General features: G+C 39.6%; 7 protein-coding genes and 1 long non-coding RNA gene across 13 annotated transcripts in view; 5 read left to right on the top strand and 3 right to left on the bottom strand.

Annotated features, from left to right (window-relative positions):
• Nucleotides 1–923: 923 nt before the first annotated feature.
• On the top strand, nt 924–3,408 carry nop10 (NOP10 ribonucleoprotein homolog (yeast)). The gene is made up of 2 exons (XM_038302125.1): nt 924–1,142; nt 3,112–3,408. The coding sequence occupies exons 1-2, from the start codon at nt 1,089–1,091 to the stop codon at nt 3,250–3,252; spliced, it is 195 nt and encodes a 64-aa protein (XP_038158053.1). The 5' UTR covers nt 924–1,088; the 3' UTR covers nt 3,253–3,408.
• Nucleotides 3,409–5,342: 1,934 nt separating this feature from the next.
• Nucleotides 5,343–47,693, top strand: LOC119794503 (solute carrier family 12 member 6-like). 2 transcript variants are annotated; one of them, XM_038302113.1, is made up of 28 exons: nt 5,343–5,500; nt 9,734–10,382; nt 16,805–16,899; nt 18,019–18,147; nt 21,176–21,322; nt 21,409–21,463; nt 26,811–26,941; nt 29,359–29,585; nt 31,393–31,517; nt 31,595–31,780; nt 33,580–33,744; nt 34,061–34,159; nt 34,687–34,744; nt 34,862–35,036; nt 36,475–36,593; nt 36,670–36,768; nt 36,846–36,965; nt 37,097–37,201; nt 37,287–37,455; nt 38,838–39,033; nt 39,125–39,294; nt 39,371–39,502; nt 39,843–39,950; nt 44,215–44,238; nt 44,604–44,678; nt 44,830–45,056; nt 45,139–45,272; nt 47,103–47,693. In XM_038302113.1, exons 2-28 carry the CDS (start codon nt 10,157–10,159, stop codon nt 47,192–47,194), a joined length of 3,588 nt encoding a protein of 1,195 aa, XP_038158041.1. In that variant the 5' UTR covers nt 5,343–5,500; nt 9,734–10,156; the 3' UTR covers nt 47,195–47,693. The 2 variants fall into 2 exon arrangements, with proteins under 2 accessions (XP_038158041.1, XP_038158039.1); XM_038302111.1 differs by lacking the exons at nt 44,215–44,238; nt 44,604–44,678.
• A 1,250-nt stretch (nt 47,694–48,943) lies between these two features.
• On the top strand, nt 48,944–68,021 carry tox4b (TOX high mobility group box family member 4 b). 2 transcript variants are annotated; one of them, XM_038302117.1, is made up of 9 exons: nt 48,944–49,085; nt 57,030–57,098; nt 59,607–59,894; nt 59,971–60,231; nt 60,325–60,645; nt 60,726–60,806; nt 60,877–61,518; nt 61,599–61,753; nt 67,146–68,021. In XM_038302117.1, the coding sequence occupies exons 1-9, from the start codon at nt 49,077–49,079 to the stop codon at nt 67,201–67,203; spliced, it is 1,884 nt and encodes a 627-aa protein (XP_038158045.1). In that variant the 5' UTR covers nt 48,944–49,076; the 3' UTR covers nt 67,204–68,021. The 2 variants fall into 2 exon arrangements, with proteins under 2 accessions (XP_038158045.1, XP_038158044.1); XM_038302116.1 differs by lacking the exon at nt 48,944–49,085 and adding an exon at nt 54,519–55,123.
• A 1,370-nt stretch (nt 68,022–69,391) lies between these two features.
• Nucleotides 69,392–87,806, top strand: supt16h (SPT16 homolog, facilitates chromatin remodeling subunit). Of its 2 annotated transcripts, XM_038302109.1 has the most exons (25): nt 69,392–69,719; nt 70,800–70,892; nt 71,143–71,313; nt 71,498–71,650; nt 71,728–71,874; nt 74,053–74,204; nt 74,470–74,642; nt 74,752–74,842; nt 74,925–74,998; nt 75,069–75,178; nt 80,626–80,691; nt 80,794–80,892; nt 80,985–80,996; nt 81,233–81,348; nt 81,536–81,689; nt 81,773–81,900; nt 81,989–82,251; nt 82,328–82,446; nt 83,332–83,570; nt 83,646–83,721; nt 83,806–83,975; nt 84,050–84,179; nt 84,273–84,399; nt 84,482–84,556; nt 87,036–87,806. In XM_038302109.1, exons 1-25 carry the CDS (start codon nt 69,654–69,656, stop codon nt 87,131–87,133), a joined length of 3,102 nt encoding a protein of 1,033 aa, XP_038158037.1. In that variant the 5' UTR covers nt 69,392–69,653; the 3' UTR covers nt 87,134–87,806. The 2 variants fall into 2 exon arrangements, with proteins under 2 accessions (XP_038158037.1, XP_038158038.1); XM_038302110.1 differs by lacking the exon at nt 80,985–80,996 and having other exon boundaries at nt 69,393–69,719.
• Nucleotides 87,807–99,816: 12,010 nt separating this feature from the next.
• LOC119794517 (histone H2B-like) lies at nt 99,817–100,480 on the bottom strand. The gene has a single exon (XM_038302134.1). The coding sequence runs from the start codon at nt 100,386–100,388 to the stop codon at nt 100,014–100,016; it is 375 nt and encodes a 124-aa protein (XP_038158062.1). The 5' UTR covers nt 100,389–100,480; the 3' UTR covers nt 99,817–100,013.
• Nucleotides 100,481–101,260: 780 nt separating this feature from the next.
• On the bottom strand, nt 101,261–101,790 carry LOC119794516 (histone H2A-like). The gene has a single exon (XM_038302133.1). The coding sequence runs from the start codon at nt 101,756–101,758 to the stop codon at nt 101,372–101,374; it is 387 nt and encodes a 128-aa protein (XP_038158061.1). The 5' UTR covers nt 101,759–101,790; the 3' UTR covers nt 101,261–101,371.
• A 5,521-nt stretch (nt 101,791–107,311) lies between these two features.
• On the bottom strand, nt 107,312–118,162 carry LOC119794508 (zinc finger protein 32-like). Of its 3 annotated transcripts, none has more exons than XM_038302123.1 (4): nt 117,915–118,162; nt 116,308–116,436; nt 115,942–115,943; nt 107,312–108,830 (listed from the first exon to the last, which is right to left on the bottom strand). In XM_038302123.1, the coding sequence occupies exons 2-4, from the start codon at nt 116,365–116,367 to the stop codon at nt 107,609–107,611; spliced, it is 1,284 nt and encodes a 427-aa protein (XP_038158051.1). In that variant the 5' UTR covers nt 116,368–116,436; nt 117,915–118,162; the 3' UTR covers nt 107,312–107,608. The 3 variants fall into 3 exon arrangements, with proteins under 3 accessions (XP_038158051.1, XP_038158052.1, XP_038158050.1); XM_038302124.1 differs by lacking the exon at nt 115,942–115,943 and adding an exon at nt 115,105–115,177 and having other exon boundaries at nt 107,312–108,841; nt 117,915–118,160; XM_038302122.1 differs by lacking the exon at nt 115,942–115,943 and having other exon boundaries at nt 107,312–108,841; nt 117,915–118,161.
• A 3,051-nt stretch (nt 118,163–121,213) lies between these two features.
• The window catches only part of LOC119794496, a 3,333-nt gene continuing 2,650 nt past the window's right edge, over nt 121,214–121,896 (top strand). The window contains exon 1 of the long non-coding RNA XR_005282225.1: nt 121,214–121,300. This is a non-coding gene — a long non-coding RNA (uncharacterized LOC119794496). The remainder of the gene's footprint in view (nt 121,301–121,896) is intronic.

The raw sequence follows: 121,896 nt of genomic DNA, 5'->3' as shown, positions 1-121,896 counted from the left end.
CAGCAACTGAATAGAAATTCAAACTAACTTTGTTTCTAAGCATCATACAATATTACAGCTTCCTCTGTGTTGTAGGAGTTGTCCTCTTATCTGACAACATACACCGACATTTAAGAGAAGAAAACAAAATAGGCAACAGCTTTCACCCATGGCACCCATGCACATATAAAAAAGTATTCAGACCCAGATATAAATGTCGTGTTACAAGCATGTTCTGTATTTTTAGAAGGTGTTGGCAGAAGGAAACCTTTACAACAATTATTAACTGACTTTTAAACACAGTACTTAAAGCTTTCTTCCAAACACAAACAAAATATGGGGTTTCTCCTCAAATGAATATTCTTTGTTTAAATGATTTCATACTTCCAGTAAAATCCTCCATTCCTTACAGAGAAATACTATGTGTTTCTTAAAACTTGTACATAGACAGCTAAGCAGATATTGTAAACCATTTTTGATTAATCTGTTTCCGCTGGCTTACCTTTTGCGCTTGGGAATAAAACCTCTTTAGACGACTCTGGATTCAACACTGTACTCCTTGGTCCTGCAGTCAAAGTCAAAAGTAAACAATTTTAGTTTGTTTTGACTCTTAGACTTTAAGCATTCCATCAACAGCTTCTCTAAAATTCAAGCTGAAAAACATTTTTTTGTATTTATTTTTTTTTAATAATTATTACTACCCCCCCCCTCCCTTTTCATTTTATTCCATTTCCATTACATTGTTGTTTATTTTCATGACTGCTGTATTTGATTATAAAATTTTAAGTTATTTTACGGAAAATATATTTTTCTAAAAATAGTATTGTTATAAATCACTCTATGAAAAAGAATAGTAAAGTATCTTGAAGCACGTTTAAGTTAGATCATTTGAAATTGAAGATTTGAACATTTTACTGCTGTACACCATTTCCCAGGATGCTTTTCGGCCAACCCGGAAATCCGCCCTCTCACGCAGGTCTGAAGACGCACGTGCGATTCAGAACTAAAAGAAGCGATTTTACTGAAAGAAATTGGATTTTTCATACATTTAAAGTCTACTCGGCTTTATTTGAAGCAACAAAGCCTAAAAAAAACAAACGCTCGTCAAAATGTTTCTGCAATATTATGAAAATGAGAACGGAGACAGAGTCTACACTCTGAAGGTAAGCCTAGCTTCGTGTTTACAGGCTAACTCATTAGCATTTTGCTCTGGTTCACTACTTATTCCGCTTTAAACTCTTAGGTGATACATTTCAAGGCACGTAAAAGGAATTTATTTGAATAATATTATTGAAACAACAACAGAGCTGGAGATGCGAGGTGATATCGTGGATCAGACATGCAGCTCGCTTATCTTATTGTTAATTTGTTGTTTTTGTCTTTACTTTTATACTCTTTGCTTTGTACGAAAACTAGTCCAGATAAAAATCCGAACCAGGATTTGTTGTCGTGCATTTCTTTTTTGTTTTCTTTTGTTTACTATTATAGGTGTTTATATCATTTTATTGGAGGTTTGCATTAAAAGATCAACTATAAGTAAGATAAAAATGTAAAAGTCTTGACAACATTTAAGCATCAATAAATACATCGTTTTATAATTTAATTACATATTAGATTATATGATTTCTGATATTTCAGTTTAAACCACAGTCCACGAATACAGCTTTTCTTACTGACTGGATTTTTGTAGTTTTATGTGCGTTTATTTTTTTTTTTTTAAGCAAATATATTAAAAATGTTGGAATTAGTTTTATAAGCGTCGTATAATACTCCTCATAACTCTGTATAATATTATTAAAATACCATTTCAACAGAAAACTAAATGTATTGTGATAAAAGTTTCCGCCATGTTGTTCTGCCCTCCATGCAACAGATGAATAGTTAAAATGCAACAGATGCATCTATTAAAAGCAGCCCAAACTATTTCCCATTGCATTCAGTCTGGGCTTTGACTAGGCCATTCTCAAAACTCATATCTTCTTTGATCTAATTTTTTTCTCCAGCTCTTTTTTCCCCCAGTAGTGAGGATTGTTGCAGCTTTTATCAGTTATTGTAGTCCTGAAAATCATTCTGTGGTATAATGCTGTTTTACCACCTTTCCTACCTATCAATACTTATGGTATCGATGCATCGATCAAAACAGCCGGTGATCCGAAGCATCCACAAGAGAATCGATTCAGGTGTTTTTTTTTTCTCCCTCCAGTCTTTTTTTATCCATTTGCTCCTGGACGTAATTCTTACTCCTGCCCTGTGGTGGAGCTAAACTTATTTTGCCCTCCTACCTCGCTTCCTTTAGCCACCGCCCTCTTTCTGCTTGCACACACACTCACGTAAACAATGAGGCATTATTATTTTTTATTGAACGAGGTTTTCATAGGCATAGGTGGGGTACAACTTTGCTACTTCTGTTATTTGCTGTTGTTTCTTAAATAAAATGCATAATGATATTACAGCTTTCATTGATTTATTTAAAATTTGAATCACTGTGTAGCCTGTAAGGTAAAGAAAATTAACAAATTCATCGAATTGAATCGTATCGTGGTGTATTCTCAAGTATCAAAAATAATCGAACAGTTGGGTCAGGAAATTGATACTGAATCGAATCGCCATGATGGGTGTGATTTACCCTCCTAGTTGTTACGCATGAAAAGCTTAGAGTTTAAATTCATATCATTTTGCATTGCTCTCATTTATGGCAAACATGTTCCTTTATGCTTCTCCCAGATTCTGGTTTGCACATGCAATAGTTGCCATGGCAACAGATTGTCCAGCCTTGCTCTCTGTTGTTCTATCATGTTAACTCCATATACACTGGGTTCTTACAAGAGATGGAAAACTTCAAAAAGCATTGACAAATATTTTCATTTACATTTATTGACAAATAATTTCGTGACAAAGAAAAATAACTTGACAATTGATCAAAGACTCCTGATCCCTTTGAGTTAACTCTTAAGTAAACTAATTAAAGTTTTAGTATCTGTGTCTTGAGTCATACTTAGGCTAAGTTTAATATTTGGATTTTTAACAAATTAATTTGTTTTCAAGGTCTTAAACATTGCTTCCTTAATTATGTTTTTTCACAGACATCCTTTAATGTCCCGTTTGTTTTTTTCTCTCATCTTCCACCAACAGAAGGTGACACCCGATGGGCAGCCCACCAGCTCGGCCCACCCGGCTCGCTTCTCTCCCGACGACAAGTTCTCCCGGCACCGCGTGCAGCTGAAGAAACGTTTTGGCATCCTGCTCACGCAGCAGCCACGGCCCGTCCTGTGAAGGAGCCTCTACAGAGGATTAGATGATGGATCTGAGAGGAAAACAACAGAAAGACTGTCTGAGATGGATCAGCTGTAACATGGATTGTTGGAATGGAATGTTTTGCTTTTACGTATAATTATGTTTGTTTATGTTTTGAATAAAATGTGCAAATTATTTCCTCTTGGTTGTCTTTGTGTTTGATGCCCCAACTAGAGATGGAAGATTTCATTATTCTGCTGAATCATACATTTAACAATGAAATGTTAGTACCTCAAAAATGGAAGATTTCTCTTTTCAGAAATAAAATACACTCCAGATATAACTATTTTATAGTAACTGAGAAAATCTGAGTTTCCTATTCAGCTGTCATTGATTAGCCTTAATCATATTTAGTCTAACTTTTTTTTTTTGAGCAACAGACTAAAATAAATCCAACTAAAAATCAGAACAGTTTATTAAAATTTGCCAGTAGTTGTGTATTTATCTCCAGGAATATAAAGATAGCCTCTCACCATTCGAAAAAATATCTTTTAATGAAGATATTTTGGGGCTTTACATGTCAAAGAGTACTTTTTTTTGTTTTATTCCATTTAAATTTTTAACTGAAAGATGCTGTGAACAATGCTGCCATTCAGTTTCTGCAATCTCAAGTTTACAAAGAATTTTTTTTAAGCTGAGGAGTATAAAACCAAATGCTGCCTCACCTTTACGTGGTTCAAGATTCCCCATATAACTATTCTTCAGCCTAGTACTGAGATTGATGATTAGCAGAATTATAAAATTCTCTGAAAAACTGAACCAATGCAGAGTGATCCAAAGAACTGGTTCTGGTATGATCCATCTTGCTTGTGCTGGTAAAAGTCTGGCAGCTAGTAGAATTTTATTATTTGAAAAAAATGGAAATTGAATAATGATGTCAAAATTAGACTAAGACTCAACTTTGTTTATCCTTCGGGGAAATTCCAAAGTTCCAGTAGCTTATATAGAGGACAAATAGTTAAAGTAAGATGCCATTAAAAATACAACAGACAATACAAAGAGTGTACGGTATATAGTATTGAAAATTAGTGATGTCCTGGATTCTTTAGATATACAAATATCTGAACAGCAAAGACCTAAGGGAAGACTACACACTAGTTTACTTAGGCTATTGCACTTCCATTGCAGAGATATACTGACTTTATAAAATATGTAAAAATTACTTAATATTTACAAATTAATGGATGACTGGAAGAAAGAGTGATTTATGGTATTTCATTACTGTTAATTGGTCTTGCAGTCATTTGTTAGACGGTCAATGGGTCCAGAGTTCACGTTTTAAAAGTCACCTTTTCATTATTAAAATGTTAAAAGCATAGCAATAGTGTTGGTAATAAATCTCTCTGAATGTACAGGAGTAAATTAAATATTTTTATATGGAAAACGGATTTTATTTAAAGCGGTCTAACAAACTTTAGAGGATTAGGGCCACTGAAGAAATAAAGTTAACTGATTTTTCAATTTTAGTTCAGTATAATATGAGAAAAATGTAAGAATTCTGACTTCAATCTCAGAATTCTGACTTTTTTCCCTCAGAATTCTGACTTCAATCTCAGAATTCTGACTTTTTTTTCTCAGAATTTTGACGTTAATCTCAAATTTCTCACTTTTATCTAAGAATTCTGACTTTAATCTCAGAATTCTCACTTTTTTTTTCAGAATTATGACTTTTTTCTTAGAATTCTGCAATAGCTTGGTGCTAACATGTGTCTTAGCTGTCAGAATTCTAAGAAAAAAGTCTGAATTCTAAGAAAAAAATGTCTAAATTCTGAGATTGAAGTCAGAATTCTTAGATAAAAGTTAGAATTCTAAGAAAAGTCATATTCTGAGAAAAAAGTCAAAATTCTGAGATTAAAGTCAGAATTCTAAGAAAAAAGTCTGAATTATGTGGAAAAAAGTCAGAATTCTGAGATTAAAGTCAAAATTATGACTTTTTTCCCCATATTAAAGTGAAATTATATGTATAAAAGGCACTATGGCACAAAAACAAACTGGTAGAATCTAAATGACTGCATTACCCATACTTCTTTGCGGTGGGGTCTTAACGACGCATGCGCAAGGTAGATGGAACGACGGCAAGGAAGTTGGGACCTAGGTGCCGCAGTCGCGTGCTGTTTTTTTTTTTGGTGGGTCGTTAGGAATAAATGTGCGGAGAAACCCCTGGCAGAGGTGCTGCTTACGGATAAAGATGGAAACGGTCACGTCTTGTAATGGAAACCAGAGGCGGGTATGTGTTCACAGTGGCGGGGGCAAACGGGGACTAATTTGAGCGGGGAAATTGTCGCTGCTGGAGAGCTATGAGGAGGTCCGGAGAGTTGACAGGTTGTCTGCGGCGGGGCTATGCTAGTCTCACCGACTGAACCCTCCAGCCGTTACCGCTACTACCCTCAGCCGAAACACCTGCTTATTGAAGTAATGAAACAAAACTTCATGATAAAATACATTTACAGGGCGACTCTGCTTGAAATTAAAAGCGTTACTCTATAATTAATTAAATTGTTTTAGGGATTTTTTGTGTGTGTCGGCTTTATTGCGGTAAAACTCGCCGCTCAAATCACCGCTTCTCCTGTGGAGCTGATGTGACCGCAGATATCCAGTCCGGATCCGCTGCTTATGGCTGCTTTATAACCGGTTCTGCTGAAAGGAGACCGGTTCAAGCCAGAATTATTATAGCTAGCTTAATTGGCTTAGAATGGGAGATGTGTGGCGCGAGCATCACCATAGGAACCAATTTAACAGCATGGATCTATATATACCTATATATTTGTTAGTTTTAGGAGGTTTAGTGTATTATACCTGCACCTGCGTTGCTTAATATAGACCCAATCGACATTACCGTAATAAGCCTAACAACTGGAGGACACGTGAAATGCACAATTTGGCTGAAATGCAGAGTTAAAGGGAATCTGTCCGGATTCAGGTGCTTTTTCACGGTTTTCTGCATCAGAGGCCTAAAGGGATTTGACAGCCAGCTGGGGAACAATACAGCACCCATTTATTAGAAGTCTTGACAGTTTGACTGCAGCACAGATAGGGCCTAAAGAAGCACACCTACTAGTGCAGGAAAAGTGGTTTTTATGTATGAAAATGTGGTATTAATGATAGGTTAAAAAACGAGAACAAAATGTCTTGAATCATCCTGCTCAGCTGTCAGTACAGATTAGACCTCAGTCTTCTTGTTGTTGGGAGGCTTTGGTTCAGGAGGAAGTGTAGTCAGTCAGAAATGAGGGAGCTGATGGTTTATTGTCCTCCACCCTCCCAGCTCTGTACTAGGTAGGAAGGGCAGTCTGAAAGCCACATTCATCCTGATGTTTCACCCCTTAGAGATTAGTGGTGAAGTTCTAATCTGTCGATTTGTGATAAAATCCACTGTAAATCCATTATAACGTAATAATTATAATCCTTCTTTAGAAATTAGCAGGCCTCTTTCTCTACAGAAACAAGATCCTTACTTTAAATTAGAAAATTTCCAAAAATGCTCATAAAAAAAGAAAGAAATGGAGTACTTTTGTTTAGCCTTCCCAGTGTTTTCTACTAGTAGCTTTAGGTTCACACCATTCCCAAGCCTGAAGACCATCCCTAAGGCGTGGATAAATTGACGTGTCTCTACCCAGGATAAGTGGGCAATAAAATAAGCAAACTTCTAAAGTATGAAAAGCCAAACCGAGCAGCAGTTATTAAAACCCAGCTCTCTGTTACAGCAGTTTGAATCAGGCCTCCATAGCAGAATGACCGTTAGATGGACCAGCAGATTTTTGGTCGATATCAGCCTGTTTTTGTTCTTGTGTCGGTTGATACGTGCACAAGTTCGCAGAATCATTAGTGCAGAGACCTGCAACCGTTAAAATCCAAAGAGCATTTTGCCCCAAATCCTGCATAATCAAAGTAATTTAGAGCCATAAATGTTGCATGATTAATGATACTGCCACCTGTGGCCAAAACACGGAACTGCAGCCCTCTCTGCTCATGTTCGTTCTTATTGTTTTTTTGTTTTTGTTTTCACCTTACATGGAGTTGTTAGTAGTTTTTGAGTTGGGCTTGATGTCAGTCACTTCTGAATGTCCAGATAACCCATACTGAATATGCATGTCACTACCCGATCCATACAGGTAGCTCATTGCGCATGTGCAGCCAGATATACATCCGGGTCGCCCTCGATTTTACTTAAAATAGACCTAAATTAAGTTTTTCCCTCCTTTAAAAATAGTAAGCACACTAAACTATAATGTTTTAAATGTTAATAATGTATTTCCTGTGATAATAAATGCAAAACAAAATAACAAAATATATATTCTATCTTATTTTGTTATTTTGTTTTGTTTTTTGTCTGCACCAACAACACCAAGTCAAATTCCTTGTAAGTGCAAAAAACCTACTTGGCAATAAATTTGATTCTGATTCTGATTAAAATCCTTTCTTTTTTATCACCCAATTTCTACCACAAATGGAATCCTATGCTACTTCTGGGAGCTAATTTTTTAGGCATTGGTTTTAAACATACATCTAGTCTTTTAAAGCTTTATTTTTTCATTTCTTATTAAACCTATGGTACATTGTGTTTACCAGGTCGGACCCATTGACCATGGATGCGCTTGATGTCACATCCACCAAACAGCGCAGGAACTTCTGACCCGAAGTAAATTCAGGAAAACCGGCTTAGAAGATGCAACAGTGCTGAACCACTGAGGTGTCAGACAGCTCATCAGACGATGATTTAGTCAGAAATGGTCTAATAGAAAGGATATTTTAAAGATATTTTTTTGTAAAAATGTACCTAATGTCTCTTTTTATCAGAACACAACTTATTATTTTTGTTGAATATCTGCGGTAGCAAAAACTGTTGCCTTTTCAAACCAACAGATTATATGTATTTTTAGGTTTTAATACAAAGATAAACATAAAATGTCTCAGAAAATTTTGTGTGGATTTTCTTCAATATGATGTTAATTGATGTGTAAAAAAATTAAGCAGCAAAAAATATAAATCTAAATAATTCATTTTTTTTTCTTAAAATAGGTGAAATTGTTCTTGATTTGAAGCAAAAATACTTATTCCATTGGCAAATCATCGTATTTACCTATTCAAAATAAGGATAAATTAAGTTAATTCAAGAACTTTTTACTTAATTCTACGTCATTTTTGCAGTGTAGGCTACTGATAAATATATATGCTGTTGTTCTGGAAGTTTAATTTCCTTCTGTTGTGAAAATTAATTTCTAATCCACTAAAGCTTCTAAGACTTGTATTTGTTTTTAAACTGTGTTCAAAACCATTAGTTGGCTTAATGATCATTTTTAGCCAGTATTAAGAGCCATATTAGAGGGTCAGAGAGCCACAGGTTGCAGACCTCTGCTTTAAGGTCAGGTGAAGAGCATGAACAGACGCTCCCTCTATTTTCCATCCTTTGTTAATGTTGTTTAAACTGACATTTGTCTGATATTTGTTGTCAATGTGTCATTTAAAAAAAAAATGTAAATATAGAAGAGAGAAATCCACATGTCTAGCTTGTTAAGTCTGTTTTTATTTTATGTAAAGCTCCTATAGGAGAAAGGCAGCAATCACTAAATCATGGGACTCTATTTACATTTGATCCCCTTTTTTCTGTTTTTTATTTATTTATTTATTTTTTAGCTCAAACTCATCCAGAAATGAACCCAACCTCTCTGACTCTCAAATCTACCTTTGTTTACCCTGGTGAGGTGATTTTTCTGCCTGAACGTCTTGTCCTCCACACCCTTCCTTCTTTAAGAGTTGAAGGACCTGGAAACGTTGTTTTTCTTCAATAGAAAACCTGCCTTGCCTCTGGATGCAGAGTGAAAGCTGGCGCTCTCCAGTACAACCGGTTAGAACCGCTCTCCTTTTAATTATTAAATTATCATCCAAGTCTAAAGAAAGAGAGACGGGAGACAGAAAAACAAACACCTCAGCTGTGTGCTCTGCTCTGTTTAGCTCTTCCTCCTGGGTTCTCATGTACATTAATACATGGCTTTGCCCCCGTGGGACATCAGGGACATCGGTGCGACTCATTCTGGAGGTTTCTTTCTACCTCAGTCACTGGATGTGGTCAGAGGATGATCCCCTCTATTAGAAGCCATCCACCAGACGCTGTGGTTTAGTTTTTATTGGCTGGAGGTTGTTGTTGGTGTTTTATCACATGGGATGGCATGTGCACGTACCGTGAGCAATAAATGTGACATTTCTCCAGTTCTGCTGGAAGCTGCTGGTTATGGTTAAACAGAGGAGTTATTGTTGAAATCTTATAAAAAAAACACATGACAGAGCTTGCTGGTCATGATAGAATTAGAGAAACGGGTGAATGCAGTTAGCTGGAGAGCTCTTCAGCTGCTCATTTTTCACATATAGTGAAAATAACACTCTTTTTTTTTTCTTCTTCTCTCTGTTTTCTCTCCTTTTCCCTACATCCCTCATGTTCTATCCCTTTGATTAAAATATCTTAAAGGTGTTTTAATGGGGCGTGGTTGATGCGGGACAACTTTGTTTACATCATTGGCAGGCAAACATCCCAGCAACTCTTCAGCAATACCTCCTACAGACGTCCTCATGTTGTCATTAAAAGATTAGACCAGCATCTCTCTGGAAACTATCCCATTTTGACCAGATTTAGGGTCTAATTTGGTGCAGAGGAAGGAGAAACTTTAAAAAAAAAAAGAAACCAAACTAAAAACAAGCAGTTTGCCTCGATGGAGTATTTAGTTACCAAAGGGAGAAACCATAGAGGTAGCTGTTACCTCTGCATCAGCTGGGAGATAGCCTAGCTGAGGCCAGCACAGTGCTGCCCCTTCCCTCTCCCTGCATCCTGCATCCACCCTCCCTCCCTCCTTTTCCTCCTTTCTCTCACACAAACCTCTGTAAGCTAGCCGCCATGTCGTCGGTCCGCTTCACGGTGACGCCCACCAAGGCCGAGGACCTCCCCGGGCTGTCCGACACGTCACCCGACATCAGCTCGCGCCCGTCTGCCCACGTCCGATTCGGCTCCAGGGAGAGCATCAATCGGAGTGACGCGGTGAGCGAGGCGTCGGCAGGAGTGAACACCACTGTGTCAGGAGCGGGAGGGAACGACACGCCGGATCAGTGCAGCGTGGACCAAGGTGAGACGCACCCGACGCCTCAGAGGCATCATCTCTGATGTTTGGTTTTTAGAACACGCTGGTTTGATTTAAGACTTTTATATGAGTTAGAAGCTCTGCTTTAAGGAAAGACTTGATAAGGAGACCTGGAGGCTTGTTGGTAGTTTATAACAACTTTAAATCATCTCTAAATCAAAACTCACCCATGATCCTTATTTTTTTAATGCTGTTGTCTAATTATATCACCTTTTAGCATCAGGGGAAACACCTGACAGTAAGTTGGTGCTCTCTGCAGCAGTGATGAGCTGATCCTTCTCTACTGATGTTTTCCCCTGAAATCTGCTTGAAAACTTTTTACACAGCTTTTTATCTTATAACCTAAAATATCAGAGTTTTTTCTGTATTATTAGACCAACAAAAGTATTTAATTACTCTAAATGGGAAGGTAAATGTTGCTGGTTTTCTTTACAAATAACAAATCTTAAATGTGTGGAGGGCATTTGTACTTAACCAAGGCTTGATTACTTTAGTAGTAACTTAATTTAGTAGTTAATCTAAAACAGAATATCTTTTATTAAATTAACATTCCTATCATTCACATTTTAAATGAATTTCCTCAGGTAAAAACAAGTAAAAAAATATACAATATACATACATATACATGTAAATATATATAGAAAATGAAGATTTTTTTAATCTCAAATGGAAATTGTTTGTATTTTTTGTTAAAGTGTGTCTTAATTGTTGCTGTAATAGGTGATTTTTCAGCCAGTCTGTTAACTATTTTAACAGATACTATTACCAAATTAGTTAACAATTATTTTAATAATCAAATGATTCTATTAATCCTTTCAGCCTATTACAGCTCAGTTGCCTGCCTTTAATGTAATCCATTTTTTTTATATGATTTCATCAAATTAAACCCAACTCTTCTGTGAATGTGTAACATTTTAAAACCAATATTGATACCCAAGAAAATATCTGATACTAAAAGCATAAAAGTTGACCTGTTTTAATCTTAACATGTAAAATGTTTCCTAAACAGAATCTAAGCTGCTGGCTAAATCACATTTTTAAAAAGCAAACAATATAATTGACGGCACGCAACAAGACAGACAAGTCAAGGAGGAAGTGGAGAAGAAGTTGGGCTGAAAAAATGATAAAATTCAGGCTTTCATTATGACAAAGGGCTGTCCCTGCAGCAGGACCGGAGAGCTGCTGGTTACAATAGATTATAGATTAGAGCACGAGTTCACCTTAAAGCTGAAAAACCAACCCTAAATATGCAACTAGAACTGCAACCAGGTAGTTTTAGATCATAACCTTTGGCCTAGTCAAAGTACAGAGCAATATCCAATTCAGACTGGAAAAGAAAACCTAAAATAGCTTTCTGCAGCTGCTGTCATTATTTTTAGATGGAGAATTTAAAGTCGTTGGGAAATCACATTTAAATGTCAAATCATTCTGGCTTAAACATGTATATCAATGTACTCTTTATCAGACTATATTGTCCCAAAACTTGGAAAATTTTTGTTTAAAAAAATTATAATCATAAAATCTGTGTTTTTTTCCCCATTATCTTATGCAGGCCAGTACGGAGCCCCTCTGATGACATGGTCAAAAAAAAATTTTAATTGTGGCCACGAAGTAGTATTTCGTGCGCACGTTATTCTTATTGCGTAGCCACGAAATACTACTTCATGGCCACAATTAAAAATTTTTTTGACCATGTCATCAGAGGGGCTCCGTAGGCCAGTTAGTTATACATCAGCCTGTACAACTAAATTCAGCCAATCATACATTAACAGACATCTGTCAATCATATTTTTTTGGTCATAGCATCTTGATTCATATGTTGCTTCATGGAGGCTTCAGCTTTAGTCTGTAAAATGCTAAACTAAATTTAATGCAAACTGACTGCATTAAAAGAGCGTTTTACATGCTTAAAGCTGTAAGGAAATCATGTTTAAATGTCAAATCATTCTGGCTTAAACATGTATATAAATATACGCTCTATTTTATTTATTTTTTGTTATCTTATGCAGGCCAGTTAGTTATACGTCAGCTTGTGCACCTGTATCAACGGTCATCTGTCAATCACATTTTTTTGGTCATAGCTAATATACGCAACGGTTGAAATAGGAATAATTTCCTTTCCCATTGAGTTCCGTCCCAGTGTTCACAGGGATGGACGTCTGTGTCTTCAGCAGGCGTAGAGCTAACAGAACTGGCAGTGTTGTAAGGCAAGGGCTCAAACATGTACCCCTTCTACACCAAACCAAGCTTCTGCCGCCCTGGCGTCCTCTTCCACTACATCTTCGTCCCCACTTTCCTCCTCTTAATAAAAAATGTATGATGGAGGAGACTCATCCACGACCTCCGACACAAAACTCTCCTCCTCTTGCATGTTTCCTCTGTCCATAGCGTTCCTTCACAGCGTCGTTTCTAAGTCACCAATTTAGTGCTACTTGGTCCCAATGGAATTTCCCATTGGGAATCTGCTTCCGACAAACCAATCAAACTTGCTTGATAACCTTCCGCTACAACAATCCCGCCCCCTTGATAAACAACCAATCACATTCACTGTATTAACTCGTATAAAGTCGGCCGTCACTCGGGAGAATTTGGAAATGCAACGGATGAAACACTCAACGCTATTTCTGACATTTTAATTAACTTCCTGGATGAGAAGCAAAACATCTTCAAACTTGAAACAAATTCCACTGGATTGTTTTTTAACTTTTTTGGAATGACTATGGCCTGAATGACTGAGAATCTTCACCAGCAGATTAAAACAATGAGGCCTGATGGTTGCACTGCATTTAATTCATTTGGACCAGAGAAAACAATGCCTAGCACCAGTTCATCCCTTAATATAAGTATTTTATTATCTGAAACTGTTATGATCTGGAGCTTAACATCCCAACAGAGTATTAATATCTGCAGTTGGAAGGTGATTAATGTGGAAAAGTCTATGGGGGTGGGATTACTAGTGCTACACGGTGTAGGTTTTATTTTCACATGTGCTCAAATATTAGTAATTTTCCTGCATGGGTTTAAGTGAAATGTTGCTTTTAGACAGAACCTGTTCTTCTTCTTCACTCAGCAGCATTAGCAGCTGTTTAGCTTCGTGTTTTCACCAGGAAAGCTTTAAGTATTGATGCTGTGGCTCTGCTGGCTTTAGTAGGGTAGCTATTTTTCACAGATCCAGCAGAGCTGCTTGTTTCATGAAGCTGTGGAGAAACTCTTTTTCCTCCTTGCTAATTTGAGTCAACAGTTGGCAAGCTGAGGACAAAACGCTGCTATTTTAAAAGCAAAAAGGAATAGCCACGCTGGTTCACTGGCTCAGGAGGATGTTACCGTATTAGCACACTCATCCAGTTAAGCATATACGCTGTTAGGGGGATGCCCTGCGCCGTTTAATAAGCTTCCATAAATAGACAACGAGACGGTTAATCTGACTCGGGGCTCCTTCTCTACAGCCCGTTCATGTTTCTATCTCTTTTATCAAACATAAAAATGCTGACAAAGCAATGCAGCTGAGTCAGAGTTTTTACAGAAGACGTCACGGTGGACGGTTCAGCCGTTATTTCCTCCATGATTCATTTTGTTTGACAGCATCTCTGTTAGCCACTGATGCTGACATGTGTTTAGAGACGACTACGTCTGGTTTAAGATGAATGCTGCTTCAATGGATGCTGATGAATAAACCACCCCTGCATGTTAAGGTGCTCCCCTCTGTTTGGGAGCTCTGACAGAGATGAACAGCTGGGTCGCCTCTACGTTTCAGACACTTCAGCAGCTGTGGCTCTGCAAGGGAAACGGGTTTACCTTTTATTAATAGACAAATGCTTTATTTTTTAGACTTTCTGGTCTACAGTTTCAAAGTGTGCACTGGTAGTATCTCTGGAAGAGCGTGGCTAAAACTGATTTGACTTCAGGGTCTTGCGTTTGACAAAGTCAGCAAATAAAACGCAGAGAAAAAATGTGCAGCAGTTATAACAATGTTCGTCTTACTTTGTGGAATTTTCCCAGTTTCCATGTGTGAGCACTTTATGTCAAACGAAACTCCCTTTTTTTTTGGGAACTTCTCTTTTCAGATCCTTCAACTTGTCTTTGTTTTTATGGTGACGTCACCCCCCCAAGGAATTACAATATATGATTTTTTAAAAACAATTTATTTGAATAATACAGCTGCAAATAAGTATTTCAACATTGGAGTAAATCAATATTATAATTTGGTAAAGTAGCCTTTGTTTGCAATTAAAGAGGTCAAATGATTCCTGTAGTTTATTCCACCAGGTTTGCACACACTGCAGGTACAGTCCACTCCCTTTCATCTGGCATCAGCTCCCTGTCTTCCCTCCTATTAGCAATGAATCAGTTAAATCTTGATTATTAAAGTAACTGTCAATTGCTTTAGTTACTTGTCATCGAATTACAGATTCTATAAATTGACCGTTACTGGATTTTAACCTAAATTGTACAATATCTTTTAAAATTTTTCATTTAAGATGAAAAACCTTCTTAGGTTGGAACTATGCTCCTTAATAAATGTAGGTTTAGCTTCACCTCTTTTAAATGTAATGAAAATCTCCTATAAAGTACTTTTTGCTGTCTGATTCTTAATTAGAAAATGTTTTCAATTTTGCAAAATAATAATGTCCTGAATCCCTACCTTCAATAAAAATGTTTTAATATTAAGGTTCTGAAAGATAAATCATTATAATTTGGTCAAAGTTTTTGAAAATTGATCTTTGCGTTTGAAACAGAAACCTTACTTTTGTAAGAAGAAATCTGCCGCCATGATACATCATTAGACTACATCTAATTTCTCTCTTTTTTTTTTTTTTTTTTTTTTTTGCAGATGCAGCAAAAAATGCTTTTGCTGCTTTTAGCTGCAGGAAGTCCTGCTCCCTCTAAACTCAGTGAACCCTGCTGTTTTCTGGCTTCACAGTAGCAGCTACTGCTGGTGGCTAAATATCCGCCCTTGTTCAATGTTCAGCTTTAGGATTACTCCATCAGTTTTTCAAATGAAACTAAAGTGATTAACTGATTATTAGGAATTATTTTCAATTAATAAACTAGGGTTTATAGACCCTTAGACATGCCATTTGCTGAAGAAGAAAAAAACAAAACAAAGGAGCAGTAGCAGCTAAAGCTGTATTCCCTCCAGAACTCAATTTAGTTGCATAAGTTCAGCTTCATTTTGTCCAAATTCTATAAAAACAAACAAAAATCTCTCCTATTAATTACCTTTGCTTTACGATTATAAGAAAATAAAACAGTTTTATCGACTAGCACAATAATGGTTACGATTGGTCCTCAAAACCAGTATGGTGAGAAGGGGACCTTTAGCAGGCGTGATCTCTAGCAGTTTAATTAATGAGTCAATAGATTGATAGGCTTATTGATGACTAAATAAGATTAAAGCCAAAATAAGGATCACTTATTTACTTTATTGTTTTAAGAAAAAAACAAAAACAAAAATATATCTTATTACAAAGGTGATCCATGCCATTAAAAGGGCTTGAAAAAGCAAAAAAGATGAAATAGGGGCCAGAAACAAAAAATGTTTTTAAATTATTGAGAAGCTCATTGACTGTTTATGAGCAAATCTCAAGTTGAGCATCAGAGTCTGGAAACTTGAAAGGATTCAGAGGTTCAGGGTGTTTTCTCTCAGACATTCCCTCTCTCCTACCCAGAAACAGATACAGGTTATGTCTTTGAAATTGTTTACCTGGCCTCTAGCAATGAGGCAAAGGTTGGATGCAGCAGACTGGGAGTCAAACTAACCTCCTTAGTTGGATTTTTTGCCTCAATAGTTTCTCTACTATTGATGTGCAAAGTTGTTTAGATGTTAGATGTAGCAGACAGACTGTCTTTATGAGTCTTCTAGAGATATTTCAGCTCTAACCGGCTTTCTCCAGTTCCCCTTGGTGGTTTTAATGGGACTACAGCAGGAAAGGTGCAGCCGTTCTGTGAGCCTCACTAAAGCCTGAGAGCTACAGACATGTCTGAGAATCTGGGCTGTCCTGTTCAGCAGGTTCACCTACCAACACACTCCAGCAGTGTATCTGCTTGTTTTTTCTCTCTCTGTCTTGCAGTGAGATGTCACACCCTGATTGTTCTTGTTTTTCACCAAACGCTGCAGCGTTATTGTTGTATTTTAAAGAAAAGCATTCGTCAAAATGTCCTTCCTACCGCATTTCCTCTCATTAATGTGACCCAAGGCGACTGCTGGCGTTAGCATGAGGGAACGCAGACAGGGAAGTGATGCTGCTGAGTCAAGTGCTGCTGTTGGAGCTGGAAGTGTCTCGGTGACGGGGGAAGCCTGAATTAGAACGACAGCAATGATGATGATGATGATGAAGTGTACTTCTTTGGGTCATATTAAAGTTCCAGTACTGTCTGTGTCCTTATCTCTCTGTTCTGTTGCTCAGGTGATGGGAATTCAAAAAACTCCAGTGTTTACATCAACAACAGCCATGGGATGGACGATGACGACTTCTACGACAGGAACTTGGCCTTATTTGAGGTTCGAAAGCAACCAGTTGCTCCATCTGAAATGTATTTAGCGTTTTAAATGTTTTTGTGTCATGGCAGCGGTTGCCGATGGTAACAAGAATAGAAATTGTGGCCGTTTCTCAATTCACAAGAACGCGAGTATGGACTAATGTCCCCGCCAAGTATGTTCTTGAGAAGAACACAGGAAAGTGTGGACTCTGGGAGAACGGAAGCTCGCAGCATAAATATGGGTCAACCGGAACAGAAGCGTACTCTTGACATCACCACATGCTCAGCTCTTCTGGAGCTGCATTTCACCTCCTGTTATTAATAGTCTCTAGATAATAAAAAATTCTGACTTTTTTCATTTAGTGAGGAACTAATTAACACAGTCAGATATCGCCATGACTTAAAATTGCCATCAGAGCCAGCGGTCCTTTTAAACGCGGCTATGCCGAGAGAGGGCTGCTGCAGACGGGCTGCGGTTAGCCTTAGCTGTCGTTAGCCTCGGAGCTCCGCTCTCAACTTCGGATTTAATTTTTTAAATGACGCATTAAATAGGTAGATGGGACATAGAGTGATGCTTAAAGGTATAATATTCTCGCCTCAAATGATCTTAAAACATACTTTTATTGAACAACAGCATCAGAAAAGAAGAACTTTTAACTCAATAATTGGAAGCTGCTGCTGCTTGCCGCAGTGCATGCTGGGACAGCTGTCAATCTCAAGAACAGACTCTGATGCATGAAAGCTCTGATGCATGCTGGGTAAACAGGGAGGGGCGAGAACAACATCCGGGGACTTTGTCTGCTCTCTGCCTTCTTGTTCTTGTGAATTTGAACAGTACTAGGGCTGAGGCTGAGGACGCTTCACGAGTACGTCAGGAAGCACAAGTACACATATTGAGAAACGGCCGCTGTTTTGTTTACAAAACCTCAGCTGAAAGCTGCTGTGTTTTAGCTTATATATAGATCAGTTTTTTCTCCTGTTTTCCTCCTGCTGATTCTTTATAACTTGCTTTTTCTCAGCTCCTGCTCTTTTCTTTTCAGTCGCCTGTTTTTATCTTGCAATCCTCTCTTTGTTATCCTCTCAGTGCTGTCATCTCCCTCTTCTCACGCTGTTACATCTCCCTTTGCTTGATAACCAACAGGAAGAGATGGACACTCGACCCAAGGTGTCTTCTCTCCTCAACCGCCTGGCCAACTACACCAACCTGACGCAGGGGGCGAAGGAGCACGAGGAGGCCGAGAGCATCAGCGAGAAGAAGAAACCCAGCAAGGTGCTAAACTCTTCCTTTATTACACATCCTTTTTAAATGTAACTGAGTTTACTATGTTATTAAAAAAAACAAAAGAATTGAGAATAAGATCTCAAGATGAAACACTAAGGTTTCAAATGTACATATAGTGTGAAACAATCCTCCTGGTGATGATCTATTTTAAAAGGAGCTCATTGTCCATTCCTGTCTGCATGGGTCACTGAGTTTTGTCTAGACGAATCATATCAGCAACTCAAAGTGCATCAAGATGTGAACTCAGAGTGCACGGCGGTTTCTGACGATACGCCACATGCAGCAGAGATAAGACAATCTGTTTTGGCCATTTGTAGGATTTCCAGCTCAGATTGAAGCCTGGCTGGCACTATTTACCACCAGACAGCGGGGGGGGTTAACCAAAGCATCTTTATCTTCCCTTCTGGTTTTTGTCCTGTTTTCAGTACAAGCATCACCAGACGTCTGCTGTATTAACAGATTAGGTTGTATCTGGAGCAAATTAAAACTGAATAAAAAGCTTAAGCTGTTCGTTTTATAAGTGAAAAATACATGATTTGATGTTTAACACTAGCATACGATAATAAATCTGCTTTAATTTAGAGGATTTTAGCTTTTAAAGCCATACTGCGGACTTTGTGACCTAAAGAGTTGATGCATTTGAGTTATTTTAAATGATTCCTTAGGCCAATAGTCAACAATTGACACTATCAATGCACCCCTCTTAAAGTACAGACTGTGTGAGTTGGGAGAAGACGCACCGTCGTTGGCCAGGTCATGTGACCTGGAAGGAGATGTGTCTTTATTGCCGCAGGCTCTTATATAGTCGTGGAGCTAAGGCTTTTGCTCTACTATTTTTCTGCCTGCTCTACTACTGGTCATGGCTGAGGCAAGGAAAATCTTTAAACCTTCTGATGAGGCTTAAAAGAGGTAACATGAAAGGGATCGCGAGCAAGGGAACAACAAGAGTCGGTCATGGAAAGGAGTTTGTTTGTTGACGAAGGCTGTTTGAAGAAGACGGATGTAACACAGATTCTTTTTTTTCTCAACTTTATTATTAGACTGGTAACACTTTGCTCCTACTGTACACTCATATAGCTTTATTATTATTTTTGATGTTAAGTAGAAGCAAAATAGGGGAAGAGAAAGCTAGAAGGCTACAAACAACGGCTAACTGAGATGTCCCGTCCGACCCAGTGGCTCTTCAGTGGAGCTCCGCCGCTGGTCCTCTGCGTCACGTGGCGAGGTCCAGCCTGCCACGGCGTTGCTTTCCAGAGAGCAGCAGCGTTTCTCATGCCCTCTGAGATCAACCTAGACGCCTAGTGCTATCCCCAAATAAAAGACACAGGAACTAGACGGCTATCTGTTTGTTGACCTTTGTGACAGTGCTGCGGCGGTAGTGACTATTAGGGGAGCTAGACGTGAAAGTTACAGGTCTAGTGCCCCTAGTGGCCAAAAGTTACACAGTGTGCCTTTGAAAGCCTTTTTAAATCCCCTTTTAAATCATGACGAAAGCTATAGTGGAGATGTTGTTTTTCTGGGTGGATCATCAAAATAAGTGGTCCTCCTAATTGTCAATCATCGTGGTGATATGTTTACGTAAGGCCGTCCTATGTACTCGTCCACATTTTCATTTACCTGCAGGAAATGGCTGCTTGCTGAGAATTACCTCCCTTCTTGAAATATGAACAAAAAGGAAACTTTTAAACATATTCTTAATGTTTTCATATTTCTTACGCATGAGTCCCCTTAAGTTTAGAGTTTTGGTGGACAGATGAATTCGAACGAACATGACTTTACTTGTATGGAGACACATTTTAGCCGATGTGATAAAGTCAGTGTCCGATGAATATATTCTCTGCTCAGTGGATGGCATTTCCCACTTTTGCTATCAGCACCATTCTATAAATAATCCAGACAATTAAAAGAAAATCCTAAAACAATATCTAAAATAAAAGGATGTCTGTAGCTGCTTTTTAAAGATTAGACTTAGGAGAACAATGGCTCTTTATTTTTATTTCTGAACCCTATTAGTGGATTTTAGCTTAAACGTCTGAAAGGCTCAGACTTTGATATGTGACTTTAACAACCAAGTCATTTACTGTAAGATGGAGCTGGAGGTTGCAGGGCCCTGTAAAGTCAAAGTCCAGATTTCTGAATGAAATCAAAGCTACAAAGACATTAAAACTGAATAAAGGCAGGTTTGGACCAGCTTACAGTGGATCAGCTGTTTTTAATATTACATATAAAACAATGTCTTACAAAAATCTAGACAAGAGCAAATAAAATCCTGAATAACCATCTAAAGTTTCTGTTTTGACACTGATTGTTTTGGTTAGTCTATTTATTTCAACCCAGATGATATAGACAGTTTCACTAAATTGTGTTAGTGAGATTAAAGAGACACTGATTGGCACCAATGTTTCTAAAAGTTGGTTTTATAACCAAAAGTAAGTGCAAACGTGCAGCAAACAATGAAACAAGCTGCAAAAACATGTGTGATGTTATTATAAAAAATAAATACAACAGAAACATCCTGCTAACAAAAAAATGTTGAAGAAATTTGAATAAAAAAAATCCTGCTACCACAAACAAAATGTTGAAAGAACAGGAAGGAAAATTATTTATATAGTGAAAACGGCAGCAAACTCGCTCCACAAAACGGAACTTCTTTAGGCCACCAGAGGGAGTTGAACGAGGAACTAAACATAGCGGACCTGAGCCTCCAGGAAGTCGAGCTGTGATTCAGGATTATAATATGGGGAATATATTAAGGGGGAGTGTTTGCCTGGTGGTTAGAGCAGTGCGCTTGTGCTCTGAGAAGGTTACAAGTACCCTGTTTGATCCCCACAGCCTGAGCAAGACCCTTTACCCCACACTGCTCCCCGGGCATCGCACAATAGCAGCCTAATGCTCCCCAGGGGAATGAGTTCAAAAATGAGTTCATAAAAAAAGATATATATATATATATATGTCAAGAAATCTAAAAGAAACATCAGTCGTTCCTGCTGTCAAACAATCTTTGTTTCTGTTCCAGTCACCACAGATGGGGACGTTCATGGGCGTTTACCTGCCTTGCCTTCAAAACATCTTCGGAGTTATCCTGTTCCTGAGGCTGACATGGGTGGTGGGGACGGCTGGCGTGCTGCAGGCACTCGGCATCGTCTTCATATGCTGCTGCTGTGTAAGCGTCAGCATGCATCCACAAACACTCGGAGTATTAAAACCTTCTGTGATAACACTGTATGTGGGGTTGTTTCTGCTTTCCAGACGCTGCTGACTGCAATATCAATGAGCGCCATCGCCACTAATGGAGTTGTGCCAGGTATGTCTTTACCATCAGATCCTCTTTTCTCACCACACACATCAGGGTGATCTCTGTGGATGCAGATCCTTCCATTTTTTTTTATGTCTGATCTTAACGTTTAAGCAATGCTGATAAAGTTCCTCTTTTGTTCTGTGTGCCACCCTGTTCGACCCTCCCTCTCTCATATTTATCTTCCACTGACCTTATTTTTCACCTAAGTGTGTGTAGATTGTATCTAACCCATTTAATGCAATGTGAGCATAACGGGATGTCCATGTTTGTAGGAAAAATGAAACTAAATCAGGTGTAGCATAGAAAACATGTCTTTGTTTCTAACAGCTTCTTCCATCCAGTGTCAGATGGTGTTCAGCGACGTTTCAATCTGGTTTATTCTGGGTGATAGAGAGGAGGAGAAAGGTGTTTGGCTTCTCAAATGCTGCCTGGCTCTAACAATCCTGCAGACAGTCTCTGAAGGGGTTTGAAGGCTTGTTTTATTTAGACTGTGGCATTTCTATCACCACCCCCCTCCCAGATCCGTTCTTTAAGGTTTTCAATTGATTTCTCTGCACAAACGGATAAATATAATCCCGGTAACTCGACAGGTGCAGGATTACTTTCACTGCTTTATTTATACAACACAGAATTCATCACTAAAAGACACCATATTATCTCGATAATACTCAAACTTTGTCTCATATATTAATCCAGATTTATACATTAAATGTTGGCAGAGAGTTCAGCATATATTTAGCTTATTTTATTGGATAGAATCATCTCAGAACTGATTTCTTAGGTTTTACTCCTCATCCTGACCTGTTTCCCTACATCCACTAGTTTTTTTTTCCCTTTTAAAGCAGACATTAAAACTCTCCCACTCTGGTTAGACAGGTTTACTAATTTGTCAAAAAATAACCCAGTCTCCTTTGATATCTGTTAGATTCTCATGCTAAAGAATTTATTTATTTTAAATCAGAAGAGTAGCTGTTAAACATACTGCCCCCGAAAAAAACATTATGGTTATAACATCTCCATTAAAATAAATCTACTTGTTGAGAAAATCTGAATCAGAACACTGTTGCTTGTTATTTTAATGAATACAACAACATTTGTTCTCGAAAAATCCACCCAAGAAGGACAATAGAGCAACATGTACGTGGGACAGACGCCTGGTTTTATTTTACTTTTAATAAACTATGCTAACACAATACCTTGTGTCGCAAACAGCTAAGCTAGTCTGTCTTATAAACCAGCTGATGTGCATCAGCAGACGGGGAGTGGCTGTCAGTCCTTTTATCACGCAGCCGGGGGAATGTCTATCTTCCATTCATAGGACTCCAGGAATGATGACAGAAAACCTCATCAGCTACTGGCCATGCAGATTTCCCTGCTAGCTACTGTCAGCTGTTTCTTCTAACCCTCAAAACTTTTATTCCAGCCTGTTTTACTAGAATACGTCTCAAGATGAATCCCTATCTATTGTTTTGGTTCCCAGGAGCTTTTGTTTAGGCTGGTTTTCTAGGGTTTGTTGCTGGGGAAGCAGTTACCACTCCTTCTCTGACTTGTTATGTAAACACAGCTAACAAATATATCCTCCTACACAGCCAGTTAAGCAAGGTAAAGGAAAACATTTTCCCATAGTCTGGGAATAAAGAGTTGCTAAATACATTTATGGTATTTAGCAAGCCGGTTCAATGTTCCAGATTCCTGTAATAAAGCAGGTTTTAATTTGTTGAGCTTCATTAGAGAAGTTTGTGGAAACCAGGAATTTGTCATTGGTGACATATAATCATAATAAGATATTTTAAATGTGTAAAAAAAAAATACTGATAATATTTTTGTAGATACAACAGGAACTGTGCCGTGGGCTGTTTTTTCTTTTTTTTTATCAGCACCATGTAGGTCTGAATTAAAGGTAAAAGTCTTAATGGTCTGTGATTTGTTAGGTATGCAGAAAAGTTAGCTACCCTTTTCCCGACCTTAGACCCGCACAAGTCCTAGATAGAGGGAAGTTCACCCTGATAATCATCTTTCCAAATCTAACATGGGTGGTAATTTAGACCCACCTGATTGTGGGGATGAGCCAAACCTCTCAGAGATGGGTAAACATTGGACAGTCTGAATAAAACTAAAGAATTACTAAAAGCTCTTATGGAAGGTTGTCCTTCTTGAGTTGAACTTCTGGTTCTTCTGAATATTGTCCATGTGTGGGGAACATCCCATGTCCTGAGATAGTGCTGGTCCTAGAAACAGGAAGTGATCCACCACCGTTGAGGATGATGAGAGAAGGAACTTTCTGTCTATGTAGTCCCATCTTTGGATCATACCAGCAATAATTGTGTTTGTGTCGTTTACAAACTTTAAGAGTTTAACAGATGGGTCTGCTGATGTGCAGCCATTGTGTTGACAGAAATAAGAGGAGTGGGGGCCATTCCAAAATACTGCTGTGTCTTTATATGAGGAGCTGTTTTTTTTAGCTTCTCTTAGGTCATTTAATATATGGCCTGTTTATTTAGGGTCTCATCCCTGATGTAAACCAATTTCTTGATTGGATGTAGCTTCCTTGGATCAGAACAATGATTTTTGTTCGCAGTATATGCAGAAAGTCTTTTAATAGGTCATTCAGATCTGTGGAGGAAGTTGCATACACGCTCTAAATTTTGCTGTCAAAGCAGGCTTGTAACATTTAGTGTGAGTTCTTCCTTTGCTTCCTGATGGTCTGAACAACGAGCCTAGAAGTTTTTTATGTTCTATAGAAAATCCAAACCTTTGTAACTGTGGATCAGCGTGTTTTAATCTGTAGTGGAGCACCTAATATGCTGAGGTTTACAAGTTGGGTAGAGAGGAGGACTATGCTTTTAAAATCCCAACAAACAATGATGAGAGATGCAGAGGCTTTTGGTGGAATCTAAACAGCATTCAGAACAACAAAGGAGAACTCTGTCTGCAAATAAAACGTTTTATGATTTCTTAAGATTGAAACTTTGACATCACCACACCAGCACAAGAGCAAATCAAGATGGTAAAATGATGCAGTCAGGGGGGTGTTCACTGAACCAGGTTTCGGGGAAATGGACATTAGCTGGTCTGGAGAGTTTCTAGAGATGAGAAGCAGCTGTTTCACCAGTTTGTTAACCATAATCAGACATTAGCCAGCTTCATTGATGGCAAAGGTGTGTGTGGAGTCCTCGCTGATGAAGCTTCACCTTCACATCTCTGTGCTGCTGAATTCTGTTCAGTGCAGCTGTACCGCCAGCCAAGATCTTTGAGATCTGGAAAGAAAAAAGGCCTAAAATGCACTGGCTTATTTCTTAGCTATTCTTTTTTTTGTGAAAGTAAACAGTTAATAGTTGCAGAGAAATTAGCAAACACATCAATTAGAATTGACCAAAGATTCAGTAAAGGTGTTGGTGTTAACTCACTATGTGTAACAAAGATGAACGCATCCTCTGCCTCTGTGTTTACAATTTGTAGGAAGAAACAGTAACGGTTGTTTTCCTGTCAACAACTGATAGCATATCAATTGTATGACGTGTAGCTTAAGTTCTGCCAACCTTCTTTTTCTCCCTCTGTGCTAATTTCAGCATCCTAGTCCACCCACACTGGGTAGAAGTTGTCTACAGTCTGGCAATTCCTCCAGGCTTATTTAGCTCCAGTTGAGCCAAACAACATGTGCCTTCAATTTATTTAGTATGTTTATCAGTGTGGTGACACCTGGTATCATGTGAAGAGGAATCTATGTCAGTTTTTTTTTTTACCTTCTGTCAACTCAACGAGTTGTTAGTGCTTCTGTGCGACTATATGGCTGTAAAGAAAAGCTGCAGGACAAATTAATGTTCTCAGATACTCTTCTTTATTGAAGAGGAATGAGAACTTCTAATTATGAAAGATTTGACAGACGCCTGAAGCCCGTCCCACACAGTGAGCTCAACCTAGTGGTTTTACTCCCAGCCTATCCAGTTAAACTTATCCACAATAATTTCAATCAGGATCAGCGTTACCTCAAACCTGGTTATCAGATCACTAACTCAATCCAGCTCTGACTGATCATGAATCTGTGAACGCGCACGTATAAAGGGGCGGGTTCATGCTAGTAGACCAATCACTATCATGAGCTACAAAGGCAGAACGCTGTGTTTCCCCTATGAGGAAGAACACTCACCTTACAGATGCACGAAGAGGAAAAAACAGTCTTAATGAAAAATCTAACATAGTGGTGTCATGTTGAGCAAATTACACTTCAGTGTCATTTAACACGTCCTGCATCTCAGCCTGTACTGCATATTCATCACTAGGGGTGGGTAAAAAAATCGATTTAATCGATTCCTTTACATTTTTGCAAAATCGATGTCTAGGTAATGAGATCGATTCATTTTATAGTGACCCGTGTGACGTTCACATTCAAATAAGCAGGAAAGATGCACTTAAGATGACTTCAAGCCAGACAGCTTCAAATATACCCAATAGGTTGACTGAAGACATTAACAAATGGGGGCTGATCAGAAAACACCCTGTAGTTGTTACAGACAACGCTGCAAATATTGTTTGTGCAGTGAAGATAATGCAGCTCAAGAATGTCTGTTGTGTTGAATCTGCTTGCTTGAGTGAGGCAAAAGTTTGCACTTTTGAGACACAGTTTTGTTCACATCTCATATTTAAACTGTCTGCTTTACAAGTTTGCACTTTGTGTTTAATGTGACAGGAAAAAACTAATTACATGAGTATTTTGAAAGACAGTTGAACCACTTCCATTATTGTAAAAACAGATTGAATCGAAATTAATCAATTTAGAATTGTATGAATCAAAATCGAATGGAATTAGGACTTTGGCGAAAATCCCCAGCCCTAATCATCACATGCCTCTCTGGAGTAAAGAGACCTTGGGAGCGGATTAAAAATAAAAAACAAAAACATAATTTTCTCTCAGTTGAACTTTTTAATTTAGTGACGAATGGGCTACAATAAAGCTTGAAGCTGATGCTACGATTGCATCATATTAATATAAGAGCTGATCAGTCTGAGTGAAATCAGCCTAATATTTAATTATAATGTATCTGAACTGAACTTCTTCTTAGTCCAAATGTTAAATGAGACAAAAACGTCTGACTTCATTTGCATATACTGAGTTTTTCCTGATAATGTGACCTGTCTGCTAACTCCATTCAGCTCTGTTTAAACCATCTGTAAGCATAGAGAGAATTAACTCATCAGCTGTCCTCTTCTCTCTCCTTTCACCCTCCCCAACTCTCCATTCCTTTTCTCTCCACCATTCCTCTGACTCCTCTCGTCTTTCTTCTCTTCTTACTTCCTGGTTTTCTCCCATCATCCCCCCCCCCCCCCCCCGCTGTACCCCCTCCCTTCCATCCAGCTGGAGGTTCCTACTTCATGATCAGCCGCTCTCTGGGTCCAGAGTTCGGTGGAGCCGTGGGGATCTGTTTTTACCTGGGCACCACCTTCGCTGGAGCCATGTACATCCTGGGAGCCATCGAGATCTTCTTGGTAGGACTCGGCTTCAGTCATTACCTCCCCTAAAGCGGTTATGTTTGTAGTGGAGTTTGTGTTTTTCTGTTTGTCTGTGTACAGGATAACTTGAAAAGTTATGATTAGATTTTAATGAAATGTCAAAGATGCACCTCAGTTCAAGAAACAATCCATTATATGTTGATAATGATCCAGATCATATGTGAGTTTTAGCTGTAGGTATAAATCTCATATGGGGCAAAATGTGCTGCTTGGTGGAGGTCTGTGCGCTCAGAAACAGGCGTAACTTTCTGAAGGACTGGTGTGGACAGTCTCCACCAGGGATGGGACGATTTATGAAAACCGTCAGAATCGTTCGGTTCGACTATCTCGGTTCGGTTCGCGTGTGTTTCGTTCAGTTCATGCGCTGCTCCTTTTTCTCATAGTGGAAGCGATTACACTCCAGAGCAGAAGGTGGCGGTACTGCGACCAAAGCCAACCGCCAGTAGTAAACAAGAAGAAGAAGAAGCGAAGCAGCTTAGCCGGGTGTAGCAGGGAAAAAAATCAGTTGTTGTGGAGAATTGTGTGGGTATGGCGAGTGGGAAAGAACTGGAGTTGGAAGACGCGCCAGCAGCACTTTATAGGTCTGCTGTATGGGAGCGCTTTGCATTTAGAGTGACCTACGATGATGGCGGAAAGAAAGTTGTGGATAAAAGTGCAACAGTGTGCAAGCATTGTGCAACACGTTTTGTTTGTTAACAGCAACATGTCATGCTAACCACGAAATCCCTCATACTCCGTCAGTAACCCCCGCTGCGCTACAGACCGGCTGCTCAAAGCAAAGCCTACAGCCCCCACTGTGGCTTCGTCTGCTCCCCTCTGAGTTCCTTGGAGATGGTAGAGAGCATGTAACCTGACAACAGCCAGATGCATGTGGTGGAGCGAGACATGCATCTGGCTGTTGTCAGGTTAGAGAGCATGCGCCAGATGATTAAATTCAAAGCAGCAAAACATACGGAAATGATCCAGGGTTTCCGCGGATCATTAAAAATAATTACAATCCATTATTTTTGGGGGGATTTTTTTCATTAATTTCATAATTTGTTATGGAATTTCGGTGTAACAATCAACATGTATCGAATCGAACCGAAAACCGTGACCAGAAACCGTGAATCGAACCGAACCGTGGATTTTGTGAATCGTTCCACCCCTAGTCTCCACCAATTATTTCCACTTTTTTTCCCCCTTTCCGCTCATTTGCTTTGGCCAAAGGTAACAGAGGTTGGGTGCAGCTATCTGTGTTCAGAGCATTTTGAGTCAGTTTTTTTCCCTCTCTCCCGCTGCTCCCGTTTCCCACCTTTCGGTGTTATATCATCAGATCTGTCGCTTTGAGGCATCTGATTTGCGGTCGCCTTTCACTGCATACAAAGTAGCTACGTGGTTGGAGGAGAGACACACAGCAGCACTCAGTGAATATTAACCAGCAGCTACTTCGATGTTTAAGTAAAAGTTAAGAGATTGGTTGGTTAAAAAAATTTGAGATCTGAAAAATCTTTTTCCTAGACATACGGAGCTTTTTCAGCTAAAATGGCAACAGATTGTAAATTTATACAGTGATATATTGATATAATGCAAGAAGCTTGAGAAAACCTAGTTTGTTCTTCTTTACTAGTTAAAAAAAATCTTGGCTTCTCAGAGGACCATGACTCCCAGTTACTGGTTAAAATGAACATGTTTTCTTATTATATCAGACTGCAGAGCTTCTACATATCTTGAAATTTAGTTTCTGGCATTGTTATATATATATGTATGTATATATGTAAAGAGGTTCATAAATATTTTTAAACGGAGCATCGAGAGAAGTAGGGAGAATTGCAGATATAAAGGTGAAACATTGCAATAAAATAGATCTCCAGGTTTACCAGAAAGTTTACAAGAAAAAAATATGCTATGCTATATTTAAAATGAAGCATATGCATATTTTACTGGATGGATGGAATTGAAATTGTAAATTGTAGGGGTGTATGATTTATCGATTTTTGGCATCAGAATCGGCTGTTATTCATTTTTTATTTTTTTTTATTTGGGCCCCCCGTATGTAAATGCACTAAAAGGCATCTGTCTTACATTGTTAAATATAAATATCCGCTTATTATGGTTGTCTTGTGTTCTCAACAATAGGAAGGCATTCAGTAAATATGTGTTTGAGCTCGTTTTTGGAAAATACAAAAACCCGATGAAAGCGTTCAGATTGATTAACTGTAGGTCCATCAGCCCCCACCCTTAGAGTGTTGCCTCCAACTTTCATCACAAAGTTACACTCTTGCTATCAGAGTGCTTTTCTAGTGTTTAAATGTAATAAACACACATCAAGCATCTAAAGTAATTGATAATAACCTAAAATAAAAGTGTTTATATTTCCTCTCCTCAACGCTTTCTTCTCCTTTGTTCCTCAGATGTACATTGTACCTCAGGCTGCAATCTTTAAAGGCGAGGGAGCGGCCATGTTGAACAACATGCGGGTCTACGGCAGCATCTGTCTCCTCCTGATGTCCCTGCTGGTCTTTGTGGGTGTAAAGTACGTCAACAAGCTGGCCTCCATCTTCCTGGCCTGTGTCATCGTCTCCATTGTTTCCATCTACGTAGGGGCGTTGGTCTCCGCCTTCAGTAAACCTAGTTTTCCGTAAGTACCTCCTAGAAATACTCCCTTTTAACCTTTTTCTATGTTTTGTCACATTGCAGCAGTATGTTTATATGTAGGCCTCTTTTATCTGATAACCAAAAATAAAAGTGATAAAATCCAGTGTAAGCAACCAGCGGCACTTTAACGGAAAATGGGATCCACCTGTGTTATTTCATCATCCGTTCTTAAGTATTTAATTTGATTTTGATGTCTTAAACATCATCCCAACATGGGATCGTAACAAATCCGCCAAAACGTCGACCTGATGTAAAGGTTGACGAGAAGTGGGAGGAATATGATTCGTTTCAAAACCAATTACGATGAAATATATTAGGATGAAAGTGTTCTTTAGACAGAAACTTATTTGTATGGAGATTTAGACAAATAATCAACTTGCCAACAATTGTTAATTATTGGTTTATTTGATTAAAATTGTTTCCTTGTGATTAATTGATAACATCGGTTTAAAAGCAATGTATCATAGTGTTGTAGTGTTGCTGCTGTCCATTAGAGGCACCACTGCTCATTTTTAAGCAGAGGAGCCACACTAGAACAGAAACATGCATTGATCCAGAGTCGAGGGTTGGTTATACTCCAGTAGCAATGTGTCGCAGATATTTTCGAATTATGCAATTAACTCTTAAGCTGTCACTTAATGGCGCTTATTTAACCGTGCTGCATAGTTCTCTGCTGAGCTTGATTGGTGAGGATGTGATGATGGAGAAGTGTCGGGCTTTACTCTGAACGTCTCTTACATGACTGAAAACGAGATGCTGGCAACGAGCACTGTGCGCTTCTGGGAGTTAATGCGGTTCATGGGGTCAAATATGTGGTTAGAATTGTGCAATAAGTGTACATGTGTGCTTTATACTCATATAAGCTGTGCTTCAGTCAACTTTTTTCACTTAGAGGGTGGAACCAGTCTGAGAAAGTAAACTGCCTGTGATTGGCTGCTTTTCAGGCAACCCTGCCTCTTAAGAAAGCACAGAATTCTGACTTTATAGCAAAGTCATAATATTCGTCTGAGAGCAACCAGAGTCTGCCTCAGCACTTAGCACTCTGTTACAGTCAAACCAGAGCTATACCAGCTCCCATAGCATGTCAGAGTGACATACCCTGCCTGGTAATGATGTGTTACATCTCTATAGAAAACAAAACTATATGATATATTAAAACTAGAAGCACTTAGATAGTTAGAATTTTTTTTTTATTCAGACAGTATTTAATACAAATGAAACAATATTATGATCTTAATTTTTTTTCTTGAATCAGCATATTATAAAAAGAATATTTAGCTCTTCATGTTTTAGAAATATCCTCTTGATACAAGTCAAAGCTGCTGCTCAATTAATTGTTACACCTATAAAGATATAAAGGTGAACCTGAAAGACAGACCATGGCGAAGATTAACCAGAAAGGCAACATAAAATCCCAGGGCATCACTGGAGGAGCTGCAGTGCATCAGGCATGGCGGTGGCTGCATCATGCCGTGGAAAGAGTCTTTCTTCCACTGAGAGAAGGGAGCTGGTTTGACTCAGTGTGAATGAGCTCAGACTGGTAATCAGTCAGTCAGTCCTTAAAAACATCCAGCTGTATTCAAGACTTTAAACGGGCTCAATATATACAGGCCACACCTTTCAGATTCACAGATAATCCCTATGAGATTCAGTTAAATTGGGAGTTGCAGTGTAATAAAATCTGGAAATACTTTAACAAAGTACTGTATATTTTTTATAATCATGACGTACTCACTTGTGTGTTCCTCTCTCTTATTTATTTCTGGGTGCTTTTTTTTTTTCTTCAACAGAGTCTGCATGCTGGGGAACAGAACAATCAACAGCCACTTTATTAATGACGGCGAGTGCGGGAAAATAAATGTGGAGATAAAATACACAACGGAGAGCTATGACAGTAACTTCACGGTTCTCTACGGTGGGTGGATGCCTCTGCTCTTTGGCCAGTCGTTTTCATTGTCAGTTCGTGCTAATATGTTTGAACCCTGCCGCTAGAAAACAGCACAGCTGGACCCACCGTCGTTTCCACCGTCGCTTCTATTGTGGAGGAAAAGACCACGGATCTTTGGAGGGCATTCTGCCATAGCCCAGAGCTCAACACGACTTGTGACGAATATTTCAGCTCCAATAACTTCTCTGAGATTGATGGCATCCCTGGACTGGCAAGTGGCATCATTTCAGGTAGCGTCAGCAACCAGTTCATTAATACTCCTGCTTATGTTTCCATTTCACGGTAATGAGGCACAATCAATAATGTAGGGGGAATGTTTTCTTTTTCTGTTAGCATTGCTTTAATATCTAAAATCTATTATTTTATTTGTTAAATATAGAAATAAAGTCAATTTTGTTTTATTTTTACCTATAAAATCAGGGTTCACCACTGTGCTGCAAACAAGGCAAACTGTGGTCTGCAGGATTCACCTCTGTCTCAAAGCTGCTTCATAAAACATGGATCTAATGTTGCCTAATATGTTTGATATAATACTTAGTGCAGATTAAGTGAAAAAGTTAGTAAGTTCACTTGAAGGAAAAAAAAAAGCTGATTTAAACAGTTAAAAATAAGATAGAAAAAGTTAATAAGCTAAGTTAAAAAGTAAGTATCAGCATTAATGTTCTGAGGGTTAAAGGGATAGTTCGGTATTTTTGACATGAATCTGTATGGCATGCCGATCACAAGCGGCATGCAATCACACTGACTTACCCCTGGCAGCGTCCTGTGAGCAGAGTTATCGTCCAGTTTTGGTCAAGCCGAAAGTAGTCCTGCAGGTTTTTAGGAACAGCGAAATAAAACGTTTCTCTTCCCAAAACATTATGTGTCCAAAAGAGTGATATTTTCGCATCCCAAAAACATTGTAGTTGAAAAAGTCACACGTCGTTATCAATTGGTCCTATTTTCTCTCTGTTCGTATCAGTGCGCGCCGTCATTCAGACAGCGAGCCCAACAACAGCCATGTCTCCTTCCGCGGCGGAGGGAGACATGGCTGTTGGAAAGCATGAAGGGACTTTGAGAAAGTTGTAAGCAGCTATTTTCTATTTCCACCTGTAGTGTCGCAGTTTGTGCTGAACACGCCCCCCCCCCTGGAGCCGAACAGAAAGGGGAGAAAAGCTGCAGATGCCTCAACCTGCAGCTCATCTGTGCAAAATAACAAGGATAAATCAACCTTTATGCTGTAACAGAAACATTTGTTTCTTTCTTTCAGTGTATTTTTCATTAAATTCATGCTTTCTAGAAGCACTCTAAATATTTTTTTTCCATATTAAGGCAAGTTACTTTTTTATATTTACATTCACCTTAAATGTATAGAGGAAGAGTTTCGCAAAGTTTTGAAAAGACCCGCCCTCTCTCTGTCCTCGTGCACGCTCTGTTTAAAAGTTGCTGTTTCCATCGCTCATACAGGTTTACTTTCCAAAAGAAGATTTGCAACTTTTACACTATGTCAGACTTGCCACTGGTAGTAAATATAATCATAATAATAATAATAGAACTTTATTAATCTCACAGTGGAGAAATTTAGCACTGCATTTAACGCAACCCCTTGGGGAGCAAAGTAAAAATGGGGACGAGCACTTATGACGTCCTTACGTAAACATATCACCAGAATGGTTGACAGTTAGGAGGACCACTTCTTTAGATGGTCCACCTGGAAAAGAACATCCTCCACTATAGCTTTAAAGTTTTTCTCCATGAAAATGCTTTAAAGCTATAGTGGAGGATAAATTAAAAACATCTGCGACAAGCTCACTGCGACACACTGCTGCGGGAGTATAACCAGCCCTTAACTATGAGCTTCTTGCTACTGCACTTGATAAAGTCTCTCTCTGTCCAGACAGTTGGTTTAGACGGACAGCTGTGTCTTGGTGGGTTTTTATGTGCTTTGCTCTGTCACACAGAGTCCCGATAAAATACACCAACTAGTGTTTGCAGCCATTAAACTGTAGTTCTCCCAACAAACCTCCCAGTATGCTTCTCCTCCTGACAGAGAACCTGTGGAGCTCCTACCTCAGCAAGGGAGAGGTGGTGGAGAAAAGCTCGCTCAGCTCGTCCCATGCTGCTCCCCCCCCTGCAGCGTCTCATCCCTACGTGTTCGCAGACATCACCACCTCCTTCACCCTCCTGGTGGGGATCTTCTTCCCCTCAGTCACAGGTACGTTTCAGTGGCTTTATTCTAAAGATGTTTAGGATGGATTCTGTAAAATCAAATACATTTTCCATAGTTTTGCTAGTAGATTTTTTAAAACATGAAACTATCCTTTTTTTTTTTTAAACTTAAGTTACATCAATTACTAACGTCCTCAATCTTAATACCAGACAGGTACATGAACTGCATCTGTTAGGCTTTGCAGTACTGATCTTTATTACTTCCTGATTAGATGGTATATGTCTTTGAATCTTCACACTGTAAATAAAAACAATGAGAAAAGATGATTTTTGTTTTGTTCCTGTTTTCTAATCTTCCTCAGGAATCATGGCCGGCTCAAATCGTTCAGGGGATTTAAAAGACGCTCAGCGCTCCATCCCCATCGGAACCATCCTGGCTATCCTAACAACTTCCCTCGTCTGTATCCTTCATCTTTAAAAACATCAGCTTCTGCTTTACATGTAATTAAGATATGCTGAACAAAAATCTAATATTAGCGTTAGCTTATTTATGCAAGTCCTCTGGTTAAGAGCTATGGAGGACCAAGAGATTCCCCGAAATACTGTATGAAAACACACCTTTAAAATGTAATATTTGAATCATACAATTGGAAATCCGTTGTTTTCTCATTTAACATTTTACATATAACTATTAAAGAGGGATTATACATTTTTTAATCTATTATCAAATACTGCAATTAATTCCTTTCATTTTTAAATTCTTTCTGCATATTTAGAGATTGGGCGATATATCAAATATACTCTATGTATCTTGAGTTTTCCCACACACAATAGTTAAAATGACTATGCACTGCAACACTAACCTTAGATGTAGCAGCTCCCTCATTGGTTCCCCCGCCACACTTTGTTCACTAAATCACCCATATCTGACTTTTGGGATTGATGCTTTAAAGCTGGAAGGTTGTTTTCCTGAGTCCAGCTCTTGCAGACCTGAGCAGCGTGGTGTTGTTCGGAGCCTGCATCGAGGGGGTCGTCCTCAGAGACAAGTCAGTCTTTCTCTACCCATTCCTTTGATTTGTTTTGTCAAGATAAAAAAAAAAAGAAAACTACTTCTTCTGTGATTTTAGAAACTCAGACAAATTAAAGCTTTCTCACCTTTCCAGGTTTGGCGATTCGGTTAAAGGTAATCTGGTGGTGGGCACCCTGGCGTGGCCGTCTCCTTGGGTCATTGTGATTGGTTCTTTCTTCTCAACGTGCGGCGCCGGTCTGCAGTCACTAACTGGCGCCCCCCGACTGCTGCAGGCCATCGCAAAGGACAACATCATCCCATTCCTACGGGTAGGAGCTGCAGATTTACTGCTTTATTTCAGACTCCACTATAAGATTAATTTTTAGTCTTTGATGTGAAGCTTTCTAAACATACATGAAGAGTTTTCTATTAATATTAGCTCCAGTTTACTGAGCTTCCATATCAGTTTGGTGTATTTGTCTAATATTCATGGCAGGATTTACTCTAACCTGATAAAGTTTATGAACTCTTTATTTATTGTCTGCCTCCCAGATAAAGACTCAGAGAGCTGAAAGACTTCATGAGTAGCTTACAGAAGAAAAATAAAAAATATATGCTAAATTTAATGAATATAACTTTAGTAAATCTCTGCTGTTAAGATCTTTATCATTGTCTCAGATCTGATTATTGTTTCTTGTTTATTTAGATGATTCTTTCCTCTGATTTTTAACCTGATTTCTAGCATCTCACGCTGACATGCAGCCAGTGTTTTTACACTAACCTGATATCTGACTTAGCTCTCTGAACCTACGTGCTGTTCTGCACATTAAGTGCATTTAAAGCCCTTTTTCTGCTCATCATGTGTCCCTAAAAAACAGTAACATGTGATAATCATGTTGTTTAAACAAGTCAGCTGATCGTATCGGTTCGTTCTCATTTCAATGTTTAACAAATGTAACACCAAAATATAAGCATCATTATAGGGCGCTCAGCGAAATACTTTGGTAATCCTAATTTCAAGCCAATATTGGAATTGGAATCCAGGACAAGACCTTATTACCTTTATAACATTCAGAAAGTATAACAAATATTTTGATGGCAAAAATGAAAGTTAATGTAATAACAAGAAATGCCAACTTGACCGAATATTTTAAGAAAAATAACAAAGGTGCTTCTATAAGAAATTCTTAGAGGCAATAATGCTGATACTTGCACTTACATTTTTTAGTTTATAGACCTAAAAATAATTGTTAGCTATGCTTATTAACATTTTAACTTTTTCTTGACTTGTTAACTTATTTTTCACCTTCATTTCCAGTAGGTTAAATTATCATTCAAAGGTTCATCTAATTTGTCAAATGCCAAAATAAGATGTACAGCCATGACGCAGTATCTTTGCTGAATGGTTGGATATAGATCTTGCGCTTCTAGACCTCCATTTGTAAGGGGTATGCATGGGATCAAAACGGTAACTTGTCCTATAAAGGGTTAACGGATCATTGTGGAATCAAAGGGGATGAAAACATGAACAACCAAAAATCTTGGCAGTGGTTCCATATTTAAGCAGCATTAGGTAGAGATCTGCTGGTTTCTCCTTGATATGTGAACAGACTAGAGAAAAGAGACACTCCATTTCTCTTTCCAGCCCCGTCTACCTCCTCCTGTTCACATTTGATCTGTAATCAATCTGGATTAGAAGTGGTTCTTATCGTGAACCTGCTTATTTAGCCGTTCTGTTTTGGTCTGAAATCTTGTGCCGTTCTCCAGGTGTTTGGACATGGGAAAGCTAACGGGGAACCCACCTGGGCTCTGCTGTTAACAGCGCTGATAGCTGAACTGGGGATTCTCATCGCCTCCCTGGACCTGGTCGCCCCTATCCTCACCATGTGAGCCCCGCCCACCCGGCTGCTGCAGCTCGCTCCAGCTCCTCAGAGCTCGCTTCTGACGCTTTGCTCCTTTCAGGTTCTTCCTGATGTGTTACCTGTTTGTGAACCTGGCCTGCGCGCTGCAGACGCTGCTGCGGACGCCCAACTGGAGGCCGCGCTTCTCCTACTACCACTGGTAGCGACAGACACACACACACAGTTACACACATGGGGGCGTATCCCACGGTAACGCTGTGCGCCACATCCATCCAGGTCCTTATCTTTTCTGGGGATGACCATCTGCCTCGCACTCATGTTCATATCTTCATGGTACTACGCAATCATCGCCATGGTGATCGCCACCATGATCTACAAATACATTGAATATCACGGGTATGTTGCCATGGTGATATATTTGCTCCATGCATTTCTCCTTGTACAGTATGGTTAGGATTCCTTTAAGTCCAGTTTCTTTTTTTTTTTTAGATTTGAAACAATTATTTTTTCACGTTTGTGTTTTTCAGAGCAGAGAAGGAGTGGGGGGATGGTATCCGTGGTTTGTCACTCAGCGCTGCTCGCTACGCCCTCCTGAGGCTGGAGGAAGGACCTCCGCACACCAAGAACTGGAGGTGAGAGCGCTGCGAGGGTGACGCAGCTAACAGCCTTGCTTCCTGCCTTCTATGCATCAGCTGTTACCTTCCCTCCCCCATTCAGGCCCCAGCTGTTGGTGTTGCTAAAGCTGGATGAAGACGCCCACGTCAAGTCTCCACGCCTGCTGACGTTCGCCAGCCAGCTAAAGGCGGGGAAGGGTCTGACCATCGTAGGAACCGTCGTCCCGGGGAACTTCCTGCAGACGTACGGAGAGGCTCTGGCTGCCGAACAGGTCAGCTTGTGTCAACATGTCAGCCAGAATGAACGGAGTCTGAACACACTGAAAGTCAAACTGAGTCTAGATGAAGTGTTTATTCCTCTTTGAACTGTTTACGTTGAAGAGCGGCCATTTTAACCTGATAGACTCGGGGTCTGCAGCCAATGGCCCCGGAGCCGCAGGTGGCTCTTTAACACTTTGGCTTAAAATGATGAAGATCCAGATTTTTGAACAACAGATAAACTAACAAATACATGTTTTAGGGTTTTCTCCTCTATTTGCATTGAATTTCCAAGAAAATATTTTTTTTTTTTTTTTTTTTTTTTTTTTTTTTTTTGTATATTTTTTTTTTTTTAAGTGGGGAAAAATGTTGGGGTTTTTAAAATATGATTTAGTTAAATATAAACTATATTCTTTTCTTTTCTTTTTCTAACAATCACGTGATGTTTGCAGGTTTAATTTAGTTTTATCAGCTGAGTGGCAATCGATCATTGTTTTCTTCAATTCACAAAATCAATTGACTAATTATGATAAAAAAACATATTTTTTAAGGGGATAATCTTGTTTTTAAACAAAAGAAAATGTATTTATCTACTTTTTCAACCTTTTTCCTTCATTTTAAAACCTTAAAGTTGAACTGGGACGATGGTTGTTTAAAAACAAAAAATGTCAGACGGTGGATATTTATTAAATAGATGTTATCTCTTTCTTTTCGTAAAAAAGATTTTTAACTCCGAACGAGTTTTATTGACCAGACTGAAGTAGAAAAATTGCTCTTTGGATTGTTAAGGTTACTGCTGTGATCGACTAGAACAAAGCAGCACCAAGTGCTTTGTTTATCAAACCAAGTAAATGACAACCTATCAGCTGTTTCTTCTTTGTGAAAGCTCAGTCAGAGCAGACAGGGAGCATCTCTGATCATCAGTTTTCGGTTTATTTATAATGAGACATTGGAAATAAATGTACTTGATCATGTAAATATTCCAGCTTTAGCCACAAGGTGCTAATTTTCATCTGTCGTCCTGTTGGGAAAAATCACATGAACACACATGCATTAAAATCTAACATTTGTCAAAGTTAGTTGATATTTAAAATGATGAAGAAAATCACATCCATAATAAACAGTTTAAAAACTGAATTCAGACGTCTGTTAGTAAATAATGTTCATTTACATCATAACTGAGTTTGGATTTCCATTTAAATTCGGGTCTGGACTCTGAATGGCCTTCAGGATTTAATCCCAGCCTCTCAAATGTTGCTCTGGCTGCATGTTTAGAGTCATCGTCCTGCTAGAAAGTCAAACAGATCGGCTGTATTTAACTGCTTGAAGGAGACTTTTGTATCTTTCTGTGTTTGGAAAGAATCAAACATGCTGTTTTTTTCTTCCCCTCCATCAGACTTTGAAGCATCTCATGGACAAAGAACGAGTGAAGGGCTTCGTTCAGTGCATAGTGGCTCAGAAGCCGCGTGAGGGAATCAGCCACATGATCCAGTCCAGCGGACTGGGAGGAATGAAACCCAACACTGTGGTGATGGGCTGGCCTCATGCCTGGAGGCAGAGTGAGGACCCGCAGTCCTGGAAGACCTTCATCAGTGAGTCACAGAGGATCAAAACACAAAGTTTCTCTCCTTCCACCTCCTCCCTCTGTCAGGTTAACGGATCGCCCTCCTCTCTTCCCTGCAGACACGGTCCGGGTAACCACTGCGGCCCACCTGGCCTTACTGGTGCCCAAAAACATCTCTCTGTTCCCCAGCAACAACGAGCCTTCGACGGAAGGCTACATCGACGTGTGGTGGATCGTCCACGACGGCGGGATGCTGATGCTGCTGCCGTTTCTCCTTCGGCAGCACAAGGTGGGAAAACCGGATCGGTTTCATTCGCATCCGTTTCTGCCAACATGTCCTCTGAAGGTAACGTCTCTCCTCTCAGGTTTGGCGTAAATGCAGGATGCGGATCTTTACGGTGGCTCAGATGGAGGATAACTCCATCCAGATGAAGAAGGATCTAGCGACGTTCCTCTATCACCTGCGCATTGAAGCTGAGGTGGAGGTAGTGGAGATGGTATGAACACACAGAGGTCCCACTTTTCTTTCCTTTGCTTCTTCTGAGCTGTAGATGGAATCCGCTGATTTCTTAAAACCAGAGCAACGCCTGCAACCAAACATTTCTTTCTACTGAGTCATTACTTCCTAAAATAAAAGCTGGAATCTTATGAAATGTCACGTACAGCGCTAACAACAGCCAATATGCAGAAAGGCGTTTAAAAAACCCAGAATCCACTAATCCAGCTCAGTTTGTAGCAGCTGAACCTTTTATCTACCTGTAGTCGCCTGATATGTCGATGACGTGTTAATTTATGTAATAGATGTGTAATAATCCCTGTATCCTTTCCTCTCTGCAGCATAACAGCGACATCAGTGCCTACACATACGAGAGGACGCTGATGATGGAGCAGAGGTCTCAGATGCTCAGACAAATGCGGCTCTCTAAATCAGATCGGGAAAAAGAGGTAAACATGGGAAAACGCTGCTTTTATGGTTAAATATGTTTATTTTGATGAAGGAGGCACTTATGTTTTTGTTTTCTACATCTTTGAGAGCTTTGATGAATGGAAAGTACTAAATCAAAAACAAGAAAGCTTCAGGTCTTCGCTAATTTATTCTCATCCCATAGACGATTTATACGCTTTCCCAAATGGTATAAAACATAACTCTAATTGTGTATTTATGAATTAAAGTTTAATTAGTACACTGTGTCATTTTGGCCACTAGGGGCTGAACAACTTCCCTCTGTTTCTTAGAATCAGATATCAGACACTTTGGATCAGCAGATTAAGGGAACTTTTTCCTCCAGATTAAATCTCAAACTATTTCTAAGCAGGGAAGAGTCATATCTTTCAATTTTAGTTAGCTCTGATGTTTAAGGAGGAGCGCACACGCTCTGGGTCACATTCAGTGATGTTTTAACATGACCCTCTATAGTTTGATTGGGGAGCTTTTGAGAATGGCAGCCTGCACTGAGCATCAATACATGAAGTTCTGGATAAATACCTAAAAAAAAATAATCAAATATATCTGAAATTATGCTAATACTTGAATCAAAAGTTAAGCATTGTTGCTTACAAGTCCTCCTGTGTATAATTTAACAGCATTTTAAACACAGAAGATGAAGGTCAAACTCGTCAAAGTCAGTTTGTTTCTTCTAGTTTAGCTTGATTGTATTTTAGGAGAGAATGGAAACAAAATCTGATTTTATTTTATTTTCAATTGTAAAGTCTGTTAAACTACGTATCATTAGAACTCAGTTTTTAGGATAAAACAACCAGTTTTATTAAGACACAGTGAATTAATGTTATGTTCATGCAGAAACTAACAGCCCGGCTCTGCATTCCAACAATATATTCGTCCAGCAGGGGGAGCTCTAATTTTCAGTTTACATAGTCTGCCTGAGAAGCTGAAACTAAGAAAGTGGTGAGCATCTGAGAATTGCAGAAAATAAAAAAGAAAGTCAGAATTTTTGAAATATTATTATTGCTACATTTAGCAGTTTTGCAGTAACATGTTTTGTTTCCTTTTATAAACTTGCACAGTAGAAATAAAGTATTTGTACACTCCTCAAAAAAAGGAACACATATCAAACCAACACTGATTGACAATCAGTCTCATTTGCTGTTGTGCAAATTGAATAGAAAACAGGAGGAAATTATTTGCAATTAACAAGACATACTGTATAAAGGAGTGATTCTGCAGGAGGGGACCAAACACCAATTCTCAGTACCGTATTTTCACAACCATAAGGCGCACCGTACTAAAAGGCGCAGTCTCAGTTATGTGTGCCATTTCTGTATTTAACACACACATAAGGCGCACCGGACTATAGGGCGCGTTTTTTATATACAGGTACATATCCTCTACTACCTTTAAATACCTCTACTGTGTATTTAAAAATACAGCGGGCCCAAAACTGAGTATGACTGTGCTTTATTCATGTATTTATTACAAAGTATTAATCAAACCTGGGAGCTGGCCGTGAGACAGACACATCGCAGATGACAGGGCGCTTTGGTCACTCCTAAATTAACTTAAAATCCTGAAACCTGACGACGGAATATGTTCGCTTTTATTGCCGGTATCCTGGTGCCTGCAGTTTAAATTATTTAGATGAAAAACACCTGCCAGCCACCGCGGTGAACCCGGAGGCTACCCAGCCCAGAGGCTGCTGTTGAAGGGATTTCTGCTGTCGGTGCACCGCTGGTATGTGGGGGTCTGAGCGCCTCTGACAGAAATAGATAATCTGGATGAACTGACTGCAATTATTAAGTTTTCAGGTGGTCTTTCTCACTTAAAAACATATTAAAACTACTTTATTCCCCCTGATCACAGCAAATATAGCTGCAAGATTTAGATTATTTAGATGAAAAACACCTGCCAGCCACCGCGGTGAAGAGGAGGAGACGCGCCCAGAGGCTGCTGTTTAATTAAGTTTTCAGGTAGAAAAATAGAGCGGGAGCAAAACTGAGTATGTTTGTGCTTTATTCAAGTATTTATTACAAAGTATTAATCAAACCCATCAAAGTCATCATCCTCTGTTTCTGAATTAAACAGCTGCGCTAAATCAGACATGCCAATTTCCCCTTCTTCGCTGTCAGTCACTTTCCGTGCAGCGCGGCTCCTCAGAAATAATGCCGGCTTTTGCAAAAGCTTGTACAACAGAGCCAGCAGACACGTTAGTTCAAGCATCAACAATCCATCCGCAAACGGTGGCGTAACTTGCCCGGCGCTGCCTTCCACTTATCGTGATACTGTGGTCTCTGTCGGTCATCCATCGCTCCCACGCCGCTCGCAGCCTTACTTTGAACGGCCGGTTCACACCGATGTCGAGCGGTTGAAGTTCCTTTGTCAGACCCCCGGGATAACGGCGAGCACAGCGTTTATTTTTTTTCACCATGTTTTTCACATCAGCTGTGAGATGGGCACGCATGGAGTCACATATTAAAAGCGATGGTGATGCGTGGAAAAAACCACCTGGTCTCCTCACATACACCTTCCTCAGCCACGCTTTCATCATCTCCTCATCCATCCAGCCCTTTCATTTGCCCTAATATCATCTGTCATCAGAGCGATGTGTCGTCTCACAGCCAGCTCCCAGATCAGCTTCTCTGATTGGTTGATGCAGCGCTTCCAGCAGCAAAACTTAAATTTTTCCATCTCGAGCAGCAGCAGCGCGTTGGTGGCGCGCTCCCGACGCGCTGCGCCTGCTGCTCAAAACGCGCTGCGGGACCTTTTGCTGCGTCTATACGCTCGTCAACCATTGACTTTGCATGTAAACTCGCTGCTTCTGCTGCACCTGCTGCGTCCGGTTCACAGCGAGCACAGCATTAATTTGTTTCACCATGTTTTTCACATCAGCTGTGAGATGGGCACGCATGGAGTCAGATTAACAGCGATGGTGATGAGTGGAAAAAACCCACCTGGTCTCCTTACATTCACCTCCCTCAGCCACTCTTTCATCATCTCCTCAATGAGGTGGTCTCAAAAGTCGCAGTTGCAACACACATAGGGCGCACCGCACCAAAGGGCGCACCGCACATTTTGAGGGGGAAAAAAGACGTTTATGTGCGCCTTATAGTCGTGAAAATACAGTACTTGCTTTCTGGATGATGTTTTAATTATTTTTGACTGTTGGTGGTGCTTTTACACTTATGGTAGCATGAGACTGACTCTAGTACCCACACAAGGGGCTCAGGTAGCGCAGCTCATCCAGAATGGGACATCGATGCAAGCTGTTGCAAGAAGCTTTGCTTCGTCTAACAGCGTAGTGTTTAGAGGCTGGAGGCGCTACCAGTAAACAGGCCAGTATACCAGAAGATGTGGAGGAGGCTGGAGGAAGGTTACAACCCAGCAGCGGGACCGCTACCTCTGCTTTTGTCCAAGGAGGAACAGGAGGAGCACTGCCAGAGTGCATGTATGTGAAAACAATGTTACCAACTCCATGAGGATGGTATGAGGGCCACAGACGTCCACAGATGAGAGTTTGGCTCACAGCCCAACACGGTGCAGGATGGGCAGATTTGGCAGTGGCCTCCTGTGTTCTTCACAGATGAAAGCAGGTACACTCTGAGCACATGTGACAGACATGACAGTCTGGAGACACATCCGAGAGTGATCTGCTGCCTGCAACATCATTTAGCATGACCAGTTAGGCGGTGGGTTAGCAATGATGTGGGATGGCATTTCTTTGCCATTTCTTTCTATGTGCTCGCCAGAAGTAGCATGGCTGCCATTAGGTATCGAGATGAGATCCTCAGACCCCTTGTGAGACCATATGCTGTTTTCATTGGTCCTGGATTCCTCCTAATACAGGGCAATGCTAGAACTCATGTGGCTGGAGTGTGTGAGCAGTTCCTGCAAGACCTGAATCCAATAAAGCTCATCTGGGACATCATATCTTGATACATCCAGCAACATCAAGTTGCACCACAGTATTCAATGAGAAAAATTAATTTATTCAGATCTAGGATGTATTATTTGACTGTTCCATTATACATTTTTTTTAGTAGTTTATAATATCAGTATTTTGTCCCCCTGTGAAGCCAGTATGGATGTCCAATTTGATTTAAATAGGAATGTTCCAACCTGGATTTTTCTTTTTTTTTCTGTATGGGTTCTACATAATATTAGCTCTTTTATGGAGGCAAAAGAAGGAGGAAATAAAAGGTTAAAGGATCAAAACTTGACTGTCATGTCCTCTCTTCTTTCCTCTGTTTTGCTCAGAGGGTTCGCTGGAGTTTTGACGATGTAAGTTTACTTTGTGTCTCCATTTGCTCTGGAAAAGAGGAGGCTGTGTGAAGTTAGATGTAAGTGAAGATCTCTGAACTTCTGAGAGGGCAGACATTTTTAACGTGAAACGCATCTTTCTTCTTTTAATTACATTGATTTCAACAAACTGCAGGTTTATAGAGATTTGAATAGAAATGGTTTAATTGTTTAAAGTGATTTTCCTACAGATCTGTCCGTCTGTAGATTCTCTCTTCTGCTCCTCCCGCTGAAGTTCAGACATCTCGTGTGTTTAGGAAGCCCAGCTCTCTTGTAGCGCTCCCGGTAGAGTAGCGGCAGACTGTGATTGGTTTTTAGCCTGTTAGGTGACCTTGTGTTGTCTCTAGGTGTATCTCTCACCCAGGTTCAGGAGTACTGACGTCCGCTCGTCAAACCCCATCAAAGAGGACAGAGACAGACAGGTACAAAGAGGCTGTGAGAGAAACAGAGAATAGCAGTCAGGAGTTAATGGTAGAGCAGAGCAGGAAGACATGAGCTTGAAAAAAGGAACCGGATCAGGTTAGAATCGCTTTCTTGGGCTGGATCCATGTTGGTTTCCGTGTGTGAACCCAGGCCCAGTTGGTGAAGGACCGTAACTCAATGCTGCGTCTGACGAGCATCGGGTCGGACGACGATGACGACACCGACGGCGGAGAGAGGGACCGACCGGTGAGCAGCAGCACAGAGCACCATCGGCGCGTTCAGATGACGTGGACCAAGGAGAAGACGGCCCAGTACAGAGCGACCCACTCTGGCTGCTCCACGCCTGAAGGGTTCAGGGACATGCTGAGCATCAGGCCGTGAGCACGGATAACGCCGCCACCTCTCTGATCGCATCAGCTGCCTAAGCTGGTGGCTAACTGCGTTTCTCTCTGCTTTCAGGGACCACTCCAACGTCAGGAGGATGCACACCGCCGTCAAACTCAACGAGGTCATCGTGAATAAATCCCACGATGCCCGGCTTGTTCTGCTCAACATGCCAGGACCCCCGAAGAACCCTGAAGGAGACGAGAACTGTATCCTTTCTGCTGAAGGGGCGTTTAGATGCTCAGAAAAACATTCCCAGCTAAAATGTTGGCACCCCAGAACAACATCTGCTCTGAGCAACGTACCCTGCAGCTAACTGCAGTAGGGTTAGGCATCATTTGAATTTTAACGATACTGGTTCAGTTTCCTCATTTCGATGCCGGTTCCTATCGATTCCCAATCTTTTAAGAAGATACAATCATAAAAGTTTACCTGTTATAATTAACTGGCTAACTGATTTCTGTCTGGATCAGATAGCCTTATCTTCTAAATTAAATTTAATTCCTTTAAGATCCAACTTTGTGTGAACGTTAATAGAAATCTTCAACCAGTGCATAAATATCAAACCCATGAACTGTAATATAATCTTAGTAAAGTAATTCCTACAGAGTTGCATCTCATGTTAAAAGCATCACAGCAGGAAAGCATCCTGACAGTTTATGTCCTCAGTGTCATTTAATGCACCTCAGCTCCATTCAACCAGATGTTAAAGTAGAGATGTTGTACTTTTGAGAAACAGTGCGATTGTGTACTTGGATTTTCAGTTAATGGGTTTTATCATAAGAAACAGATTCCAAATGAACTAAAATGAACAATCAATTAACCTGGGCTTAAAATAATTATTAAAGTCTGGCAGATCTCGCGATAAAGTTCTTTTCGTTCTGTCCAGAAGCCATAGGAAACAAGGCAGGTATCTGTCAGGATGTAAACTACGAGGAAGGAATAATCAAAAAAGGCTCTGCTCTCCCTCTAGAAGCTTTGCTAATTTAGAGGAGGAATACATTCTCCCAGGGTACCTACCTTAGCACAACACCGGTGCGGCAGGTCAAAGATGAGTGACTCCGGCTGTTAACATCATCACCAGTGTTGCATGAAACCATTGGTTAGTTATTTTTTTTAACTTGAGGCGCTCTTTCAATGTTGAACCACAAACAGACTGTTTCAGACTCAATGCTGTGGATTCTTCTTCGCTGTTTCGCTATTTCTGAAAGAACACTAGGAATCCAAAACACAAAGAAATTCAAACGATTCCATTTGAACCAATTCCGATAGGAAATCAATTCTTGGTGCCCAGTCCTAAGCATGAGTCCAAAAAAAGGGCTTTTTTAATTTGGTCTCTTTTTTTTTATTTTTTAATTCAGAGTAACAAATACCTTTCCAGAGACTGGTTGATGCACAATTTCTTTTTTCTTTTTTTTAGGATTTCTGGGGGTCATTAAAAATCATTAAAAGTCATTAAATTATTATTATTTTTTAAACTAAGGCATTAATTGGTATTAAAATTCATTAAATGTGATTACCCTGGCATTTAAATTGCTTTATTAAAAAAAAACGATTATAAAACAATTTCTTCAGATATTTCGTTTTAAACAAAATTCCTTTTTGTATGCACTTGTGTATACAAAATGGCAAAATAAAAATTGTCTAAGTCTAAGATATATTATATCGAATTATGTTTGCGCGGAATTGCATTTAGTTGTTCGTAAAGCCGTACGTTCAGAAAAAAATGCTAGAGGCTGAGAAAAAGCGAGAGATTTGGAAAATGCAAATTTCAACAAAAGTGGAGATGGCTGCAGCCTGCCGACGGTAAAGAGGACTAAAAGGCATTAAAAGAGCATTAAATTAGAGTTACTCATTCCTGTATAAACCCTGTTTTTAGATCTACTTAATTTAATTTTACTGTTTTGTGTTCGACTAGCAGGTAAACTCCTAATAAAAACCATATAAGTTGAAACATTTGGGGTGTGAATACTTTAGCCGGCCATTTTGCTTTGTTTCTCTGGTCCAAGCTGTGAGATGTTCATTAACTCCTGACCCAGACATGGAGTTCTTGGAGGTTCTGACTGAAGGACTGGAGCGAGTCCTGCTGGTCAGAGGTGGCGGAAGTGAGGTCATCACCATCTACTCTTGATTGGTCAGACAACTTGGATGACGCTGCTCGACAGGCAGCCAATCGGGGAGAAGTGAGCGGGAGGGGAATGGCTCGGTCTGTGGGGGGGTGTGGAGCCCGTCATGATAGACCGCCACCGGCTGCAGCATCGGTCGTCACGTCCAGCATCCAGGCCAGCTCCCTTCATCTTCACTCGTTTCTGTCATGACGGTGGTTTATGTTCCAGTGACGGTTCACCCACTGAGAACCCATAGCAATCAGCTCTGTGTGTGTGTGTGTGTGAGTGTGTGTGTGTGAATGACTGACCTGAGTGATCCTTGATCTGCTGAAGGGACCAGTGTTCGGTTTGAAGCAGGTGTATCGATAAGTCGGAGCAAATATGAATCGGTATCAGTCGCTTCAGAGAAGAAACTCAGGGTTGCTTTTTGTACAGAATGTAATCTGGACGTTTGCAGGAGTTTGATACGTGAGGCCTAAATGTCTGACATCAGAGTTTTTGTTTTTTTACTCTAAAGGTTCATAAACTGAGTAAAAAAGAACTATTCAGTCAGAGTTATGTGATTAACTTCAGGAAATCAGTTGGTCTTTTTCTTTTGTGTATCAGAAAATTCTCAAACTCCTTTTTTTTTTTATAAACAGAAACTCGTTATAAAGCAAAGATCAATTGTTTCTCTTGCACAGATTTTTATTTCAATAGATTTTGAAATGTTCTGCTTCTGTTTTTTTATACAATTTATTTGGCTTCTGACCTGAACAATTGAAAAAGGTTTTATTAAAGCAGTGTTAATTGTGCAAATGTTCTTTAAGATCAGTAAGGTAATAAAAGAATATTTTTTGTTATTTATTCCAGCATTTAGTCCTTTAATCTTTGTTTTAGCAGAAAAAAGATGTCTGTACATGAGTGATGAATTACTTCCCTTGAAGCACATATCATCATTAAATGTGTTTGATGGTTGGATGCCTGCTTGGCTTTTAGTTATTAGATCAGAGTAAAACAAATGAGTACTGTTGTTTGTTCTTCATGGAAAAAATCCTGATCCAATCCATCTGAGGGCCTCAGAAAGACTAAAACAGGCTCTCAAACTGGCCCTTTGTAGCTCGGACCACAGCACCGCATGTGCGTAAAGTACGGTCTGCATTGTTCCTCAGCGCGATATCATCTATGCTGTGCAGTATGAGTTTTATGCCCTAAAACCATCTCCTTTCACACCTGGAATAACCGCTTACACGCTGCTTTATGTGTATACGCACACGTCTGTATGTAAGAGATTGCTTGTAATTTTTATTTTTATGAATCTCTCTAGAAATGTTTTGTTCCATTCAAATGCTTTGTATTTTTTTTTGTCGTTCTTGTTTTTCCACTGTTGTACAAGAGTATGTTGGTTATTTTTTTTATTGTTTTTCTTGCTCGTACATAAGGGCGACAACAGACTGAGTTTTACCTTTTTTAATTACATTATTATAAAAGTTATGAAAAAAATGTCACTTTAAAAATGTAAATAAAGCAATTTTAAAGAAAGACAATTGTTATTCAAGTGGAGACCAAAAAAATTTCGTTTTTTGTTTAATAAAAAAAATTGTTTTTTGAAAATGTATATATATTAAAAAAAAAAAAAAAAAAAAATATATATATATATATATATATATATATACTTTTTTCAGGTTTTCAATTTTAAGATTTTCTTTACCTACAGATTTTTGAAAAAATGGATTAGTCATTTTGGAGCGTTCACTGTCGGACTCTTATTTTGAAACGTTGACACACTTTTAGGTCTGATGACGTCACTTCCACGTACGCGTACAATCAGGAAGCGGGTGCCATGTTATACTGGAGGAAATTTGGGCGAAGTTCAGCACTAAAAGTGGAATTTTAAAAACAAAACGTGATTGAGATTTCTGGGTGATGATGGAGGTAAGACTAGCTGGTATTAGAAACTTTTCATATTAAAAATATATCGATCTGAAAATTAAAAACAGGATGTTTGGTTCTCACAATCAATGGTGGCCTGGTTGAGCGGATCACCTGGTCTGAGCTGATTACTATTAGTCTTTTTTTATTTAAAATACTGTTTTAAACTTCTGTTAAACAGATAAAGAGCGAACTTTAGGCCTGTAGCTGTAACTTTTCGACTTAACAACTTCTTAGCTGTCCCTGGTAGGTTTTTAATTAGCCTCTCATGAGCGACTGACAGGGATTAATCTTTTATTTAAACTTTAATCGGTCAAAATGTTTAGTTTCCAGATTAGTTTCAGTTGGATGTGTTATAAACAATAAAGACCTGGATTTATTGCTATTCATCCTTAACTTTACCATAGTTATAATAGTTAGAAGAACGGCATAACGGTGGTGTCTATAAAATGTTCTACTCGAAATTTATTGTTGAGCCAGAGGAAAAAAAAGCTAAAGGATCGCTGGCTTTAGTCTGTATATAACTGGTAACTTCCGGTTCTACCCTCCAAAATAAAAGATTACACAGTGGTTTAGAAAATCGTCCTTGTTAAGCATTTAGGTATTTCCCTGTGAATCTCATTCAATCATTTTTATATGTTTTCAGTTCAGTAGCTTTTATTTGTCCCAGTATGGGTGAATTTTGTGCAGTAGTAGTACACCTTCCACACACATTCACACATAAAAACACAAGAAACGCATATAATATTATAAAAAGAAAAGTAAAGTGAATAAATAAATATTTGCAGTGCAGAGGATGAAATTTTAAAGATAATCTGAGTAAATAAATAAAAATTGCGGCTAAATTTACCAGCTGAGTCCTGATTATGACAATAAGGAACTCTTATAAAAGCAGATAATATAACATAATATAATATAATATGAGTAGGATGGACTTCAACAAAAAAGAAAAAATGAGTCTGTCGATCTGAAATGGGTTACAAAGCCATTTAAAGCATAAGGGCACCGTCTACAGATGGAGAAAACATGAACCCTTATCTCAGAGGGGCTCACCGACTAATATTACTCATGAGTTGTATTAACCCCTCAGCCAGGAGGGCACCAACAAAACCAAAACACCTAAAGCACTTCAGGTTTACTGAGCTGGTTTGATTCCCAGGTCATTATATACTACATAGCACTAAATCAAGTCAGAGGACTTCAAAGGGCTTTTTACTCCATTAATTAATTCACATGCTAATGGGGATAAGCTACATTATAGCCACAGCTGCCCTGGGGCACACTGACAGAAGCCATGCTGCCGTACAATCAGCATCCCCACCTCCTGAAGCTCCTGAAGCACCGTAGTCTCAACAGGAAGGCGTCTGAACCAAAAAGCAACAGATCTGAAATAAAACTGCACCAAAAGATCATAAAAGACTCTGTCCCATTTTCCATCATACGTCTTGATGAGTTTTTTTAACTGCCAAGACAGAGGGAGAGCTTCTTGAATCTAGTTTCTTTGTTTAATCTGGTGAAAAATGAGTTGAATTTGAAAGCAGCCTATCATTGAACAGTGGTGGTGGGGCTGCTTTCCTGCTTGGACAACTTATTAGAAAATAATGGAGACTCCCTAACTGTCCCGCTGTTGACATTAGATTTGACACAATAGAATTATTTAGCAGAAGCATAAGAGCCATGTTCCCACCTCTGATTTTAAAATGGCCTAGTCAAAGTATTTGCTTAGATCCAGTAGAGAAGCTGTGGAATGACTTTAAACAGGCTTTAATGTGTGAAAATGCTGTAACATGGCTGCAAAGGGAGAATTTTTTACAGCACTTTCTATGTCTAGTTTTAAACATAAAGCCGCTGATGTGAATTTAAATAAGAAATTAAACTCTTAATTGCAGGATATATATATATATATATATATATATATATATATATATATATATATATATATATATATAGTGCATTTAAGAAAATAAAAAAAACGTCTGTCAATGCGCTCTATCCAGAACTCTTTAGATGAAAAAGTTTTAGTTTCACTTGGTTTGATTTAAAAAAAAAAAAAAAAAAAAGTAAATAAATACATATAGATATATATTTATTAGACGGGATGTTTCACTGTGTTCCTGATCAATAGTTCTCCTTTGGTTTCTTAGATCTTATTTCCAGCCCTGATAGTGGTTGTTACTAATCTTTTCATGCAGACTCCAGAAGCAGCTGCATCTGATTAAAGCCATGCATTTGGTACCAAACCACAGGTTTGGACTCCTCTTATTGTTCAAACACAATGCTCCAGGATGCGGTTATGGTTGCTTTATCTGTTCATGGTGTTTGATTACAGAATTTTTTCCTCCTGAGCATAAAACCTTTGCGATTATTTGGTCAAGTAAGAGAAGATCAAGCTTGTCTCTGTAAGATTATAGGAAGCCACAGCTCACCGTAGCCTTAGTGAATGCTCCTAAAGTGGAAAGTTATCAGATGCTTTAACACACTCATCACAGCACATGGTAGAACAGTGATGAGAAACAGATGTGGGGAGGAAAAAAGAAAAACACCCTTAAAAGAGCTACACTCACCAGAAAGCAGGCAGGAATTAAAAACTATATATATGTATAATAAGCCACTGATACAGATCAGAAGATGGAGCATAATTGGTTCTTTTGCTTAAAAAGAGTTGAGGGTTATGAGCAGCATTTCTCATTATAGGATGTAGTTTTCAGCATGCTAGATCTGCGCTGAAAAAGATCTGATTGATTGCTGGGAATAAATCTGGTGGATGAAAATCCCCAAATGAAATATGTGAGACCAGGCAACATTTTTCCCATCTGTGGGAATTGCCTCGGCTCCCCTTTCTTATCCAAAGGAGCGCCCCTCCCAGTGGCTTTCTGCTGCTGTAGCTCATCTGAACATCATCCAACTCTTTGTGCGCTCTGGTGCATAGTTTGAACTCCAGACGCTCCTCCTCCTTACCTTTTCACTGGAGGCAGAACAGTTCTCTGGGTAGGAAAGGAACTCCGGGCCGATTTAGCCCTTCTGGACACCATCGGGTGACGGAAACACAGATGGATAATGATTCAAAACTGGGACTTCAGCCTGCTGAAAAAGAACTACAAAAACTAAAAGTTACACAGTTATAACAGCTGAAGCTGTCATTTATAAAGCCCCAAACATCCAAGGATGTGTACATTAGCACGTGTCACACAGAGTTCATGTGAACAAATAATTACGCTATGCCTATGCATCATGTTTTGCAAAGGATTATGGGAATCCCTCTAAGCCTGATGGGAAGGTTGGTCCCTGTAATAAATTAACTATAATAGGAAGCATCCTGCTTCCTTTCCTACCTCCTTCCTTATTCTCAGCACTTACTGTGGCAAATCCTGAAGTACTTTCGCTTTGGGTTAAGTGTCCGATTTACCCAATCTAGATTGAGCCTGAATATATTCGATTTAAAAAATGGAATAATAAAAATACTCCCTTTGCTTTTATTATAAAACCATGTCACATCCAGTCAGATGAGGTCAATAAATAACTACATTTAGTCAGTTACTTGAGTAAAATAAAAAGAAATGTACTTTTTGGAATGTTTTTAATGTACCATACTTTTACTTAAGTAATAATCTTTTGAAGTATCGCTACTCCTACTTTTGTACTTTTCCTGTTCTTCTGTAACTTGAGCTAGATCAGGTGAAAATAAAGAAAACAGTAGTTATTGACAGCTATTTACTTCTATATATATCGAGAGAAAGAGAGAATTATCTTATTTATTTTTTGTGCATTTTAGTCTTAAAATGAAAAATATCCTGTTCCGATGATATTGGAAATCAGTCCGATATAAGCGAAAAATCCAATATTGTAATATATCAGCCTGCATCCAAAACTCTGCGATATCAGAAAATGATAGAAACACTCTGCTTCTATCTACTTCTATTTAAAGGCTATTTAAACCATCGGTTAATAATATATGGGTCAGTTATTCTTATACTTGTTCTCTGTTAAAGTATGTATGATTCATGCGGATATCTTATCGGGTCAATATCGGTATCATACTGGAAATTAGAAAGTTGTATCAGAACCCCCTTATTTAAAATAACAGAACTTACATATAGGCTTTATCTGACTGCATAATTTCTAAACATTTAATCAGATTCTCTAAAAATTCCTCAGTATTTAAATAATATCTTAATTCAGTAAATCCTGAATGACCTGTTTTTTTCTTTTTTAACTAATAATAATATCATTAAACGTGTTAAAGTATAACCTTGTGAGACTATCCTGATCTCGCGAGCTTTCAAGGTTTCACTCGCAGATCCGTTAAAGAAAATTTGGAGCCGTTCACCAAACGAACGTCCAATCAGCGTTGGCTTTAAGGCGGGTTGAGGTGTGACGCAACGAGAAGCGCAACAGTTCAGTCTAAAGAACATGGCGGCCTCAGCCGATGAAACTAGCGTTAGCGTGGCTATCGAGCAAGTTTTATCGGAATTACAGAGTATTTCTTCACTGAAAGAAGAGCAAAACACTGCTCTGGAGGCTTTTCTCAGAGGAAAAGATGTTTTTGCTATTCTCCCGACTGGTTTCGGCAAGAGTAGCCTGGCTTGTGGTTGTGTTTTCGTCGTCGCTCTGTTATTACGTTATATGCTTGGTTGATCTGATTGGTTTATTTGGCCCGTCTATCACCAACATAGGCCAATTAGCTAACCAGTATTTTCGCCCCTTCCCAAAACTACTTCTACGGAAGGTTTCCAGATGGATATGCGGAGCAAATCCATCTGACGGAGTTAGGTTAGTTAAAGTAGTGCTACTTACCCACCCAGCATGTGTTTCATTGAGCTGCTCTTTGATCCATCACTCTGGGATCCATTGATCATCCTGGCCAGGCTAGATCCATCACTCTGGGATCAATTGATCGTCCTGGCCAGGCTAGATCCAGCACTCTGGGATCCATTGATCATCCTGCCAATGCTATATCCATCACTCTGGGATCAATTGATCGTCCTGGCCAGGCTAGATCAATCACTCTGGGATCCATTGATCATCCTGCCTGGGCTAGATCCATCACTCTGGGATCAATTGATCGTCCTTGCCAGGCTAGATCCATCACTCTGGGATCCATTGATCATCCTGGACCCATCACTCTGGGATCCATTGATCATCCTGCCCGGGCTAGATCCATCACTCTGGGATCCATTGATCATCCTGCCCAGGCTAGATCCATCACTCTGGGATCCATTGATCGTCCTGGCCGGGCTAGATCCATCACTCTGGGATCCATTGATCGTCCTGGCCGGGCTAGATCCATCGCTCTGGGATGCATTTATTGTCCTGGCCAGGCTAGATCCATCACTCTGGGATCCATTGATCGTCCTGGCCAGGCTGAATCCATCACTCTGGGATCCATTGATCGTCCTGACCCGGCTGGATCCATCACTCTATGATCCATTGATCGTCCTGGCCAGGCTAACACGTAGCAGACACGGAGCATCGCTCGGTCTCCCCCCGCCTGTCAGACACCTTGAACCGTTTCCCTCACACCTCCGCGGCGCCGTGAACATTTCTGTCGGTAGATCCACTCGTGGGGAGTTGGGTGGGGAGTGTCTGACTGAAAGGGTTCAGACGGACTGGGGGCTCCGGCGGGGCGTGCGGTTGTCAGAGTACCGCAGCCTTGCGGTATCAGGGCAGACCGCGGCGGGACAGGTCAGCAGCACAGGCGGTTAACGGCCGCGCTAACCCGGCGGTTAGCCTCTGGGTTATTTTTGGCGTAGCTGCTGGGGCGCACATGCTCCTCTTTATCCCACCTCCAGAGCTGTCAGGGCGGACGGATCAGGCCGATTATTGCTGCTGAGGGGGGGCTGCAGCTACCGGAGAGGCTTCCTCAACAATTCAGGCGAAAACAGAACAAAGAACGGACCGGTAAATGCGTCTCAGCCATCTAACGAGGCCCGGCTGAAAACATGGACCTGAATTTTTACTCGGATCTAACAGACGGAACCGGTCAGCACGACGGAGACCCGGAGTTTCTGGATCCGCACGCCTTCAATGGCTTTGACAGCAAGGTGAAAGGAAAGGGACAGGATCACACTTTATCCTCTGATCACTACCCTGTTATAAACACAGATCCATAGATAGAAGAGATCTATAGATGTTTGATTGAATTATCCCCCAAAAAAAAGAAATCGGCATAATTTTCAACATTTGGTGCCAGAAAAACAAATATTTAAACCATTCAGTTCCTCAGATTTTCTCTGTTTAAAAAAAACATGAGATCCAGGGAAAATGTGAATGTTAGGATCCTATTTTCAATGTGAGAAATAGATGAATATGATCCTCTAATGGGAATAAAGATGCAGTTTAAACCTAATTAGTTAATTTAGTAGAGCAGCTCAGAGCGATGTGAACTGGAAGAAAAGGTTTAGTAGTTTCATATTTCTTTGTTCCAAAAAAAAGAAAATTAAAAACAATGCACTGGACTTTGTCTCCAAATTTGAAGACGTTTCGTTTCCCATCCAGGAAGGTTTTCAGGAAGGATTTTCAATTAATTTTCAATTGAAAAACCTTCCTGGATGGAATACGAAACATCTTCAAACTTGTTAACAAGTCCAGGGGATTGTTTTTAATTTTCTTATTTGGAGTGACTATGACCTGGATGACTGAGAATCTTCACCAGCATATATTCCTTTATGCATCAATATAAGGAAAGTTTTAGTGTTTATCAGAATGAATTTGACTCATCTCTTTACAAAGTGGTAGAAACTCCTTTAGGTTGAATGAGTCACTTTGAAATACAGACATTGTTTTTTTCTGATGTCAAGGGAAGTCATATTTAGATGTCAAATCATTCTGGCTTAAACGTGTAACTAAATGTACTCTTTATCATAGCCCATTGTCGCAAAATGTAGAAAATTTCTATATAAAAAAAAAATCCTGTCTTAAAATCTTTTTTTTTTTCTTTGTTTCCATTATCTTATGCAGGCCAGTTAGTTATACGTCAGCCTGTACACCTGAATTCGACCAATCATATATCAACGGTCATCTGTCAATCAAATATTTTTGGTCATAGCATCTTGATTCATATGTCGCAGCTAATATACGCAGCAGTTGAAATAAGAATTTAGAATAATTTCCTTTCCCATTGAGTTCCGTCCCAGTGTTCACGGGGATGGACGTCTGTGTCTTCAGCAGGCGTAGAGCTAAGCAAAGGCTCAAACATGTACGGCTGGAAGCCTTCTACACCAAACCAAGCTTCTGCTGCCTTGGCGTCCTCTTCCACAACAACTTCGTCCCCGCTTTCCTCCTCTAAATAAAAAATGTATGACGAAGGTCGTGGAGACTCATCCACGACCTTCGACACAAAACTCTCCTCCTCTTGCATGTTTCCTCTGTCCATAGCGTTCTTTGACAGTGTCGTTTCTAAGTCACCAATTTAGTGCTACTTGCTCCCAATGGAATTTCACATTAGGATCGTACTAGCACTAAGTTGCTAACTGGTTAGCACAATGCTTTCGACAAACCGGCCATCTTGCCATCTTGGGGAAAAAAAATGCCATCATAGAAGAATAAATTCAGTTCTTCTGCTGGAAGATCCAGTCATTAGATAGTCAGCTGTTTGGGGTCATTTGGCTCCATAAAGTTACTGAAACAGCACCTGACCAAATCCAAGAGCTTAGATCACAGCTGTGCTTCTGCAAGCTGCTGCAATAAAAACTAGCTGCTTTAAATGAAGGAGTAGAACGTATAAGAGACGAACATTGAGGTCTAACAGGTAGGAAGCTTTGGGGAATCAATGATGGTACTTTTTCCCTCTATATTCCAAGCATTTGGCGCCTAAAAGCTTTCATTTTAAAAGAGAATCAACAGACAGTAGGAGGGTGATCTGACAGTTTTATATGATAAAACTGTGATCTGACAGTTTTCCTTCATAAGGAGACCTTATCTCTAACTTCTTTTTCTCCTGTGTTTTAGTTCCCTGGAGGCAGCGACAACTACCTGTCCATCCCGGGGTCCGGCCATCCCTTCCTCTCTCCCTCCGAGGTAGGAGTTACCCCCCATCATCATCCCCCATCAGAGCCGCGGTTTGAGTTGCAGACATGGCGATTCTAAGAAAGACAGAGAAGCTTCTAAAATAAAAAGTTAGATAAAGCTGCAGATTTTATCCTAAAGCGACATTTGAATTAGAATCGACGTCTGAGGTTTTTCTTCCGCCTTTACGTGATTAAAATGACACAAAAACAACAAATGCTACAGAAGTCTGAATATAAAAACAATTAAAGATTTATTATTTATAATAAAAAAAGTTACTAATGTTATACATTGATTTATTATGTTATGTGAAGGTCTGGCTGCTGAGTGCGCTAATAAATCAGGAAACTCAAATGTTATCAGCTTATTTCTATTTGAAACCTCACACCTATTTTCCTGGTAAAATTAAATCTTACATTTTTCTATATGCTCCACTGACTAAACAATGTGTGGCTTTTTTTGAGGATGTTTACAGATAAAATCTGAGCCATTGTTTTATCAATGTTAAGGAAATTTTAAATTTCTCACTTATTTGTGATGTTTTGCTTTATTTTATTATTTTTCTTCGTTCTTAATGGACATTCTGGTATTTCTAACCTCAGTTTACATTTAAATTCTGTGAACTGAAGCAAAAACAAGTTGATGGTTTAATTAAAGTTCTAACGAGGGCAGGAAAAGATAATCTAAAACATTCAATGGATGAACGTTTATATGTCGCTGCAGGCATCAAAGTCCACACTGCAGGCATTAATGCACAATTCGGATTTTTTTGTGTGAAATCCAAGTCCTTAGCGTCATTGTTCACATTTCCAAATATATGCAACTTGTATGTGATCTCCTGTGGGAACTGAGTTCATACAACCCAAGTGTCCCCCATGCGCAGTTGAGGACACAATGACATCACAAGCGAGCGTGCTCTGTGTTTACGGAAGTAAGCATTGATGGTAGTGATGGAGAACATCTAGCGATCTTTCCCAACCCAAGTCAGCGCTTTAACAGCAGAATCTTTTCAAGATTGGTTAAAAATAAAGACTGTTCTCTGCATTATCGTCCAACACTGTTGTTTTCTTCCTGCTTCTGCTTAGCGAGAGGCATAATAGTGACCTTTGTCGGGTATCAATGAAGTACAGTTTGAATGAATGCAAACTGGCCATTCGACACAAGTCGCATTTGAAAAGATCAGATTCAGGACCACGGATCAAAGTGGCCTGGATCGCACTGGAAAAAATCGGATCTGTGTTGTTCAGTCATGAAAAGATCAGATCCAGGTCTCATATGGGGAACAAAAATCTGATTTGTGTCACCTGGCTGCTGTGTGAATGTAGCCAGAGTGTCAGAGGGTCACAGCTCCTGTAGCGGCAGGTGGTGAGCAGCGGTTTTCTAGCAGAGGTCAGATAAAAAAAATAGTATTAGATTCCTGATCTTTAAAAAGCCTGACACACTGATTCTGATTTTGACTGATAAAGATTTGTTTTTTTTAACTGACACTCAGTTATAAGAAACAAGATATTTTTCCATATTAACTTACTGAAAAAAAGAACAATCATTGCCTGTGAAAAAAAAAAACTTCAGAAATAACTTCTCTCAAATTTAAATTAAAGTTTATTGACTGGGAGGTTTTCAGATCTTTAAAGAGGTAGATCAGATTGATTGGAACGATCGGACATCACCGACCTCCCAAAAAAAAAGGAAAACACAGCGGATCAGTTGGTGCCTACTGCCTACTTGATCATGGTTTACTTCAAAATCGGGTTATTGTACTCAGATGTTTGGTAGGGCTGAACGATTTTGCCAAAAAACAATACTGCGGTTATTTTCAACCATTTTTGCAATTTTATTTAGATTGTCCTGTCCACAAACCACAAGCTTGTCGATGTTTAAGTCCAGGTTTTAGGTTTATTCATAACTTTGGAAGATTGATTGTCTAGAGTCCATTGCTGCAGCAATTTATTGCAACCTTTGTATAAAAAAACAAATCACAAAAGAAGAACTTTCACTTGCATGCATGAATCTGCATGCTTGCTGAAACTCTTCCTTTCTGTGTAGTTGTCCTTTAAGCGCCATCTAAAGGCAAATTCAGTGTCTTATTCTTGCTAAAGGTAACATGACCAAAAGTGAATTCCTTTTTAGAACTGGTTTTTGTTAAATTGCGATTATATTGCAAATGCAATCAATTGCTTGATTGATTATATTTCTATTTAATCCATGTGAAGTTAAAAACCTTCAGTATTTCCAATTCCAGGTCGTATTAAGTTCAATCCCATAAATTCCTGTTAATTATTGTAAATATCAGGAAATAAAGTTAGAATGAGGTCAACTTGAATATATTTTTGTGAAGGTCGCTCAATTCTGAAATTTATTATCCTTGAATCAAAACTGCCTTGAATCTGAATTCTGTTGCTTTTGTCTGAACATAATTTATTGCACCGTCAGTTTTATGACATTAAGCCCAAAAGTCAAACTGACCTTGATTATTGAAAGAACAGCAGAAGAACTTACCTCTCCGTCTCGTGGCTCCAGACGTTCCACACTCCCAGCCTCGGCGATGAGGAGTTCGAGATCCCGCCCATCTCTCTGGACCCGGACTCGGCGCTCACCGTCTCTGACGTGGTGTCTCACTTCGGGGAGCTGTCGGACACCGGCGCCTCGGACAGCGTGGTCGTACCGGGAAACGCCGTGGTGGAAGGGGACGACCCATCCTTCGCCTCCACCTACGTCAGCGCTCCCTCGCAAGGTCTGGAGCACCTGAATCTGGGGGTGATGAACCAATCGGGAGGAAGCGCTCTGCTGGGTTCCTCGTTGGGGATGGTGAGGACTTATAGGCTTTATAGAAGAGAAATCTCTGCCGTTAGTGGCTCTGACTGGTGTCGCCTCTCCTCCCCAGGATCTGGGCCATCCCATCGGGTCTCAGTTCAGCAGCTCGTCTCCAGTAACCATTGACGTCCCGCTGGCTGACATGGGCCAGGGCCTACTGGGGTCCAACCAGCTGACCACTATCGACCAATCAGAGCTCAGCGCTCATCTGGGACTCGGTCTAGGAGGGGGCAGCATTCTACAGCGACCCCAGTCGCCTGAAAACCCTCTATCGGCCACGGCGTCGCCCACCAGCTCGCTGCAGGACGACGACATGGACGACTTCAGGAGGGTGAGTCCGCAGAACCAGAACCGTTTTCCTTAAACGTCAGTCCTTCATCTCAGAACCTTCCAGACTGATCATCGTTCTGCCTCCTCCCATCAGAGCGTGCTCGTCGAGTCTCCAGTGTCTCTGGCTGTTTCGCCCGGCGTCATCCCGCTCGATCCCTCCACGTCTGAGTCTCCGGCCTCTGCGTCGACCTCCGCAGTCTCCTTGGGCGCCGGACGCAAAGGAGGAGCGGGGGGAGGAAAAAAGGGAAGGAAGAAGAAAGACCCCAACGAGCCCCAGAAGCCTGTGTCGGCGTATGCTTTGTTTTTCAGGGACACGCAGGCCGCCATCAAGGGCCAGAACCCCAACGCCACGTTTGGCGAGGTGTCTAAGATCGTGGCGTCCATGTGGGACAGTTTGGGGGAGGAGCAGAAACAGGTAGGAGGAATTTGCTGTGACTTGGAGTGACGCTTTTCTGTATTTGAATGACGGATTATTATTATTTTGTTTTTCTGCAGGTTTACAAAAGGAAAAACGAAGCAGCAAAGAAGGAGTACCTGAAAGCCCTGGCAGAGTACCGCGCCAACAAGAACGCTCAGGTGAGTCCGGTTTGGGCGCCACGAGACCCTCTGCTGCCTTCCTGCTTCTAAGCACCTCTTTCTTCTTCAGGCTCCCATCGAAGTCATGGAGACCGACCCTTCGCCGCCGCCCGCAGCCCCTCCCCCTCCTCCTCCTGTCACGACCGCCCCGGCCGCCACTCCGACCCTTCGCCCCACCAGGTCCCAGCACTACAACCCGGAGGAGAACACCATCACCAACATATGCACCTCCAACATCATCCTGGACCTGCCTCACGTGACCACGCGTTCCCGCACCGGCGCAAAGCCCCCAGCTCCCGCTCCTAGCCCCGCCCCCAACCCCCCCACCGTCACCAAGATCATCATCAAGCAAACGCCGCTTCCATCCGGCGGCGTTTCCGTCACCAGCACCACCACCTCCTCGCCACGCCAGCCGCCACCACTACAACAAATGCAGAGCACCCCGCCGCCACCCAGACTACAGCAGGCCCCGCCCCCTCTGCAGGCCAAACCGCGGGCCGGCGGCGGCACCTCAGCGGCCACCGCTCCGCCTCCCCTCCAGATCAAAGTGGTCCCCTCGTCGCGGCAGCAGGACTCGGCCAAGCCCATCATAGTCACGTCAGGCGGGGACGCCTCCAGCAAGGTCACGTCCTCGTCCGGCGTGACGCTGGAGGTGGGGCAGACGGACGCCGTGGTGATGGCAGGAGAGGAAGTGGCGGAATCAGAGGAAGGGGTATGTTCGATCGCTTCCTGTGAACATCCTCAAATCTACACGATTGGACGGTTTGTTGACGCTTTTCCCCGCCACTGCAGATGGAGGTGGAGGTGAACGTGACGCCCGGTCTGAGTGTGAGCGCCCCCAAGGCTCTGAACATCTGCGTGCGCGCCGGCTGCAACAACCCGGCGGTGGAGAGCAAAGACTGGGACAAGGAGTACTGCAGCAACGAGTGTGTCGCCACGCACTGCAGGTACGACACCAACAACCAGTCCACACACCTTCTTTTTAACTCAACGACTTGAAAGAAACGAGATAAAATTATCCAGATAATTTAATAATCTGGTTCAACAATTAATTCAGTGAAAGATCACAAAATATTTTACTTCATGGAGGCTTCAGCTTTTAGTCTGTAAAATACTAAACTACATTTAATGCAAACTGACTGCATGAAAAGAGCGCTTTACATGCTTAAAGCTGTACGGAAATCATGTTTAAATGTCAAATCATTCTGGCTTAAAAATGTATATAAACATACGCTCTGTTTTTTATTTTATTTTTGTTATCTTATGCAGGCCAGTTAGTTGTACGTCAGCTTGTACACCTAAATTCGGTCAATCATATATCAACGGACATCTGTCAATCAAATTTTTTCGGTCATACCATCTTGATTCATATGTCGCAGCTAATATACGCAACAGTTGAAATAAGAAAAATTTCCTTTCCCATTGAGTTCCGTCCCAGTGTTCACGGGGATGGACGTCTGTGTCTTCAGCAGGCGTAGAGCTAACAGAACTGGCAGCGTTGCGAGGCAAGGGCTCAAACATGTACGGCTGTAAGCCTTCTACACCAAACCAAGCTTCTGCTGCCCTGGCGTCCTCTAACACAACAACTTTCTCCCTGCTTTCCTCCTCTAAATAAAAAATTTACGACCGGGAAGTCTCATCTACGAACTCTGACACTAAACTCTCCTCCTCTTGCATGTTTCCTCTGTCCATAGCGTTCCTTGACAGTGTCGTTTCTAAGTCACCAATTTAGTGCTACTTGGTCCCAATGGAATTTCCCATTGGGAACCTACTAGCACGTTGCTAACTGGTTAGCAAGATGCTTCAGACAAACCGGCCACAATAAAACTTGCTTGCAAACCTTTCACCACAACAATCCCGCCCCCTTGTAATCAACCAATCACATTCACTTTATTCACTTGTGTAAAGTCGTGCACCACTCGGGAGAATTCGGAAATGCAACGTTGGAACAGCCGCTTCCCTACAAATTTAAAGCATCTTATTTCTTAACGAGGACCTGATCTTCATAAGGTGTGCAGGTGTTTAGTTTAATGAAGTTTCTTAAAGGTTATTGAAACCTAAATAGACGCTCTGCCTCATTAGGTCTACAATAGAGTAAAGGTTGAAGGGCTTTAATATTGAAAACACTTTTCCTTTAAATTCACTTCTGGTGTGATTAAAAAAAAAAAAAGTTTTCACCATAAAGTCAGTGCTGGGTCATTAGCCTAATGTGCTCCTGGAAGATGTTTTCTATTTTTCAGATTCATAGTACTGGTCTCTCTCTGCTCCGGTCTGAAGGCAGTTTGCTCAGAGTGTCCCTTCCTCAGTCCTCTGCAGTCCTTCCTTCATAATAATCTATTTAGATCTTTATTTTCATTTATGTCTACATAAAAGGTTTGCTGTTTTTTAGACACAAACTTGTCTTCCAATAGTCTCTACTTTGCTTGTTTAGAGTATTCCATCTCATATTTCTGCATAGCAACATGGACACAAAGCATGTAGCCTCAAATAAGAACTGAAACCACTAAAGTTGAATAATAATAAAGAAACTTCAGTCCTCTGGTGCACAATGAGAGGAAAAATCACCAGCTCTTCTTACTCTGATGTACTCTGATGTTTACACTATCGCCATCTGCTGGTGAGATGATGCTAGTTCAGGGTTATGTCTTTATTTGCAGCTCAGGTCAAATGCATGTCTCTACGGATCCAGACAGACTTCTGGCTTTTGTGGATTAGAATGTTCAAGCAGAAGAAAGATGATCTAATTTTTTATGGCGGGAATTTTCTTCCATTATTCTTTTAAGCAAAGGATGTTTGCTTGAATGTTTCATTTGTGAACATTTGAAATAAAAAAAATTAAAAAACGTTTTTGTAGTTGAGAAAACTTTTGCTGCTCGACGCGCCACATCAACAAATCACAGAAGCTGACCTGGGAGCTGGCAGGGAGACGGATACAGCACTGCTGATGCAGAGCGCTATAATCACTCCTCTGAAACAGTTTAACGCCTAAATTAACTTAAAATGTCAAAACCTGCCGGAAAAAATGTGTTCGCTTTTATTATTGTGGTGCCTGCAGTTTCTACCACATATCTGAAAAATTCGAACATCTTATTCCAACTGCGACGAACAGTAGGCGTATAATTAGTTTTTTATTGAACCTAAATCACAAGTCAGATTAGAATCGCAATATATCATTTTATAAACATAAAACAAAATTTAATCTAACCAAATTTAAATTCCCACACAATTATTTTTTTTTATTTTTTTTTTTTATAAAGTAACTTATTTGAATTAATATTGACTAATATGGTTTTAGCTATAGAGGTTCCTCTCTCAACACCCTGGACAGCAAAATAATATTTAAAGGCAGGATCCTAATTTTGATGTACTGACTGCACAGACCATGTTTTATGTGAACTTTCTCTCATAAAAATATATTAAAACTACTTTTTACGCTCTGATCACAGCAAATATAGCCATGGCACTCGCTGTCATTGAACACAGTAGCAGCACAAGTATCGGACGCATCTGGACAAACTTAAATGAACGCACTTCAGGAGCATCTTTCAGGCTCCTGAGGCGCGTCAGACTTTAATGTGGACAAGCATGAAATATGAAGCAGCACACGCTTTACACTTTCTGATTGTTACCTATGAAACATAACATTGTGCCTAAAAATTATCTCATGTCTTCCTTATGAAATTTCCACCTTTAGTCAAGCACACATGCTTTCCATAAAAAAAAAAAAGTAGTGTTGGAACAAAGACAAACAGTTAGCTGGATTCCACCTCTGAATGGCATTTTTCGAAGAGACTACATTTCTAAATGTATGTTGCGCAAAGCCTAAAGATGTGATACACCCACCAAGGTGTACACCTGATTAGAGTCCAAATGTTGAAGCCTGTTTTATTTTATTATTTTGGGGAATTGAAGAAGAGGAATCAACTTTTATTGTCATTACACTGTAACAAGTAGAAAGCAACCATATTCACTCTCTGCATTTAACCCATCCCCTTGAGGAGCAATAGGCTGCCGTTGTGCGGCGCCTGGGGAGCAGGGTGGGGTTAAAGCAAGGGTGGGCAATTCCAGTTCCTGGGGGCCGGTATCCTTCAACTTTTAGATGTGCCTTTGGTTCAACACACCTGAATCAAGTAATTAGTTGATTGAGAGGACTTGTGAGAAACTGACTGCATACTGAGCAGGTAACTCAGCCAATTGCTTCTGGTGTGTTTGATAATAGGGCTGCAACTAACGATTATTTTAAAAATCGATGAATCTGACGATTATTTTTTCGATTAATCGATGAATCGGACAAAATATATTTTTTATATTAACCTCTTTATTCCAAAATAAACATTTTAGACAGAACAAACAAGCACACAAGTACAGGTTGCTCATTAACTGTACTGGTGCAATATGAAAAATAAATGTTTGTGTTAAAACTACGCAAACTTACATGAGAAATGTAGCTGTACATCCACAAAATATAGGGTACTTTGTTTCATAAAGCGCATAAAAAGACATTTTTGTTTTTAAAAGCCCCTAAGGGGTTCAATCAATAGGCCCCCCCATTTCAACAAATGAGTTTTTTTAGACTAGAAGAGTTCTGCCTTTTAAGACAGGAAAGTACAGCAGTTAAAGTTGCTACTTGAGAAAATACTGAACCATAGAGATAAAAATAGCCCTGTGATTCAAATTATAAATTGTATTTGGAATAAAAATGAGAGAACTAGGGGTGCTAAAAAACACATCCTCCAAAGACAGATATTTACATGGGAATGTGGCATATAATTAATTGACATATTACTGATCTTGCTGGATTTTATTCTGCTTTACTTCCATAAATTGCAGGATCTTCTTTACTTTATCTTTGCCAGAAGATTTAAACTTTAAAAGTCTTGCCCTCATAATTTGCAAGTTAATTTATTTATAAAGTAAATATAAACGCTGCTTAAGCTAATTCAAATGAAATTAAAAGTAAAATAAGTAGCCAACCTTATCACTGTCTGTAAGTAACTGTCTGTAGGTAGGTAAGGAAAGCATCAGATGAGCTACCTGAGAAACTAACGTAACGTTTCCCCCACTTTAAAACCAAACAAACATGGTGGTTCCGTGCCATGTTAATTTCTTTTGAAAAAAGTTGCGTGTTATCACTTTTTTCGCTTTACAAAGCACAGGCTATTTTAATTATTGTGATCAATTTGCGCCGTCAATCCCGGTGCATGCGCGCTTCATTTGCAGTCTGGACGCTGAGGCTCTGACTGAGAGGGACTACTGCGGGAAAACGCGGTTGGTGTGGGGGAGGCGCCCCACGGCAGAGTAGGAACGATACATGCTTTCACGTAAGAGTCTCCAAAAGCCGCCAGTGACACCGAAAAAAGTCGCCAGATTTGTCGTTAGTCGCTTTTTTGAAAAATAGTCGCTGGAGGGGTCTGAAAAGTCGCGGAGTTGGCAACACTGCACATGCGGCGCTGACTCGCTCTGCCGTATTTTTTTTTCTTCCTCTTTCAGTCAAGAGGCAGTGATGACGGCGCGGCGGATGACGCAATAATCGCGCGACACAACTAATCGATGATGAAATTCGTTGCCAACGCTTTTAAAAGTCGATTTTTATCGATTTTATCGATTCGTTGTTGCAGCCCTATTTGATAAAGAAACGATGTAAAACGTTCAGGATACCGGCCCTCAGGAACTGGATTTGCACACCCCTGGGTTAAAGGCTGATTTATACTCAGAAACCAGGTCGTCTGCGGCTGTTGCAAATGTGCTCCCGCCCCCTTCCGTAGACACTCTGCTGCACCTCTCCAAAAATTGTAGGTGACTGCAGACAGGAGGCCTCTGATTGGTCAAATCTACATCCGCTCTACGCTATGCTTATTTCCTGTTTGGTACCTTACCGGCTTGTTCTGTTTGTCTGACCGCCATTGTGGAAAACGACTCGTGAAGATGGACCAGCTAGAAGAGCAAGGTGCACGAGAACGCTGGGAACCTCCGCCTCGGCCGTTTCTAGACCCACAGCTAGTTCCTGATTGCCCCTCTTGCGTTGTGGCGTGGAATAACATAGCGCAGACCACTCTTCAATATTGGGCATAAATCAAAAACATCTGCGACTCACTGCTGTGGGAGGACAACCAGCCCTTAGGTATTTTTACTCAGGGACCCAGAGTGGCAGTCTGTGGGAGTGGGGCTTGAAATCAGAACCTCTGGGTTCTAAGCGCAATGCTCGAACCAATAGGGCACCATTCCCTTGAATACGCTTATTCCAATGTTCTGATTTGTTTTTTGACTTAAAGAATCATTAACAACTAATGAAGGTCAAAATAACTAAGATCTTTATGATTTTTTTTCTTTTCTCCACAGAGACGTGTTCATGGCGTGGTGCGCCATCCGAGGGTCAAACTCCACCACCGTTACATAGAGAAAGGACACAGGCCATGGAACTAATGCTACACAAACAGGACTAATACTACATGTATGATTGACTCAGGTGTTGGCTCGTAATGGTTCGCTTCTTTTTTTGTTTTTCTTCATCTCTGGGACAAGAACAAAGACCTCACAGGGGCAGGGAAATGGCCGCCTCTGGTTTCCTGTTTGCAAGCACTGGATTTGTAAGGACGCTCGCTCACACCGACGGACGGATGGCTGATGCTGCTCCATGTATTTCATGTTGATCATGTATTGTGAATTGAAAAGATGATAAAAAAGGAACATTTATATGATGGTGTTTTTAATTCTTTAAAAAAAACAAAACAAGGAAAATGACATGTAAGAGTAAACCTGCTGATGCTTTTATTGATCCGTTTAAAGAGCAGTTTCACCCTTTACTGTTACAAGGTCGGATGATCATTGTGAAGGAACTCCGGGTGATTTGCTCGGCTGCCATTTCTGGTCGCACATGTCGGCGGTTCAGGAGCCGCAACATTTGGAACCGACAACCACGCCAAGCACAAACGGGTTTAAAGATATCTTAGTTAGAGGAGTTCGGCGATTAGAAGGAATCAGCCAGAAGCTAAATTCTGTTCGACAACCTTTAAACGGACATTTCCACCAAACTTCACAGAAATTGTCTGGTGAGAAACACTTAAACAGGTGCTAACATGCTCTCTATTCCCACCTTTTAGCTTCTGGAATATGTGAATATTTGGCGATTTAAAAAATTGTGATGATTTCTGAATGGAATAAGAAGTATGAAATAAAAGACACCAGCTCTGACAGCACCATCTGCTGTGAAGGGAAGAAATGCAGTGTAAACTTTCTTTTTTTCATTATTATTTTATCCGATGCCATGTCAGTAAAAAATCAGTCTGAGATGGATGGAGAATTAAAGGTTTAGTTGCTTCCAAAAATCAAACTGTTTCCAGATGTTTAAATGCCATTAATGCTGTGGTCTGTTGCAGAAATCCTGGCAACTTTTTTTAAAATCATGAAATAAAATATTTTATGTTCTAATATAAACAAGGCATTTATTTCTTCATTACAATTTGGTTTGGCTTATTTACTGATTTTTTGTTTACTTTTTTTTTTTTCATTTGGACATATAAAAATGAATGAATAACGAATTTTACAAACCTTCCATTAAATTTAAAGTGAAATATTTTGCAAAAGATAATTTTATAAATATGTGTTTGGTATTTTATATTTATGAATGATCAATATCAATTCAACCTAAACCTTATTATTCCTCCAGTTGTTGCAAAATGTAATACATTTTTGGAAACATCCTAAAAAAGAAACAGAAGCTGAAGAGATTTTTTTTTTTGTATCTATTCAACACCTTAAAATAAAAACATTTATTGAATTATCCAGTTTATAGTTATACAGACAGGATGAACGGAGAGGAAAAAATTGGAAAAAATTATCGCTTTCTGAAACATTTTACATAAAAATGTTTCTGTTATCAGATATAGAAAAGCATAAAATTTCAATTTTCTTTCTTTTTTTTCTCCATTTATTTCTAAAAAACGTAACTAAAATACCTTCTTTTCTACCACCGAGATACTAGAGTTAAAAATGTGTTTTCTTTTAAGCTGCTTAAATTATATATATATATATATATATATATATATATATATATATATATATATATATATTTAGTTAAAAGACAAACTTTTGTGATATGTAATTTTTCATATTTTTATCTTTTATGATTTTAATAAATTATTTTGAAATAATTTCAACGATTCCCCATCTTTAAGCTACGGATGAGCTGCTTGGTCAAAAAACGCTAGTGCGCATCAAACTTTGTATCGCGAGATCACGTCACTCGATCGCTTTAATGATTGTGGCGGGAAAAAAATAACAAGGCGCTGTGGCGGGAAAAAAAAAATAATTAGTGTGGTTGACTGAACATAGGGGGCGCTGTTGTACGGTGCGTATTGAAATGTGCAGCAAAAACAAATAACAGAGTAACATAACGGAAAAATACTGTTTTAAGAGGCTTGTTTGTATAGAATGTATAAAACATGAATAAAAACGTTAAGTTTTAAACTACGGCGTTTAGGTAGATATTAATTTGTATGATAGATGATTTTTAATATACAAAGGGGGAGGGAAAAGCCCGGCAGTGAGGGAGGGAGTGGGCTTTAAGGAGTTAATTACAAACGGGGGAGGATTTACATCACATTACAATATACACTTTTTTTTAATATATACATATATACATAAGAGAAACACTTGATTTGTTGTTGTTACATGATAGCTTGCTGAAATAGTAAGGCGGGCATCAGCATCTCTGCGTGGTGCTTGGCTCTCAGCAGGCGTGGAAAGGCAAGAAGTGCGTTTTTGTTGGTTGACACTCGCCGTCATCGTTATCCGGCCTGCAGAGAGTCGAAGCCCGGGAGCTGGAGTTCACAGAACGGGGGAATCAGCATGGCGGTAAACCTGGACAAAGAGGCCTACTACCGCCGAATTAAGAGACTCTACAGCAACTGGAAGGTGAATTTAACGGAGTTTGTGTCAAAGTCTGGGAGTCTGCTGGAGTCCCCTGTAGTAGTAAAAAAAGTGAGCTGTTGAACCGCTAAATTAGCCGCGAGTTTTCTACGCCGAGAGACAGAGCGAGAGCAGGGATGTGTTTTCTTCTCTAAGATCCAGCGGGATTCCGTAGCTACTATGTCGGCCCATCATTTGCCACAAACCCCTCAAAAACTTTCTGAAAACTGCCCTCCTTATCTGTCCGTCAGAGCGGCTAGCTGCCTCATGTTAGCATCCTCATTCTCCACGTTAGCTAGCCTGCTAGCCTTACGACTGTAATGATGTAACGACTGCTCTCTGGATTAACACAACTATTTAAAACTGTATAAATCCACTAAATGTATGCGTAGGCCTGTAGGATATTTAACATTAACATGAATATTCAGTTCTGCTTGGTTTACACCTGCAGTCTTATCGACATGCTAATGTTAGCTAGCTAATTAGCATCTGAATAACGTCAGCATCCTTGCTGGTTAGGAAGTAAGTCTGTGAATTTCTTGATTTAGTTTATAAAAAAGCAATTTAAGCTCTTTTTTTGTGCTGTTTTTGTTTGTTTTCATGATGTTACATTTGAAAATAAGTTAAAACCTCGTGTTTAAGTTAAATGATAATGTTTCTCACTCTTGAATGTGTTGATAAATTGAGATATTTATAATGTTGAAGTTATTAGAAAACTGCTAACGTCTCCTAATTGTACATATATTCCCACGAAATGCTGGCGGTACCCCACCTTGCTGTTAATCATGAGTTTTGCATAAACTACTTGAACCAATATTTGTGCACTGCCACTCAGATGGCTGAAATAATGCGCTTTGCTCTGGTTTAAAAGATAATTGTCAATTTTTGAGAGAGAAAAAATCTTCTCAATATTTTTTAAATGGTAATGAGGAAATCTGAGTTGCTCTAAACAAAAATTTAATATATATATATATATATTTTGTGTTCGTAGATTGTAATGACATTTGTCCTCCCCAACAAGAAACCGTGTAAAGGTTTATATCACTTACTGCATTGAATAGTTTGCATCTTTGTGTGATTTTTCAGAAAGGAGAGGATGAGTTTGGTAAGGTTGATGCCATTGTGGTTTCCGTGGGAGTTGATGAGGAAATCGTGTATGCCAAGTCCACAGCCATACAGGTAAGAGACAGGAGATAAGCAACCGAGTTCTGCACACATGAACACTCTGCTTTAACCCTAAATTACATTTTTGTTTCAAATTTATGCCTTCTCTTATTTCCTTTTAGTTATACTTTTAAGACAATAGCTTTATTTTTGTCCTTACAATTTCAGGCTTAATAAGTTTCCACAGCTAATATTGGTCTGTTTATCAGGGAAAAGTATCACGAAATCCCCTGGCTCATGTGTAGGTGTTTTTGTTTTGCTGCAGACTTGGCTGTTCGGCTATGAGCTCACCGACACAATCATGGTGTTTTGCGACACGAAAATCATCTTCCTAGCCAGCAAGAAGAAGGTGGATTTCCTCCGGCAGGTGGCTGTAACTAAAGGCAACGAGAATGCCAACGGAGTACCGCCCATCACGCTGCTCACAAGAGAAAAGGTAGACATGGTGGCACCCTTTAATCCACACATGGACGGGTCAGTGTCGGAGTGTTTTATGCTACTGGGAATTGAGACTGTTTTGAAGATGGAGGGAGAACTTTTAAACCAGAACTGTGTCCCTCTGGCGTTTGAGCTTTCTCCTACACCTGTGCTGCCATTTGCTTCTTTCTCCACTTCTACAGAATGAAAGCAACAAGGCTAATTTTGACAAGATGATCGAGGCTATCAAGGGCAGCAAAGACGGAAAGACGATAGGAGTGTTCAGCAAGGACAAGTTCCCTGGGGACTACATGAAGAGCTGGAATGACACGCTCAGCGCAGAGGGGCTGACCAGAGTAAGGCGCCTTATAACACCCGGAGTCCATTCTTGAGATGTCCTGTGTTTGATCAACGTTGGCCTTCCGTTTCACAGGTGGACATCAGCGCTGTGGTCGCCTATACGATGGCGGTGAAAGAGGACGGAGAGCTCAACCTGATGAAGAAGGCAGCCGCCATCACCGGCGAGGTTTACTCAAAGTTCTTCAAGGAGCGAGTGATGGAGATCGTAGATGCAGATGAGGTAAGAAGACTTCTGGAATGAGCTGCTCTGTACGCTTTCCTTCCTGTTGGAACATTTAAAATGTATCTAGGTTTTTAAACCAAACTTGATATTATGTTGTTGTATATAAAAATGGAACTGTGGCCTTTATTTTTCAGGTTATCTAACCTTGTTTAAGGTTGACAAAAATGTTTCACTTATTGCACTTGAAAGCTTATATTTGTGAAGGACAAAAATCTGCAATTTCTCAGCATTTAAGAGAATCTTGCAGTTTACATGCACAATTTTTGAGGTGTATGTGCTTGTTTCTAAATTGGGACTTCATTTTATTTATATTTATATATTAGGGGTGGAACGGTTAAAAAAATCCATGGTTCGGTTCGATTCACGGTTTCGTGGTCATGGTTTTCGGTTCGATTTGGTATATGATTGTTACACCGAAATCCCATAAAAATTTATGAAATTAATGAAAAAATCCCCCAAAAAATAATGGATTGTAATTATTTTAAATGATCCGCGGAAACCCTGGATCATTTCCGTATGTTTTGCTGCTTTGAATTTAATCATCTGGCGCATGCTCTCTACCTTCTCCAAGGGAACCCAGAGGGGAGCGGACGGGAGCCACAGTGGGGGCTGTAGGCTTTGCTTTGAGCAGCCGGTCTGGTGCGCAGCGGGGCGGAGGGGGGGGTTGCTGACGGAGTATGAGGGATTTCGGGGTTAGCATGACATGTTGGTCATGTTGCTGTTAGCATAAACAAAACGTGTTGCACAATGCTTGCACACTGTTGCGCTTTTATCCACAACTTTCTTTCCGCCGTCATCGTAGGTCACTCTAAATGCAAAGCGCTTCCATACAGCAGACCTATAAAGTGCTGCTGGCGCGTCTTCCAACTCCTGTTCTTTCCCACTCGCCATACCCACACAATTCTCCACAACAACTGATTTTTTCCCTGCTACACCCGGCTAAGCTGCTTCGCTGCTTCTTCTTCTTGTTTACTACTGGTGGTTGGCTTTGGTCGCAGTACCGCCACCTTCTGCTCTGGAGTGTACACGCTTCGCCTATGAGAAAAAGGAGCAGCGCATGAACCGAACGAAACACACGCGAATCGAACCGAGACAGTCGAACCGAACGATTCTGACGGTTTTCATAAATCGTCCCATCCCTAATATATATATATATATATATATATATATATATATATATATATATATATATATATATATATATATTTATATATATCTATATATAATCTAATCTAATTGTGTAATTGGGTTCCCATCTACTGCAGCAGGAGCAGAACTAGGATGCATGTTGTTGTTTTAGTCGGCCTTGGTATGATGTGATGAGCCACGCTTTATATTAAAAAAAAAACTAACCACTGCTGCTAGAAAAGGTTTGCTCTTTAATGCGTTGATGTGATTTAATGTGGAAATATTTAATATTTATGAAAACGTGATTTCTGATTTTGGTGTTTCCATCCATTTAGGTGTTTTTAAATTGATTTTAAATGAAGCTCAGCTTTTGTTGAGCAGCTATGGTTTGAGATTCAGAGTAAAGAATCATGCCTTCCTAACGTTTTTTTTTTTTTTTGCATTAACTGTGGATGGGTGGGTGGTTTAAGAGATCTCACTAAAATGGGGAACAATGGATCTATAAGTATGATGGCAACTGACTCATGTAATATTAACCAACTGGTTACAGGAACTTGAAGCGGGAGCAGAGTGTTTCTATTAGCTTGACGCTATTGGAGATCTTAGATCCTGGCTTTTATAATGTGATGTTATTTGGCTAATATCCCGATATGGGTGTCATCCTCTGAGAATTGGCTCATTTAGTTTAAAATCTGTTCTACCTACGGGAAAAAAACACTTCATCTTTTGGTTTTCTACCATAACCATCTCTGTTTGCATTCATTGCCTTCTGGACTCCAGTAATGCAGCGGGCTCTGTGCTCTCTGACCTCAGGGGTTCTCGCTCTCAATCCCGGATATAACCTAAGGAATCAGACCTGCCAAAAAAGACGCCCTCAGTAGAATAAGAGCGCCTGGTTGTTAATGAGAGAACAATCAGGGACCAGCTGGGAAAATGGCCTTGTTTTAACACTTCTTGCTTAGTTTTTAATCTTACAACCTTCTCCTTATATACGAGCAGTTTGACTGAAGGTCTGTTTTTCTTTTCCTTTTTTTCTCATCTCAACAGAAAGTGCGTCACAGCAAGCTGGCCGAGTCGGTAGAGAAAGCTATAGAGGAGAAGAAGTACCTTGGTGGGGCCGATCCGTCCACAGTGGAGATGTGCTATCCTCCCATCATCCAGAGCGGAGGGAACTACAGCCTTAAGTTCAGCGTCGTCAGGTGAACAATCTCCTTAATCTTTTTTCTTCTTACAGTGAGCTTCTGCTACAGGTATCCATTGTGGCCTGTCAGCCATAAAGGATTGATTCACTGCTACTTTTTGCTGCTTTTTAAATAACGCTTCATCCTTTCCTGCAGGCTGGAGGACTAGATAGTTGAAGTGTATCAATATTGCCACTAGATGTCGCTCAAACTGAGCAGATGAGATGCTGTTTTTTCACTTCTAATCTCTGAAGTTTTTAAAGACGGATTCCTTTTCTTTCAGTGATAAAAACCACATGCACTTTGGTGCCATCACCTGCGCCATGGGGATCCGCTACAAGTCGTACTGCTCCAACCTAGTGCGAACGCTCATGGTGGACCCGACCCAGGAGATGCAGGACAACTACAACTTCCTGCTGCAGGTGGAGGAGGAGCTGCTGAAGGAGCTGAAGCACGGTGGGCTCTTCAAATCCTCCTACTGAAAAAAAAAAACAGATGGACATTTTGAATTGTTAGTTGATCCGGTGAGAACGAAGACGATAACTGTGGGATCTCTCCTCTGCAGGCGTGAAAATCTGTGACGCTTATAACGCCGTCATGGAGTACGTGAAGAAGGAGAAGCCGGACCTTGTAGCGAAGCTGACGAAAAACCTCGGGTAAAAGCAGCAGGGTTTTATTTTTTTCTAACTCTCGAGCTTCACACATGCTCAGGCTCTGATCTCTCCGTCTCCCTCCCAGCTTCGCCATGGGCATCGAGTTCAGGGAAGGCTCTCTGGTTCTGAATGCAAAGAACCAGTACAAACTGAAAAAAGGTGAGGAAGGCAGCTTTACTGTTTGGTTCGACAGCGTGATGTCATGACTAACGCCTGCTGCCTCCACCAGGCATGGTGCTCAGTATCAGCCTGGGCCTCTCCGACCTGCTTAATAAAGAAGCCAAGAAGGATGAGCAGAAGTACGCTTTGTTCCTTGGCGACACCGTTCAAATTAACGAGGTAAGGGGCTTTTTTTTTTCTTTTAAATCGCTGGTCAGTTAAATCCATACTGTGACTCTTTGTCGTGAGTTTGCTGTTGACCTTCACTCACCAATTTCACCTTCAGCTGCCTGCACAGGTTTCCACAGGTGTCCCGTACTCTGAGCAGCTATTTATTTTACTGGTAGTTGCATTTAGAGAAGCACAATCTGCTGTTTTCTCTCTTTATTTATTTGTATGTTTTGTTTCATGCACAATTTGGAGGTGTATGTGCGTCTTTCTTGCTAGGGGAAACGTTTTGTTTACAGAATTTGCATATGGAACTATTAGGGTATTTTTTCTGGAATAACCCTTGTTTAATTCCTTTGCAAAAAATCTATTTTATTTTTATCAAATTGCTTGAAAAGCAGAGTTTTTCCGCCTTATGTGCTATTATTGAACCTCTACTTTTATAATCCTAATAGCATTTTCCCAAATTCTTCACTGTTTTAAAACATAAAAAGTAATGCATAGTTACTGTGGCTAGTAACTAGTTACTTTCACTGAGCAGTAACTGAGTTACTGACTCTGATACAGTTTATGAGAAGTAACTAGTTACTTTTTAAGTAACGTTTTCAACACTGGTCACATTTGATCAGGGAAATCCTTTGAAATAATTAAATAAACATATGACTGTTGTGAAAAACTAGCTCTTGTTAACAGAGTTTCTGCAGGTCATTAAAAGTCACTTAATTATTATTTTCTAAATTAAGGCCTTAAATGTGATTATCGGTGGCATTTAAAATGCTTTATTAGCAAAAAAAAGTTTATAGAAACAATTCCTTCAGAAATATTATATCAGATATAAATGATTCTGCGTGTTTGCGCGGAACTGTTTCCGGTTGATCGTAAAGCTGTATGTTCGGAAAAGAAGTCAGAGACGTAGAAACAGCTAGAGAATGGGGAAAATCCTAATTTAACAAAAGTGGCTGGAAAACGGTAACCTGACTAAATATTTTGCATTAAAAAGTTACTCATTCCTGTATAAACCCTTATTAAACTTAGGGATGGGGATCGTTAATATTTATTGATATCGATACTCCTTATCGATCCGAGTCTTTATCGATACCACTATCGATACTTTTCTGTTATTTGGTGGAAAGACGATGCAACAATATATTTTTAACAAAACTGGTGTTGCTTTTATTGCTTAACAAGTGAGCAAAACAAAAACGTTTCTAGCCTTCAATAAACATGGCTAATGTAATAGGCCACTTCTAAATGACATAAAACTAACTAGAATATATTTTCACAATTGTTGGTTAATGTATTGTCTACTGTCACTTTTCATCATGTTTTTAGTGATTAGGAAAATATTTAGCAAATAAATAATTGTATTTTAAATTAAATGTTATTTTTAATAAATGTTGGCATCAGTAGTTTAATTATGTATTCTAAAATAATTAAAGCAATATACAACTGTATTACTCATGTTCTCGCCAAAAACTCAATTTCCCTTTTCTTTACGTTACATTTGAACGCATCATGATAACTAGGGTTGGGAATTGAAAAGATTTTCACGATTCCGATTCCCTTTTCGATTCTATTAAACGATTCGATTCTTTATCGATTCTTTTTTCGATTCCAATTTGGGGGAAAAAGGAGAACAAACAGTTTGATTATCAGAATCAACTTTGTTTACTTAACTATTGCACAATCTTACAAACTCAACAAGATCAAGATGTCCACAGGAAATGTGAAACTGGAGTAACATCTGTGTTTAAATGAAAAATGAATACAAGAACAAACTTAATAACCAACAATGTCTAATAACAAATGATGGGATAATAACCTATTTTAAATAACAAAAAATACTAATTATAAAAAATTAGTAGGGAAAATTAACAGTTCTTTTGCAGAAAGATGAGCATATCTGCTTTTTCTGGAAGGATACAGGATCTTTCAGGGCTTATGGTGTCTCCAGCCGTGGAGAACACCCTCTCAGATGGGGTGGAGGAAGCCTGCACACAGAGGTAGTTTTCAGCCAGTCCAGATAGCAAGGGCAGCGTATCTTGCTTGTTCCACCACCACAGTGTGGCGCTATCCCTGCAGGGGATGGAGGGCAAGCTTTTATAGAGCTGGATTTCCTGATCTACCCTCTGGGCTAAGGAAAGACGGGGCTTTGATTCAAAAAGTGACCGCAGCTCGCTGTCTTCCTCCTCGAATAGTTATTTCCAAATTGCGTAACTTGCGTAACTTGCGTAACTTACGTAACGTACGTAAAAAACGTGACGTAAGTCATGCTCCCCAGAGCCGGCGCTCTAGGCTCTGGTGCTGCGGGAATCGAAAAAAGAATCGTTCAGCGGGCTGCCAAACGATGCCATGGAATCGGAAAATACGGAACCGGTTCTGAACAGGAACCGGTTTTCGATTCCCATCCCTAATGATAACCTAATTGTCGTTTTACTGAGCCAATCTGAACACATCATCACGCAGCACGTCTGAAACTTTATCTACTTTTCAAGCTAACTAGCTTGTATGCTTCCGATTACAACACGGATTTCACAATTACTATTTTTAACTGACCGGACAAGCTACAAAGTCTGTGTGCGCTTACCAGTGGTACTCTGAGTGGATGATTAAGACGGGCCCGATTGTGGTGCAGCGGCAGATTCAGCAGGAGGAGGAGTCTTTTCCGTTCAGCCATTCTCGAATCGCGAGCGAAGTTAACTGCCAGACTTCACTTGTTTTACTTTTAATATCCGTTTGCTTACAATTTCATTCCAAAACATTGATGGACACGCTGCAGTGATTGGATTGATTAGATTTAAATGCTGTGACACGACTCGAGGGACACACAATTATGTTACAGGACCTCCGGGAGAAAAAAAAAAAACGACCAGACTCGATATTGGTATCGATAAGCCCAAACGTTATTGATTTTCGGGTTTTGAAAAAAGTGGAACCGGGTCCTTGATAGAACCGGGTTTCGATCCCCATCCCTAGTTAAACTTCTAGGCGGTGTGACTGGTTATAAAATAGCTAAGATATATAATAGATAAACAGATTTAGATTTTCCTCTGCAGCATGTAGATGTCTCACTCCAGAGTTTCATTTCTCTCATGTTGCAGCACTTCTGCTTACTTTTACTCATAAGCATGGATCTTTGCTTTGGCTGCTAATTTCTCCTCCTTCCTGATAAATATGTGACTAGGGCTGCAACTAGTGATTATTTTGCTAATGGATTAATCTAATTGATACATTTTTTTTTTTAATTAAGCAATTGTTAATCAGATAGAAAAAAAATTAATTTAAAGAAGATTTTTTTTCACAGACCTAAACCAGGTGAAAATTTTTTTTTTGTCTTTTTACAATTTTCATATTACTGCTCTAAGTTGGTTGCAATTTAAGCTAAAGGAACGTTTTAGAGTCTTTCTACTCCAGTTAATAATTAATTGATTATTATTTCAATGATCAATTAATGAGGATTAATCCAATGGTTTCAGCCATAAATGTGGCAAACATTAGTTAATCTGTGCTTTCTAAAGGTGTGCTTGGTTATATTTCAAATGGACTAAATCTCTGAGGCTTGGTTTTAGGGCCGGGCGATATGACCTCAAATCAATATCCCGATAAATCGGGCAATTTCACCTCAATATGCATAAATGCACAATAAACACTCCTATCAGAAATAAGGTATGTGCAGAAAATGCAACTGATCTATTTATAATTTATTTATTGAATAAATCACATTACATATTACTTTCAATTAAATATTAAAGTCTTGTACCCATTCAGGTTTGTGCGTTGAACAATGTCTCATTGAATGGGAGAAAAATGTTTCCTCTCTTGCAAACATTTTTGCGCAAAAGTAATGTAGCTTTTGCACGTCTTTGAACTCAACAGCGTGGATGGGCTGTAGGTGGTGGATGTTGGATGTGTTGCTTTGGGTAGACCTGACAGTTTTCACACAAACTTTGCATTTTGTGTGTTTTTGTTCTATGGTATAATTTTGATGCCATTGAACTTGGCTTTCCGTGAGAACAATGTGCATAGATTAAACTCACACACCCTCGTGCACAGCGTGCTCTCGGTTTCTTCTCTGCACGCTCAGCCTCATCTGTGCTCTTGCTCGCCTCCACAGGATTAAATGGTGTCATTTTGTTTACAGCGGTGTTAGATGCTTCTTCACTGGGCTCATCCTCCATTCTCTTTGTTTACCCTTCTGACCTGTTCGCTGAGGTCACGTGAATATCGACCTGCTGCCGTGTCTTAAATGGGAAGGAAATACCAGCACACAGGAAAAAAACGGCAGAATTACGTTTAATTCTTTTACCGATCTGCGAAAATTGTCACTGGTTATTGTGGTGAATGACGGTAACGGTAAAAATCTGGTCTATCATCCAGCCGTACTTGCTTTATATGAAACAAAAACTAAAGGGCTGATGGCTCTTATAAGTAATGGAGCTCAAGGAACTGCATGAGGGGAATAAAATAAAATGTAATTGTTACTTAGAGCACATTTACTGTTTCGATTAAAATCAATTTAGCGCCCAGCATTAATAAAAAGCCGTTTTTATAATTAAACGGAACAATGATGGATTTTATTTGCTTCACATTGATGAGACACACTTGAACTTTTTCTGTACAACTAAGAATCCCTTCATTGCTTCTGGTCCAGGTTTTCACAAAGTCTTGTTTATCGTTTTTTCATTTTCTTCTGTGGTCCTAATGCCTAATCCTTATAACTCCCCATAAAGCTAGTTCCTCTCTCGATTTTATAGTGGTGACTTATGTTCTAGATCAGGGGTCTTCAATATTTTCTAGGCCAAGGACCCCCAAAATGATGGCGAGATGGAGCGGGGACCCCTAATTATGTATGAAGTTGACTATAGGACCAGTTTGATATAACACACTCTATTACAGATGGAGTCATGTAATGAAAATAATTTCACCCTGGGATTATTAAAGTATTTCTGATTCCTGGTTTATGGGACAGGTGTTATAAATCAAACGGTGCCCAGCTTGAAATAGCTCCTGTGTTCTCAGTCATCCAACATTCTTCCTCTGTTCCAATTTGCATGTTTTCAAAACAAAAACGAGACTTTATTGGGCTACTGTATAAAGCCTCGAACTCACTGCTATTCCTGACATTTTGAATTGAAAAAGCTTCCTGGATGTGAAGCGACACGTCTTCAAACTAGGAAACCAAGTCCAGTGGATTGTTTTTAATTTTTTTGGAATCACTGAAAGACATCTTCTGCCTCCATTTATCTGTTTACTTCAGTGGGTTGAATTCATCTTAATGTTAATTTAAAGACATTTCAATTAGTGGAAAAAATTGCAGGAGGGAATATAAAAAAAGTAATCAACCAAAACTTTCGTGACCCCCATGCAGTACCTCCCTCGACCCCCCTGTTGAAGACCTCCACTCTAGATTGTATATTATGTATATTGTTGAGTGAATTCCTGAACGTTTAATCCAACAGGAAGAAGCCGCCACCGTGCTCACTCCTGTTAAGAAAAAGATCAAGAACGTGGCCATCTTCTTAAAGGCAGGTGTTGTTTTTCCTTTCTTCACTAATTGATCAGAACCGGTGGTACAGTGAGCTAAAACCCAGCAGACTAATCGACGTTTTTCTATTGTTTTTTTCCAGAACGACGACGAAGAAGACGAGGAAGAAGAAGGCGATGACGCAGAGGAGCTGCTGGGGAAAGGAGCTCGGAGCGCCGCTCTGCTGGCGGACAGAACCAGAGTAAGTTTGGACCTCTGTGCTCCTCTACAGCTGTTTTCTCTGTCCTGGTGCCGTTCACTACTAAGTGTGTGAATGTCTCTGTACTCTATCAGCTACTTGGGAAGGTAAGTATTCATTGTTCTTCCTCCAATCTCATCGGCTCAGATTCAGTGCTGATGGGAACGACTCATTTTGATACTTTTTACTTATTGTTTTTTTTCTTTTTCTTGTGTTTTCTATCGTCTTTTTCACCATCGAACTCGATACAAGTCCGTTTTCTGCATGTATGTGTGTTGGTCGTCTTAGAAGGAGACACGCTTTCTGTTTGGTGACCGTTTGTCTTCCTCAAACCAAATTGTAGAACGAGATGACGGCTGAGGAGAAGCGGCGCGCTCACCAGAAGGAGCTGGCCAACAACCTGAACGAGGAGGCCAGGCGGCGTCTGACGGAGCAGAAAGGAGAGCAGCACATCCAGAAGTAAGTGTTGGCCTCTCTGAGAGGTCAAGGTCACCTTCACGCCCTGAAGAAGTGTTCATACCCCCCCTCTCGGGGCTTAATTTGGTCTAATTTAGTTATTTGCCACAAAGAGCGACGATGTGCTTCATTTTGAACCCCTGCCTGCAGAAGAAGCTCTGATCTGAATCCGTCCTGGTTTCCCCCACAGGGCCAGAAAATCAAACGTGTCTTACAAGAACACTTCCCAGATGCCTAAAGAAAAGGAAATCAGGGAAATGAAGATTTACATCGACAAGAAATACGAGACCGTTATCATGCCCGTTTTTGGCATCGCCACGCCGTTTCACATCGCAACCATCAAGGTAACGCTGCTCCGCCAAACGGGGAAACGGTTCGTCTTAAACATTGATCCCTTTTAATCAGCCGTGTGTTGTTGGTGTGTCAGAACATTAGCATGTCTGTAGAGGGAGACTACACCTACCTGAGAATCAACTTCTACGTTCCTGGAAGCTCTCTGGGACGACAGGAGGGAAACATTTTCCCCAATCCTGACGCCACCTTTGTTAAAGAAATGTGAGTATTTCCTCAGTTTCAGATAGCTAAAGTCAGGATTAAAGCCTAGTTTCTCTCCATTTGTTAAACGTCCTCCTGCTTCCTGTAGCACGTACCGAGCGTCCAACCTGAAGGCTCCCGGCGAATTGTCGGTGCCGTCCACCAACCTCCAGAACGCCTTCCGCATCATCAAGGAGGTCCAGAAGCGCTACAAGACACGAGAAGCGGAGGAGAAGGAGAAGGAGGGCATCGTGAAGCAGGACTCGCTGGTGATCAACCTGAACCGAAGCAACCCCAAACTCAAAGACCTCTACATCAGACCCAACATCGCGCAGAAGAGGATGCAGGGCTCCTTAGAGGCGCACACTAACGGTGGGAGAGGGCGCGCTGGCGTAGAGGCAGACGGAAGCGGGGCGAAGCGATGCTGACTCGTCTCGTCTCTCTGCAGGTTTCCGATTCACGTCGGTTCGTGGAGATAAAGTGGACATTCTGTACAACAACATTAAACACGCCATCTTCCAACCGTGCGACGGAGAGATGATCATCGTTCTACACTTCCACCTGAAGGTACGCTGCTCAGCTACGGCAGGAAGGCTGGGAACACCTGCCAGGTGTCTTTTCTTTCATTAAAAAAAAAAATAAATTTTACATACAAATAACATTTATGGTTAAAAGTGAGAAAAAAATTAAAATTGAACAAGTGAGCAGCTCTAGGAAGGTACCTATGGAAAGCTGTTTGATTTAAAATCAAATGAATAAAAGCTCTCCAGGGATTAAAGTATTCTGGCTGGATTTCCAGCTCATAGCGAAGACGGGCAATCGCTACGAGGATGACCAGACCGTCTCCGTTCTGGATCATCTGTCCCCAATTTGATCGTTTATGAATGAAGGGGAAATTGTATTACTGTTATTATGGTAGAGTGCACAAACACAGCTGTTAACGTATAGACGAAGAGCAGAGGAGTGCACCCGTTTTAAAACCGATGAGGAAGTTCGTATCACAGCCGGCTGGATGCAGCTACCCTGTGTTACCCTGAAATCCCACATCCTCCATCCCACATATTCAAAAATCAGCATATGTGCAGCTTCTGTCCAAATATGTTCTTTATTTTTGTGTATATATATATATATATATATATATATCCATCCATAAGTTTCATTTTAATTATTTGGAATGGAAAAAGAGGGAAATTCCCACTGACGCAAACAGAACACAATGTTATATTTCTATATTATATTTTCTCACGAATAGAGAGAAGACTGAATGTCACTAATAAACACTATCAAGTGATTAATATTATTTATCTTAGGCAATGGAAGAGACACATTCCTAGATTTAACACTTGATTTTTGTTTAAAAATTTATACATTTGTTAAAAAAAAAATGGAGGTTAGAAATCATTTCTTAGAGTGGATTTGAAACAATGAATGTCCTCTCTGCTTACCTTCCAGAACGCCATCATGTTCGGTAAGAGGCGCCACACAGACGTACAGTTCTACACCGAGGTGGGCGAGATCACCACAGACCTGGGCAAACACCAACACATGCACGACAGAGACGACCTGTACGCCGAGCAGATGGAGCGAGAGATGAGGCACAAGCTCAAGTCTGCGTTCAAGAACTTCATCGAGAAGGTGGAGACGCTGACCAAGGAGGAGCTGGAGTTCGAGGTGCCCTTCAGGGACCTCGGGTGAGTAAACCAGGATCTGAGGCAGGAAGGACAATGACAGCCAGCGAGGTTTGTTAACTGGGGTTCTGTCCTCAGGTTCCAGGGTGCCCCCTACAGGAGTACCTGCTTATTACAACCGACATCCGGCTCCCTCATCAACGTCACTGAATGGGTGAGAAGACTGAAACTTCTCTTACAAAAATAAATATTTCAATTTCTTCTAAAATAAGTCTAATTATTTCCTGACTGTTTTCAGCCGCCATTCGTTGTGACTCTGGACGAGGTGGAGTTGGTCCATTTTGAGCGCGTTCAGTTCCACCTGAAGAACTTTGACGTCGTCATCGTCTACAAGGACTACAGCAAAAAGGTCACCATGATCAACGCAGTGCCTGTGAACTCCCTGGACCCCATCAAGGAGTGGCTAAAGTACGGCGCCGTGCAGACCAGAGGACCTCTGTTATTCCTCTGTTGGTTTTACTGATCCTTCTCTTGTTTCTCAGCTCGTGTGACATCAAATACACAGAAGGAGTGCAGTCTTTGAACTGGACCAAGATCATGAAGACCATCGTCGATGATCCTGAGGGTTTCTTCGAGCAGGGAGGCTGGTCGTTCTTGGACCCAGAGAGCGAGGTGAGGTTTTAGTCACATTCATTTTTTATTGTTTTAAAAAGTTGGAGAGAAAGTTTCACTGATTTCTTTAATGCATCTCGCTGCTCGCTTCAGGGAAGCGGTGCAGAGGAGGATTCAGAGTCGGAGATGGAGGATGAAACGTTTAACCCATCTGCAGACGAAGAGGAGGAGGAGGAGGAAGACAGTGATGAAGACTACAGCTCAGAGACAGAGGACTCTGGTTAATATCCCAGCTTTAAATGCTGAACATTGTAGCTCAGAGCCGTGGTGCAGAGGTGATGGTTCTTCCTGTCTGTGTGCAGATTACAGCGCCTCTCTGGGCAGCGAGGAGGAGAGCGGCAAAGACTGGGACGAGCTGGAGGAGGAGGCCAGGAAAGGTCTGTGTCTGTTTGCTTGAGGATTAGTATCAACCTGACTTCCTGCGCTCTAATGGCTGCAAAGATCTAAAGCATTTGGATTTTTACAGCTTCTCTTCAAACTGCAGGGAAATCACATTTGTTTTCCAAATGAAGTCTTAGCTGATGCTAATTGCAGATGTCCGGCGAACTCAGCCTGGTTTTCACCTCGGCTGACCCGGTTAGAGCGTGAAAAATGTGATTCAGTTCCACATTTTTTGGGTTGGACTCTGAAACTGAAAAAACTTTTTTTTTTTCTCCAGAATTGTAGATCAAATCTTTGCAAAAAGTTTGGTGTCTTCTTAGATGAGTTTCTGCTTCCACACCTGAATCAATTGGCTAAATTACCTCCTCAGCATTCAGTCAGGTTCTCAGGTGGGTTGAAGTAGAGATGCATCTAAAAAATTCAGGAACCCAGAGCTGGAGGACCCTGGTCTAGATGCTCATCACCCCGCTGTGATGCTGAAACAGTCAAAGTGATTAACGTAGCTTAATGAAAGCATCATATCTTAAAGGTATAGTGGAGGATGTACTTTTTCCGGGTGGATCATCAAAATAAGTGGTCCTCCTAATTGTCAATCATTCTGGGGATATGTTTGCATAAAGCCGTCGCCCTCTTCCCAAGGTAGCTATCTTACCAGCGGTGAATCTGACATGGTGGAAAAACTGCAAATCTTCTTTAGGAAAGCAAGCTTGCATGAGCGATGCAAACGGCGACTTTTAAACAGGGTGTGCACATTAGAAACAGGCTTGTGCACGTTCCTGCACACATTCATTGGCGTCCCCTCTCAGGAGCGGGAGCAGAGTTGTGCTTTTTCTTTAGAGGAGAGGGCAGGTCTTTTAAAAAAGTTCATGAAAATCTTACAAACTACCTGCGAGGCGAACTGTCATGAGGAGCATACATAACCAGCACGCCGCGGAGAAAGATGAGAAGTTGATCGAGGCGACGTGTGTCAGATTTTTGTAGACAACATATTGTTAAAGTGGAACATCTATAATTGGAAGTGGGACTCTATTTGTTGCAGCAAAAACACAGTAAAAACGTATTTAGAAAATTTTCGAAGTAGGAAGACGGAATTATGTGGGATTTTCCAAAAACGTAATGAAAAATTCTGGAGGTAGCATCCTGATATCATCAATGCCTTTGGCAAAATTCGAATGAGTGATTTTTAAGTATATATCTCTCACAGCAGGGTTCCCGCGGGTCCTTAAAAAGTCTTAAAAGGCATTGAATTCTTCAAAATAAAACTAAGGCCTTAATTGGTATAAAAATGTCTTAAATCAGTCTTTCGTAGGTCTTAATTTTTAAAACATCATAAATAGGATTATTTTTATTCCGATTTATTTTTGCAATCTCAATAAAACATTAAAATTGACATTTATTTTTTTTTATTTAATAAAAATGCTCGCCATTATTGCTTCCATCCCGATAGTGGAACCACTAAAAGCGTTTTTGCGGCCGCGACATTTGGGAGATGCGTCATTTACTTTTTGTCTGGAAAATATGAGCAAGTGTAAATGTAATGAAAATTGTCTCCAGCCAAGAGTTTTCTCCATGGCTAAAACCAGGGAACATACATGAGGCTCAGTGGATTTTGTGCAAGAAGTCATTCAAGCTCAGAACGATGGGAAGCGTCAAAATCGAGTTACAGAGAAACAGCCGATATTTCTCAGTTTTGTTCCACCCTTGTCTCTGCAAGGCCTCCACTTATCAGCGAATCAAACATACTAAGAAAACGATACAAAGAAAAATAGCTGCAAAAAAGACTTAGCACTGGTTATGCTGTGGCTTTAAAACTGATTAGTTTTGTTCCTTGCTAAAACAAAAGTTTGTGAATTCAGTTAAATAATTGTTCAAACATATCTGTCATTTGTGTGTTTTTAGCTTTCTTCCTGTATGAGAAGCTTTTCAAAATTTGAAACATTAGTGCAGTGGTTTATGTTAAAATAAACCTTTGGGTTAAGTTGTCGCAAGCAGGTTTTTCTTGTGTTTGTTGTGAATTTGGTCTTAATCTTTTATTTCAAGTGGCATTAAAAAGTCTTTAAAAGTCTTGAATTTAACCTGCCTTATGCTGTAGGAACCCTGTCACAGGCAAATTACATTTTACAGATTTGTTTCATTCTTACCTATGAAAGGAAATACCAGCAGATCTGATTTGTTCCGTAAAACAGTCGCTAGCTTTCCCTGCAACATAGGAATGAGGAAACCTCTCTGATTGACATTCACTACTTTCTGCTACATACAATATGGCGGTGAGGTTGATGTGCAAACCTGCCACCAACAAGGTGTAAATGATATCTATGCTTTTGCTGGCCAGGAGAACATTAAGGCGAGCAATAGTAGATGGTTTTGCGTTGTGTGAACGCACCTTTATAATTCGTTGGCTGGGTTAAATGTTTGGATAATTTCCTGTTATGAATCTCATCCATCAAAGTAATCAGTTTTCTTCCTTTTCTGCAGCTGACAAAGAGAGTGTCTATGAGGACGAGGACACTTCTAACAGAAAGAGGAAGGTCCGCTCATCGGCCCCTCCCAGTAAAAAGAAGCGGCGGTCCTAAACCCCCCTCCCACACACACTGCCAAACCCCGTTTACCCTCCACCTCTCCTTTCCCTGCCCTTTCTGACTCTTTTTCAAAACCCGACACGCTCAAACGCCATTTCCAACCATCTGTACATAGATGTAGACGGCCTCCTTTCTCTTCGTCTTTTCTGTTGCTGTTTTTGAGGCCTGTGAAGTTTCCTGTGACGACAGACCAACCAGCAGTCACTCTTCATTCAGCAGCTTTTCTCCCACTTCATTCCCCACTTGTTCTGTTTTTCAGCCAGCTGTCCTTCAGTGTGTGTGTGTGTGTGTGCGTGGTTATGGGTTTTTATTGAAAGTGTTTTCTGTTCAAAATAAAATTGGTTTCTTAATGTAATGAATAATAAAAGATGCCCTGTCATCCCTTCTTTCACTTGTTTTCTATAAAAACAGAAATTCTCCTCGTCGTGTTTTTTTTCTTCTGTTTTGTCTCTATTCAAATGTGTTAATAAGCAGGAACTTTCACTTTCCTGGTTGTTTGTCTTATTTTAACAGACTTTGTAAAGTTATATAGTTATGCACACACACACACACACCTTCCTCCCCAAGCTTGTCCTACGTTTCCCTTTTTGTTGTATCAGAATAGATGTTATGTTGATTCTGAAAAATCTGTTTTTTTGTTTTTGTAATAAAATTAAAAAGAACTGTAGTTTGTTTTCAGTGTTTGTCCTGTTTTAGTTTTAAAGCATTAATATAGTGGGTATAAACAGGTCAAAGGTCAGTGACTGTGAGTGGGGAGGTCTGTGGATTGGAGGGAGGATGACATCATCAATCAGTCTCTTCTGTTTTTTTCTTTTTAAACTCATGAGCGAGGTCAGTCGGGTAACTGCAGAAGTGAAGCAAATTATTATTTCACCTTTGGTGAGGTCATCAGAAAGAACTATTGGGTAGGAAAGTTGCTCCTGACTGCTGTGCTGAATTATGAAAGCCTTATGGGTGTCACTATGTGGCAGGGACTCATTTATGATGCTGGTCAAAACAGCCTTCTAGAAAAATGCAAAAACTACACAAATGTGAACAGATTAAACGTAAAACCCATTACATGGGTTTTAAAGGTTAAGATTAGGGATGCACGATATTGGGATTTTGGCCGATATGTCGATATTTTAAAACTCATTTAGTCGATAACCGATACCGATGTTAAAGCTGGACAAAAATAAGTAGTCATTGAAAATGTCATCGTTCTGTTACAAACTCTCGTGATATTTTGCAAATTCTTGTGAGATTTTGTAAGTAAGATCAATACCACGTCAATATATATTAACATATAAAAAAATGGCAAAATTTCATGAATTTTCGGGGGATTTCGTAGCATAACGATGACATATAGCAATATTTCATTAGTAAAAGCGATTGATATGGTGTTTTTAAATGGCAATATATCAGCATATGAAGATATTGTGATATTTTAATGTATCAATATTTTTTCCCTCGTCTTTAGAAGTTTTTAAGTCTTTCAAAAAGTTTTTGAGGAAGAAGTATATATTTTTTTTAGACTTTAGAAACTCAGAAGCTGATCAAATATCGGGTTAAATATCGGTGGGTTGGCCGATGTCCGATATTCAGTTTTAAGGCCGATACCGATAGGGGGCCGATTATATCGTGCATCCCTAGTTAAGATGTTTACATTTCTCAAAATTCCTGTTACAACTCAGTGAGGTGGGCTGTGACTGTACAGTCTGTCGTGCAAAGGACTGGGTAACTCTTTAGCTGTTATCAGCTATAGAGAGATTTCAAGAATGGTCAAGGTCTCTATACTAACCAGTGGCTGTAAGCCATCCTGCTTCCTAGTCCTAGCTCCCTCCTACTACCAGCACTGTTTAGATAGATTTAGACTTAGACAAACTAATTTTGTATACACAAAACAAAATTTTTATACAGCCTCTGACTGTGAATGATTAGCAGCTTACCAGTGAAATTAACATTTCCATTCCATAAAGTGCAGCAGTGATTGAATGTAAACGCTGTAGAAGAGACATGGTGCAAAAAGGCACTGATGTGGATGTTCAGAGCAGCAAAAATGCACTAGAAGACTTTAGAGTGGAGTTCCATTAGGGATGATGTTAGAGTGATGAGAGTCTCGATTTGTGACTTGATTTAGAGTTTTTCAACAGTCTGGTGTCAGTGGGGAAAAAGCTTTTGCAGAATCTGCTGACCATGCAGCGAATGCTGTGAAGGCTCTTCCCAGAGAGCAATAGGGAGAACAGTCCATGGTGGGGGTGTGAGGGGTCACTGATGATGTTACCGGTTCAGGACACGCAGCACTGGGGCAAAATGTCTTTAATGGAGGGAAGAGAAGCCCTGATGATCCTCTCAGCTGATCTCGCCACTCTTCTCACTTTCCTCTAGTCTGAGACGCTGCAGCCTCCACACCACACAATGAGACAGCAGGTCAGAACGCTCTCTATGGTGCTTCTGTAGAAGGTGGTGAGGATGGGTGTGGGCAGGTGGGCTCTCCTCATCCTTCGCAGGAAGTACATGCGCTTCTGTGTCCTTTTGATTAGTGAGGTGGTGTTTACATTCCAGGTGAGGGTGTCTGTAATGTGAACCCCCAGGAATTTGGTTCTGCTGACCACCTCTACAGCTGAGCTGTTGATGAGCAGTGGAGCGTGGTTAGGCCGGTTCTTCCTCTCTGTCGTCCTGCTCATTGTCGTCTCCGATGAGGCCCACCACCGTGGTGTCGTCTGCAAACTTCACGATGTGATTGGTGGTGAACCTGGCACTTATTATGGTGATTGCTGACGCACCTCAGTCACAGTTCTAAACTAGATAAACTACTTGGGAAAACCCCATCAGTCCTAACATCATTAATTTAAAGTCTTTAGGTTGAGCCTTAGATTGCAAATGAAAGGCAGACTGTGATTAGTTGTATGCAGGGAGTTAGTAGAGGATCATCTTTATTGTTGCTTAAGGTAATAGCTTTACAGAATATTTTAGATGAGCATATAAGATGAAAAGTGAATTAAAACTTTTCAGCAAATCAAATATTGTTTTGGACAACAGCAATACGCATTCAAATCATCCTCAATGTAAACAGTATAACTGCATGATATGAAAACATGGAGTAGGGATTGACTGGTGCATTAGGATGCAGAAACCCGAGCTAAGGAAATTTGACTCAATTTAAAAATGAATAAAATTGTATGAACTTTGTGCTAAATCAGAATACATCAGTGTGCAACTCCTGGCTCCTCTTCCTTCACCTTTCATTGGGTCAATATTATATTAGAACACTATAACTTATAGGAAAATTCTTCCAGACTGATTCCAGACAGCCTTTAGTCTTCCTCATTGCATTATGGAAGCATACATGGCTGATACTTGTCAAACTGCCACTTAAGCCTAAAATAGATTTTCTGAATTACATTTTTGCAGCAAAAATGTAATTCAGAAAATGTAAAACAAAACCAAATTGTACTAGTAAGAATTACGTTTTTTACATGATGGCTTTTCATAATTGTTACCCACGTGTTGAACCCTGAGTTGACCTACTTAAGAGTTGATTAAACTAATTCACAGCAGCTTTTATTAAACTGAAAACTCAGAGTTTATAACCGTAGGCTCAATCTATTCAGAGTTGAGGATTTGAATCAGAGTTAGTTAAACCTGCTTTGTGGAACTGACCCCAGCAGTAAAGTCAGGGAAGCTTTTGCTCTAAACCATCAGCTGAGGTTTTAGTTTCACACCGGAGGGTGAAGACACTTCATAGTGGAGGAACAGACATTGCTCTCATTGTTCTCTCCTAAATGTTAACAAATCATAACAGCCAATAAGACAGAGACAGAATAATTATTATACAGACTGCTGTATGCTTAAATCTACTCTTGATGAGGGAAAATGTGACAACTTTTAATTAAGAAAAAATGTTTTTAAATTCAGCAGTAAAAAAAAAAATGGAAACTTTATTGCCTTTTACCAAACTGTGTTTAAAATTGATCTTAAAGAGAGTGAGGGAATAAATCATGTTTGAGGCAACTATATCTTTACAGTCATATTTAAAAGATTTTTATAAATAACATTAGATATTAAACCACGTAGTGAAATCAAACATTACTCAAAAGATTCCTCATCAATACAGGCTAAGTAATCTGTTTGGAGGTTTAGATTAAATAAGACATTTTTTTTATTATTACAAATAGATTTGCAGAAATGTATGTCTACATTCAGACTAGGTGTTTCCTGTATTTTTTTTTTTTTGCAGTACACATCGTACAAGACGGAGGTTTTATGGTTTTTTGCAAATTGCAAACAAACTAGAGATTAGACCAAACCCAAATTCAGGGCTGTGCTGTTCCCTGGACTCTGTTTTATGAGCGTCAAATACAAAAACACACCATCGCTGTGTCTTAGAGCCAGAAAACATTATTAGGGATAAACATGCAGAAACAAACATGGTACCTAGATAAAGCCAATATTAAACTCAAGGATGGTATTTGGTTGTTTTCCTCCACTTCACTTTCAAGGATTTAGAAATAATTCACTACACTGTTATTAATTAAGCTGCATATAGTTTATAAACAACCAATAATCTGCTATAGAAAAGTCATGACAATTAATAATAATTTTTAATTGATTATAGATGGTTACAATTATATATATTTTTTTTTATTTCAATTACCCTCTCTTAGGCTCAAATTAAGGTGTAGTAGCAGGAAAAATCAGATATTTGGAGAAAATGATCATATGGGGTAGTAATATACAATTCAGACTTGTTTTTGAGAGATACCTTCCCATGCAATGACTTCTGGGATGTTGCAGATTTGCAACAGTGGCCCGGAGTGGTAAATTAACACTGAAGACTGAATCTGATATGAACGTTGACTTTATTTGAATGTCACAAACAAAAAATTAACAAAACAAAATTCAAAAAAAAAAAATTTCTCTCACAAAATTAGAGAAAACGTTTTCTCAAACTTTTTCCACCGACATCTCAAAGGCTCTTGAGAAGGTTGTGTCTGTTCAACTGTTGCTCAAAATATAGACAAACTAGTAGATAAAGCATGTAGCATCCATTGGTACCTGTTTGGGCACACGTTGCGAATCCACAACATCGAAATCGAGATGCCTCTGGTGAAAAACCCAGAGGAGATAAAATCTACTAATTGGCATGTGTCATAGCTATACACATTCATGATTCATCTTATGTAGTGTTGATTTCAAAATAATGGAAATTGGTAGATACTTATGTAAAATTGGTGCTTAGAAAATCTGTTTCAGTGACACCAAGGACTCAGCCATGTTGAAAGTGAGTCAGCAGTGCTATCTGGTGAGCTGGAGAGAAACTGTTTGTTGCAAATTCACAACTAAGTCCTTCTGTTGTACTTCTGAGTAACAAAAGCTCTTAAAATATGGATGTGAAGTAATTAGCTAAGTAGCATTTAGCTGTTGCAAATCTGCAACATCTGCCTGGAGAGGGTTAATAACTGGTTTGCTAATTAATTAATGCTCTATATCTGCCATGCACTGGGTATTAAGAGAGGAACTCTATATTATTTAAAGTAATATACTCTTCGGCTTGAAGGAGAGAGTTTGCGGAAGTGTAATTCCTCCCGGACTCTTACTACATCACATCTCAACTGGTTCGGCAGACGACCACCTTGTTAACCCTGGTTCTTCCACAGGTTCTTTCCAAAGGAGAGTTTTTCCTGTCCACTATCCCTTAATGCTTGCTCATCAAGGACAGTTTAATGCAAACCTGTGTTTATCCAAGCTACACATCTATCTTTCTGGGTCCCTGAGTCATGCACTAGTATCATCTCACACAGTCTACCAATTCAGCTCAAGCAGATCCAACCAGCAGTCTACGGACTGAACCAACTTCATCTATCTCCACTCCACCACCAGTTTCAGGCCTGGGGGGAAACAGCCCTGTTCTCATACACCTGCTTATGCATGTTAAAGTAAAATTCAGCGCTAATGTTTCCTGCCGAGGTCTGAGCGCAAAAGTCCTAAAGTAATTGTATCAATAAAATTCTTCTAATTGTCTTTTTCTTTCCGTGTGAGTTTTTCACGATTGAAATGGAGATGAGCACCAGTGCTATATATATATATATATATATATATATATATATATATATATATATATATATATTTGTACAAATGTTAAATTCTGTCAATTTTTACATTTCTGCTGGGTAATAAAAAATCTATAAATTCACAATTTTCATTTAAAATCTTTTTGTAATAATTAAAACTATATTTAGTAATGAGTATTAGCTTTATGCATGTTTTGCTGTTGTTCTATAATCTCTGTTTTTTTGTGTTGTACTCTTAATGCATTAATTCTGGTAGGAGGACCTCTGTTTCCACTATTTGTTTTATTTAAATGTAGATTGTTTTAAAAGCATATTAGAACAGCACATGGGGCAGTTTTTAGGCTGAAGCACACACGGCATAGGAAGCTTTGAATACAGAGGATGTAACCAGATATTTTATCAAAGCCTTTGTAAACTGAAAATCATGGAACGGAGTTTAATATTGTTTTTTATCTTGGGTAAGTAATATATACAAAAAAAAAATATAAAAAAACATAAATGTTCTCTGCTGAATGAGTGTTTAAAAAAATATCATGTTGGATTTAACCTGAATTTATCGTTTTACTTGGAAACAGTTTTTTGATTTTTCTTTTGAATAAAATGACCTATTTCTTTTACAGAGCTTGTACTTCTCAGTCTGAACATCTCTCACCAGGCAGGTAAGGAGGCGTTTGGATGGTAATAATAACAACAGATGTACTTCCAGACAAAACTGACAGATCAGCCTCACAATATCTACATATCTGGTAAATGGTATAAAAAGATATATGTTAGAAAACTTCCGATACTATAATTTCGAATAAAAACACTATTATATTGTTATGCATGAAGAGAAACATTTTAAACTTAATCGCTGAACAAAATCAAATCTAAAATGTTTTTATTACCATAGAAATTATAGGAATTTGATATTCATACATATTAGCCTGTATTAAACTGCCTTATATCGGGTCCCTTCTTTAGTTTCCCTACTAACAGTCACTGTGGTTCACTAAAAAAGACATTTCCAACATCTACCAGCTTTTCTTCATCCGGCAGACGAGCAGTCTGCAGTCTTTCTCCCAATCAGCAAGCTGATTGTTTTCACATTATTTATCATTTTGCTTCACCTTTTTATTATTTATTATCCCTAAGAAAGATTGCTAGTGGCAAGAATGGGAAAAAAATAGATAAAGTCTCATTATGTGACACAAATCATTCTTAGTGTCTCCTATTGATGTATCTAACAGTTAATGTGGCACCTAGAGGAAGAGCTACACAGTCTGCAGAACCTCTCTTTGCAGAAACTGATCCAAGCATGGCCATCGATTCTTACCGTAATCCGACAGAGCTGGAGAAAACCTGCGCCTCGGTTCCAATGCAGGACGACCCCTAGTGGCGTTTGGACCTGAGGAGCATCTATCACATAACGTCTGTGTCCATCACAGTCACACAATGCTGCCATGAGCAGCTGAATGGTGCAGAGATCCGTGTTGGACTCAGGGAAGACATAGGGAACCACAGGTGATCTGATCAGAAGCTTACCTGGAGAAAAATGAACACTTATCGGTCTTTTAACTCAGCTTCTCTACTGACATGCTTTCTTCAAGGTGTGCCGTCGTCTCCACTGCAGTGGGACGGTACAAATACGACTACCAGTGTGAATCCATGTTTGCACGTTTCGTCCATGTCGTTCTACCTGGTCAGCAGAGGAATTTGAGTGTTTGTGAAGTACAGGTTTATGGAAGCGTGTTCGGTGAGGGATTTTTCATTTTTATGTCAATTCGAAAGAAGAAAAGCAGACCATTATCTAGTTAAAACTGAGACCAAGTCAAGACCCAGAACAGTCTCCTGAGTATAAAGTGAAATGGTTTGAAGTCTTTTAAGACCAAATAATTTAAAGTTCCAGATTGTTAAGATGCACACCAGGGCTAGCAGCTCCTTAATCTTTAATCAGAAAGGATAAAAGATCATTTCCAAAAATTTGGAATCACATTAAACCGGAGATCGCCACACAACAGGATGCATAATTAAGACAGAGGGAACAGAGTTACACCTCAAGCAGTTTTATGTGTTTTATATACTCATAGTCGACTGTGAGGAAATGTGGCTTCATGTCACACTTAAATATCTACCATATCTAAGAGATCTCCTTGGTTCTTAATTTGATATATTATAAATGAAATATCTGTATACCTTGAAGAGAATAAAAAGAAAATATTCTAATTGCAAAAGACAATAAATTAACATTTCATTCCAGTTTGACGTCTTGAATCCCTTCCTGCCCTATTATGTATTTTTATTGAAGAAAAAATTCTAGGTCTAAGAATTACTGCTTAATTCTTTCTTTCAAAAGAAAACATGGCCTTGAAGGGCGTGGCGTATCAATCTTCGTCAGCACTGAAAGTGAACGGAAAAGCCAGCAGTGTCATTGATGGCCTTCAGCTGTCCACCTGGAGCGTGACTCAGAAAGAACCTGATCAGTGGGTGAAGGTGGACCTGCTGGCTCCACACAACGTGACGGTGATTCAGCTCGCCTTTAGAGAAGACTGCTGCTATGAAGTGGAGGTCTATGAGGACAATACAAGGTTTGGGCTTCAAAAATCAGATTCCTTGTCCATTCAGCGAAAGGACAATCTCCAAAAAAGTCAAAATAAAAAGCAGCGTCATCTGCAAAAGTTTCTCACATTTTCAGATGACGGTATTATTCATCTAGAATTTGATTTAATAATGTTTATTGTCTACAGAGAACTTGCACAATCAGTGGCAGACTAAATACTTTTTGGCCGCACTATAGAAGTAAATTATTCAATGATAAAAAGAGATCAGTGATCACTATTTTTGATTCTTCTACATTTTATGCAAATATTACAATATCTCCCTTAGAGATCACTGCTTCTTAAACAAGCAAGACTTGGTTATAAATAAGAGTCTTTTTGTAAATAATGTCTTTTTGGAGGCTTAAAATCACTCCAGTAAAGGAACAACCTCTGTTTCTAGATGTTCCTGCTTTACTCTTTACCCTTGAGCTTACATATTGGTGTTTTAATAAGAAGAATCAACCTTATTCATCAATGTTTTGTACTAAAACAAAAGCCCAGAGTTACAGCATTGCTTCTGCAGCATGTTAGATTACAAAATGTCACAGCTGTAACACTGATTTCAGCTCATTACTTTCTATAACTCAGCACAATCCAATTTATTTACTCAACGAAATGAAGGTTAAGCAAAAATTCCATCTGGAAGACTCTTATCATCTTCACCTGAACCACCTGTCCCTCATTCAGCTGCAGCCAGTCAACCTGCTCTGCACCTTCTCTGTAGCCAAATACTCTGCTAGATCCCCTTCATTTTTACTCCAGGCCCAGCTTTTCTCTCCCACACACAAGCAAACCTTCCACCACCTCAGCCCCATTCTCAGTCCCACTCACCCTCTGGCTTAAAGGGAAACACCTTTTTTTTTTTTTTTTTTACATAGGGCCCTTGATTTTACGTGATTACATCATGTTCTACTCACCCATATTAGTTTTGTGTCATTTGGAGCTGTTCTGAAGATATTCCGTTAGGTTATATCCAAGTAACGTCTTCCTATGGGCAACGAGTTGAAGGCACAAACTAAACTAACCTTTTCTAGGTTACTCATCCAACCATATGTTGATTCACAGCATGGAAGTCTTCTGAAATAACTTATTTCATTTATGTCTTTATCTGCCTCTGTCTCCTTGAACCCCAGGTAGCCTCAGCAGATGGCCGCTCACTCTGAGCCTGGTTCTGCTGGAGGTTTCTTTCTGTTAAAAGGGAGTTTTCCACTCCACTGTCACTTCATGCATGCTTGGTGCGAGGGATTGCAGAGAGTCAATGAGTCCTCGCAATTAGCTGGTTTTCCTTAAATAGAAATATTTTGAAGAATACGATTGGGTTACCTGAATGAATAAATTAAATATTTTGAAATTGCATGTTTCTCTGTGTGAGTCTCTCTGGGTTGAAATTACCTCTGATCAGAATGGGAGTGTTTTTAGGTTTCTCCCCAAAATGTACAAGATTGAATATAGATAGTATTCCATTTATTAGTATTCTAGCTCAAGGTACAGATCTGTTGATATTTTATGATATAGATTGATATTTATTTATATTTCAAATATTTTTACATTGGTTTCTGTAACAGTGGAAAATTTAACCTTGTTTTTTTTTTTTTTTTTTGTCTGGTTCAGATGTTTAGGAGTGTCAACTAGTTCTGGGTCCCTGATGACTTTAGACTGCGGTGGGATTGTTGGTCGTACTGTGACTGTTTTCCACCCAGAGGTACCACTGAGGCTGTGTGAGGTAGAGGTCTTCAGCACTCGGGCGCATTTGCAGATGATGTTGTTATTTATGTCACTTTTGATTTTGTCTTTTATATTAACACCTTCATATTAATGACTGATCACTTCTAAATATGTTTATTTAAAAAAAACATTTTTATACTGCTACCCACTAAAATACTTTGTGCATAATGTCTTAACAATTAGTTATAAACCAAGTGGTGATAGAAAGGTAATTATTATATTATTATATATTATTATTATATCCATATTAAATTCCATAGAGAATAGTTTTTAAGTCATTTGGTGATTTATTGTTTACAGATTACAATATAAGTGAAAACATCACTACAACTTAGGTATTTTTCTAATTGACTGGTTTCTACCTGTAACTGAAAACCCAACTACGGTACTATAAATAATTAATTTATTCTTATTCAATGATAATGTCTTATTCAAATAAAAGAAAATGCTGTAACTCATAGAATAGTCCCCTGAAAGTTCTTACGTCTCAGGGCGTATAGCCAGTTATTATTTCTGAAATGATCCCTCTTTAAATAACACCTTAAATAACACTTCAAATAGTATACAACTCTGAAACATTTAACATGAATTTAATCCACGTTTAGCAGAGAGATCATATACAGAGTAACAGCGATGTTGCTCATGTTGTGCACCTATGGGTGCATATTCCTTTATGATATCAGTAAACTATGTGTCACGTAAAATTGATATCCATCTGATGGGGTGTGAGATTATTTAATGTGCATCCCTACTCAAGTGGCTCAGTGCTCTATCAAGCATGAAAAGAGTAGGTGTATCATTATTATCTAGATAGGCTGGCCTGTATCTTTCCATTCTTTTCTCCCCACCTTTTGATTAAGCAATATAAATGATTACTTTATCCTGTCAAAAGAGAAAGAGACAGAACAGGTCAGTGAACTGCTGAAGAACTGTATGTCATGACCAGAACCCACTGAGGGCAGGATAAGTGCAGGAACTCGGGATAGGCACACTGGGAATAGTCTCGTGCAGGCAACGAGACGATCTGGTTGAAACTAACTGAGAGAGGCTGGCATTATGAGATAAAGTTCCAGATGAAACAACGTCCTTGTTAAATTGGGAGCAGCAGTTGAAGCTGTTCACCCAATCAGCAGAGCAGAGCAGAGGAAAGAGCAGACAGCTGAGGCTGCGCACAAATTGAGGATCATATAAATACTATAATATAATAAGTAAATTGGTTAGTTGTCAGCAGCAGTAACAACAAACTTTTACTTGTAGTTGAACAAGATTTGATACTATCAGTATCTAAATTATTACTGAAGTACTACTATGGAGTACCTCACCCACAGGTAAACAGGGACTTTTAAAATACAATTAAAGACATGCCTCAGTGTTCTGCCTTGGTTGGCACAATATTTTGGGTTAAATTGAAATGGTTTAAAATCATTTGACTTTGTTTTAAATTTTTCATTATTAGTTTAGGATGAAAAGAAGAGTTTAGGATGGTAAAATAGTTTTTAGCTGAATCAGCGAAGTATACATTTAGCAAAACCGCAACCAAGTCATCTAATCTTTATAGCCTTCTGACAATTTATTAAATTAGTAGGATATAAGCTTTAGCAACTTTCTCCTCACCCTGTTTCTAAGGAGTTTGGAGGAGAGATGCTGTCAGTTGGATAGATTCTAAGAATAGATTGGTTGGATAAACAACAGAGCTAGTTGGTTAAAAGTAGTTTGGTTAAGCATTTTTTGAGTTCATGGTTCAAGACCCGCTTCAGACATTTGAAAGTCTGCAATAATTTTTTTTTTGGGCTTATGTGACTAATTTGTTTTGGTTTGCCCTAGTACACATATAGATTAAAAACACTGAAAGTTAGATTGGTTGGTTTGACCAAAAGATTGGTTGAACACATAACTTCCAACCCAATTAAAACAAAAAAATTCTCTGGAAAAACTATTATGTTTGAATAAAATTACTAACACCTTTCATTTTGTTCATCGATGCCCAATTTGAACAAGCCCTTTAACTGTCTGCTCAAGCTTATTTAACTAAAAATGGCAGAAAAACAATGACTTTTCCCTCTTCTAAGACATTTTTACACAAACATCTTACAAGGTTTTACTATACAACCCAATCATTAACAATTTCAAAATAAGTTATATGGACAAAAGAAATTGCTAAGAATTAGATTCTATTACTAACTGTAGTTCTGCTTTCCACCAGTAGGTGGTGACATGAGGCTTCATGAACTGTGGGGATTGATGAAGAAATAGGCAAAAAAGGTTTAATCTCACCATTACTAGTTTTTAAACCAATCTATGCTGACAGAAGGGCAATCAAATACAAGTGGGTATAAATGCTGGTTAAGGAGTAAAATAAAATGATATAGGGATGGAGGACACCTTTGAGCAGCTGATTGAAATGAGCCAGTGTTGTCCAGTATTGACTGTTTGCATTGATGGTTGATCATAGCTCTTTAGATGAGGTGTGTGGCTCTGAAAAGAGCCGTTGGGTTTGCGGTGATGGAGCAGAGGGCTTTACTTGGAGCTGGTGTACTTGGTGACAGCCTTGGTGCCCTCAGACACAGCGTGCTTGGCCAGCTCACCGGGCAGCAGGAGGCGCACAGCGGTCTGGATCTCCCTGGAGGTGATGGTGGAGCGCTTGTTGTAGTGAGCCAGGCGGGAGGCCTCGGAGGCGATGCGCTCAAAGATGTCGTTGACGAACGAGTTCATGATGCTCATGGCCTTGGAGGAGATGCCGGTGTCAGGATGGACCTGCTTCAGCACCTTGTACACGTAGATGGCGTAGCTCTCCTTCCTGCTCCTCTTCCTCTTCTTGCCTCCTTTAGCGGCGCTCTTGGTCACGGCTTTCTTGGAGCCCTTCTTAGGGGCGGACTTGGCGGGTTCAGGCATGTTGATCCACTCGAGTTGAAGCAACGAATGAGCTGCAGGGGAGGACAAGCTGTTCTTATACAGCAGCCATGGAGAAAGAGCTACAGCAGCACTTGGCTGTGATTGGATGAGCCGCTCAGTCTGGGTGGAGCTGGAGAACAAACCACGTGACTTTTTCAAAAGTTGCGCTCAGTGGGACATTAGAGGGAAAAGAAAGGCGGGAAACACCCAGGAAAGAATAATGCTCTATATATTTGACTATTTTAACGGGATATCGCTGATGATCCGATCCTCTGATATAATGTAAAGCAGTCAGAATTATCTTCTATTACAATGTTAATTGTTTCTCCCTCATAACAGCCTCACAGATATTTTCTAAGGTTAATAAAAATCATGCTGAATCATGTTGAATCTGGTTCAGGACCTGCAATATTGTTTTTATTCTCCTTTGCTTATTTGATCAAACTAACTGGTTAATATAAGTGATGCATTAAACCATAGTTAAACAGTTATTTAATGTGTGGCATTTAAAATTATTTCTCAATCCCAAGTTATTTCAGTTTAGAATACCTTTGATATGAAAATATACGTTTTATAATGTGAAAGAGGAACTTTTCAGTTTTCCCCTCCAATTTTCTTAGACCCTCCTGCATCCCCTTTGATAATCACTGGTCTGCAGCAGTCAGATCTTAAGGCCTGGATGCTTGACTCCAAAAACAATGGAGTCATTTTCAAATATTGTGCTTTAGTCACTCTTCCTCTCCTGCTCTGCTAACCTACAAAGTTAGTTGATGAAAGAGTGTTGATCAACACTAACCCGCAGGGAAGGAGATGTCCTATTATGCTTACTAAATCAATGATTTAATATAACTACATTCTGACAGATAAAAATTAATTAATGTATAATGTATTGATGAAGGCAGCATGGAGTTTCAGCTCTTAAAGCGGAGTGTGTGGCTCTTAAAAGAGCCGTTGTGGGGCTGTGTCCAGCAGCAGCAGCGGCTTTACTTGGCCTTAGCGGCCTTCTCGGTCTTCTTGGGCAGCAGCACCGCCTGGATGTTGGGCAGCACGCCGCCCTGAGCGATGGTGACTCCGCCCAGCAGCTTGTTGAGCTCCTCGTCGTTGCGGACAGCCAGCTGCAGGTGACGGGGGATGATGCGGGTCTTCTTGTTGTCGCGGGCAGCGTTTCCAGCCAGCTCCAGGATCTCAGCGGTCAGATACTCCAGCACAGCAGCCAGGTAGACGGGGGCTCCGGCACCGACTCTCTCCCCATAGTTGCCTTTGCGCAGCAGCCTGTGAACACGGCCCACTGGGAACTGGAGCCCGGCTCTGGAGGAGCGGCTCTTGGCCTTAGCTCTGGCTTTTCCTCCGGTCTTTCCGCGGCCGCTCATTGTTACAGATGCTTTCTAGAGATACGTTACTAGAAAAATGCTCCAGCAGGATCTCTGAGCTTCTTTATATCCCCGCAGAGAGCGGCAAGCTGCCGCTGCTACTGCTGCTAACCAATCAGAGAAGCTTCCAGCAAAGGCGGGCTTTTTCAAAGCGAGCATTCAGCGGGGAGCAGCAGCAGCCGCCTCCTCTTCCGCCTCCTCCTTCTCATTTAAATCCCTCTGGTTTATGTTAAAATTAAAGATTAATTAAACTGAAAATGTCATTTTCAATACCCCTGTTAGAAAAGACCTTACTTATTTCGGACTTTTAATCTCTAAAGACCAGAAGTTAAGATGCCCCTCTAATATTACACCAGGTTTACTAGTGGTTCCTTGAATTTCTAAAAGTAGAATGGGAGGCAAATGTTTTCGTTATCAGGCTCCTCTCCTGTGGAACCAATTACCAGTTTTAGTCCGTGAGGCAGACACCCTGTTTACTTTTAACCCTTTATAGGACACTCACAGAAATACTTTACAAATCAACGTTTTAAGCCAATAGTGTTATTGGAATCCAGGACAAGACCTATTACCTTTGTGACATTAAAGAAATATGGATATTTTGATGGCAAAAATTAATGTTAATGTAATAACAAGAAACACCAACTAGCCTAAATAAGTTATTTACATTTTTTTTTTAATTATTTGCTTTGTCTGAAAAAATTCTCTTTAATTCCTGGGTGCTAGTGGGGGATGAATAAGTGCTCTTTTGATTAAGTTAAATCTTGCATTTATTGTCAAATATATTATAAACAGAGGGCCAGAATATGGTTAGTCCAACCAATATCTGACTTTTTCCCATGCATTTGAATAGAACTGTGTTTATCTTTTTGAAACTTTCAGATAATGGTGTGGATGGTGATGCAATTGGTTTTGGCCTGAGAGCATGATCGCAGTATTTTTTCCAAGGATCTTTCAAGAAGAGACTGAAATTTAATGAGTTCTTGTCCAAGCAAAAAGAGTCAGTGTTACCAACCACTTTAGAACCTGTGTCTCCAGAAGTATGGCAGCAAGGTGCTTCTTCAGCATCATCCAGGTAAATGTATGAAAGTTCAGTTGTTCTATCTACGGAAGGGGATTAGGGCCATGGGGGGAAAAAAAAGTGAACTGATTTTTAAATATATTTCAGTTTAATATAGGGACAAAAAGTCAGAATTCTGACTTTAATCTCTGAATTCCGACTTTAATCTCACAATTCTGACTAATCTCTGAATTCAGACTTTTATCTCAGAATTCCAACTAATCTCAGAATTCCGACTAATCTCACAATTCCGACTATTTTAGATTTCCGACTTTAATCTCAGAATTCCGACTAATCTCAGAATTCTGACTTTAATCTCAATTCCGACTAATTTCAGAATTCCAACTTTAATCTCAGAATTCCAATTAATCTCAGAATTCCGACTAATCTCAGAATTCTGACTTTAATCTCTCAATTCCAATTAATCTCAGAATTCCGACTAATCTCAGAATTCCGACTAATCTCAGAATTCTGACTTTAATCTCTCAATTCCAACTAATCTCAGAATTCCGACTTTAATCTCAGGATTCCGACTTTTTTCTCAGATTTTGGATCTTAATGTAGATGGGCACCATGAAGGAAGAGATGTGGGAGCACTCTGCTTCATTGACAAAGGTGTGAGTTGTCTGGGAGGGCCAGTGACACATTGATGCAAAATGACGGAATTAATTCTTTACATGCCCCAGGCATCCCCGGTGATGCTATTTCCTTAATGGAGGAGCATAAGGTGATTAAAACAATAGAGCTACTTTAGTCTCTAAAACAGATATGGCTACGGCTTGATGCTAACATGCTTGTTAGCTGTCAATATTCAGTCAGAATTCTGAGATTAAAGTCAGAATTCTGACCTTTTTCTCATATTATACTTGAAATTTAAAAATCATATTTTTCCAGTGGCCCTAATTTCTGTACCTATCTATCCAAAGAAAGTTAATCAAATTCATTTTCTCACCAAAGTTATTAAGCATGAAACATTAAGAAGACAGTCTGTAAATGCCAAATATTGCAAATGCATAATTTATATATTAGTTACGGTATAACTTTTTTATTTCTTACATTTAACAAGCAATAAAAAAAACAGTATTTAACTTCCAACCAATAAATAAAAGTTTTATTTTACAGCTTTGTAACTAGTGTTGGAATGTCTTCTACTTTTGAAATCCCAATTTTCCCTAAAGCTCTGTAAAAAAAGCTTGACCACAAAGAGCCATATAAGAAAACCACAAATGATAGACACACAATAATCAGAGTCCTCTATGAAACTGCTGCACAGCATTAAATGTGTTTAGTGTTCCAAACAGAAATCCCAAATCCTCAAATGTTTGGGTCAATTTGATTAACAATCAACACTGTCAAGTATGCCATCAGAGATGTTTTCATCATAGATTTTCTGCCTTCAAATGCTGTGCCACTTTTTTGGCAAATTAAATACATCCTCAAAATTGACACCATATGGATTCTTTGAGGCAAAATACAGACTCCCCTATCATTTGACAACCACTTTCATGCATACAGAGTAAAGATGGATGCAGAATGGACTTTACTGCAAGTAGAATGTGGATATGAAATTGACTTTCAGCCAAATGACACGCACTCTGTTGATGACATTTTGTATGTTACAGTGTGAAATTGTATTTTTCAGATTAAATGAAAACTTGAAATGTTAAAATACGAAATAAAGCTTAATGTTGTACATCACCTCAGATGTGTACGTTTGGTGGTTTGATAAAATAAAAGTAAATTAAAATTAAATGATTATTTGTTTTTCTTTATTATTTATATTTTGCTTTTCCAAAAGAGCACAAGATTATCACCAAAGGTACAATTCTAAACCTATGAGGTACAATCTATAGGGGTATATAGAAGTACCCACTGTTGAGGATAACACCCCAGTGACAAGCCTTTGTATCCTTAAAGGTACAATTAGGTACTTTATTCTGAAAGTGCATCTATAGTTATCCTGCTATAGCTACCACCATAGGTAGCTATAGCAGCTTCTTCCAGCTAAAAGGGAGTTTTTCCTCTCTACTGTTGCTACAAGCATGCTTAGTGTGAGGGATTACATTCAAGTCAATGAGCTGATGACATCAACTGGTTTTACTAAGAAAACTTTGAATCAATTTGACTTAATGATCTGATGAACTTTAAAGATCCTAAGTAACAACAAATGTAGTCATTTAGTGAAAAACTGTTTTGATAACAGCTAAGTGATTGCACAACACTCCTACATCAAGTCTGTAGCATTTATAAAATGTGTTTGTTCCTAAGAGAAATTAAGAAACAGGGGTAAAATGATGAATGTGGAATTTTCTTCTAAATAAAGGACGAGATCACTTCTTCCATAAGGCCAGTTACACAAATTCCTAAAAAGATGTCATCTAAAAAGCAAGGAGTGAAGACAGTTGACACACAAATATCTAGTGCAGTGTTATAGGAAAAAAAAAAAGAATTTAACTATACAGTCCAGTTAAATAATGATCTATGGTAATTCATTCAGTCTGCCATTTGGACCCTCAAAGTTCGATGTTCTGTCCTGTTCTGCACTAGACAAAGTTTTCTAACTTAAAGTTTAAAGAGCAGTGAAAGTCTCCACTTAGACTTAATTTAAACAAGTTACAGTGAAAGAAAACGTTAAAATAAAAAAATAAAAATCTCAAGTCTAATGTAGGGCCGGGCGATATACTGAAATTCTACTGTTACCACCATTCACTACGATAACTGCCAACAATTTTCCCATGTCGGTAAAATAATTTAACTTAATTTTACTATTTTGCCTGTGTAAGCTATTGGCTGGTATTTCCTTCCCCTTTAAGACACTGCAGCGTGTGTCTAATCATGCAACTCCACAAATCCAGTCTGCAGCATAAACAAAGAGAACAGTGAAGAAGGGTCTAAAGAAAAAGAAGCATCTCTACATCACTTAATCCTGTGGAGGTGAGCGGGAGCAGAGATTAAGTTAGGAGTTTGTTGTCAGAGTTTAGCGCTTGGCAGACCGGTTGTGAGTGAGGGTGTGCAAGTTTAAACGACGCACATTATTCTCACTGCACGCTCAGTTCAGTGGCACCAAAATTACACCATAGGTGTTGAGCAAAAGAACATGAAATGCAAGGATTGTCTGAAAACTGTCAGGACTATCCAAAGTAACACATCAATACTCCACCACCTACATCACAGCCACGCTGTTGAGTTCAAAGACGTGCAAAAGCTCCATTACCTTTGCCCAAAAATGTTTGCAAGAGACAAAACATTTTTCTCCCGTTCAATGAGACATTGTTGAATGTTTAAACTTGAATGGGTACAAGACTTTAATATTTAATTGAAATGTGTAATGTTATTTATTTAATAAATTATAAATAGATCAGTTGCATTTCCTGCAGATGCTGTTATTTCTGATAGTGGAGCCAGAGAAACTGTCCAATTTATCGGGATATTGGTTTAAGGTCACATCGCCCAGCCCTAGTCTAAGGCTATGTTCACACTACAGGTCTTTATACACATTTCAGATTTTCTGTCAGAGATGTTTTTTGTAGTTATCCATATGACCATATCCATATCCATTTTAACTTAATTTAACTTAATACTTTTTTGCCCTGTAAGCTGCTGGTAACCTTAATTTCCGGAGGGAGTCTTCCCAAGGGATCAATAAAGTACAGCCTAAGTCTAAGTCTATGACAGTCTCAAATTGTTGCCCCTGAAGGGACCCACATGTGCAGAAAAACAATTGCAAGGCATATTGAACCTTGGAGTATGAACCTTCAAGTATCTTTTAGATCATTATATCCGCCCAAATAGTTAATTCCTAAAGTTTGTTATCCTTCCACTCTAAAGCTCCATTTTCGCTGTCCTCCATCTTTGTTTTGTTGTATTTGTTTTTGTCCGCACGCTGTTAGTATAGAGTTATAGGGATGCACGATATAATCGACCCCCTATCGGTATCGGCCTGTATCGGCCATAAAACTGAATATCGGACATCGGCCACCCCACCGATATTTAACCCGATATTTGATCAGCTTCTGAGTTTCTAAAGTCTAAAAAAAAAAAAAAAAAAAAAAAAAAAATACTTCTTCTTCCTAAAAAACTTCTTTTTTACAGACTTAAAAACTTCTAAAGACGAGGGAAAAAATATTGATACATTAAAATATCACAATATCTTCATATGCTGATATATTGCCATTTAAAAACACCATATCAATCTCTTTTACTAATGAAATATTGCTATATGTCATCGTTATGCTACGAAATCCCCCGAAAATTTACGAAATTTTGCCATATTTTTATATTTTGATATATTGACGCGGTATCGATCTATCTTACTAACAAAATCTCACAAGAATTTGCAAAATATCACGAGAGTTTGTAACAGAACGATGAAATTTCACGAGATTTTAAAAAGTAAAATAGATTGATACCGCGTTTTTAAAAATCAATTTGATATCAGCATATGAAAATATATTTGAATATATTATTTTTCAAAGTGTCAGAAATGGATAATGAAACTGCTATTTTCAATGACTACTTATTTTTGTCCAGCTTTAACATCGGTATCAGTATCGGTTATCGGCTACATGAGTTTTAAAATATCGGCATATCGGATATCGGCCAAAATCCCAATATCGTGCTTCCCTATAGTTACATCATACTAATTCCAATATGGGTCATTTGGCCGTTTATACAGCAGATCCGACCGGTATCGGATTTGTGGCCCAGATCGGAATTGAAAAAGGCAGATTCCATCAATATTACAAAGAATTTCATAGGAAATAGATTTTTTTGAACCACAGCAGTATTCATGGTTAAGTCTTCTCCCCTCCAGTGTGGTTTCTCATGTGGTGTTTGTTTAAATTTGCTTTTTGAATAAATCTCTGTCCACACAGATCACAAAAGAAAGGTTTCTGTCCCGTGTGGATTCGCATGTGTCTGTTTAAGGTTCCTTTCTGATTGAAACTTTCTCCACATAGGTCACAACAGAAAGGTTTCTGCCCCGTGTGGATCCGCATGTGTCTGTTTAAGTGTCCTTTCTGGCTAAAACTTTGTCCACATATGTCACAACAGAAAGGTTTCTGTCCTGTGTGGACTATCATGTGTTGGTTTAAAGATGATTTCAGGGTAAAACTTTGTCCACATAGATCACAGCAGAAAGGTTTCTGTCCAATGTGAATCATTATGTGTGTGTTTAAGTGTCCTTTTTGGCTAAAGTTTAGTCCACATAGATAACAGCAGAAAGGTTTCTGTCCTGTGTGGATTCTCATGTGTTTCTTTAAATTGCCTTTCAGGCTAAAATCTCGTCCGCAAACGTCACAACAGAAAGGTTTCTGTCCCGTGTGAATTATAAGGTGTTGTTTTAAATGGACTTTTCTAGAAAAACATTTTCCACAGTCTTCACAGGTAAAGTTCACCCTCTTTTGCACATTATTCTGCGAGTCTACATTTGTCTTTTTTGCGAGCGGCCTCTCATTATCCAGGGACTGTGAAGACCCCATTTCTGAATTTTTCATGTCTTTTTGAGGACAGCTACTCTGAACATATTGTTCAGCAAACTCAGAGGAGCCAGACGGATTGTTAGACATGTTTGTCTCTGATTCAGGAACTGTAACCGTCTTCCAGTCATCCTCCATGTCCTTCTTTATCATCACAGAGGCTGATAGGTGTTTGGTCTCAGAGATGGAGAGCTCTGCATCGTTTTCCTCCTCAGTCTTTAAGGAAATGGAGCCATCTTTATGATCTTGTATCGTCATGGATTCTTCTCTTCCATCATTCTCTACTGGAAGCTCGTCTTTAATGTGTTCTTCATAAAGCTGTGAGAGAACAGAGGATTGTTTATCATCCTCACTCTTTATGGGAGCAGCAGTGATTGGAAACTCCATGGCATCAATCTCCTCTTTTGGATGGAGCTGCTTTCCCTTCAGAGTGGTGCAGACCTCCTCCTGTTCCTCCTTTATGTGGTGGAGCTCTGGGTCATGGAGGACAGCACAGGGTGTGTGCTCTTCAGGAGCTTCTTCTTTAACCATCACCAACCTGCTCAACATCTGCAGGAAAACATTAAAACATATTAGAAAGGATTTAGACATCAATCTGGACTGAGTCACTTTTAAATACATTTAGGTACTAAGTTTACACCATATTCTTTGATTTAATCACTACTTTTCACGCTTCATCTTTCATTACTGATGTTAACATCAGTTCATTTATGTCTAACCCCCAGATTCCACATACTCCGTCAGCCCTCAGCTCATGTAAGTTGTGCTGAGTACTTCTCTGTCATGTTAATCAATTAGCCCTGTTCCAAATCCACCGCTACTACGCAATTTACCGTCCACGTACGTCTTCTCCGTCCGTCACTGCCAGGTCAAGATTCGCAATTGCAATTGGACCAAACAGGATGGATTCAAATGGGAGCAGACAGGATAAAAGAAGGGGCCAAGACAGAACCCTGAGGAACCCCATATAAGAGGAGGAGCAGAGGACACAGAATTTCCCAGACTGACACAAAATGTCTGATCATTCAGAAAGATCGGATCTCCTCCCAATGCTCTAAACGAAATAAAAGGATAGCATGATCCACTGTTTCAAGGGCTGCAGTTAGGTCTAAGAGCAAAAAAACAACAGTCACCAGAGTCAGTAGCTAAGAAAATATCATTAAAATACGGGAAACTGGGTGCTGGGAAAAGATTTTAAATAAATTTGATTGTAAAATTACAAAAACATTATTTCAAACACCAAATATCCTACAGCAGATTAGGCACGTGTGTCTCTTTCTCCAGGATGAGCTGCAGGGAAAATAAAAATTAATCATGAATACTTCTCATGCATCTAAGCCTACTAAGTCATTTTGATAGTGGCCTAATATCCAACTAGAGCCATTAGGAGGCTTATATAAACCTTTTACATTTGTGTGCCTCAAGACATATTATTATCTGGTCCAAAATGGCTCCTTGGAAATGGGTTGCTGACCTCTGGACTAGGGGCTGGTACCATGTTCCACCTCAGAAGTTCTTCAGGATTCCATCATGAACTGAAAGCAGCAGGCTGCATGGATTTTGGTGGCTAGTTTCTCCCCCATTCATGAGGTCTAGAGGCTGTGGATGATTCGGCAGCACGTCTGACCCCTAAAGACGGATATTTAGTTCTATAAAACTGTCAAATGGCTGATTTTTCTCCATATAAGTCTCTCGAGGTTGAATTGATGTTAAAGGAATAGTACACCCAAAACATGATTAGCCTTCATTTTCTACTCACCCCCATGCTGAACAACACTCTGGAGTACTTTTTTGATATCTCAAATGCATCTGGAGATCTGGGAGGCTTCTTGCTGTCTGCTGACATTCAAATAATGGAGGTCTATGGTGCCTGAGGCAGAAAGCTCCATAAAAGTCCACAAAAAGCGTGTCAATATTCCTCCATACTGCTCGTCCAATGTATTCCAAGTGTCCTGAGTGGGTAGCGTCCATAATTTACTCGAAACGAAGTCATTTAGAATGTTTTTAGAGCATAAACAGTAGTGTATAGTATTTCCTGAAAGCGCGTTCACGAGTCTACGGAAACCGCGGCAGACCAAACCAGACGAAAGTGTACTATTCCTTTAAGTCAAGCAGATAAGCCCCATTTCCATTATCCCTCTGAAACTGATCCTTGCCGAGTTTGGACCGAGCATGGATCAGTTAACCATGCTGAGCGCGGTACCTTGGGACCATTTCCACTTCATGCTAGCACAGTTCCACGCCTCCTAGTGACGATCTACGGTACTACTGCTCTCCAGAGAGAATCGAGCAAACCAACATGGTGGCGCCCATAGCATTCAGGAAGTTACGTTTGATTATAATTATGATATTTTGTTGTTTGCGGAGAGACAGGCAAAGAAGGCAGCCGTTGTTAAAAAAAAAACGAAGTTAGAAAGTGGATTCAAATGAGCAAAATCATCACTGGGAATCGTGTGGCACGGGAGGGAAGCTAGTGTTTTTTTTAATGTCTGAAATGTCATCATTACGGAGGCTGACTGTAATGAGATGACACATTAATGCGCTCTTAGCTACCCGAAAACCGAGCCTCAACTGAACCGGTTTGGTTCTGTCTGGCACAGTCCGGTTCAGTTGTGTGCACCATTTACCCCAAAATCCCACATCCTCCGCCGCTCCGCCCCACCCCGCTACGCTCGAGACCGCTTGCGGAAAGCAAAGCCTACACCCTCCGCTGTTCCTCCCGTCTTGTCCACACCGACTTCCTTTGAGTTTAAAAAATCCCCATCAGCATCCAGCATATGTGCAGTTTCTGCTCTAATATTTTCTTTCTGTTGTGGATTTCTGTAACAAAGTTTCTTTTGACTGGATGCGATTAAACCTTTAAACCTCTTGGTGTAAAATAAATATTTTGATGGAGATGAGAAATCTGCTTCCTGGTATATTGAAGTACCAACAGTTAACATCCAATCATTTAATTAAATGGCCTTAGTTTTAGGGAATATATAAGAATTATGCTCTAATTTGTAGTTACTGATCTATTGTTACTATATTTTACTGTGACAGACCGGATATACTCGCCGTTCTTTTTCCTGTTTGGTGCGATTGCAATCACGGATTTTGACCTGGCCGGAGCAAAAAATAGCTCAGCTCCGTATTTTGACCGTGACAGCATAAGCGTCGTTAGACCTATTTAAGGGTGGCTTCAGTCACCCTTTCTTTGGCATTAGCCACCCTATAATTATTTTGCGATTTTAAAAAAAATATTTTTTTTTTCTGTATTTATTTTTTCCTCATATTTTCCCAAAACAAATGCAGTAAAGCACCGAATAAAAGCCATAAAGAAGACAAGTTAATCTGAACAATCATAGGTGTAACTTCCTTAAGGACTGGTGTGGACATGTCCCCACCAATATTTTGTACACGTATTTTGCTTTCGGTGCTGTGTATATCTGATTAAAACCCCATTCATGCCGCTCCTCAGAAAGAAAATCAAAAAAGTTCTCCCCGCTGCTCACCGTCCACAAACCCCGACAAAAAACTCAGAAAAAAGAATCTGTTGCCTCTCGCTTTCTCCCCATCACCCCCCTCCAACCTCTCCCCATAACATTTGAATTGAAGATATCCACGGGTGACGGGTCGGGTTCGGTAGTCATCCTAACGGGTTCGGGCGGGTGCGGGTTGGTAAAACTCGACCCATGCAGGTCTCTAAGCTACACTACATTCAGTATCGTTGCCATAGAAACAGACAGCAGCGCCAATATATCAGAATTATACTAAAACACACGCAAATAATTTCCCACATAAAAAACAGGACTTTCAGTCCATTACAGTTTTCCGTTTTTAGAGGGTTGTTTATTTTGCGTTTATTAAGTGATGGCTGTGGTATATTAGCTTTCACTGCTATAAGCTTTCGCAGCAGTGATTGATTAATTTAAACACCTGCTCTACTGATGGTCTATTGGAGTTGGTGTTTAGGTTGAACATAGGGTGGCCAGATGTCCGGCTTTAAGGCGGACAGTCCGGATTTTCATTGCACTGTCCGGCGTCCGGCGCTGCACCCAGCCGGACGTGTATTTGTCCTCCTTTACCCCCAGATTCCACATACTCCGTCAGCGCTCCATCCCGCTCACGTACGGAGTACTTGTCTGTCATGTAAATCAATGAGAGCTGTTCCACATCCTCCGCTCGTCACCGCCCACGTACGTCTTCTCCGTCCTTCACCGTCAAAATACGGAGCTGAGCTATTTTTTGCTCCCCTCCGGTCCGTCCAGATCAAGACCCGCTATTGCAATCGCAAACAGAAAAAAGAATGTAGAGAAGACCCGGTTTGTCAAATTAAATTATAGTAAAAACAGATCGGTATCTAGAAATTAGAGCATAGTTTGTATATATTCCCAAAAACTAAGAGCAATTAATTAAATAAGTTGATGCAGACTATTGGTGCTTCAACAGACCAGGAAGAAGTTGTGAGATTCTAGAGTGAATCTCACAACTTTAAAAGAAAATTCTTATTGCAGGAATGGATGAAGAGATGAGTTTGGAAGCAGAGAATAAACAGAGAACTATGTATGATCCTAGTTATCCCTGTTACAAAAATCCACAACAGAAAGAAAATATTTGGGCAGCCAGAAACTGAACATCTGCTGGATGATGATGGGGATTTTTTTAATATGTCAGATTAAATTAAGCGTTCACAGGTTTTATACAGGAATGAGGAGCTCTAATTTAATGCTCTTTTAATGCTATTAGAAATAATTTTAATGCCATCAACAAGTATCATGTACACAAGTTATTAGTTTACATGAAATAAGGAGCTGTAAGCACAGTTCCATGACTCAAGTTTATATATATATATATATATCTATATAGATATAGATATATCTATATAGATATAGATATGGATAGATAGAGAACATGGTGAAATCATCTTTACTCTCGACAGGCTGCGGCCATGTCATGAATTCCTCTTTTCCAGCCACTTTTTGCAGTTTGCATCGTCCTATTCTCTAGCTCTTTCTCGAGCTTCTTTTCCAAACAACTGCTTTATGATCAATTGCAGCAGTTCTGCGCAAATTAATTGTGTTAAAAAATGGTCATTTTTTAAACACCACAATGTATTAAATAAATACAAATGCTGGGAACCAATTCTTTTTTACATTTCTTTAATATTTTGTTCTATTCAGCTACACAAGCATCCTCTTTAAACTACTAAGAATTGTGCTATAAATGTGACTTTACCCGATTCTTATGTACACCTTAGTAATTTATTGATATGCCGCACAATGTCCTCCTTTTTGGTGCTATAGAAATGGCCACCCTAGTTGAACATAAAGAACACCTTTTATTTGAAGCTTCTTGTAGCTACTGTTTTAATCCCGGCTTTACTTAAAACTTTTTCCTGACTTTGATAGTGTTGTGTTGCCACGTACATTTAAGATTTAGCGTGTTAAGTTGACAACTCATGAGCAAGCTGCTTTTTGCAATCTAGCAGGGAGGTAAGGATAGGATCTTGCAGGTGTGACGTCACTCTGCTGGGGGTCCAAAGATAAAAGATTTAAACCATTTTGGCATTGGAATTTCAGATTTAAGGGAGTTAGAAAGTTCACTTAGTAAAAGTGCAAATAATAAATCTGATTACTGATTACTTTTAAGCTGCTTGAACATACTGCGACAGACTGGTGACCTGTCCAGGGTGATCCCACCTCTCACCCAGAACGTGGCTAGAGATATGCACCAGCACCTCCTGATCCCACTGAGGGATAAGGTTAAAGAAAATGGATGGTTGAACATAGTCCGCTCTCCCAGATTCTATCAAATCAGTATTGATACCCTCAGGGGCGGATTTAGGAAATTTGGGGCCCTAGGCAAAGACAGGCAGGGGGCCCCCTGAGAAGTAAACCCATAAAACAGACCCATTCTACAGATAGAGAAATGTTAATAGAATAGACATCCATTATTTGTTCTAGGTTTTGTCCCTCTCTTCTTGTCCCTTTTTCCTCTCTATTTATCAGCGTTCTGATGGCATATTAGCCAAAGGATTTTTATCAAAAACATAATTAATGTGCACAAATAAGGATTAGTTGTATTAACCATACATGGAAACAGAGTTTTATGGGGCCCCCAGAACTTGGGGCCCTGGGCAACTGCCTAGTATTGCCTAATGGTAAATCCCCCCCTGGATACCCTGCTGGTGGATGTTCTTGACAGAAAGACGGAGTTGCTTAATCATATTCTGCTTAAGGTCCCATAAGCTCTTGTCCAAGTCCTGGTTTAAAAGTAAATTAATTTTAAAAAGTGACCCAAAATTGACTGTCAATAAATGTTCTACAAAATTGATATATTTATTTGATTTCTTTGATTTGTACTGTCTGTTCAGATTTATGTGATATTTTTTGCACAAAATATATAAGTGAATATTGTAACAGTTATGTTTTCAACTGTAAGCATTAAATTGATAAATGTTATTCGCATTTTTTTGGCTTTATCCTTTCCAACAAAAAAAAAAAAAAAGGCGTCGCGCAGGTAGCTCCCTTTCCTTATGAGCCGTCCCCACCAACTTTCAACACAAAGTTACACCCTTGTCTTAGACAACGCCTTAGCAGGTGCACTGAAAAAATTCGGCGCGCGCCTAGCGCGCGCATTATCTTCTAGGGGCTGAGCCACCCTTGTCTCTTAAACCTAGAGACGCCCCTGCGTGACAGACATAGAAGATGTACATGGACTGTGATGTGCGGAGGAGTAGCCGTGGATGTGGAGGACCTCTCATTGATTAACTAGCAATAATCAGCAATGTAAAGAACTCTGCTGGTCATATTCAGCTTAAATGTTCTTACCTTGGTGTTATAGGACAGAAGTCATCTCCTTTCTCTTGGTCTTTGATGGAAACTAAAGGATTTTCAATAGTCACTAAGGAACAAGAAATTGATTTGTTAAAAATATGAAAAAGATATTTGAATAATCTATGCAACATCTATAACTAAGCAACAACATTTTTTAGCAGTAGCTATAAATTAGGATTGCTCAACTTATTTTCTAGACATATTATCTTTAGTTTCCAATTAATTGTTTGATTAGAAATGTGAGATTTAATGCAGATAACTTAGGGAGGGAAGGACGCATATCAGCGACTTCCTTCATTCCTTCCTGAATGCAGATTTCTTAAAGACTTTTAAGGCCGACTCTTCTGCTTTAAAGGGTTTTTAATTTTGTTTTTGATTTATAAATGAAAATTTTCATAATAAAATAGCTGCACAATCATTCACTATCAATATATATTGGCATGTTATTCAATTCAATAACAGTGATATGACTTGTAAACACATTTCCAGTATTTCGTTACATATTAAAGCCTATGCTCACAGTGTTGCTCACACATTGATTCATTTTGATTTTATTCAGCTGATTCTTCTAGTGATAAAGGCTTAGTTCGCTCTATAGAAGCGTTAATAATGTCAACATTCACTGTGCCTGGGATAAAAACATGGTTCAACATGGTTTATCATGGTTTATCAAGGCAGATGTTTCAGAACTGATTGGAGACCTTCAGTTTAAATACTCAGAGCTATTTATCCGCTGTTTTTCTGACTTCCTCTAGTGATTTGTAAACATGCACTTACAGGCTAAGGTGAGTTTTTCTTCTTGAATATAGAACATTAGATGTTTGAACAGACATCTGTTGAGGCTTTCTTAGCAGCCTTTATGATGATTTCATATTGTCTGTGACAACAGAAAATTTGAAATCTATTGTAGGTTTTGGCCCTATATAATAGAGAAAACAATGTAATACAAAATGGAAAAAAAAACTAAAAATATGATCCAAACAGCAAATAAATATATAAAAACCAGACCTGGAGAGAATAAATGTAACATTTTGGGGAATAAAGAGATTCCCAAGGATAAAAACAAGTGTGTTTAAAAAGCAAAAATAAATGGATTTTGCATTATATTTCCCCTTTAAATCAAAGTCAATAGTTTTTCATGTTCAGAAACTACAAAAATAGAACTTTTTTGTTTGGGGCTGTGAAAGACGTTCTCACCTGAGTCTCCAACAAAGCTGTCGACCAGCCCGCTGACGTCTGCGTCATCTCCCCAAACATTCACAGTGATGATGAAGTCTGGGGGGTCTCTAATGATGAAGCCAGAAGTTGATCAGCCAATCTAATGATCTGAAATCAGGGGAGACACAGATGTTTTTATAACGCAGTAGGCTCATTACACCGATGCTCCACACAGTGAGGCATTTGACTGATTTTTGAGGTGACTTTGTCTATTAGGAAAGCCATTCAAAGTTGATCACATATAATTCCCTTTTAAACATCAATCTTTGTACTGAAATATTCTGTCATGATTAGTGGACATTAACAACTAGAAAGAAGCATAATCTCCTGGTCAGGCTCTATAGTTCAGTGAAAGGGTGGAGTCAGAGTAAAAAAAAAAAGAAAAACCTGAAGAAACAAATCACTAAAGAATTTTAAACACTGATTTTTTTTTTTAACACATTGAATTCCTTACACTGAATTTTCATCTGGTTGAATTTCGCCTGCAAAAAATTCAGCTGCAAAAAATTCAGCCAAAGCAATCAACACTTGATGCAGTCCAGCAGCTTTTAGCCAATGAAATGAGCTCATTTGGTCAGATGACACAATGGTTTGGCATAGATTTGGCTGAATGAAGCTGAATTAGGAGTTTTTGTTGTTTAATAGATATCAATACAAAACTTGAGGTAGCTACTAATAGATAGCCATTAGAGTTTTTAATCTCATAGAACTGGGTGAAATAACTGAGCTGATCACAGCCAGTGCAGCACCCCTGTCTGCCAAGGCTCTTGGTTTGCTCCGGAAGAAGTGGCTGAGGGCAATGTTTTTGTTTTTCTCACCAAATGAGCTAAGGGAACTGCCTGCAGTTCACCAAAAGGTCAACACAGTTGCATTTGAAATTTTTGTAGGCAAATCTTTTGCAATCAAAATTTTTTGCAATTTAGTTTTCACCAAATAAAAATTCAGTGTAAGGAATTTAATGTGTAAAAAAGTGTTTAAAATGTGGTGTGTGGTAAAAGAACTCAGTGTTTAAATGAGTCTGCTTTTCTTCCATAATCATTAAGTTAAACTCTATGATTCAATAAGTAGAAAATGAAATTTGTTTCCTTGCATGTTCCAGAAATGTCTTTCCTGGATTAATTCAAGATTTTTATAATTTTTTTCTAATGGTCAAAACAGCTGCTTTCATGCATGGCTGGTGTAAATGCACAGGGGACAGTGGGGTGAAACAGTGAATAGCTGCTCCTCTCCTCCTCTGGTCGCTCTGTCTGTGAAATGGTTGAAAATATTAAAGACTTAAAGTTAAATTAAGTTTGTCTCATGCATGATCTAGAAGCATGATTTCACATTGTTTCAGTTGCTCATAAGATAAGGAATTTATTTCTCTGTTGTGTGGTTGAGCTTCCCTAATGGAACCACTGAGGCAGAAACAGAGAGCTGCAGGCCGAATCCTGAGCTCCTCAATCGGATCAACTGAGAGGAAAGGGCCGCTGACTCCACGGAGCTTTAAGATCCAATATCCTCTCATTTTACCTTTCTCTCATCTCGACCCTCTGCTACTGCTGTCCACCCCCCACAGTCCACCTCTTCATCTCCATCATCCTCACCTGAGAAGCCAAATCTGTCCAACCAGCTGGATGCCAGCCGCCCATCAGAGGCCAAATCCTGCTGCCATCGTGTCGGTAGCTTTCCTCCAATCAAACGATCCAGATAAATAAACATCCGCTTTTACCCGCACACCTCGATGATCTTCTTTAAACGTTTTTCATCACCTTTCCTGTCACTATCCGATCCAAACAATCAGCACGCTCCTCTTCTTCTGTGATTTGTTCTTCTTCTTCTTGTGAGGTTTTATCGCGGTTGGCAAACTAGTTAAAAGCGCATTACCGCCACCGACTGGTAAGGAGTTGAACAGGGAAACAGGAATAAAATAATGATAATAAATAAATAAATAAATAAATAAATAAATAAATAAATAAATAAATAAATAAATAAATAAATAAATAAATAAATAAATAAATAAATAATAGTATTTTTCCGAAGTATTTACCTTTACCCCACATAATAAATACTTAATCACATTTGCCCTCATAATTTCTAATTTATCGTCACTCTGCTAGTTGGTCTTATTGGTTTTCCCATCATGCTTTCCACCATTTCCCAGTTTAAATCTTTAACTTCAAGATACTTTTCTGCAGCTTTTAAAATTATTTTGATTTTTTCGGGGTTTTTTTATGGTCTGTGAACTACAATTGATCACTTCTACAACGAAGAGAACAAAATCTTTCCTTTTTTACAATCAATTAATCTTCAATTTTTGGACGCTGCTCCAGAGGTTTTGAATTTGCCATGTGCTGAACTGTAGGGTTTGGGTTTTTCTGACTGGGATGGGATCCTTTTTGCAGCATCAGCATAAGTTATTCAGAGCTTAAATTTCACTTTTCTAATTTCTTCAGAGCTTTTGCTCACTTCACACCTGTGTTATGCAGCAGTATGCTCTCAACCATAGCTAGAGCATTTGATCTTAGCTTCTTTCCCACATTTTCCATATTCCTGCTCTCCAGCACACCTTCCACATCGATGTTTTCCTTTGCATACTGCTGCTATATGTCCACATTTTTGGCATTTGAAGCATCTCAAAGGTGGAGGAATGTATATTTTAACATTGCAGCTCATGTAACCAATGAAAACCTTGCTGGGTAAATGCTCTTCTTCAAATTTAATTAACACAGATAGGCTGTCACACCTTTCTCCATTTCTTGTTGTTTTTAACGGTTTCACTTCTTTTACTTTTCCACCACTTATGTTTTCTAGAATCTCTTTTTCAGAAATTTTTAGAGGAACTCCTCCAGTGACTCCCCTGCTAATCTTTTTGTTCTCCACTAAGCTGCACTGAACTCTTATCCCCTCAATCTTGTTAATTATTGCTTTGCCGTGCTGAGGCTGTCTCTGCAGTTGATTAACAGGTCTCTAATATACAGTATTCTTCTATACAGGCTTCTCCTACTAGTTTATTGATCGATTTTGTTAAATGAACCAGATTCCAATCTGTAAAAGAGTCTGTCTGATTAAGTAGTTTCAATATGACTTTGTACTCATTTAGTTTTCCCATGGAATGTATAGGGTGAGAAGCTCCGTCATCCGGGAGGGACTCGGAGTAGAGCCGCTGCTCCTCCACGTCGAGAGGAGCCAGTTGAGGTGGCTTGGGCATCTGTTTAGGATGCTTCCTGGACGCCTCCCTGGTGAGGTGTTCCGGGCACGTCCCACCGGGGGGAGGCCCCGGGGAAGACCCAGGACACGCTGGAGAGACTATGTTTCTCGGCTGGCCTGGGAACGCCTTGGGGTTCCTCCTGAAGAGCTGGAAGAAGTGGCTGGGGAGAGGGAAGTCTGGGCCTCCCTTCTTAAGCTGCTGCCCCGGCGACCCGACCCCGGATAAGCGGAGGAAGATGGATGGATGGATGGATGGATGGATGGATGGAATGTATAGTTTGTTCATCACTTGACTGTTCTGAACTGGACTCCCCTTCAATTGATCTCTGCTTTTTCAGCTTTTTCTCAGTTTTTGACTCTACTCTCTTCCAATCTTCTTCGTTTTCACTAATTCCTTCTCCCATCCCACAAGAATCGCTTCCTGTTTCCTCGCTGCTCATGACCCAGGACACACAAGCCACTTACAAATACACGCCATACTCCACCTCGCTTCCTTCTGTCTCTCTCACGACTCTCTTTGTTTTTTTTTGTTTTCTTTCTCCAATTTATATTCTCCTCCTGTTCAGTCACTCGTTGCTGGTTTGTCGTCATTTCTTTGCCCACCTTCTTGTGAGTATTCCTGGTTTTTAGGGTTTTTGGATTTTTGTGGATTTATGTTTTTCGATGTTTGCATCTATTGAACATTTTGGTTAATTAACTTCAAGTAAACTCCTTCAGAAAACCTCCACTCCAACTGTGACACAATCAATTAAGGAAGACAAGTAGAAATAGAATGGAATAGGGTATTATAACAAGGTTGAGACTCGGACACAGAGGGATTAATAACATACTCCATATAATAGGGAAACATGTAAAAAGGCAAGGCAAGGCAAATTTATTTGTATAGCACAATTCAGTACAAAGACAATGCAAAGTGCTTTACATGATTAAAATACAGGAAGATAAAACAGAATCAAAGCAAGTAGGAAAAAAATAAAATAAAAAATGCAGAAACAAAAAAGAATATTAAAAACAGAGAACTGTGATCAATGAGCTGGAAGATATAGAATATGTGCTGATTCCCTCTAAACAATATAAAAAATATAGAGATATACTCTCTATTGAATAAATTCAATCAAGATAATATACAGTTTAATGTTTTCACTTCACTGCAATTAGAATTAGGGCTTGTTTTATGTGAGTGTATGTTTTTCTTTTTTTTGGGAAAACAGGTTTATATTATAGAATGTAGGGATATTTTAAAATTCTGATCGACGCTCCTATTCAGAAGGTGGCGCTAATGCACCTGAACGCTGCTTGTCAACCATCATTAAACAAACGAAGAAGACTTTTAACAACACTTTTACACAATTCAAAACATACATTTCACGTAAAACAAGTGTCAGCTAAAAGTCATTAAATGAGGAGCTTGTTAAACTGTAGTTCTCCACCTGACAGAGCACATAAAATGTTGTTAAAACCCAACAACTAAATAAAATCCTCCATGTTCTGTGTGGTTCTGTGGAAGCCACACAGAAAATGGAAATTTGAAAATGAAATTTGAGAATGTGGTTGAAAAGTGAAGTAATACTGAGGGGAAGAAGATTTTTCGTTTAAAAAAATACTGGGATCATTATGAGAATTTGAGGGATATATATTAGGATCCAATAGATGGCAGTAGTGCTACAATAATGGAGGCAAGATGGCGTTAAAACTAAAGAAGAAGAAGCTGCAGCAGCGATGCGCTGATATGTATGATTCTAGGAGGGACAGGAAAGTAATGAGAGATAATCGACGTCTGCAGGTAAAAACAGTGATTTGTTTATTTAGCTGATAGGCTGCGTGTTTCAGCGGAAGCAAACGTTGAGCAGGAAGGCAGCTGGATGTGAATGAGTTCTGGCTTCTGACGGGGCGGTTTGTACCTGAACTGTTATGGCGTCTGAGGATGAAGGAGAACTAACGGCTATTAGCTGGCATTAACTTTAGTGTTCAGGAAGTAAAGAGCAGAATAAAACAAAACATTAACGAGAAATGACAAAAGCTGTTGGAGGAAGAAAGAGAGGAATGTGGTTTATAAAGAACAAAGGAAAGTTGGAGAAATTATGAGAACAGAAAGAAACAGAAAAGAGACAATTATGACATTACTTAGACCTGGAGCTGATGGACTGAAGATGGTTCAGCAAGGATGAGGGGTATTTCAGCTTCAATACTGCTGAAGGATCCGTTTGGATTTATTTTAAGGTATTCAGCTATATCATTATCTGTAGGATAGATGTTATAAAGAATTTTGAAATGAATTTGATGGATTTTATTGTGAATGGGGTATTGAAGAGGTAGTGACCATAATTTGCTCCAGTCTATTCTATAAAAAAATGGGGTTCCAGTAGAATTTGCCTCTTG

The sequence above is a fragment of the Cyprinodon tularosa genome, unplaced genomic scaffold (genome assembly GCF_016077235.1).
Source record: "Cyprinodon tularosa strain WSP-4 unplaced genomic scaffold, ASM1607723v1 ctg482, whole genome shotgun sequence".
NCBI lineage: Eukaryota > Metazoa > Chordata > Actinopteri > Cyprinodontiformes > Cyprinodontidae > Cyprinodon > Cyprinodon tularosa.
The sequence above is the reverse complement of the archived record's forward strand: the minus strand, read 5'-3'. Positions and strand labels throughout refer to the sequence as shown.

Bases quoted from the DNA above. Each gene is read 5' to 3' on its own strand.
- LOC119794517 (XM_038302134.1), bottom strand. From the start codon at position 100,388: ATGCCTGAACCCGCCAAGTCCGCCCCTAAGAAGGGCTCCAAGAAAGCC.
- LOC119794516 (XM_038302133.1), bottom strand. From the start codon at position 101,758: ATGAGCGGCCGCGGAAAGACCGGAGGAAAAGCCAGAGCTAAGGCCAAG.
- supt16h (XM_038302109.1), top strand. From the start codon at position 69,654: ATGGCGGTAAACCTGGACAAAGAGGCCTACTACCGCCGAATTAAGAGA. The intron at 70,893-71,142 runs GTAAGAGACAGG...GTTTTGCTGCAG, and splicing joins CCAAGTCCACAGCCATACAG to ACTTGGCTGTTCGGCTATGA. The intron at 80,692-80,793 runs GCAGGTGTTGTT...GTTTTTTTCCAG, and splicing joins ACGTGGCCATCTTCTTAAAG to AACGACGACGAAGAAGACGA.
- nop10 (XM_038302125.1), top strand. From the start codon at position 1,089: ATGTTTCTGCAATATTATGAAAATGAGAACGGAGACAGAGTCTACACT. The intron at 1,143-3,111 runs GTAAGCCTAGCT...TTCCACCAACAG, and splicing joins ACAGAGTCTACACTCTGAAG to AAGGTGACACCCGATGGGCA.
- LOC119794503 (XM_038302113.1), top strand. From the start codon at position 10,157: ATGTCGTCGGTCCGCTTCACGGTGACGCCCACCAAGGCCGAGGACCTC. The intron at 10,383-16,804 runs GTGAGACGCACC...TCTGTTGCTCAG, and splicing joins TCAGTGCAGCGTGGACCAAG to GTGATGGGAATTCAAAAAAC. The intron at 39,503-39,842 runs GTATGAACACAC...TCCTCTCTGCAG, and splicing joins AGGTGGAGGTAGTGGAGATG to CATAACAGCGACATCAGTGC.
- LOC119794508 (XM_038302122.1), bottom strand. From the start codon at position 116,367: ATGTTTGGGGAGATGACGCAGACGTCAGCGGGCTGGTCGACAGCTTTG. The intron at 108,842-116,307 runs GTGAGAACGTCT...GTTTTCCTGCAG, and splicing joins CAGCTTTGTTGGAGACTCAG to ATGTTGAGCAGGTTGGTGAT.
- tox4b (XM_038302116.1), top strand. From the start codon at position 55,022: ATGGACCTGAATTTTTACTCGGATCTAACAGACGGAACCGGTCAGCAC. The intron at 60,232-60,324 runs GTGAGTCCGCAG...TCCTCCCATCAG, and splicing joins ACATGGACGACTTCAGGAGG to AGCGTGCTCGTCGAGTCTCC. The intron at 61,519-61,598 runs GTATGTTCGATC...CCGCCACTGCAG, and splicing joins TGGCGGAATCAGAGGAAGGG to ATGGAGGTGGAGGTGAACGT.